Source organism: Bos javanicus, chromosome 5 (genome assembly GCF_032452875.1).
Source record: "Bos javanicus breed banteng chromosome 5, ARS-OSU_banteng_1.0, whole genome shotgun sequence".
NCBI lineage: Eukaryota > Metazoa > Chordata > Mammalia > Artiodactyla > Bovidae > Bos > Bos javanicus.
In genome coordinates, this window is record NC_083872.1 from 30,415,365 (window position 1) to 30,537,286 (window position 121,922).

The following is a 121,922-nucleotide window of genomic DNA, read 5'->3' on the forward strand; positions in this document are numbered from 1 at the left end:
ATCCTGGCTGCATGAAGTACAAGCTGGAATCAAGATTGCCAGGAGAAATATCAATAATCTCAGATATGCAGATGACACCACCCTTATGGCAGAAAGTGAAGAACTAAAGAGTCTCTTGATGAAAGTGAAAGAGGAGAGTGGCTTAAAACTCAGCATTCAGAAAACTAAGATCATGGCATCTAGTCCCATAACTTCATGGCAAATAGATGGGGAAGCAATGGAAACAGTGACAGACTTTATTTTGGGGGCTCCAAAATCACTGCAGATGGTGACTGCAGCCATGAAATTAAAAGACGCTTACTCCTTGGAAGAAAAGTTATGACCAATCTAGACAGCATATTAAAAAGCAGAGACATTATTTTGCCAACAAAGGTCCGCCTAGTCAAAGCTATGGTTTTTCCAGTAGTCATGTATGGATGTGAGAGTTGGACTATAAAGAAAGCTGAGCGCCGAAGAATTGATGGCCTGTCAATGGCACCCCACTCCAGTACTCTTGCCTGGAAAATCCCATGGACAGAGGAGCCTGGTACGCTGCAGTCCATGGGGTTGCGAAGAGTCGGATACGACTGAGCGACTTCACTTTCACTTTTTACCTTCATGCATTGGAGAAGGCAATGGCAACCCACTCCAGTGTTCTTGCCTGGAGAATCCCAGGGACGGCGGAGCCTGGTGGGCTGCTGTCTATGGGGTCGCACAGAGTTGGACACGACTGAAGCGACTTAGCAGCAGCAGCAGCTGGAGAAGACTCTTTGAGAGTCCCTTGGACTGCAAGGGGATCCAACCAATCCATTCTAAAGGAAATCAGTCCTGAATATTCATTGGAACGACTGATTCTGAAGCTGAAATTCCAATACTTTGGCCACCTGATGCAAACTGACTCATTTGAAAAGTCCCTGATGCTGGGAAAGATTGAAGGTGGGAGGAGAAGGGGACGACAGAGGATGAGATGGTTGGATGGCATCACCGACTCCACGGACATGAGTCTGAGTAAACTCCGGGAGTTGGTGATGGACAGGGAGGCCTGGCGAGCTGCAGTCCATGGGGTCGCAGAGTCGACTGAGGGACTGAACTGAACTGAACTGTCGGCTCAGTAAATCTTCCGAAATTCTTCCTATTGAATGGAGAGATGATCCACTTCTCAGTTAAGAATTTCCAAAAGTCCTATTTCCGGGTCTGGGGAAAACAGGCCCAGAAAAATTTGCCCTCAAAAAGTATCATTTGCCTTTAGTCAACATGGTATCTTGAATGCCTTCAAGAAAGTGTTCCGGAGGGAGTGGGGCGAAGGGAGAAAGAAAACCCCCAAAACTGTTGACCTTAGTCAAGATGGGTGCCTTTGGCCTCGCTCTATCAGAATGCGCATGCCCTCTCTTGTGTCCCCGCCCTTCTCCGTTGCCCTGGCGTGTGCGTCAGAGCGTGGGCGGGGGGAAACACCGCGGGAGGAATAAATTTCTCTGTGATTGGTTGGTGCAGGATTTCAAACCTGGCCTAGCGGCGCGGTGCTGTTCTGCCGTTGGGTGAGACGCGGAGGGAAGTAGAAGGCCGCCCGGGTGGGGCCAGGCGGACCCGAAAAGGTGGGTGTCGGGGGTTGCGAGGAGAGGTGTTTGTGGCGCTGGGTCTTTTGGGGGAGGGAGGCGTCCCCGGTGGTGAGCTGTGGCCCTCACGGGGTCGGGGTAGGGGGAGGCCGGCACCTACAGCTCCTCCTCCGCGGCCCTCCTCCGGCCGGGGGCGCGGGCGGCCTGAGCGGGCTTTACTTAGGGAGTGGGGGGTTCTTTAGTGGCGCCATGTTTTGTGGAAAGCCGAGGGCGTCTTTTTGAGATGGTGACTTCAACAGGGCAGAAGCTACCCCAAATAAATGGCTTTCACTTAAAGACAGAAAGTAGGTGGGGTAGCAAGACGTTTTCGACGGTTCTTTTCGGAGGAACAAAACTTTTTCAATGGGAAAAGCCCTGGTGTTCTAGAGGCCGAGGCGGCTTGGAGTGGAGCCCCACTTTCTAGTGGGCTGTGTGAGTCTCGGGAAATGATGACATTTGCCTTTCTCATTAAAATCTCAGCCTTAGAAACAGCAAGGCCTTACTTTATCCTTTCACATAGATCCCTGTTCATATCTAGATCCTATAGACTCATCTACAGAGGGAGTCTATAGGAGGGAGTGTATAGGATTGTGGGTTGGGTGGGAAGATAAGCTTTTTTTTTTAAAGAAACGTCATCGTACTCTTTAATGTGGTGGGTGAGCTTTCGAGTTATTGAAAATGTTTAGGGAAGACGCCTTTCCTATAGGTTAATCATTCAACAGGCATTCAGTGCAAAATTAAGTACAAGACAGTCTTACTTGGCTTTAAATGAGCTTGCAACTTATTTGTGCTAATAGAACTTAGAAAGATAACTGTGGTGAATATAGTAGGCCTTTACACTGTTGAGAATACGTTAGTTCGGCCCTTTTAGAAAATATTTTGCACCATTTATCAAGAGTCATAAGAGATTTTTTTTACCATCTAACTTGGTACTCCAAGCCTTGGAAGTGCATTTTTAAGGAACATGGCCACTTGAAGAAAAACACTGTCCGTAGTGATGTTCAGCTTATTCGTTCATTGAATATTTTATCATCATTTGCCAAATGTCAGTCATTGTTCTAGGCACCAGAAACTCATCAGTGAGCAAAAATCTCTGCCTTCTTGGACGTTAAACTAGTGGGGAGACAAACAATAAACCAAATAAGTCAGTTAATATGTAAATATGTTAGATGTAGATAAATTTTTTTGAGCAAAGTAAAGCAGGAGTTTGGGGGGAAAGATGCAATTTGAAAGGGTGGTTAACAATGGGACGATGTTTTTTTTAATTGAAGTGTAGTTGATTGACAGTGTTGTGTTAGTTTCTGGTTACAGCAAAGTGAATCATGTTCTTTTTCATATTTTTTTCCATTATGGATTTTCTCCATTATGGATAATTACAGGTCCTGCTATACAGTACTCTTGCCTGGAAAATCCCATGGACGGAGGGGCCTGGTGGGCTGCAGTCCATGGGGTCGCTAGGAGTGGGACACGACTGAGCGACTTCACTTTGACTTTTCACTTTCATGCATTGGAGAAGGAAATGGCAACCCACTCCAGTGTTCTTGCCTGGAGAATCCCAGGGACGGGGGAGCCTGGTGGGCTGCCGTCTGTGGGGTCGCACAGAGTCGGACACGACTGAAGCGACTTAGCAGCAGCAGCTATACAGTAGGACTTTGTATGTTTGTCTATTTTATGTATAGTTGTTTGTATCTGCTAATCCCAAACTCCTAATTTATCCCACCCTCTTAGTGCAGGAGACCCGGGTTCAGTCCCTGGGTCGGGAAGATCTCCTGGAGAAGGGAATGGCAACCCACTCCAGTATTCTTGCCTGGAAAATCCCATGGATGGAGGAACCTGGTAGGCTACAGTCTATGGGGTCGCAAAGAGTCGGACACGACTGACTGACTTCACTTTCCTTTCACTTTCTTTCGTTTTTGGTTGCCATAAGTTGGTTTTCCATTTCTGTTTCATAAATAAGTTCATTTGTGCTGTATTTTAGATTTTACATATAAGCAATGTCATATGGTATTTGTCTTTTTCTGATTTCCTTCACTTAGTATGATAATCTCTAGGTCCATCCATGTTGCTGCAGATGGCATTATTTCATTCAGGGCTGAGTAGTATTCTACTGTGTGTGTGTGTGTATATACATATGTGTGTGTGTATATACATATGTGTGTGTGTATATATTACGTGTAGTATATATATGTGTATATATATTATACACACACACACCCGTACATGCCCCTTCTTTATCCATGCATCTGTTGATGGGCATTTAGGTCGTGTCCATGTCATAGCTATTGTAAATAGTGCTGCTGTGAACATTGGGGTGCATATATTTTTCAAACCATAGTTTTTTTCTGGATATATGCCCAGGAGTGGGATTACCAAATCATATGGCAAGTCTGTTTTTAGTTTTTCAGGACCTTCCGTACTGTTTTCTCCGTAGTGGCTGCTCCAGTTTATAATCCTGCCAACAGCGCAGGAAGGTTCCCTTTTCTCCATACCCTCTCTAGCATTTGTTATTTGCAGACTTTTTAATGATGGCCATTCTGACTTGTGTGAGGTGGTACCTCATTGTGATTTTGATATGCATTTCTCTAATAATTAGTGATGTTGAACATCTTTTCATGTGCTTTTGGGCGGCCTGTATGAGTAAATGACATTTGAATAAATACCTGAAGAAAGTGAGGGAGTGACCATATGAAAAATTCTAAGTAGAGGTAAACAGAATTACCCAAATGTTCAAGGAAGAGAACAGTTAAATAAATGTTCATCAACTTCTTGCAACTTAATGGAAACATGGTAGAAAAAAGTAAGACAATATATAAATCTATAATTGCAGTTCTATGAAATATGAGTGCATAATGGGCAAAGATTACTTAGGGAGGTGCATTGAGTTCAGGGTGGTGAGGTTTTAGTTTCACCATTAAAAAATGTTACTTTTTTTCTGAACAGAGAAAATTAACAGTATGAGGCAGCGTTTTATATCTGCCAGATGAGTGTTTTAGATAATAAAGAGGTTGTTTTATACTAAAATGATTACGGAACGCTTTCCATAAGTTGATAATACTTACATTAGACCCTGAAGAATGGAACACTTTGGAATGGAAAGAATTCACAGAAGAAAAAGAATAAAAGGAGAACTTAGTATAATGAACTGGTAATGATTTTATGAAAAATAGTAATTTGTCTCGTTCTGCTTTTTTTTTTTTGTGGGGGGGGGGTGCGTACTGCACAGGCTTGTGGGATCCTAGTTCCCCCACCAGGATAGCTGGGCCCTCCGCAGTGAAAGTGCAGAGCCCTAACTGCTGGACTGCCAGGGAATTCCCTCTTATTCCGTATTTTAATCTTCATTCATGTTGGACTGAAGATGTTCTGTTTACTCTTTCTGCAGTTGACTTGCTCATGAGAACATTTGTTTTCAAGATATTCCTTCTGCCTGCCAGTTGAATAGAGGCTTTGATATGGTGAAGCAAAAGCTGGACATTTGGGAAAAAGAATTGTTCTGAAATAACTTTCATATGAAAGCATTTTGTAGTATTGAGACAGTCTTAGGGGATGTTTTTCCTTGGCAGCAGAGAACTGGTATTGTTAATTTCTTGGGACTCTTCAGATTTAGTAACGTTTGTGAGAATGTTTTTCATCAAAACTCTTTCCTGAAAAACTCATTGCTTTGTCTTACAATATTTAACACTCTTGATGCATCTAAAACCTGATGTATAGGTCTCTTAATAATGTTATTTGTAGGGGGAGGAAGAAGAGGATAGAGACTTTTCCCAGGATACCCTGCAGTAAGATCTGCAATAGTCTGTTATTCTGAAGGATGATGTCTGTTCTCTTGGCTGGGTGATTGAAATTAAATTGGGGACTCAAAGCAATCACATCAAGCTGAGACTCTTTCCTGGTGATGCCAAATTGCTCCCTTAAGGATACTCACAGATTGGGAATCTGTAACATAGTGACTTCTCCACCTCTGGGGCTTCTCATCAATAACAGCTGAGATTCTCTAGCACCTTTTTGTTTAAAGTGCTCCACAAACTGATTTCCTTGCTACACACAAGGATCATTTCAGCTTTCCCAGAAGACAGCCGCCTCTGTAGTGAAAAAGTGACAGCTGTTTTACAGCTGCGCAGCAATGTACTACAATATGACTTTGTTTGTGTTTCCGTTCACATTAGTGTATCTCCTAGCTATGAGCTAAATAATAAAGGGGGAGAAATAAACAAGTATTCATGAGGGTGAAGATGTGACCCAGCAGGAAAATTAACACGATTTTTAGTTGATACTGAATAGAATGAGTAAATTTTAACTTGTCAAGATATCAGGGTTAGTACTGATACAGAAAGATATTTTTGTCATCTATAAATAATTCCTTAGAGTCACTTCTATAGAACATAAATAAAAATACATAGTTCCCCAGCATACAAAGTGAAGAGGATTATATTTTCTGGTGCTGTTTGGATTGCCCAAAGTAATTCTGTCTTAGAGGAAAAACTAGCTCTTCTCAGATGCTATGAGGCTCATGTAGAAGAGCTTGTTTAAGAGCCTAGACCATGTCAAATTTTACTGTCTCCTCCGTTTTTGATTTGAAGTCCAGCTGTGGTTTGCTAATCACTATTCTAGGATGTAACTAACAACAATCACACAAAAACAAAACCAAAAAATTCATACCCACTCTAATACCCTATAGTCTTATTGTGAGGTTTGCTTTATACAGTATAAAACTTTTATCTCCATTAATTTGTAGAATTCTTTGAGGCAAATATGGCAAGTATTTTTGTTCCCATTTATAGATGTGTTTCAGAATTTTAAGTGACTTATCCACGGTTATACAACAGGTAAATAAAAGAACTAAAAGTTTATCCTAGGGCTTCTGTCACCTTTATTTAACTGTTTTCTTTGTTTCCATGTATATTAAACATGTTCAGGTAGAATGGAAATGCTTTTGACAATTAAATCATGTGGGGAATGTGTCTGTATTCATTCATGAGTTTGTTCTCTGGCTTCAATTTATCAAGTGTTTTTTTTTCTTTTTTTTTTTTTAAATACTGAGCCTTTGCAATTTAGTTCCAAATGTAAGGTTTCTCCTTTCAAATTTAGAGTCTAGCTGGGACATAGCTGGTGAAGTTAAAATAGAGTACAAGATGAATGTGCCACGTGAGCAAAGCAGTTGAGGAAAGATTGGGACCAGAGAGGTCAGTTGAAGTGAATGTTAATGACCTGCATGTGTTGAGGGGCTGGCTGTAACATGCATAAGAGAAGAATCCACAAAGTTCGGTGACTATATTTGTAAGAAAGGGAGTAACTTAAGGTGACTCTGAGGTTTGAAACTGAGTGACTGGGAGAATGATAAAAATAAGAAAATCAAAGTTTGATGTCAGGAGGAGGAGGACCAGGGTAGGTCAGTGGGTAGAGTAGTTGATAATATATGTGAGGGAAGGATGTTTTCAAAATCAAGCTCGGCATCCAAGTCATCCCGAATTGAGAGCTATAGGATTGAGTCGGCGGAGGGAGAGCTGAGGGCCAGAGAGAGAAATGGGGGGGCTGTCTGTAGCTATGCAATGACTCAAATGGGGTAGTTGGATACATTCAAACAGCTGTCTCCTAGGTACTAGGCATCCTGTTAGGAGAACAATGTAGATTGGGGTAGTTGTGTGAGATCACAGTTACTACGGTGAGATGTCCCCAAGTAGGTACTCTGTGTCTTTAGTCTTTTCAGGAATCAAGTTGTGTTTTCAAGAAAGTACCTCCACACAGTGCTCACTCTAGGGAGTGGTGTACACAAGAAAATAGTGAAACAAGAATAGAGGAACTTGAGAAAATAAAGAATTTCTCTTAAAGGGGACAGAGAATCAGATTGTTGTCATTTAAGTCGTAAAAGTCCTCTGATTTTTTTTTTAATAACCAGTTTTCGGTATTCTAGTTGCACTGTCGAATTTTCCTTTTCTGCTTGTGTGCTCAGTCGTGTCTGACTCTTTGCAACCCCATGGACTGTAGCCCGCCAGGCTCCTCTGTCCATGGGATTTCCCAGGCTAGAATACTGGTGGGGATTGCTATTTCCTCCTCCAGGGGAATCTTCCCAACCCAGGGATTGAATCTTTTCTGCATTCCTAGTGAAGTAGAAGTTTTTCTGTGTACTGAGCTCACTGTTGTACAATGTCAGATTATACAGATGAGGGAAGAGACGATAGACACGAATAATAACCCCATATTAAAACTGACCACCGACTTTGATTTTTATTGGGAGCCAAAGGAATTCATCATTTGAATAGGCTACTGAACGCCCTATCCCTGTTTTCTGTCCTGTAGCACAGAGATGTATTTGCCTTTTTTTGGTCATATTGTTAAAACCCATGGGCATCTCTGTGACTTCTGCATCTTTTCCTACCAGTTTTAATACTAGTCTTTTAGTTTTGTTTCTAGTTTAGAGAAAGAGCTTTGTAATAAATTTGTCGGTCTGGTTGCTTAGCAGCTTGCTGTGATTATTATGTAGCTTGGAACAGATACATTGCTGTTTGAAAATCTTGGTTTCCGGCCCTGATTCAGGTATATATTGCATCCAAGCTTGGAATTGAAAGCTTTTTTGCTATTAGAGCAATCATCATACAAGTACAAATGAGTAATTCTGTAGCATTTAATAGAAAATATCTTAATGTTTATATATTCCTTTTTCCTTTGGTTTTCCCTCCCCTTTCTTGCCCTGATAGCTTATAGTACAATGTTACAAACACTGTAAAGTCACTAATCCTTCATAAAAGAGTTCTTAAAATTTTATTTAGATGCATGAAAGAGGACCTGGACTAGAACATTCAAGGGATGATTAGGAGAACATAAGAAGAATCCTTTAATGGTGTTTCGGAGGACGTTCAGTTTTCAAATGAAATTTGATTTTTTAATTTCATTTCCTTGATAATTTTCATAACATTGCACTGATGTCTTTCTTTCTCAACTGTTAAGATCTTATTTCCTCAAAGTGTTCCCAGTTAAAGTCTATTTGGAACAGAACTGCCTGTAAGGACACCATTTTTAATGTAATATCAGCAAGTCTTTAGGGGGGAAATATGAAGCTTGAAATTCACTATTACAGAACACAGTAGCAAATGATTTTTCCTTTGCCCTTCTAGCTGTGAAGGTGGTGTATTGTCTCCTTGATGCCAGAATGTGGTACAACATAATCCTTTGCCTATACTTAGTACAAATTTATTAGACATAGTCCCTGCATGCAGTCCAGCAGAGAGCCCTGCATTACAGAAATAATTCTTGTGCTGCTGAGCTGGCGATTTCCCCACTTAATCGCTCGTGTGACGTCATCTGTGCCGTTGGTAGGAAATGTGCTGACCATGTCCTGCATTTTAAAAGGCAGTTGCCACATGGGTACTAGCTAAAAATGAAATTAAAAATAAACCTTTCAAGTTACATTGAAAGTCTTCAAAGTACAGCAGGATTAAAGTGGCAAAAATGTTATATTAATCATTAGGCTCGACTAAGTAGTTGATCACCTAGTAATAAACTAACACACTTGTCCCTAATTGCTTTCTTCTCAGCTCCAAAGTGATTGTAGAGTGGAGGAAAAGAAGTAGGCAGCAAGGGGTGTTACATTCAGGGGACTGAAATGCTTTTGTAATTTTCAAATGAGTCTTAAACATTCTAACTTTGTTTTTATAATAAGGATTACACAAAACATCAGTTGTTGACTTGAGATTCTCATAGTGGTAGCTTACACATGGATGAGTCCAGATGTTAGTCACTGATCACTGTGCTGGATTGCTACTGAATCTTTTGTCTGGGGGAGATGGCAGGACCCCTAATGTATATTTGATTTCTTGGCAGGAAGATGGATACTACGATGCTGAATATGCGGAATCTGTTTGAGCAGCTTGTACGCCGGGTGGAGATTCTCAGTGAAGGAAATGAACTCCGTAAGTCATTCTGAGATGGCCTGTGAGGAGAGAAAAAACAGATTTCAGATTTGGGCTTTCTACATAGCCTAAGTGTGTTCCAACCCTAAAATTGTTTTTCATTTTGAGTTACCTAAAAAAAAAACAATGGTCAGTTATTTGTGGTCAAAGCTTCATGGACACGGATTCTAAATGGTCCCTTTTTTTTTTCCTGTAGTTATTTTTAAATGGGTTTTACCCAGATTTTTTCATTATTAAGGTTCTCTTTTCACTAAATAGTTGGCATTAGTTGCCAATTTCATTTTTGTATAACAAACTGGGCAAAATCTATTGAATTTCTAAGGATGTTGCTTTTTTCATTAGAGGAATAGTCGTGTACATTTTTTATCTGGGGTTTTCCTTGTGTCCTATAAAACATTTTCAATTAGAAAGGAGAAAAATGACATAATTTCTTTTTGAAGGAAGGACAATCCATCTGCTTTCACCTACTTCATATATTTGATGCTTAGTAATAAAGGTTTGAGGTTGGGTGGAGAGCTAGGGAGGCAAAGGAGGTGGTGATGGAATCGTCTTCTGGGAAGTAGATTAGTGACAAAGAAAGGTGGAGCCGATAGCTCTGACTTACGTGGTCTAAGGGAATTATTCTTTACTGGCTTTTCTTTGTGTTACCATCCTCTCCTATTTCAGATTTTCATGAATATCTAATTCAGTGGGTGTTGCTGCTAAGTCAGTCTCATTGGTATAAAAGTAATGCAAGAACTAAGTCCTAAAAATCTTCATAGTACTTACTATAGTGTGTTGCTTGTGCCATTCAGTGCCTTCTTTAATTTGATTCATGCTTTTAATAGCTTTCATTTACTTACAGCCCTTTCAAAACAATATTCTCTTTTCTCTAATAACTGTTGCATGACCTTGTCATCTGGTACCAACTCAGTAACCATGATGGCATACTAATTAGGCTTTTCTTTGAGGTCACATCATCTCAGAAGACAGATTGTTTTGGAGTCCAGTGGGGAAGAGATCTTAAAATTCAGGTTCACTCAGCCCATATTCAGTGAGAACCTATCACAACTTCTAGCACATGTAGAGGGAAAGGGATGACTAAATGACTTCATGGAAAAAACTAGGGTTTGACTTGAGCCTTCAATTGGATATAGGGTAGGATCCCAACAGACAGAGGTAAAAGAGGTCATTGAGTGTTAAGGGAGACTTCTGAGTGGAGGCAAAAGGGTGTTGGATGTGAGGTAAATAAGGGTAAGTGGGGAATGACTTAATCAGAGCCGTGCTTTTGGAAAGTTACCCTGCCAGAGGTGGTGGCTGTATTAGAGGTGGAGGCTGAGAGGCTGATTAGGTGTTTGCCCTAGCTCAGGAAAGAGGCATTAGGGAGCCCTAACTGGAGTGATGATTGTGAGCATGGAAATGGGCAGAAGAGGCTGTGATACTAAGATCTCTAGGAGGAAGCAGCTGATGGCATGTGGGGGCAGAGGGAGGAATTTGAGGTTTGGAGTCTTAGTAACTAGTGCTGGCTTTTAACTGTTATTTCTGTCTGTGAGATAGGAATTTTGCCACAAGGATTTGGAGATAAATGAGATACTAGGTTGTGAAAATACCTATGGAAAAAATATGCCGTAAAAATACAAGATATTTATTCTTACAGGAACCTTTATTTTATAAGTAAATTTCTGTCTTTCCTTAATTTCTGTTACAAAGTAGAGGTACATTTTGTACCCGCTCTGAATCCCTAACTTGGTATGTTGCCCTTTGAGGAACTAAAATGACTTAATGTCTTCTGGACTCTAGAATCTCCTTTTCTGCAACCACTCTAGTCTGTTATCTTCTTAGAGCCTAGGAATTCTTCCCATGCCTAATTGTCCCCTGACTCCTTACTCTTGCTTTTCATTATATAACTTCATTCCTTTCTTTTTTTTTGTACAGTAATATCTTAGTCATGTATGCAAATGCTCTGGTTTTGGTCTAATATAAACAAGCATTTAATCATTTGTATTAAAATAGGAATGCCTTCCTTTAAATGAACTGATACTTTATTTGGTTTCAGTTCTGTTGTCCGATTCAGTTAGATCTGTAACATATGCCATTTAACAATGAATGGGAATTAAACCCCAAATAAGACTTTTCAAGGAGTATCCTAAAGAACAAGCTAACCAGCAAATTAGGTCAAGTGAAAATCTTTTCATTCTTAAATTGTTTTTCAATTCAGGAAATAGTTGAGTGTGTAGGCAACACTATATTTAGAAACATTGACCACAGTGTAGAACTAGAAAGCTTTTAGACTATGGAAAGTGTGTTTCCTGTTCTTTATTTTTGAAAAAGGGAAGTATTACATACATTGAAAAATATGCAAACAATAAGTTCTTTGCTTGGTGAATCGTGAGAGTAAAATGTGACTAAGAACCAGCTCTTGTTTTTAAACTTTCTCTTCGTGAATCTATAATTTTGAAATATTTAAAGTTGCAAAAGGATATATTGTTTTCTTTTTCAGTTAAGGAGAAAAAAGCCCCTTAGAAATGTGTTCTAAACTGTTAACTAAACCAGTATATCATTTACAACTATTTCAATTGTAATAATATATTTTACTTTTTGAGATCCTTGATATTTGTATTATCTAAGATAACTAGGTCATAATATCCTGCTTTGCTAGAATCTGTTGTTTACTAAAAACTTGTTTCCTTGTGTGTCAGAATCAGTTTCTCTAGATTGAATTGTTATCCTAATTTGTAAGTTTGAAATTTGGTCAAATAATTAAAATTGCTTTAAAAAAGCATTATATTATTTCTATGCTCTTACGTTAAATTCAAATAGGAAAGGCTCCCTTATTACCAGAGAATCTGCTAGCTTTGTGTGAATTTGGCCTAGTTTCCACTGTAAACTGGGTTAATTTGACCAGCAGCAGATGTACACCTTGGAAGGTTCCTCCATGATGCTGGTGGAATGATGGCTTAGAGATACATTGAGGTTAACTAGAACAGTAAGGCATTGTAGAATTGTCTTTGCAGTAGTCTTTGCAGGTGATAAGAATGGATGCCACCAGCGTTGTTATGCTTTGAGGTGCTGCCTTGGAAGCGATGCTTCCTTTGCAGACATTTGAAGAGAGTCCACATTCCTCTTATCAGTGAGTCATCCAAAGCTAGTATGATCTTCTCGTCCTGTGTCTTTCCAACTGGAATGTTTACATACCCTTCAGGGCTGTGTTAAACAGCAGAAGCAAATTGGCTCTTTACTTTCAAATCAATATTTGTATAATTATACAGCTGAATGCGATTGCAGGCCTAGACATCTGTAATATTAATCTACATCTACTGGAGCATATTACAGCAGTTACATTTGAATTTGCTGTTTAACGCCTCTTTGGTGCAGCAACATGTGACTCTAAAGGAGGGTGTTTTTGTTTTATGGCCTAACTGTCCTGGTGCATGACAGCTGCCCCAAAGGTATCCTCCTTTGATTGCCTTCTGTTCAGGAGCTTTCACTGTTAGTGTTACATCTGGAGCCAGGTGACTAATGAGTTACTTATTTCATAGCAGATGCCACTGGCTAAGCCAAAAGTAAGTGGCCTATTGGAATAGGAGTTGCTCCCCACAAAACTCTTGACCAGAGTGATGAACATATATCAAGGATCTGCTCCTGGTTATTTTCAGCTGGATTTGCTCATAATTCAGCTAGTCCCTTAATTATGCATTTGGAGTAAAACTAACTGGAGGACTCATTTATTACAGCATTTATACTCTGTTTGGTGCTTGAATTATTAAAGTTTCCCCCTTTTCTTAGAATTTATCCAGTTGGCAAAGGACTTTGAAGATTTTCGTAAAAAGTGGCAGAGAACAGACCACGAGTTGGGCAAATACAAGGATCTTTTGATGAAAGCAGAGACTGAGCGTAGTGCTCTGGATGTTAAACTGAAACATGCACGCAATCAGGTGGATGTAGAGATCAAACGGAGACAGCGAGCTGAGGCTGACTGTGAAAAGCTGGTGTGTATTGTTTTTCTGCTAGCACTGTGACAGTGGGGGTGCCCTGTTTCTTCTTCATTAAAGAATTAGAAGCAGTTTGTCCATGATTGGAGCTGAAATTGCAACCAGAAATACTATTTTTCATAGGTTGAAATTTAAATTTTTTAAATTTTTTCTCCTTTAGATCTTAAACATTTACTTAATATACAGATTTCAAATGAGAATTTAAAGAATTAGGGGGAAAGGCAGGGAGATCCTAGCATATTTGATCTATTTCTTATTGTTGATTATAAGTGCTACCTAGAACATCCTCATGTAAGATAGTAACAGCTAGTACTTTGTCATTGATATAAGCAGGACAATTCTTAAGTCTTTATTGCGGCTCTTAATTTAGGATAAAGGGCTCGCTATGTTCAACCAATATGAACACTGGGACGTAGGGCACTGTCATTTTGATGTACCAGAGTGGGTCATGGTACAAAGGAAGCCCTTTCTAGGAGGGACTAATCCATCTTGGTATACTGTTAGATGCCTCAGTAAGCTCAAATCGTCTGGTTCCAGTGCATCACAGCTTTGTATCCATTTTAATGCATTTTGCTCCACCATTTAGAAAGGTGGGTGGCTGCTTTGATCTGTAGAAGCCAATAATTGTCCTGATAAGATGACACTAAAGTGTTTTTGCTCTGTGAAATCTATTTTGGGACTCTGATTTTGCAGTCCTCTCTTTTCTTGAATTAGTGGTTTGATCCAAAAGTCTTGTAGCAGAAACCTCACTATTCTAGATAGAGTTCATTTTACCAGTCAGAAATCAGAGACGCAATCTGGGCTTGATGTGAATTAATATGCTATTGGTGTAGCAGCCTTCCTGAAGGCTCATTTGCATAATGCTGTATTTTAATGTCTTCTGGTTTGCCTGTCCCATAAATTTAAGGTGAAGCTTTCTCCCCTGGTTAGTTAGGATGTTTTACTCTGCTTTGGTCTGTAGGAAAGACAGATTCAGCTGATTCGAGAGATGCTCATGTGTGACACATCTGGCAGCATTCAACTAAGTGAAGAGCAAAAATCAGCTCTGGCTTTTCTCAACAGAGGCCAACCAGCCAGTGGCAATGCTGGGAACAAAAGGTGGGGGAACTGCATCTGTTATCTGATCACAAGGAACACAGCTCTAATAAGTTCTTATTATCTAAACTCTTAAATATACTGCTTTTGGAATGTGTGCTAAATAAAACAAAAAGACTTTGGAGGAAGGGTGGGTGGGAAATAAAGGTGCAGGGGCTTCCGGTTTTTTTTATCTTAGGTTTTTTCATTAAGGGTAAACTTTGACGTTGGTGCACAATTGCACCAACATCAATAATCCTGCACATTGCTAAGAAACCTAAAGGTGGAAGTGGCAGTTCAGCAATACTTCCAGTGTTTACTCTCTAGAGAGCTCTCGTAGTTCTGGTTTAGAAAGACCCTCTGAGAGCCAAGCCCAGACAATAATTTTGGTTCTACTGCATCACAATTTAGAATAGTCTCAACCAGGCTTTGAATTAACACCCCCAATACGATACGTAGGGAATGGTCAGCACTCTGAGCTATTTATTTTGTTGTCTGGTTGTTTTATGGGGAATCTTTATAACTAAGAAGATGTACAGGCTTAATTTCTTAAAAAGCTAATGCTGGGTAATTCTCTCTCTTGTAGAAAACAACCACAGTTGGGATCAAACTGAACTTCACTCTTCTGCCTGTGACTTTTTAGCAGCCTGTAGTATAGACTCAGCAGGAAATAGCACCTATACCCCTGACTAACTTTAAACTGCAGTTATGAGACCTTTGCTGAAATAGCAACTGCGCTGCATGTGTGCTCGTGTGTGCACACACACACAAACACACATACATACACAGTCTCCCTGGAAAACCATAAAAAGCAGCTCAACACAGCTAGGGTTTGAGCTTGTAGTTATCTCCACAGGGAAGATGCTGCTGTGAAATTGCTGATGTTACCTGACTAGTGTGACTTTTTCTGGTGTTGGTGGATTTTACTTTGCACAGTCTTGTTTCTAACTACTATTTCACTCATCTAGACTGTCAACCATTGATGAATCTGGTTCCATTTTATCCGATATCAGCTTTGACAAGACCGATGAATCCCTGGTAATGAACACTTGATTTCTGAGAATTATCTCTTTTTCTTAACCCTGCTCCATCAGGAATCTCTCTTCTGTCCTCTCTTCTGAAATTCCCTTATTACTATTTTATTAGTTGATATGTTATAGATACTGACTAGCTTTTAAAAATATAAATACACACAAGCTTGTAAGAGATTGGCATATATTTAGCCTTTGGAAGTGAGAATATAGAATTTAGGATTTGGCATGAGGTTAAATTTATTTAACGAATCTGTGAGCTGCCTGTACTAATTGATTATTACATCTTGACTTTTTAAAACCCCAGCTAGGGGGAAAAAAAAAATTATCAAGACTCTATCCAGCCAGGCTTTATTTGCTGCTCTTGGTGAGAGTAGATGTGTGCCTTATTTCTAAATTAAATTGGTTCTTGAGGAAAACTTAGTCATACTTCACAATTAGAAGGAAACCAATGCCTTGGAACTTTAGCCCAAAGGCTGATGAAAGTTTCCAGGCACTAGATAATACCTTGATGAGCAGTGGTTCACCTGTCTGAGCTCTTTGTTACCCTGCTGTTGTGGGGCAGCACCCTTCTTGTAATGTATGGTGATGTTTCTGCATAAAAGGTCATACCCTGATAGTCAGTCTTTGTTCCAGAGACTTGCAACTTATTGGTTTGTGTAGCTTTCCTATTTGACTGGTGGAAAGCTAGCAAACTAAACAATAAATCAGGAGGTTATTGGTAGTTGGTCATTTGATGATAGCAAAAGAAATGACAACTACTTGTTACTAGGCTGAGAGTTTTCTGTCCAAATTCAGAGTTTGACTAGGGCAGTAATTGCTCTTTTGTAGATATTAATATTAGGTATCACCTTTTGGGAATAAGGAATGACACAGTTTGGGATTTGTAATAAAACTAGAATATATTTCTAGCTGCTTTTAGAGCTAGACCTATGGTGTAATATCTCTTGTAACTGAGGCTGAATCAGACAACCAGTACCTAAATTACTTGACCATAAGTTGGAAAGGATAAATTTATTTAGCTAAGCTATAATATATACAACTGTTTAGGGGTTTTGTGTTTTCAGAGACTATCAGGGTCAGGAGGTCATAGGTAGCTACTAAAGATGAATGCAAAAATAGAGTGAGTGAGTGAAGTGAAACTAGACCACAGTGAAAGACAAATGAATACTTTTTTAGGGCCCAAGGAGGAGGGATGATTGAGAGATGTGAATCCTAAACTAGAACTTTTAAAGTGGCTACATTGTACAGAACATCAGATTAGATGGTAGCAGTCCCTAATGAGCAAGGATCACATCTGAACCATTAGTATAGTGCCCACCATTCTGTGAGTTCTAAAACTAATTACAAAAATAATCAGAAACGAAGGACCAGGTACTGAAGATAATCACGACAGAAGTTGATTCTTTAACCTTTTCTTGCCTCTGTGGTATTGATTCCTGATTCTATTATAATAGCTTCAATTTTGGAAAGAAGGCATGTTCACTTACCACAGCCCTATGGCTATAACATTTGAGAATTGTGAGTTAGATACTCAGACTCAGGAGGTTTTTAAAATTTTCTGTAAATGTATTTGCATAGGGTTTAGGGGAGGCCTAACCAAAGAAGGATATTAATACAGTACAATTGTCAACAGGATTGGGATTCTTCTTTGGTAAAGACTTTTAAACTGAAGAAGAGAGAAAAGAGGGTATGTATGGTTTTGTTTACTTTTGGGTTTGTGTGTCTGTTTTTACTTAGTAGCAATAAAAGAGTTTTCTCAGAAATGTTGCCGTTGTGCTACATTCCTGACATGTTGCTCTAGCTGATGTTAAACACATATTACAAGTGAATCCATGTTGGGGGCGGGGGCAGTATTGATCGTCCCTGAGGTAGTAAACTCAAGACAGAATCCTGTCCTGTCTGTTTCACTATTCTGAGCTGATTTAAGTTCATTCATGGAGAGGGAAAGGATCTATTTAAGTTTGTTTTGAGATGTCATATGAATTTTTATGCAGAACTTTTGTGCTCTAAGTTTCAGATGAAATATGTGTGTAATGGGATATACAGAGATCTATCTGTGCTTGTTTAGGGTCCTTAATATGTTTCTAGGACTTCATGTCCTTAGATAGGATTACACTCTACTTTTTCTGGTGCTGCCATCTAAATTTTTCCAAAGCTTGGTTGTTCTTCTAGGGCACTGAAGGCCTTTTTGTGGAAATAGGCTGTGAGAGAGTGCACATTGTTTGTTATTTCCTGCAGCGCTGGTACCTAGGACTTGCATCCAAGTTGTCTAATTGAATAATTTTATTTTTTGTGCTTCAGATCTCCTATCTGGCACTAAAGTTCTTGGGTTTTGCCCCATTTCTAGCGCTCAAATAGCCGACAGTTCGTGGATGGTCCCCCTGGACCTGTAAAGAAAACGCGTTCCATTGGCTCCACCGCAGACCAGGTAAGAATAACTAGGCTGAGAGAATTGTGGTCTTGAACATAGCGAAGTGTAGTGGCCCCAACCATAAAAATCCCAAGTCAACATTGCAGTGTTATTTTGAAAGAGATGTTTGGTGAAAGTTTTTCTCTGTACTAGGATTCTTGTTATCCACAAGAATAGAACAGTAAACAACGTCAGCTTCGTGTTTGTTCTCAGTTGCTTGCGTGTATACCTACCCCTGTGACCTGTATTTTATTTGAGAGTATTAGATTTCAACTTCAAGAGTATTTGGGGCTGGGGGCTTAAGTCCTTACTAAGACTCAGAAATTTTTTAACTCCACCAAACCACCCATAGTAGAAGGGAAATTAGATTTATCCTTCCCTCATTACTGCCTTTGTTTCAGGGAAATGAATCCATAGTTGCTAAAACTACAGTGACTGTCCCCAATGATGGCGGGCCCATCGAGGCTGTGTCCACTATTGAGACCGTGCCATATTGGACCCGGAGCCGAAGGAAAACAGGTCCGCTGGGTTTGTGGCTGAATTGCCTGTGTGAAAACAACTGGTAAAATCCAGGGAGAACTGGTTTCTTGGAACCCTCATGAGGCAGGGGCTGGATGTTTTAGGTTTACTTTACTGCTACTCACTGAGGGACAGAGCTCTGTTTTTGTCATGCCCTGCTTTGGCTTGCTAGCCTGACCTACACCACTGGTGTGTAACTTGTCTCTCTGGAGACAGTGTTTTGCATAGTTCACTTCTGGGTATTGTTATAGATTCCTGAGTGTCTAATAGTTATATTGTATATTTGGCTGTGTCGGATCTTTGTTGCGGCACTCAGGATCTTTGCTGTGGGGTGTAGGTTTATTTGGTTGTGGCTCACAGGCTATTGGAGAAGGCAATGGCACCCCACTCCAGTACTCTTGCCTGGAAAATCCCATGGGTGGAGGAGCCTGGTAGGCTGCAGTCCATGGGGTCGCTAAGAGTAGAAAACCACTGACTGATTTCACCTTCACTTTTCACTTTCATGCATTGGAGGAGGAAATGGCAACCCACTCCAGTGTTCTTGCCTGGAGAATCCCAGGGACGGGGGAGCCTGGTGGCTGCTGTCTATGGGGTCGCACAGAGTCGGACACGACTGAAGCGACTTAGCAGCAGCAGCAGCACAGGCTATTTAGTTCCCCTGCAGCTAACATGGAAGACATGTTTCCTTTCCATGTCCCCTGGCACTGGAAGGCAGATTCTTAATCTCTGGACCGCCAAGGAAGTCCCTACTAGTTATATTAGAATTGGGGTTAAAATTCAGAAGGGAGAATTACCTGGCGGTCCAGTGGTTAGGACTTCGCACTCTCACTGTCAAGGATCCTGGGATCCGTCCCTGGTTGAGGAACTAAGATCTCACAAGCCACAGGGTGCGGCAAAAAAAATTCAGAACGAAATATCTAAGACACAAAGCGTGGAGTTGTCTGTTTTCTAGGTACTTTACAGCCGTGGAACAGTGACTCCACATTGAGCAGCAGGCAGCCAGAGCCAAAAACCGAAACAGACGGCTCCAGCACTCCGCAAAGCAATGGGGGGATGCGCCTGCACGACTTCGTCTCTAAGACGGTAAAACTGGGGTTGCTGCTGCTTTGGGACACATCTAATTTTTTAATGGTGGGCATAATATTTGCTAATCACAAATTTACATATTTAGTATTGTAAAGTTAAATGTCAAATTTCCTTCCTCCTTCTCATCCCACTCTCCAGGGTTCTAGAGGGTGTGTATCTTTCCATTCTGTGAGTGATAGTAAAAGAAAGCAACTTTTCAGAAGCAGTTTTTGCTTTATTGTGATATGTATTTACAGTTCATGTTTGAATATGGCACGTGTCCCATTTGATTTCTGGTAAAAATCCAAGCAAACTGACAGGGGCACAGAGGCATTAACTGACTTGTTTGAGCCACAGGACAGTAAGTAGCGAAGTTTAACATAGAGGTTTTCTGACTCCTTGCCAACAAATTCTTTCCACTAGTGTATGGTGATCCCTTCCAACTCAGTGCACTTATGCAAATTACTTAGCCTCTTTTTGCTTGTTTCCTTATCTTAAAAAAACCTATAGGATTATTGTGAGAATACACAAGTAAAAACTAAGTGTAAAGGGATGAGAAAGCTGTTGGGCACATGCTGAGTGCTTAATAAATGTTGATTGATGGTAAATGTTCTAATTCATACCATTCCGTTTCATCCTCAGGTTATTAAACCCGAATCTTGTGTACCATGTGGAAAGCGAATAAAATTTGGCAAGCCGTCTCTGAAATGCCGAGACTGTCGTGTAGTCTCTCATCCAGAATGTCGGGACCGCTGTCCGCTTCCCTGTATTCCTACCCTGATAGGGACACCTGTCAAGATTGGAGAAGTATGTATGACCTGTGGGAGCCCTCCCTGTGTTATGACTTTGTTAGCTTTTAAAAACTTGTGTGTTCAGACGCTTCAGTCTGTCCAACCCCTTGTGACCCCATGGACCGTAGTCTGCCAGGCTCCTCTGTCCGTGGGGATTCTCCAGGAAAGAAGACTGGAGTGGGTTGCCAGGGGATCTTCCCAACCTAGTGATAGACCCTGCATGGTAGGTGGATTCTTTACCTCTGAGCCACCAGAGAAGCCCTTTAAAAGCTTATGGTCATTTTTTTCAAAAATTATTGATGCCATGTACATTTCCTCCCTCAAATAGTGAGTAGAAATTATAAAATATTAACTTGAAGAATCCTGTTTGGGTTTGTCTGTCTGATTAGTAGCCTTTCTAAACCAAATTCTTCTTCCTTTTCTTCCCCTCCCTTCCCCTTCCTCTTTCCCTCCCTTTCCTTTTTTTCTTCCTTTTTCCTTCTCCCTTCCCTCCTTTGGCTTCCTTTTCTTCTCTTCCTTCCCATCCCATCTACTTTTGTAAAATTTCAAACATATACAAAAGTAGAGAGATGAGTATAACTAACCCTGGTTCTTATCATTCAACTTTCATGATCCCTGACTTATGTCGAGTCTTGATTTGTTAATACCCCCATCTCCTCCTCCTGACCCTATTCAGTGAATTATTTTGAAGCAAATCCCAGCCATGATATAATTTCATCTTTGAATATTCTTTCTCTTATGTTAGAGATATTCCATACTAGGCTATTAAGATTAGATTCATTTCTAAAATTCAATTCATTAAGAAATTATTATTAGAAGCAACATTAGCAAGAATCAAAACAAAATGATTGAGCTGCTACTCAGCCTCCAGCAAATCAAATATTACTTTTCTTTAATCTTTTTTTTTTCTTTTAATGCATGATTCCCATTTAATCTTTATTTTTTTTTCTGGTTGTGCTGGGTTTTTGTTGCTACTCGAGGGCTTTCTCTAGTTGACAGTGAGTGGGCCTACTCTCTGTTGTGGTACACGGGCTTCTTTTGTTGTGGAGCACAGACTTCAGGCCCGTTAGTCTCAGTAGTTGTGGTACATGGGCCTAGTTGCTCTGTGGCATGTGGAATCTTCCCAGACCAGGGATCAAACCCATGTCCGCTGCATTGGAGGTGGATTCTTACCCACTGTACTACTAGGGAAGTCCTTTAATCTTAGAGTTTTTATCCATGCTTGTAATTTTTTTACAGATTTTCTGTAATATAGAGCCACGGAGTTCTCTCCTACAGATCAGTGTGTGTCATAGTCAACTGAGTTGTATTAAATAATTTTTCTTACTAAGAGTAATTACAGGATAGAACAGATTTTTTAGAATAATAAATTAGTTTATATTACACTCCATACCTGTAATCTCATTATTGCTTTCTTTCTGATGCCCTTGACTGTAAGAGGAGCAGGGGTGGAGTTGTAGCTAGTGATCTTATTACTTGTTCATGCGAGAGTGTGGTGTATGTGACCATAAATCAGTCCTGGTGTAGAGGTAGGAAAAATAATTGAGCGGCTCTAGTCTTATTTATGCTTTGGGAAGAAGAATTTTAAAGTAGGCATGATGTCCCAGCCTCTGTATTAGTCTGGGGATGGCTCTTCCCACTGGTCTTCATCTACTAGTCTAAGTGGTATAAATAATAACTCTAAACTCGCCTTTTTCAGGGAATGCTGGCAGATTATGTGTCCCAGACTTCTCCAATGATCCCGTCAATTGTTGTCCACTGTGTAAATGAGATTGAGCAAAGAGGGCTGACCGAGGTAAGAGTCCACCCTTGGAGAGGGTGAATTTGTTATTTGCATCAGTAATTAAGAGGTTTTTAACTGAAAGTGTCATCTTGATAACAGACAGGCCTGTATCGGATCTCAGGCTGTGACCGGACAGTGAAAGAACTAAAAGAGAAATTCCTCAGAGTGAAAACTGTACCTCTCCTCAGCAAAGTGGATGACATCCATGCTATCTGTAGCCTCCTGAAAGACTTCCTTCGAAACCTCAAAGAACCGCTTCTGACCTTTCGGCTAAACAAGACGTTTATGGATGCAGCAGGTGGGGCAGATTTTAATGCTTAAATATGAGTCCCGCGGGGGCAGGAGTTTTGACTCTTCTGTTTCCTGCTTTGTCCCTTGCCGGGTACAGTGCCTGAATACAGTGCTCAGATACTGTGATGGATGAATAACTCTTCCATGTTCCCTGTGCTCTTCCTGTCTGAAACGTATAGGGTCCTAACAGGGTTTTTTTTGTCGTACTTTCTGTTGCTTTTTTTGGTCAAGTTTTAGGTTGTCCTTTTGAACTTGGAGCAACCCTTGATTTTTTTACCTCACGCCTTATATTTAATCCATTGGCTCATCTTATCAGCAGAAGCCTTGTAAATATATCTTAAATTTAAAATGTGTCATTCCTATTGCTGTCTCTGGAGTGCTGTAAGACCCTACTGGTTTTCCTATTTCTACTCTTGCCCTCTACAGTATAACCTTCACATAGTAGCTAGAGTGGTCCTTTCAGAATTTAAATTGGACGATATCCCTTCTTTCCTCAGTATCTCCCAGAAGCCTCTCGTAAGTCTCAGAATAAAATCCACAGTCCTTAACAGGCCCCAAAGACCCACATGATTTTGCCCTGGTTATGTCTCCAATATCATTTCCATCAACATGCCTTCCTTCCTTCCTTCTTTTCCGGTTACACTGAAATTCTTGTAATTCCTAGACTATAACCGAGTTTATTCCCAACTCGATTAGAGGCCATCATACTTGTTGTCTCAACCTGGAGTGACATTTGCAGGATTTGCTCCTTTGTTTCTTTCAGGTTTCTTGTTGGATAGCTTGTCCACAGAAACACCTGACCAGCTGGTCAGAAAGAACAGCTCCCATTACTTTCTAGTTTTCTTGCCTGCCTTATTATTATATGTATCACTGCCTGATAGGTATTTGCTTTCTGATTGACTCCTCCAGTAGCATGGGGCAAGGGCTTTTGTTTAGTTCTGCTTGATGCTGCGCACTTAAAACAGTGCCTGGCACCTGGTAGGCTCTTAACATGTTTTGTGAACAAGTACCTTCTTTATAGTTGTAAACTGCAGTTATACGTCTGCCTTCCTGGAAACACGAGTTTCCAGCTGCTCTCCCGAACTGCAAGAGTTGTTTTTTTTTAAAGTTCTGATTTCTAATATTGAGCTGTTGGCCAGTAGCCTACTTGTTAATGAAACTAGAGACTGATGCAGTCATGAACCTAATCAGAAGTTTCAGAAGCTTACTGTATAGATGAGACTTTGTGGTCGATAGCTTGGAAACCTCTTGTCAAGGGAAAGAAGTCTAGGCCTCTTGGTGCTTTCTTTTCATTTACAGAAATCACAGATGATGACAACAGCATAGCGGCCACGTACCAGGCTGTGGGTGAGCTGCCCCAGGCCAACAGAGACACACTGGCTTTCCTCATGATTCACTTGCAGAGGTGAGTAGAGCGGAGATTTGTCTCTGTGAGTCTGGGAATTTGCCACATGGAAGAGGATGGGGGTTGGATGTTAGGGAAGAATGTGAAGGGTGAAGTATTTTCCTGTAGATCTTTTATTTTGGTCTACTTTTAAGCAGAAGGACAAGTCTTCTAATGTAATGCTCTTTTACATAGAGTGGCTCAGAGCCCAAACACTAAAATGGATGTTGCCAATCTGGCCAAAGTTTTTGGCCCTACAATAGTTGGCCATGCTGTATCCAATCCAGATCCAGTGACATTGTTACAGGATATCAAGCATCAGCCCAAGGTAAGCAGGCATGTTATGTTACATGAACTCATACAACAAAACAGGACAAATTGGTGAGAGGTAAGCCCTGAGCGTTGATAGTTCGCTAACATGTTGGGTGGCTTTTAGGTGGTAGAACGCCTGCTGTCACTACCCCTGGAATACTGGAGCCAGTTCATGATGGTAGAGCAAGAAAACATCGACCCCATGCATGTCATTGAAAACGCAAATGCCTTCTCGACACCACAGACCCCAGATGTCAAAGGTAAGGCCTAAGGCGTGCTTCTTAAAGGGCCTGACTCCCTCTCTGGTTTTTGGCTGGATGCCCTCTCCTTCCCTTTGCTAGAGCCATTTGAAATACATATTCTTTAGTAAAATTAAAAGATTTTTGAGAATTCTAACATTAAAGAAAAAGCTATACAGTTCTACCATCCTAACTTTTTTTTCACTTTTCCATGTTCTTCTTTCTTTATCCATATGGATATTTTTTATAAATATAGATATAATAATTTAGATATAATTGGTTATTTCATTTAGCATTTTGTGAGAACTTTCTCTGTTACTGTATGATCTTATCATTTTTATGGTTGTAAACTATAATTTACTTAAATATGCTATGTTTGGTACTGATTTTATTTTTCAGTTTTTCATAACTACATATACTGATGGCATTAACATATGTATATGCCTTTTTATTTTTCCTAATGGTAAATTCCTTGGAGTGGGAATTACTGAATTGAAATAAAGGTTTTAAACATTTCTGTTTCTTGGTATGCTTTACCAATTTGATTTCTTAAAGGCTTTTGCCAATTTGTATTGCCACCAAAAGTGTATGAGACTGGTTTCATTCCAACTTCATTGGCATCGGAGACCTGTTCTTTTATTATTGCAAGTTGCTTTTTAAGGAAGTATATTGTTTTTTCTAGTACAGGAAAAATCAAATAGATGCTAGATTTGTGAAGTTTGGAGTTTGAGAATGGCTTAAGTCAGAAAATGAATGTTAGCTACTCATTGAGCATTGCCTGCATAGTTCAAAAAATATACTTGTGTGTTATAAAATGATGACAAAACTGACCCCCGGGACTTTGCTAGGTCTCTAAACTTAGCTCTTAAGTGTCTCACAGGTTTTGTAGCTTAATAATAGTTGCCTTACGAGAATGCTTTCTTCCCCACCCCGCCTCCTTTAAAAATATGTCTTACCTTTGATTGAAGTGAGTTTACTGGGGCCTGTGACCACTCCTGAGCATCAGCTCCTCAAGACTCCTTCATCCAGTTCCCTGTCGCAGAGAGTCCGCTCCACCCTCACCAGGAACACTCCCAGGTATGTAGAATTGGTTGGCTCAGGAAATAGGAAATGGTCACTTCCTTGGACATCCTTCCCATCATGCTGAAGCTTATTGAAAGAAAAATTGAATTAGATCTTAGCTAGCAGCTCGATGTTAAAAGCTGTAAGGATACCCTTTTTGAAAGGGTCTAAAGGTCTTTAGCGGAGAAGGCAATGCAACCCACTCCAGTACTCTTGCCTGGAAAATCCCGTGGACGGAGGAGCCTGGTGGGCTGCAGTCCATGGGGTCTCGAAGAGTCGGAAATGACTGAGCAACTTCACTTTCACGCATTAGAGAAGGAAATGGCAACCCACTCCAGTGTTCTTCCCTGGAGCATCCCAGGGACAGGGGAGCCTGGTGGGCTGCCATCTATGGGGTTGCACAGATTTAGACACGACTGAAGCGATTTAGCAGCAGCAGCAGCAGCAGCAAAGGTCTTTAGTATTTACCCTCCCTCATCTCAGGTGATAAAGAGCGGCTTACAGAGTAGTTGCTGAGGGTTTCCTACTTTAGTTGATTGTCAAGTAATGTTATAGTTGTTTATTTATCATTTTTTATAGAGTACTTTTCCAGTTCATTTTCTTTTTCTTTAGATTTGGGAGCAAAAGCAAGTCTGCCACCAACCTAGGACGACAAGGCAACTTTTTTGCTTCTCCAATGCTCAAGTGAAGTCGTGTCTCCTGTTACTTGACAGCATTTACTGACTGTGGGGAAGAGTGCACCTGTACTCTCTACTCTGCAGCCTCATTACTACTTTTAGCATTCTCCAGGCTTTTAATCAAGTTTAATTGTGCATGGGGGTTTTATGAAAACTATATATATCTCTTTCTCCTTCTCCTCAAGTAATGTAATATCAACACCTTGTGCTGTCTTTGGGAGCTCTTAGATGGGAGATCTTTACAGGGGTATGAAATTCATTGTGATTCTTTTGCAGGCTAGGAGGGACATCCCTTTGGCTTAAAGCCAAATTCCCTCATGTAATGACATTTCTCTGATGTAATTTCCATGAGACTAGTGGTAGAAGCCCCTGCCTCTTTGGTAAGACTGACTTGTCTTGGGGTGGGAAATAGCGGGGGCAGGGTAAAGAAAGGTTTGGGCAGAGAATTTAGGATGGCTCCTTCGTGAGAACTTGGAAATTCCCCTTCCCCTGTTAGGAGCTGAGCTGTAACAGTGGAGCCTTCATAGAAGTGGGATATGGGGAGGACTAAACTAGTAATGGGAGTGTGCTTGGCTTTAATTTGGTTTGATTAGGTTTAATAGTGTTAAGTGGCACAACCTTGTAAAAGTTATACTACAATTTATATTTATTTCTAATGGGCTTCTGTTGGGACATTGGGTTTGGTTGGGGTCAGAGCCAGTTTATTCTTAAGTTGAATTCATTCTGATGCTTAACACCCCCCCGCCCCCTTGTCCATTGGAGCTCTACTTCTAAAGGTCAGTGTACCGTCTGTTTAACACCCAACTAACAAGAGTAGGCTGTAAGGGAAGATTGTCAATATTTTGAGTGGCAAGAAAAGCCACAGTCATTTTGTCTTTGCACTTTGGATGCTGAAATCTTCCTATGGAGCATAGCTGCATCTAGATAAATATGAGCTTTTCCTTCTATTAGAATTATTTACAAAGCCTATCAAAATGCTTCCTTCTATAGAATGTTTCTGACCCATAGTTTCAGAACATATAGAATGTTCTGACCCTGTAAAACATACATTTGGAAAAAAGTAAATAGTTTTTTCAAAATGAATGTGAGATTGATTTTCTTGTCTGGAAGATAACCTTCAATGCCTTTTTAAAGAAAATATATTTCCCCAAAAGCGTCCTGAGTCTTATCATTCATTTCTCTGCTCCCCCCTCACCACCTCCAGCTTCACCACCACCAGGAGTTGGTTTCTTTGTTTCAGTCTCTTTCATTGTCCAAAGTGAAGTCCTGGATTTGTCCTGACTCTTCACCCCTTATTTGAAGAAACTACTTTAAACAAAAACCAAACTTTCTAAACAAGTCTTTAAGGACGAGAATGGTGCAGGAAAAAGAAAGAAAGAAAAACACAAACGACTGTCTGGCTGACTGCCTGGAATACCCATCACTGCTGGAAGTGCCTCTGGAGTGAGCTGGGATGATTAACGGAGGGCACCTGCACTTGGAACTCTGAAGCTGGTGAACAGAATGTATCTGAGATTGAACGTAAACAGTTGCAGGCTTAATATGTAACCGTGGAGAGAGGAGGCAACCTACTGGCTTTTTTCCCAGGAGGTGGTAGCTCTTGCGGCAGGGCCCATCTGCCTCAGCAAATTGACAGAGGATGGGTCCCCTCTCCCCTTTCCCTCTTTACACACACACACACACACACACACACACACATGTGTGCCTTTAGGATTTTTTTTTTTTTTAAACTTTGTCCTGGATGCTGTCTTTCTTATTTCTCTGCAAGCTTAGTGTTGGCCTGTCTCCATATTTGCTGTTCTGTAGTATCTCCCCAAGGTACATTTTAAGTCACTAATGTGGAGGAAGCAAATGGATTGTATAATGTGAGTGAAGGCAAAAGAAGACCCTGTGCAGGAACTGATGGCCCATTAACGAAAAAGGAAATGGTCCTGTGTGTCAAATGTTGGCAGCCAGTTGCTTGGTTTCTAGGCTAGGCCAAGAGACCTTAGCCATGAAAATAATTCTGATATTAGCAGAGGGAAATATGCATCAACCTTCAACTTCTTTAACAGTACTTCATGTGGAACAGCTTGACTTTCGAGGGCTTTCTTAATTAAATTGTACTCCCTTGATGTGAGATCTGTGGCAGGGGCTTGGGAGTGGGTGTCACCCTACCTCCTGCTCCTAATCCTAACCCTTTCTGATGCTGCCTCTTACTCTGTCTTTAATGCAGAGCTTTATTATCCCACTTGCTAATAGCCAGAATATTTACATCTTTAAATCCATTCATCTCCATCCATCTGTGTAAGGCTCCTGAGTTTGATGTTGATTTAACTGGGCAAGCATTACATGGTTTGATTTAGGAGCAACAGTTGGTGTTTATTACTGGATATTTAATGGTTTTTTTTCTTCCTTGAGAAGGTGAGTTCTTTGCTTGCAGAAATAAGAGGGCAAGAAGGCATCTTGAGTTTCCATCAGAAGACTGTAGGGTTCTCAATTGAGTTAACTGTGGGGGAAAAAAGTCATTTTGGGCTATGAACTGACCCTGTGGCACTGAAAGGGATCTTGAGTTCCTAAATTCATGCTTCAGTTACCGAGCGGCACAAAGTGACAAGGAGCACTGTGCGAGTGCTGAGAGCAGAGATCCCAGGCTTGGTATTTTTGTTTGGTTATAGTAGGGCCTCTCTGCCCACCTCAGCCTTTGGACAGGGAGACAGACACACGTGCATGCACATCCAGTATGTGGTTTCCTATTGGAAAGTGTTTGGGCGACCCAAGGCTGTGCCTGGGATACTGAGCAGTCTGCTTAATCATGTGTCGCCTTTTCTTAGATTCTCAGCAGGAGCAGGGAAAGAGCTGCTGTGGCATCCAGACCTGAGAAGCAAGGGTGGCAGGTGCTGAGTTCAAGTTGGTGTAGCTCACACAGTAGGTTCTTGATCTGTGTGCTTTAACGATAATCTCGGTAGTGACTCAAGCTTGAGCCACTGGTGCGAAAAGCTTTTAAGCCTGCAGAGTCAGGGCATGTTAGTCATTGTGCTGTTAGTATAAACAGGGTTTGGAGAGTGGCCACTTCACCTAAGAATTTAGTAATTAAAATAAAATCTGCTTCCTGTAGCTGGTATATTTTGTAAATAAGTGAAAGGCCCCAGACCAAGAGGTCCTTAACTTGGGTGATTTGTGAGATTCTCATTTTCAGAGTCTATATTTGTTGATGGTTTCTATTCACGAAGTCAGGCTGAAGACAGCTTGACGTCACCAGGAATAACCTTGCAGTGTGTGGGAGCCTTGTCCTCTGCAGTCGTGTAGGATGGGAAAGGAGGCCACTTTTCAGGGACACAGAGTTGGAAGCAGGAATTTTCCCTTTTGTATACCTTCTCCCTCTGTAACTCTTGCCAGGCTTCATTTAGTCTCACTGTTTTTATACAGCATTACTCTTGCATCTCACACAGTTGGACACCATATGTGTGTTGGGCTTAGACACATGTAAATGGATATTTAGACTTCTAATAAAGCACTTGCCAGTTAATATCTTCTCTGGTCATCAATGAAGATAGAATTAAGAACTGATTCTCCACAAAGCCTCTAGGAAACGTAATGTGGTTACTTACAATATACAGGGTGCTTCCATTTAACATATTTGACCGCACCACACGGGTGGAATAGGTGATAGGATCCCAACTGATGACAAACTCAGTGAAGTAATTTGACTCAATTTCTCATAAATTGTAGTTTAGCTGGGATTAGAACCTGGAGATTACAGCTCCTGCTCTGGAGGTTAGCTGTGGTGTTTGCTACTTCAGACTTCCCCAGCATCATGGGGCCTATGATATTAAGTATGTAAATAATTCGACTCAGGGCTGGCTGTATGCAGACGTGCCTATGCACTCTCGACAGATGACCCAGAAAGAGCAGGAAGGCCCAGACCGCTGGGAAAAGCATTGGGACTGGAGATTATTCATTCCATAATGTTGGGTTGTTGGGTCGGTTGGAGGACCTGGGCTTGGTGGTCTGGTGCTGTCCTCTGTGTGGAAAGAAAGGATGGGCTGGTGGAGGATGAGCTTAAGTTTGTCCTCGTGGGAGTCTTCCTGGGCCACCCATGTGCATCTTCTGTGCTCCGAAGCCCAGAGCTAAGATCAGGCAAGACTGAGCCAAAGCCATCAGCCCGCTTCTAGAGACGTGTCAGCGGATTAGCTTATTGGCTTTCCCCTGAGTGGCATTAGCTCTCACCCCGTCTCATGTTCACCATCTGGCTTTGAGTAAGAAGTCTTCGAGTGATCTCTCTTCAGCAGCCAGCTCTGTGCCAGGGCTTTCTGAGGGCTGTTCAGCTTTCTCCCTCATCACCCTCAGAGCCCAGGGCTCTGAGGAGCCTCTTGGAAAAGAGGAAGCCCGTTTGTTGTGTTCACACAAATGTACACCTGGCATCCAAAGAATACTTGAGACCTCAGAGGAAAAAAATAAGGTCAAAGGAGAATGAGTGCCTGGTTAGTGGCCTAAAGTCTTGTCAAAACTAACAAGTGGAGTGACTTCCCTGGTGGTCCAGTGGTTAAGCCTTCATTCTCCCAATGGAGAGGGCGTGGGTTTGATTCCCAGTCGGAACTAAGAGCCCATAGGCTGCAGGGCCAACTAAGCCCACGAGTCACCATTAAGACCCAATGCAGCCAAATGTTAAAAACAAACAAAAAACCTAATAAGTGGCTCTGTCCTTAGGTGAGTTTTAAAAATGGAGTTGTTCTTGCTACCTGTGAGAAAAGCTCTTTCTGCCTGTGAGATGATACTGTTTGTCCAGATTTTAGTAGAGCGAGTCCTACAAAGGGGCTGGGATTTTTCTTCTTCATTGGAAAGCAAAACCTGGGGGTGGAGGTGCTTAACTGAACCACCTCCCCTCTTCCCAGGGAGCTGGCTGCTCTCCTCCTAGGTTAATATACATCGACTGGGGCTAAATGCTTGATGCTTCTGGACAGAGTCCAGCCCCTCAGCAGAGCAGCCACACTGTGGAGATACAGCTGCTAGCATTAAAGGGCTAAGCCCTTTCCAGCTGCTTTGCTTTAACGGGAACTGCCTGCAGTTGGCAGCTTATTGGCGCCGTCTTAGCCCGCTTCAGAGCAGATGACTAATCTCGGCATCTTCTCAGGGCCCTGGTCTGGAGGCTCGGGGGCAGGTAGCCCCGTAGGGTAGGAAGTGGTTGGATAATTGGTGTCGGAGTGCTAGGTGGTGATCTCAAAAATGGCAGTCCAGGCTTTGGCAGGGTTTGTGTTTTGCTTTGCCTCTGTGAAAAAAGTGGGGTTCTCTTCAGTGGGCTCTGGTGCTGAAGGAGAAGAGATGCTCACTGTGAGGGGCAGCCTGGGCATTTAAAAGCTGGAATAGCAACAGATGCACAGAGGAATTGAGTGCATACGAGGGCAATGAATGTTATCTAAGGAAGAAGACTTGAGCCCTGTGATGCGGTCCCACTTGGGCCTTCCATTCCCAAATCTGAGTCAAGGAGCCAAGACTTGAAGGAGAAATGATCATTTCCTTACTGTAAAATGCACTTAAAAATACAATTTAATGAGAATTAGATTCTCTTATAATCAGTGGTATGTAACAGTGCTTTTCTTCAGTGGCTGGTACAGTAGTGGTGCATCTTATCATCCAGATTGTTTGGCTTGGAAATATTAGCTGTTCATGAGAGGTAGGCTGTTGGCTAGCCCCAGTGTGGAGGCAAGGGAAACTTCTACTTAGCTGTGATCAGAGAGAGATTAAAACGGAGAGTTTCCCCAGGTCTGAGGGCAGTTGCAGTATAGGAAAAACAAGGCTTAGCCCCAGGACAACTGGTATGAAGAAGCAGACAAGCAATGTGTAGAAGAGAATCAAAATCTGCCCCAGTCATGACCCCCAGAACCCTTACATGTGACCCCTGAGTTGGAGAAGGGGGAAAAGAAGGGGTTGTGGATCAGTGAGGCTCTGGCCATGATATAACAACACATCCTGGTAGAGTTCTGAAATCACAGTACAGTATTGAAACATCCAAGGTTCTTTACATGGAGGTGTTAGATAATCTGTACAATCCTTCGTCCAGTTCGCTCACCAAATCTGGAATGCCAGAGGTCTTTCCTCCTTGGGGAAGTGGGGCTTCCCTGGTGGCTCAGATGGTGAAGAATCTGCCTGCAATGCAGGAGATTTGGGTTTGATCCCTGGGTTGGGAACATTCCCTGGAGAAGGGCATGGCAACCCATTCCAGTATTCTTGCCTAGAGAATCCCATGGACAGAGGAGCCTGGTTGTAGAGTTGGACGTGACTGAGCGACTAACACTTTCACTTTCCTCACTGGAAACTGGAAGGCCATGTTATGGGCACCGACAAAAAATGGGGACAGATGGTCAAGTTAAGGAACCTGTTGCCTGGAGATGAGACTAAAAATATAATTTTGCTTAAGAAAGTCTTCCTGCTTGGGTAGAGAGAGGTGTTCCCAAAACTATGAAGAGATGTGTTCAGTGCCAGGACGGAGGTGGGTGCAGAGTGCTGTGGAACTTTAGAGGAGGGAGGAACTGGAAGCTTCAGACAGAGAGCCTGGAGCTGATGACTTGAAAGCTGGGACTCAGGCTGAACCTGGCCGCTCGAAAGGCCTGGAAGCATCAACAGGGCTGGGGAGGGGCCTCTAGGTTGGTGCTCTGTAACTGGTTGCTGTCCTGGACTGCTGTCCTGTCCTCTCTTCTGACCGGGGCTGGGCCCTGGCCTGCCTGAGCCTTGTTCCATCTGTCCGCGGGGGTGCAGGGGAATTGCTGGTCTCTGTCTCTGGCGTCTTACACCCCCAGCTCAGGCAGAAACTGACTCTTTATCTGACTTAATCAGAGCTCTGAAAAATTTCCATTCCCTGCTTTTCTGCCCTTTAACTGCAGCCTATTAATTAGTGCCTTTGGGCTCCCCAGTCTCATAACCCCCCTTCCCTAACCATGCCTCCCCTCTGTAGCTTTTGCTAAATATGTGACTGCTCCTCAGTGTAGCTGCTCCCCCCTGAGAAGTGATTACAGAGCTTGGCTGTGCAGACCCCCTGCCCCAGCTGCCCGAGTGGTGACCTCTTGGCCGGAAGCTTCCTCTTGATTAGCCCTAACCTCTCCCCTCCCTCTGTCCCTCCCTGTCCTCCCCTTGACATTCCAGAGGCCTGGCATTGGCTATCTATCAGTTAACACCTCTTGCTAGGAGCTGTCTTCATGTTCCAGGTCATGGAGAACTGCATTGTGAGCTGTCTTCATGTTCCAGGTCATGGAGAACTGCATTGTGAGCAGTTCACAGAGAGGTGAGCTGATCACCTCTCCTGACCGAGCAAAGTCTCCCATCAAAACCCCAATTAGCTTGTTCCAGATCACTTGACCTCATTATAGATTAAAGATCACAGATTTTGATCTATGCTGCCTCTTAAAGCTTCAGCTCTTTTGGCTGCTCCCCTTTTGTTTACTTTCGTATGAGATTCCAGGTGCTCAAAGCCCTGCTCTTTTCACCGCTTTATATCCACCCAGCCTCCTTTGCTTCATTGAGTCTCCCCCAAACTGCAGTCCATCCAAATGCTTCACCACTGTGTTCTGAAGAGGGCCTTACTTCTCTCTTAGGTTTGATTTTTGACTCCTTTTTTCTGGGATCCTCCTCACTGCCTCCCCATTGTCCCACAGCACATACACACTCTTTCTCTCTCTCTCTCTCTCTCTCTCTCTGTCTCTCTCTCCACACACGTTCCTTCTCTGTCTCCACACACACACACACATTCCCTCTCTGTCTCCTTTATTCAAGCTCAGGCTTGTGTATGGGGAGAAAGTGATCCCTTCTTTAGTAATAGCCTGGCCATGTTAAAAACCGCAGGAGAAACAGCTGAACTTTTCGGCAGAGGGCATGGCAGTCTACCTCGATTACGCTGAAAACCACCACTGAATGAGATCTGTGTGTCAGGCCCCATTGGGTTCTTCCAGCCCCTTATGAACAGACCCTGTTTTCCAAATGAGGAAACTAAGGCTCAGGATCCTGAAGTAACTTGGCAGAGTCCATGCAGCGGAGCCCGTGTTTAAACTTTCAACTCCTATTCTATCTTTATATGGTCTTTACTATTTAAGAAACAAAAAAACCTTGACGCACAGAATCCTTTAGGCCCAAGTGATTTTCTTTTGGAAAGTGAACGTCTCTGGATAGTTGTCTTGTTCCTCTCCTCTCAGTCCCAGGAGCTCCCTCCGTGGAGCCCCCCTACTGTGCAGCGTGGTCCCAGATTAGACCTGTGTCCTCTTTACACCCGGAGGAGGCAGTGGGGGTGGGGAATGGAGAGGGGCTGTCTGCCAGCCAATGGGGATGCGACAGCCTAGGCTCTGCGCTCACATCATCTGCTCCTGCTAAGACAATCATCAACATAAAAGGCTAATTGTATTAATCACCAAGGCATCCGTCCCAGGCCCCCCTCCCTTTCAGGAGAATTATGAATTGCAATTGCAGATGGCTCCGCTGATTGAAGGCAGCACTCAGCAGGGAGAAGGGCCAGATCAGATTACACACCATTAATTAAAAACTTCCCCTGACAAAAGGGAGGAAGGGAGTGTACACCAAGGGTCTGCCTGGTTGGGTCTCTGTCCTCCCCAAGCTCCCCAGCCCCTCATCCAGGCTCCAGTTGTGCCTGTGAAGCGAAGACCCTGGCTGGAGCCACTGAAATTTGGCTCCCCAAAGGCCAGCCCTTCCCACATCCAAGCAGATGGCCGGCTGTCCTATTAAAGGGCTCCAGAGAAGGAGAAGCTAACCTTTGGTTACTCATTCCTGTGTCTAACTTTGGATGCTCTTCAGATTCTAACCTAATTCCTCACTTCTCACGAAGCTTGTCTCTTGCTCTAGTCTATTCTGACAGAGCAGAGCTTTAAAGAACTATTTGGGAAAATAGCCCCCTGCTTTCTCTTCAGGCAGTCACCCTCATGCTCTTGGCCAGCTGGGACAGAGGTTCCACGGTCTGCTCTAGGGCAGGCGCAGGAGCTCGAGTGGCTGTGCAGCCTCTCCCCAGCTCCCCCAGCCTTCCAGCCTAGGCTTCTCAGCTGCTGTCTTCTTGGCTTATTTGGAGCAGTGACTCCCGAGTTTTCTTGATCAATTACCACCTCCCCTCCCTCCCCAGCCGCCCAGCCTCAGTCATTCATTCATCAAACTTTTATTGAGCACCCACTGCGTGCTTGGTTCTCAGGGATGCGGAGATAATTTGTCTCGGAGCTTAAGAGCTTGCTGCAGGAGCTCCACCCCCCTGTCCTCTTCAACCTTCTAGTTCCTGCTTCCTTCTTTTCTCTGGCCGCTGCTTGTATAAGCCCCCCTGGAGCTCTATTTTGGAAAATTCTAAGCTGGGAGCTGGGGAGACCTTGGGGGGGGGGTCTGTGGTACTGAGCTGGGTGACCTTTAGCAAGTCAATTGCACGCACGCATGTGTGCGCGTGCACACACGTGCACGCCCAGCTGTCGCTGCTCATAAAAGGGCACAGGAGGCCCTGGGCTCTGAGAGATTGTGAAGATGAATGAGTGGGGCCCAGCTTGGAGAGATGTGAGTGGTTCTCTGCACTGACTGTATTACAGAACACGGCTGCTGTGGCCACGAGCTCTTAGGACTCAGCCACTGCACTGTCACAGAATGGGCCCTGTTGCCCTGTCCTTGGGAGACTGGCATGGAAAAGGACCTATGTTTTTCATGCTTTTGACTGCTGTAGTGCAGGGTACCATAGTGACGGGCACCATAGAGATGAGAAAAATTGACTTTTACTGGCTTGTCTCTTCATTCCAGGGTCCCTCCCCAACCTGACTCCTGTTCCCCCATCACCCCCCCACACAGACACTCACAAAGCTCACAAAGGTCAGTAGGTCCAGGAGAGAAGAAGGTAGGGCCCTGGGTAAGTAGAGCAGATGAAATGAGAAAAGCCTACTCACTTTTCCCTCCCTCTCAGTCATCTCCCTGTCCCTTTTTTCCTCCTTCCTCCCATTATCAACAGCAATTGTATTCAAACCCAATAATTACAGTAACAGCAACAATAATCATTTATTGGATTTGTTTTTCTATTCTATCATTTTAACTTCCAAACACATTTTCCAATCTCTTGTTTAACATCAATCTCGGGGGTAGATTTTACAGCCCTTACAGCTGAGGAAGCTGAGATCCAGACAGGATCCCAGGTCATAGGCAGAGTAGATTTATAGCAGCTTGTAAATATTAACAAACTAGGTGAGACTCCAGTAGTCTTTCAGAGGCACTGAACTGCAAATCTTGGTTTCCTGGGTTATTCCTGACTCCCCACCATCCTTGGGGCATATTCAACAGCTTATGGGGGATCCCGGCAGAGCTAAGAATGAGTCTGGAGATGGCTTCTTCAGGCCCAGGTCACGGACTGAGTGCTGCAACGGGACCTTTCCCCGTCAGGATTGTTTCTGTGGATGGGGTTGGAGTGGAAGGCAGAACACCTGGGGAGAAAGGCCCATCTGGGCTGAACCTCCCTTACCCGTATCCTGCCCCTCCACTAGCTGGAGAAAAGATTCCTCTCTGTGCCAGCTCTTCCCAAGGGAGGGGCTCTCTGCTGATTTCCTCATTTGGAGGTGTGAGGAATGAAGATATATTGGGAGGGGACAATCTGGCCTCAGGAAGCCCCCAGTCTGAGGGGGAGCCACATCCCCCATCCACATCCAAGGGCAGAGACATCCCTCCTTGGAGCTCAGAGGCTGGCCTAGGACTTGATTCTTCTGGGAAGTCTGGATCCTCCTTCCAACAGTGGGGTGAGAAGTTAGAGTTCCCGGAGGTCCCCACAGCCTCTGAGCAGAGAGCCTGTCTGGGCTCAGATTCCTTTTTCTCCAAGACATGGGGACCTGGAAGCCCAGGGTCCTGCCTGGGGTCCAGACAGGTGAGAGACAGGGAGAGTGGTGATGAATTCCCCTGCCTCCCTCTGCTCGGCCCCATTAAAAGCGATGGAAGAGGAGGAAATGGAGCAGATTTGCTTCCCAGGTTCCTTCTAGAAATGTAAGGCTGGGGATCCCCCGCCCACCCTGTTAGGTCAAGAGGCCAAGCCTTCCCACTCCACCTCGCAAGCCCCCCATGTCCCCAGGAAAACCTGAAATCTGGTTATATAAAGCCTGCTGTCCACTTTGAGGGCTCTTTTCAGAAGCTTGAGGGCGGAGGCCAAGCTCTATGCCACCTGACACACAGTCTCCATCTCAGTGTCCTCTGAGTTGGCCTGGGTTTCTTTTTTCTGGGGTTCCTCCCCTTCCATTTTCTCCATTTCTGCACTGCCCGTGAGGATGGCCAGTCGCTGGGCCAGGGTCTTGGTGTCAGGGAACAGGATGAAGTTGTAGATCAGTGAAGCCAGGACGGCTCCTGTCAAGGGTCCCACCCAGAAGATCTGAGGAGGCAGAAGCAGATGCCCTGCTCGTGAGCCAAGACCACAGGGCGGCTCTGGGACTCCACCTGCTTTCCAGTGTTGACTTGGTCTCCCGGGAGCCCTGGAGCTTTCTACAAGGTGGCAAATTCAAGAAGCACAAGTCTTGTCCACTGCCCACCCCCCACCCCCAGCAACCCCGACCCTGAGTCTCTGCAGGTGCAGGGACCTAGCCTCCCCGGGGCTGGGTCAGGCCCCCACCACCCCTGCCTCCCTCTCATCTCCCCCGTTTCAGCCCAGAACCCTGGTTAGTGCTCTTCCTGTCCCTGCTGGTGTGTTTGTGTGTCTATTTCTGTTTGTCTTTTTCTCTATCCAAGTTTGGAAACTGGTCCAGCTGGAGGAAGTGAATAAGGAAGCAGCCAGGACTTGAGGCCCAGGCCAATGGTGCAGCGCCGGCCCTGGCCCACTTCTCGCCAGTCTACTGGATGCCCCTGACTTTTTGAGGTGGGCAGGAAAGGATGCTGGCCCTGGTCTTCTGAGCTTAGGGAAACCTCCACTGGGAGTGAAGATGGTTCGTGGCAGGTGTCCCCCAGTGTCTGGGGCCCCCCTGCTGGTGAAAGTCCCTATGGGCACTGGGGCCTCTCCCCTCCCCTGGCTGCCGGCAGAAGGTCTCACCCAGTGGACTTCAAACTTCCCCACGATGACAGCGGAACCAAAGGAGCGGGCTGGGTTCATGGAGCAGCCGGTGAAATAGATCTGGGGAGCAAGTGAAGGGCAGGGTGTGAGCAGCCTGAAAGCAGGCCTGGGAGAGGACAGTCCTTTCCCCACCGCCCCGCGGGCTCAAGCCCCAGCCCCCAGACTGGGGCTCTGGGTCCCCCTGCCCTGGGCCTGAAATGGGGCATAGCCTTGGCTCCAAGGCATGAGAAGTTCGGGGAGGGACACTTCTGGCCCCCAGGGCCCCGCCGCCTCCCCAGGGAGGGGCCAGTGGGTACACAGGCGGGTGTCCCCTGTGCCCCTTACCCCGATGAGGTGGCCCACTGCCACCGAGGCTCCAATTGTGGCTGCAGGGGAGCCCGTGGTCTGACGGCTGTCAGTGGAGGCGAAAACGCAGAGCACGAGCTGGAGGGTCAAGATGAGTTCCACCGCCACCGCCTGGCCAGTCGAGGTACTGCTCCGGACCTGTGCGAGCAGGGGGTTATGCTGGAGGCAGCGGACTCTGCCTGGGGATGGTGATCCCTGGGCCCTCGTTCCTCAAGGTAAAGGTTGTGACACCTTGCCACCGCCAGCCCCCCAGGACTTAAGGAGCTCATGGGCTGGGGAGAGCGGTGCACTGGGGTTCAGGTGAACCCTGAAGTGAGCCCACACGGACACCTGCTCCCTGCGGGAGTGAGCAGCACCCCACCCACTCTATGGGGTGGTCGGGGCCACGGTCCAGGGGGAGGTGGGGGCTCAGGGCTTGTGGGGGAGGGAAGGCTGGAGAAGCTGTGTTGCACAATGCTCGCCTGTGGGCTGGCTGGGAGGGGCAGTGTGTAGGAGTGGAAGGTGAGGACTGGGGGACGTAGGTGGAACATGGGTAAGTAGAGAGATCTGGGGAGGTGAGACAGGCCGCAGAGTGCTGGGGACAGAGGAACAGGAGGAAACGGGTTGGGGACGGGGAGGTGAAGTAGGTGCAGGGTCCCCTGCTGCCCCAACAGCCCCAGCTCTCCCTGGCTGCTCCAACCCTGAAGTGCCTGGTCCTCCTCCCACTCCTGGTCCTCAGTGTGGCTTCTTCCTGTCCCCCCTCTCCCCACTGTTCCTCACACCACAGTCCCCTTCCTGCTCTGCCTGCACTAAGGCCATGGTCTTTCCCCAGGGCCCCACGTCCCCAGGGCAGGTGTGGAGCACGTGCTCTGCTGTATCCCCTCTGCCCCGGCCTGGCCCTCCCCACTTACCACCTGTATGGACCTGCCTCTCCCTCTCCCTGCACCTACCATATTGACCCCAAAGTTTTCTCGGATGTCCCCAGGCGTGACCCCGTAAAGCAGAGCAGCTCCCGCCGTGGCCCCTGCCAGCTGGGCAGCCACGTAGGCCACAGCCCGGGGCAAGGAGATGTGGGAGCCCACGAGGAAGGCCAGCGTCACGGCAGGGTTGACGTGGGCCCCGCTGGCCTTCCAGGTGATCTGCACGATCACGGCCGTGGCCAGGTTGAAGGTGATGGCGATCTGCAGCACAGAGGGAAGCACCAAGGGCCATCTCAAAGCCGAGCCCACGCCAAAGAACACGTACAGCCCCGTGGCCAGGAACTCGGCAAACAGAGCCCTGCTGATGGTCATCCAGAGCCGGCACACCAGCATCTTAGCCAAGCTGTGCCGGCCTGACTCCATCGCCCCCGGGTCTATGTTCCTCTTCTGATCTCTGCCTTTTCTGATCTCCTGTCTTCGGGCTGCTCCGGCCCCAGCCTGCAGCTCCTTATGGTGCTGCTGCTTCAAGGACCATGCTGGTCAGACTGGCAGGGGGCAGGTTGACAGGGTATTGTGTGTTCGGGGGTGGGGTGGGAGGTGTGGGGGTGGCCACACGCTCGCCCCACCCTAAACTCACATGACAGCCAAAGGAGGGGGGCTGTCCTTGGGCACTGAACTGGAACCTCCCAGGAGTTTTCCAAGCGGGGCAGGCCTAACTCTGCTGCTGGCCGACACCCAGTCTGGGGGCCCAGGTGACCCTAGGATGCTCCCATCCGCGACGTCAGCTTAGAGAGAATGAGATCACTCAGATCCCCAAGTCCAAGGCCTATGTCAGAGGGCCCTGTGCACCCCCTGCCCCAGGCTCCTAGTCTCCTGGCCCCCTTTGCCTGCAGACTTGGCCTCCAAATGGGTTCACACTATTCTGCACCCCATAAACCCAGATGTGAAGGAAGCTCTGTCCTCCACTTCCACCTAGAGTACCATTTTCTGAAAGCTGATGTGAACGGGGTCAACTTTACTGAGGACGTGGGCCTGCAGGGGTGCAGAGGAGCAGGTTGAGGGGCAGTTGCTCCACAGCTAACTGGTGACACCTGTGGCGGTGGGTACCTCTGCTGCCCACCGGTCTGGAGTTTCCATTGACTCTTCGCCCTCTTGTGCCTCTTCACAGGGCAGCTTACCATTCTTGTGACTATGCTGCCTTAGTTTACCCACACCCAGGCTCTGCCCTTTAACCCCCAGCAATATACCAAGGTATTTTCTCAAACAGAAGTGTTTTGTCCCTAAGAAGAACCTGCCGAGCTGCTAAAATAATGCACTTGTCACCTCTTACCCACAGCGGAGTGCCCAGGCTGTGCCCGGAGCCATGTGTCCCTGCCCAGCAGGTGTCCCCTGGTGTCCGCAGGTTCCCCAAATGTGACGTGTCTCACGATGAGATTCTCATTTCTCCCCGGGTCCCCTGAATGCATTCCTGCTGTTGTCCCCAGCTCAGTTGGTGGCACCTGCGAGGCATCTTTGACCTCGCCCTCCCGCCCCCGTCCAGCCAAGGCATCAAGTCCTACTGATGCTGAATCCCAAGTATTTCCTGACACTGCCCTCTTCTTGCCACCCCTGCTGCCCTGCAGCCTTCAACCATTCTCTCTGTCGTCTCCCTTGCTCCGCTCCAATCAATTATCCACACTGCAGCCTGAGTGATCTTTCTAAAATGCAAATCTGATCCTGCTGCTCCTTGCTAAAATCCCTTCAAAGCCTCTGGTCGCCTCTGTGAGCTCCGTGCCTGGCCCCCACGGTCCTCTGGGACCCTGCTTCTCCTGCCTCACCTCTCCCCACTTCCTGCCTTGTTCTTTACCCTCTGGCCTCACCAAATGGCCAGTGGTTCTAGAATACTTCATGCTGGTCTCCCCTGGGGGGATACTCTCTCTTCTCCCTGAAAAGCCCACCCCAAGTCCTTTGTTTGGGGGAGCCCTAATTGATTCCTGATGAAAACAGACAACTCAATGGAAAAGTCCCTGATGCTGGGAAAAATTGAGGGCAGAAGGAGAAGAGGGCGTCAGGGGATGAGATAGCTGGACGGCATCACCAAAGCAATGAACATGACATTGGGGAAACTCTGGGAGATGGTGAGGGACAGGGAGGCCTGGCATGCTGCAGTCCATGAGGTCACAGAGTCAGACCCGACTAGTAGGCGACTGAACAACAGCAATCTATTCCCAAGGCTCAGCATTGACATCACCTGGCCCTTTCCTGGGTGAGGCCTCCTCACCACACCTGGCCATTTACACTACAGTCACCATGGGTGTTGTCATGGTGTTAATGTATCGCCCCAGTGAGGCGGGGAGCCCCTTAGGGGGGCAGGAACAAGTTTTGTTCACCCTACATGTACCCTCTTGCGTAGGGATTGGCTCAGGTGCTCAATGAATATTTGCTGAATGAATGCATGAGTGAATAAGTTTCCTGACCTGGAGGCTTTCATGTCTGCTTCATTTCAGCCAGCTCGCCTTACAGCCTGTCCTTACCTGGGACAGGCCTTCTGAAATCTTCAAGTGAAATATCCCAACTCTGACCACAGGCTCTGTCCAACCACCCTCTCCCACTTCAATTCCAGCCACATCCCTCCCCCAATCCTCCCCTCCCCTCTTTCTGTTCATCCCACCCTCCTGATTTGACTCTACCTTGTCCAGCCAGATCCCCTGGCGTCTCACCTTGCAGTGTCCTCTGTCCCAGCTTCCCATTCTCTGCACCTTGCCCTCCCTGCCCCCCACCATTTTCCTCCATGCATGTTCTCCTCCACACCCTTCTGCTCCCATCTGTGCTGCTGAGCACTGCTGGAGAAACTTGCCCAGCCATGCACACTGATGCCTTGACAAGCCTATGGTCTCTGGCCTCAGTAGGGGTCTCAGTAATCCATACACCACACTGTCTCCAGGCAGCTCTCTCCCTATTCTAAGCCCTACTTCAAATCTTCCTACTCTCTTTGAGTACGCTACCTTGCTCTGGCTTTCTTCCAGCAGATCGATTTGCCTCTTGCTCTACCTAGAAAGTGAAACCAGCTGGCAAGACTTAGTATATTCTCCCCCGTCCCCTGTCCCTGCAGCCCCCTGTGCCCTTGCCAGCTTCCCTCTGATCCTGAAGAAGAGGCAGCCCTTCTCCTGGGTTCGAGTCGGGGCCCCTCCTTGGGTTCCTGGCTCCCTTCAAGTGACTGGGGACCTCTCTCGGCCATTCCCAGCCTCATCTGTGATTTTCACGTCTCCCTCTGCCTGGCTGGCTCTTTGAAACGTGCCTGGGTAGTCACCGAGTAGTGGAGACTCTGGGTTTGGAATGCTTTTCTTTTTTGGTTTTCTTTCAAGACTTTGCTCAAGTTCAATTCCTCTATGAAGCCTGCCCTAATTTTCCCCCTCCAGCAGAGTCAGGGCAAACTTCATAGAGAAGATGGGCTTGGGAATAACTAGTGGCTACTTCTGACTTTGACCTCCTTGGTGCTGCCACTGTTCCAGTGCAGACTCCCAGGCTTGCGTGGCATGAAGGACTCTTTCAAGAAATGCTCCAGGCTGAAGGAATGTGGCTGTGGGCACAGTGTGAGTGACATTACTCCCTGGCACGGAGGGGTGGGGGGAATTCCCTGCCTAGGGGCTGTCCCAGCGAATTTCAAGGGCATCTCCCTCCTTTGCTCCCCTCAGACAGGGTCATAGAGGGCCTGAGGACACGTCCCAGTCCCTGCATATTACCTGGCCTCAATTTCTGCACTTGTACACAGGCACCAAACAGCAGTCATGCCTGTCTGTTGAGAGCCTTTGATAAGAAAGAGAAAGCATTTGAATACTACAGTGTGTTCCGCATCCCTGACCGGTGTTAACTCCTGTCACCTCAGCTTCCCCACTTTTAAAGTGGAGATGATGGGAATTCCCTGGTGGTTCAGTGGTTAGCATTCTGAGTTTTCACTGCCGGGGGCCAAGTTTCAGTCCCTGGTTGGGGAACTAAGATCCTGCAAGCTGCACCTCCAAGGCCAAAAAAAAAGTGGAGACGTTAGTTCCCACCTCCCTAATATGTTGTTGGAGAAGGCAATGGCACCCCACTCCAGTACTCTCGCCTGGAAAATCCCATGGACGGAGGAGCCTGGTGGGCTGCAGTCCATGGGGTCGCTAAAAGTCGGGCATGACTGAGCGACTTCAATTTCACTTTTCACTTTCATGCATTGGAGAAGGCAATGGCAACCCACTCCAGTGTTCTTGCCTGGAGAATCCCAGGGATGGGGGAGCCTGGTGGGCTGCTGTCTATGGGGTCACACAGAGTCAGACACGAATGAAGCGACTGAGCAGTGGCAGCAGCAATATGTTGTTAGGAGTGAATGTGCTGATGATGCCTTGGAGAAAGTCAGATAATGGTGATTTTTAGGATTGTCACCTCCCTTCTCACTCCAGTGAGAGCTGTGAAGACTGTGCTGGGTTAGAAATGGTCCAGGACAAGCCGCACCTGAGGCCCCTGCTCCGGGCCCCGGGGTTGAGAGCCTTGAGTGGGTGGTGGCCCTGGTCTCCAGCTGACCTGGAGCAGAGTCTCCTGGGACCCTGCCTGGCCTGGAACTCGGTCCTTTACCTGTCCAGGACAGGTGGACATCGGCCAGAACTTGCTCTAGCCAGCGTGTCCCTGGACCTAGCCTTCCTGGGCCCTAGTGGCATGCTTTTGAGGTCACTCATGCTCCAAGAGTTTTTGTCAAGCCCCGTACTTGGCTGTCTGCAGCTGCCTGCCAGGAAGCTGTGTGCGCTCACTCAGAGGCCTGTCTCCTGGCACCCTAGACTACCAGGGTGGGCATCTCCATGTATGAGCAGGTGTGTGTGTAAGTCCACTTGGGGCAGTGTGAGTGCTAAGGTCCTATCTCAGGGCTGGGAAGGGATGGGGGAGCAAGAAGGAGAAGGAGGAGGAGAGATGATGGGGAGATGAGGAGGAGGAACAATAAGCATGACAGAAAGGGAAGGATTCAAGGTCATCTCCCTCGTATCCCCTCACCCACTGCACTAAAACCTGGAAAGAGGAAGCGGAGGCTTAGAGGCCGGCTGAGAGGGCCGACCCTCCCTGCAACCCCTCCTCTTGTCCAGCCATCTAGACAGTCAGCCCTCTGCCTATCCTCTGCTTTGACCCCTGGTTCTCCACCTCTCCATCATGTCACCATGTCCACCTGGGGAAACTGACCGTCCCTGGGCACAGGGGGAGGGGAAAGGGAGGAAGCAGCCTACGGAGAAGCAAGGCTTGTCTGGGTTTTGTCTTCAGGTGGAGCAGAGGGTCAGAGGGGGTGACTGAATATGTGTGTGCTTGGATATGACACATACTTGAACCCCTCAGAGAACACATGGAGCCAGGTACCAAGGTCTGATCCCCAGCGGTCCTGTGAAAAGGAATGGGGGACAGGCGATGTGGCTCCGCACACATGCGGAGCGAGAAGTCTATGCGAAGATGCAGCCCGCTGGGTACAGCCGGAGATCCGAGAAAAGCGGGGTTAGCGTGTGCTGGCTCATGTGTGCGCAGGTCTCTGCCAGCCTTGGACTCGAGCTCCTCGGAGAGGATCCGACAGGAGGGGGCGCAGCGCCCTCTGCTGGCCAAACAGCCGGGCGCGTGGCACCTAGTCCGCTTCAAGCCCTAGGCGAACCTCCCTCCGACGCGGTGCCCCGCCCATCCCTGAGGGTCTGTCCCTCATCGACCCGCCATTCACCGCGTCCTGCTTCCCTTGGGGTCCGTCCGAGAAAGGAACCAAGTTGCTGGGCTGGATGAAGAGGCCAGGCTCCCAGTCACGACTGCACCTCACCTGAGCCGTTTGGAAGGGCGAGTGAGGTCTGATATACTGATCTACAGATTGGGGTTGAAAGAGCCGACCCTCCCAGTCACCCCTCCTGTCCATTCATCTGGACGGCCAACACTCTGTCTATTCTCTGCCTTGACCCCCGATCCTCCTCCGTCTCTCCATCCATCACCGTGTCCACCTTCCTACCTGGTGAAACTGGCCGCCCCTGGGCAAAGAGGAGGGGGTGAGTGGGGAAGGAATCCCCTCTCTTCTGGACCACTCCCCGACAGTGGGGTGGGGTGCAGTGGGCTGGTCCAGAGGACCCAGACCTCAAAGACTCCAGGTGCCCTCTCGTCGGCGCTCCATCTGACTGGAGCCCAGACCCGGGACTTGGGGGAAGAGGAAGCTCAGCAGTGGTGGATCCGGTGGACGAGGTCCCCCCCTGCTGGTCAGAGCTGGTACTTGCGCCCGGCTCCTGGGTAGAGGCAGGGGTGGTGGCAGCTGTCGGGGGCGGGTGTGCGCCTTCACTGGGGCTTCACACACACTGCCATTTGATGTTAACTATAAAGCTGCCAGGCAGGCAGGACAGGGCAGGGCTGGCCGCAGCTCCCTTTTACAGATATTAGACCCAAGACTTCCCTGGTGGCTCAGACGGTAAAACCGTCTGCCTATAATGCGGGAAACCCAGGTTCGATCCCTGGGTTGGGAAGATCCCCTGGAGAAGGCAATGGCAACCCACTCCAGTACTCTTGCCTGGAAAATCCCATGGAGGGAGGAGTCTGGTAGGCTACAGTCCATGGGGTCTCAAAGAGTCAGACACGACTGAGCGACTTCATGTCACTTCACTTCTTCAGACCCAAGTTTGGGCTTCTCCAGTGGCTCAGCAGTAAAGAATCTGCCTGCAATGCAGGAGATGCAGGAGACGCGGGTTCAATCATCCCTGGGTGGGGAAGATCCCCTGGAGGAGGGCGTGGCAACCCATTCCAGTATTTTTGCCTGGAGAATCCCATGAACAGAGGAGTCTGTCGGGCTACAGTGCATGGGATTGCTAAGAGTCAGACACGACTGAAGCAACTGAGCACTCACACATCCACCACCCAAGTTTGGAGGAGGGCTGGAGCATCTGCTCCGCGCCCCCCCTACCCCCACCCCCCGGCGCCGACCCTTGTCAGCCACTGTCAATAGCTTCTCCCATCCCTTTTCAGTCCATCTCCTGGCCTTCCTGGCCCGTTCTCTTCTGGAGCAAAACTGAAAACCACAATGAGAGGTTCCCACACCAGAGAGAAGCAGGAGCTTGGGTTAAACACTCTCAGGAAAGCAGAGGCCCTCCAGAACTGGGGTGTGGCTGGGGGCCCAGCTGTGGACATGCTGATTTCTTTGCATACAAGCAAATCGAGCCCTTGATCTGAGATGTCTGCACAAGTGTTTCCTTTCTATCGATTGTCTCATTTTATCTTCACAACAATCCATGGGTACAAATATCCCCATTTTACAGACGAAGTAGTTAAAACTTGGACAGCTTGTGTCATCCAGAGTTGCACAACCAGACTTGAACTCAAAGCCGGACTCTAACTCTGATGCAGAGCTGTGTCCTGAGCTTTATCTGTCCCTCTCCCCACAGAGAGCAGCCCAGTCCCAGGAATCTCCCTCCCTCCCTTCATCTGACCCCACAACAACCCTGTGAGGGAAGCACTTTTTTATTCTCATTTCATAATTTAAGAGGCAGAGGCTTGGTGAGTTTAAGAAAGTGTCCTAAGGAGTGTCAATGGCAAGGGAACAAGAGCAGGAAGGGCAGAGCTAGAGGCCAAGGGGAAGATGGTGAAACCCTGGCTGGTGGAGGCAGACCCAGAAAAGAGGTGGGTTGGGTATGGCTTCCGATAGGGGTGGGGGCAGGGGGCTTCTCCCTCTGAACACAGGCTGTCAACGTGGCACCTTTCTGGAACCTCAAGGGGCCGAGAGGGGAGTCCGGGACTGTGTCTCCTGGCCCGATGACAGACCTGGCTGCTCACCCCCTTGGCATCTCAAGGGGCTGCCGGCCGGTTCACTTCTCCTCCACCCTGCTGAGCACACCCTGCCTCTGAGGCCCTCCTCAAGTGGCAAGGACTCGACATAGCTGAGGAGGGAGGGGTGAGCAGGCGGTCGCTTGGTGAGGGCGTTCTCTGTTCCCACTGCCCCCTCCTGACCTCCAGCTCTGTTCCTACATTTGGTCTCTCTGCCCTCTCAATCCCGCCTCTCTGACTTTCTAAGCCTCCCCTGGCCTCAGTTTCCCTGTCTTTCTGCGGAGGATTGCGGAGAATGTGGAGGGGGTTGTGGGATGATGCAGAGGAAAGGTGAGGAGCTACAGTATTTTGAGAGAGTATCTTCTGGAGCGAGACAGGCCAAACATGAATGTCAGTGGTTTATTGGGAAGCCCTCACCTTAAACACCAGCACCCTACCCCCTGGATCCTTGAGCAGAAATAAATAAGGTGGCATGTAATGAACCTAAGAAGCTCTGGGGTGGGTCAACCCCTGTCGTCCCAGGGGCTGGGGTCCTCCTGGCTCTGGAAGAGGGGCTGGGGAGGAGGAGGGGATGCAGACTGCCAAGCCACCCCTTCCTGCCTGGCCCCGGGGCAGCCTGCACTGAGCTCACCACCCCTGAGGTCTGACCTCCCTGTCTCTTCCCCATCAGCTCCCAGCCCCTGGCCCCCTACCCCAAGAGTCCCATCCTGTGTTCTTGCTTCCAACTCTTTACTGCACAGCCTGGGGAGCAGCACCTCTTTCCCAGCCCAGGGGACCCAGCTGCGGGGGGAGGAGGCCTTGCTGTCATATGCTTCTCTTCTTCTCCCCTGCAGTTCAGGGGCTGAGAGGCTGACCCCTGTCTGATGCTGGTCAGTGGGCAGTCAGCTCCATGGTCTTCTTCCGCTCCTCTTGGCTCTCCTCCCAGTCCTCGTCCGGCTCATACGTGCCCTTGAGGATGGCCGCACGATCACTCAGGCTCAGGGAGTGGGGGAAGAGCAGGTAGAAGTAGATGATGGCAGCCACGGCAGCCCCCACGATGGGCCCCACCCAGAACACCTGGCAGAGACAGGGCAGTGGCAGGGTTGAGCCCTCCCCCCAGAGGACAGACCCAGGGGCCTCTCAGAGGAGACAGATGCAGACACGCCCACACCTCCGGACAGAGAGAATTTGCCCTTTTTCAGGGACAGATCCACTGACATCCCACTCCCCAATGACAAAGGACACTGACACCCAGGTCCTGAAAGGAGATGGACATCCCCAGAGGGACAGGGCCCCCGCCAACCCCACTGTGCCACTGCTGCAAGTCGCATTTGACTCTTTGCGACCATATGGACTGTAGCCCGCAAGGCTTCTCTGTCCATGGGATTCTGCAGGCAAGAATACTGGAGTGGGTTGCCGTGTCCTCCTCCAGGGGATATTCCCAACCCAGGGATCAAATCTGCAGTCTCTTCTGTCTCCTGCATTGGCAGGCAGGTTCTTTACCACTGGCGTCACCTGGGAAGCCCACCAACCCCACCCTAAAGAGAGACAAATGAACCTTCAGAGGGAAGAGACATGGAGAACCTCAGAGAGATGAACACAACTCCTCTCCCTTCCACACAGGGAGAGAGACAGACTCTGGAGAGAGACCATGAGCTCTCAAAGGAGATGACAGACAGATTGTCCAGAGGGACAGACCCACAGGAAGGAAGACTCTCCCCAGTCCCCAAGAGGCACAGATAAATAATACATCAGAGAAGACAGACACTTGGACCGCCCTGCCCCCCGCCACCCCAAAAGATGGAAACCGAATCCTCAGAGACCAGCTCCGGAGCACAGGTGCTTTTCCCTTCCCTAGAGGGACAAACACGCATAGTCGCTGCCCCCCAAACAGGGTCCCCTGCCATCTACATCTACCCCTGCCCTTGTTCTGGCTGCATCCCCTTCTCTCTCCAGTCACCCCCAAGCTCTGGGCCCCCATCATCCAGAAAGTCCTGTTAACCGTCAGCTGCTGAGGCTGGGTTTCTAGGCACTCATTGCCAGGGAGACAGGGGAGGGTCCAGTCTTACCCAGTGTGCGGAGCTGAACCGATTCATGATCACTGAGGGACCGAAAGATCGGGCCGGGTTCATGGAGCAGCCCGTGAAGTAGATCTAGACAGAGAGAAGGAGGCCGTGAGGAGGGCAGCATGCCTGTCCACTCTCACAAGGCCTGGACCCGCGCTGGGGTCCCCTAGCAGTTCAGGAGCTCAGCCAGGCCTCCAACCATCCCCCGATTCCTAGCCTGGAGCCCTTCCCTTCACAGTTCCCTCTGGATCCCTCCTCTCCTCTCTGTCCTGAGCTTGGGCTTGGTTTGCTGTCCCCATCCCAACTCCCCCTCACTCCCGTATTTTCTCAGACTGGAGGGGATTGAGTCTGGGCCAGAGTATAGCAGCCTTTGCTCACCCCCACTAGGTGGCCCAGTGTGACGGACAGGCCAATGGACAGGGCTGGGGAGCCCACAGGGCTGGTGCGGCGGGAGTCAGTGGAAGAGAAGACGCAGAGTGCCAGCTGGAAGGTCAGAATCATTTCCGCCACCACAGCCTGGCCCGCAGTCGTGTTGTTGTTGAGCTGCAAGGGGATGGTGTGTTAGGAGCCCTGCCTTCTTCTGACTCTATGGCCAGGAACCTGCAGGGATGGGGGTCTTGGTCTCCAGGGACTCCTAGGGCCCAAGTGCCTGGAAGCCAAGCCCTGTCACTTCAGGGAGGTCATTCATTTGCCAAAGAGACTATATACTTGCCAGTGGTCAGAAAGCTTGGAATGCAAAGCTGTGGCCAAAGTGACAAAGCTGGGGGACCTCTTCCTGGACACTGGCCCGTCACCGGTCTGCCCAGGCCCCAACCCCCACAAGCTGGCATTTACCCTCCCTCCTGTGGGCAGCTGCCCAGTTTGCTTACTGCTCCCCCCAAGCCCGCCTCCCGCCCGTGCCTGACCCGCTGCCAGCTCCAAACCTCAAACCCGTCTCTCCGGTGGGGCTGACTCATGGTTTGACAATGGCCAGGAAAATCCTCCTCTGTGTTTGATTAATGAACCCAGTTTGCATGGGACAAGGGGGCTGAAACTGGGGTTGCAGGGATGGGGGGAAGGGGAGGGGGCCAGGAGCAGAAAGCAATATTCATCAGAGGCCATATGTACGGGCATCCCATTAGGGAGTCCACAAGCCTGGCTGCTAAACATACCCCCCTGAGTCCCACTCTATGGAAGTCATGGCCATTCCCATGTAATGAGAATGAGAAAAACAAAACCCAGAGAGGTTGGGGTCACCAAAGACAGGATCACAACCCATCTCTCACTGATGGTTCCATGAGACCACTCCACTGAGGGCCACACGGGAGTGATGAGGTGCCCAGGAGGACAGAAGAGCTCGGAGGTAAGACAGGAGAAGGGAGGTAAGAGAAGGCGGACAGTAGGCACCGGGAGAGACGCTGGGATGCAGCAGCAAGAGGTGGGTGGGCAGGCAGAGGAGGTGGGTACGAACCCAAGGAGTCGGCGGAGAGCACACACCACCATGGAGATTCATCTTCCTGGCCTTAGGATGCTATGACCTTCTTGGCAAAGGTGTCAGCTGGCTGGTCTACTCTGTGCCACCCATTCGGGAGATGGGACTTGGAGACCAGGTCCAGAGCCCACCCCAGGGTCCCTGCCCCACCGCCAGCCCCCTGGGCACTCACCGCATTGACAGCCAGATTGCCTCGGGCATTGTATGGTGCCAGCCCATAGAGGATTGCGGCCCCGGCAATGGCGCCCACCAGCTGGGCCACCACGTAGAAGACCGCCCGGAGCAGGGAGATCTGGTTCCCGACTAGGAGGGCCAGCGTGATGGCGGGGTTCATATGGCCACCGCTCACGGGCCCCAGGGCCTGGGCCATGGTACCTATGGCCAGGCCGAAGGCCAGCGAGATCTGCAGGACGCTGGGCAGCGCCGACGGCCACTTAAGGGCCGAGCCGAGGCCAAAGAAGACAAAGATGAGGGTGGCCAGGAACTCTGCGAACACTGCCTTGAGGAAGGCCACGGAGCACACCTCCTTCTTCATGGTCTTGCAGCAGTCCCCGCAGGGGTCACCCGTCCGGGAGGCGGTGGTGCAGGGGGTGGGGGGCTGGCTCGGGGGCGCCGCACAGTCCCGGGTGCCCGCACAGTCCCGGGTGCCCGCGGCGTGGCTAACGACGTGGCGCGGGGCCTGCGGGGGCGCGCTATATACCAGGCAGGCGGCCCGCGGCGGGGCGGGCCCGGGGGGGCAGTGGGCGGCTCCCGCACCCGGGGGCCAGCACTGCACGCAGGGAGGGAACTTCAGGGCCGCCGCGCCCCCGGCCCCGCGCGCCCCCCCGCCCGGGCAGCCGCACGCCCTCTGGGGCCACGTGACTAGGCCGGCGGTGTAGACCGGCCCGGCGGGCTGGGACCCGCGCATAGTGCGCTCCGGGCGGCTCCCGCGCTCCTACTCCACTCTGTCTGTCCCGGGCTCCCGGGGCGACTTTGCTGGCTCTGGGCTCTGCCGTTCTTCGGCTCTCCGGACGGGTGCCTCCGCTGAGCCTTGATCTCTGGCCGCGGTCTTCCCCTTTTCTTCTCTCCGGGCGCTGGGTCCAGCTCCTCCTTTTCCTCCTGCGACCTGGGCATCCTGACCCGGCCTCATGCCCAGCCGGGCTGGAATGATGCGCTTCTCCCTGAGGACAGCGCCGCCGCCACCCACCTCCCTGCGGGCCCGCGGTGGCGGTGGCGGGGGCGGCCGGCCGGGCAGGGCCTTGCGGGGCGGTCCGGCCATCGCGGGCCTCTCCCTGACTCGGGCGGGGCAGACCTCCTGGATTGGAGCCGGGGCGTTTGGGGATAATGAGCACCAGGCCAGCCTGCCCTGGACTTGGCCATCCTAGCGTCTACTCTCTATTTCACCTTTCGTCATCTCTTCTACTCTGTCTCTGTCAGTCGCTGCATCATTTTCCACGTCTGAATGTCTTACATGTGGTCTTTTTTAGTTCCCCCAAAGTCAGGTTCTCCCACCCGTGAACTGGGTAACACTTTCTTCCAGTCCTTCCCAGTCCCTCCTCTGCGCCGCCCCTTCTTCCCCCGACCCGCACCCCTCCCATCCTTCCCTCTTCCCTAATCCCTGGGTAGGTATGTGGGGAATGAGGCTGGAGGGCCCTTGAAAGCTTGGAAGAGTGGCAAGGAAGGACCCCCAAGATCCCAGGAGTGGAGCTGCACTGAAGACTCCTCCACCACTCCCGTGCCCCGTTTTTGGGAAGCACTCAGTCTAGTGCTTGGCACAGAGTAACACTCTGTAAAGTTTCCTCACATGTGACTGTAATTTTTAAAGCCTCCTGAGGGCTGTGTGTGGAGCGCAGCAGAGGGAGGGAACAGGTGCTCTTCCGTCAGGGGGCTGAGGGGCGGGCCGGAGGAAAGTCAAGGACCTGGAGGAGCGGGATCTGGGCTCCATGGCAGCTAAGAGGCCAAAGAAAACAAGGACTGAAGAAACCTTGCTATTGTTCCTGTTCTGCCCTGGTTTCCTGCTGGAGCTGCTCCTCCCCCAGGTCTCTCCTCCTAAGACAGGGGGCCCGTCGGTCCCTTCTGCCCTGGGTCCTGTGGCCCTGCCCCTGGCAGAGAGTGGCAGCTGTGTACAGGATCTTCATCTGGGCTTGAGGGCACAGGGCTCTGCGGGCCTGGTACAGACTGCTGCAGACTGGAACAATGACATTCGTGACCCCAGAGACCTTTGAGGACTAAGCTCTGTCACCTCTGTCTTGCCTCCGGTCTGCCCCCTTCCATCCTTTTTTTCACTCTCTCTCGTCAAGGCACTGCTCTCATAAATCCACAGATCTTTAACTCCACAGTCTTAAAGTGGGAAGGACTCAGTAGTGTCACCAGGGGAAGGAAGCTCCTACTTGAGGTTTTGAGACCAATCTTTTACAGCTAACCAAGGGCTCTGGCCTCCATTGTGTGATTAAATTCTGAGCTACCTGTGAGGGAAATCAGATTCAGAGGTTCTGCCTTGCCCAGGGTCACACAGTGAGCTAAGATGAGACCCACAGGCGCGTCAGGACTGACCTGGTGTAGCTGAAGAACAAGACCCTATCTATCCAGGTGGCTCAAATGAGGGCAGCTGGTTATGTTTCCTAGGCCTGGCTTGAGGCCTTTCTACCTCTCTCTGACCTTCAGGGTCTCTCTGTCCCCAAGCTGTCACAAGAGTGCCCATATGCTGGAATTATCTTTGCCCTGAGCACTTGGATCCTTCCCAGTCAGTCCCAGAGGAATGCTTCCTTGGGACCTCTCTGGGCTGGGAGATGCATCTCCCTGTGTGTGGCAGGGAAAGTTAGAATCTCTCAGGAGGAACCCCTTCTTTTACTCCTGATATTGGGCCCCCTTGGCGATCATATGGCATCAGGTAATAGGTGAACTGTGACCTTCTCTGGAATGAAGAGTGCTTCATCATGTCTTCCATTTGGTGGGGGTTTTAGTTTTGTTCAAGAGTTGAAAGATAACATTATGTATATTCCTTGAGGGGGAACCAGGACCCTGCCCCCAAGGCTGTACTACTGTTTCTTGATTGCTCCTCCTTTGTCTTTGCATCCCCTCCCTTCCCTGATCAACAACTATTTGAACCTGCCCTTTGGAACTCAGAGAAGGTGACGCAGAAAGGCTTTTGTGCCCAAGAGTTCCATAGGGTCCTGCTTGATCTCAATACCCCCTTTTCTTTGATACTTCTCAATCCCGAGGAGAACAGCTGTTGGACAAGAAGGGGAATAATCATTTTGGATAGAGATGTTAATCATAAGTGCTTCCCAGGTGGTGCTAGTGGTAAAGAGACTGTCAATGCAGGAGATGCAGATTCGATCTCTGGGTCAGAAAGATCTCCAGAAAGAGGGCATGGCAACCCACTCCAGTGTTCTTGCCTGGAGAATCCCATGGACAGACAGAGGAGTCTGGTGGGCTATGGTCCATAGGGTCACACAGAGTCGGACACAACTGAAGCAACTTAGCAGGCAAGCATGTTAATCATAAACTCAGCAGAGGAACTCAATCTTAGGGGGACTCGGTTTCAGTCCTCCCTTTCTTCTTTTTCTTTTTTGGCTACACCATGTGGCATGTGGGATCTTAGTTTTCCAACCAAGGATTGAACCCTGGCCCTCTGCATTGAAAGCACAAGTCCTCCTAGCCACTGGAGCACCAGGGAAGTCCCAACATTTTAAAAAATTAATCGATTGGCTGCATTGGGTCCTTGTTGCTGCACATGGGCTTTCTCTAGTTTTGGTGAGCAGGGGCTACTCTCCAGTTGCGGTGTGCGGGCTTCTCATTGGTGCTTCTCTTGTTGTGAAGCATAGGCTCCAGAGTGTATGGGCTTCAGTAGCTGTGGTGTGTGGGCCCTAGAGCATGGGCTCAGTAGTTGCAGTTCACAGGTTTAGTTGCCCCGTGGCATGGGGAATCTTCCTGGACCAGGGATGGAATCTGTGTCCCCTGCACTGGCAGGCAGATTCTTAACTAATGAACCACCAAGGCAATTCTCCTCTTCTCTTTTTAACCTTCCGGAAATCTTTTCAGGGAATTGGGCGGTGGCCACTCTGGCTACTTCCTTCTAAAATAGGGCATAGTCCTGCCTCAATGGGACACTGAATTGGAAATATTCATAAGTTTTAAATCCTGGATCAGAGTTTATTTCGATTAAAATCGCAAACCCCTGGTCCACCACTTGGTCCAACAGATCCAATTAGAAGTAGTTGAAATAGTGACAACTGGAATTCTAATAGACAAAATAGATCTCATTCCTTGGGGAATTCAGGAGACTAAACCTGAAATCCAGTCTGGAACTGGCCCTTTGAAGAGACTCATTGTAGCCAGTTATGTAATTTTACCTAAGGAGTTTTTTCACAGCATTAACATACACATAACAGGAGATACTGACCACTACACATATCGCCTTTTTTTTTTTTTTTTTGGCTAACATCTGACCTAAACCAATTTTATTGACTAAAAATTTAATCATTTTAAGTGGATACCTTGAAACCATCTGGTTGCAGCTACCAACTGCCAGCAGACATTGTTTTGAGAATGGCTGGTAGCATCCTAAGTGTGACGCAGCTCAGAAAATTCAAATTCTCAGCAATCCAGGAATGTGTCTGAAATCCACAATGGTCACTTAGCTTTACCTTGGATGTCTGAACCACAGACACTCCATTTTGATTTTCAAATGTTTTTCCCTCCTCATGGCCAAAACAGATGTCACTGTTAATGATTTCAGTGCTTTTCTTGATATGAGACGATGCAAGAATTTGGGCTCGTAAAATCTCCTGAGTATCCAACTATCTGAAGGCCTGTTCTTCCAGTTTTTTTTCCAGAGCACAGAGTACCTCATTCCCGATCTCCACCCTGAACTCCTTTCAGGGTGTGTTGAAGGTCTGTGGCTGCAGTGGCCTTGACCTAATCCTTGCAGAGGCAGATGGCAAGTGCCAATTTTCAGTTGGCAGAGCCCCTTCAGGGTCATGAATTTGACCATAGTTTGGTGGGAGTCATTTCATGGTCACTTCATCCCGCTGTGCTGAGAATACTTACTCCCAGGTCTGGCGAAGATTTCACTGATGGGCTGCCAACGTGCTATTACTGGACTAGACCTTATTAATAGTAGCCCCAAATCTCCAGACTCCCTGTCTTACTAGTCTCTTATGGTTCAGGAAAACATCCCCTCTTGTTGTTTCTTCCCATATCTAGAATTACATTATTACAATCATGAGTCTCATATGGAACTTATATCATCATCTTATCAGAGGCTCAGTCACACATTCAGTAATTTTAAAAAGCAGCTTTGTAAAACAGGTAACATAAAAAATAATATAGCTAGCAGTATTAGTAAGATCATAAGTAAGAATTTAAGTCAAGAAATTCCATTAGGCGCAGCCTAGTATGTCTCAGTTTGTCTGACTTAGTCTGTTCTATACCAGTTGTTATCTTTAAGGGAAATTATATTTTGGCATTGTCCATGAAGCACCCAGCCCAATTTCCTAGTGATGCTAGGCTGATTATCTCTAGTATGGTTTAATTGTCCCCAACACAAGGGAGCCTTTAAATATAAATGACCATAACCTGGTATTAATCTCTTGGTTGCAGATCATGTAGCATCTGATCTTCATCCAAAAATAGATTACTGAGTTAAGCCTCAGAAACAGTGTCCCCTTAATAATTTAATTAAACTTTGCAACAGTATAACATGATTGCAACAAAGATCCCATGTGCTGCAACTAAGATTTGATGCAGTCAAATAAATACATAAATATTTTTTTAAAGCCCTGATATTTGGGATGCTTGTCAAAAAGTTTCAAAACACTTGGGTGTATAAAATCATAAGTCACTGTGAGACAATAGTTATTCACTTAACCTTAGTGACAATAAAAGATTTCAAAGGCAAATCTAGAACAGATAACTTAAAAGGTAAAGAAACTTGAATCTGTTATCAGAGGCAGTTCAGTGTTTTAAGAAAAATTGTCTTCTTGACAGAGATAAAAATAAAATTCAAGTTTCAAACCAGCTTACTTTTGAAATTCATTTACTCAGTTAAATCCATTCCAAACTCAACCAGACTTGACCATGCACAAAACTCTTCTCAGGGTCCACTTCCTGCAAACCTTCTATCACTTTCTGCATCCATATTAGCCCATCCCTCATTTTTCCATCCAAAAGCAATGAGCTCTAAGATGGACTCACTTTGTTTTTCTTTAATAAAATGTAATTCCATTCTTTACTGAAAACACACGTCCCACTTTCCTACAGCATACTGAAATGTTTCCTTTATTATTTTTATTAGCTTTAACTACATGTTTAGAGTCCTCAACTTTTAAAAAACCTTGATTTCTAGTGAAAATTCAGAAGTAAGAAATTATAAATTTTTATATTAGCATTCTATTAATTGGTGAACATAAATACCAATGATAATTTCTAAAAACACTTGCTTTCTTATAGAGAACATCTCCGGGTGGCACCAAACATATTCCCTGATAGACCTAGATGTCTTTAATTTCTTTGTTTAGTAATTGATGTCCTGGTATCTTATTTTATTTGGGAATGACCCAGCTATTCAAGAAACTTCCATCATTTAACTAACATTTCATGTTACCAAATATCCAGAGAGATCTTCCTCAAGTGGACATTCCTAAACCATAATTATTCCCATACAGTTTACCTAAAAGCTCTTATCATTTACATTTACTTTACTTAAAGGACTTCCCTGATGGTTCAATGATTAAGACTCTGTGCTTCTAATACAAGGGTCCCGAATTCAATCCCTGGTTGGGGAACTAAGATCCCACATACTACAGATCATGGCTGATAAACAAACAAAACTTCTTCACATTATGTTACTTTCCTTGACAGATTTACAACAGATATAATCAGATTTGATTTGATTTCTATTAAACCTAAGTACAACAGAAGTATTATGTTTAATATTGATGACTCTAAAGACATGTCTATATTAATCAAACCAACAAGCTTAAGCCACCGTCAATAGCAGATATCAATTCAGTACTATTTCCCAGATCATATGGTCCTGAAGTTCATCTTGACCAATTTTTAAAATATTTAATTTATAAGCACTTATTTTTAAGACAATTAAATACAGCTCATTTACCAGTTATTTTTACATACAGACAGAACCAGAGATCTCACAGTTTTTCCATTTGAGGCCCCTCTTTCTTTTTTCTCTTTCTTCAATCTCAGAAAGTAAAGATAGTCTAGATAAATGTTCTTGAGAATCCTGGTAGAACATTTACATCTCTAGGCATAGGGGGAGAGAAATACCAATTTCTTTTTCTTTGAACAGAGAGAGGTTTATTTTAAGAAATTGGCTTTCACAGTTGACTTGAGGATCCTCAAACCTGATAGGATAGGTGGGTAGGCTGAAAACTCAGGGAAGACTTCTTGTTCAAAGATAGTCAGGTGGCAGAATTCCTTCTTGCTTAAGGGAAGTTAGTCTTGTTCTATTAAGGCCTTCAACTGATTGGTTGTGGCCTGCCCACATTACAGAGGACTTCAGTTCTATTAAAATTTCATTAATGTAAATGCTAATCTCACACAAAAAAATACCTTCACAGAAACATTCAGAATAATTCTTGACTAAATATCTAGGCACTGTGGCTCAGCCAAGTTGACACATAAAATTAACCGTTGCAGGAAGTAAAGTAGTGTGGCTTTTAAGCCAAATTACTAAATTTTTTGAATCCACCTCCTTTTTAAAAATTTTTATTTATTTTTAATTGAAAGAAAATTGCTTTACAATATTGTGTTGGTTTCTGCTGTACATCAACATGAATCAGCCATAGGTATACATATGTCCCCTCCCTCTTGACCCTCCCTTCTACCTCCTAAGCCATCCCACCCCTCTAGGTTGTCACAGAGCCCTGGTTTGAGTTCTCTGAGTCACACAGCACATTCCCAGTGGCTCTCTATTTTACATATGGTAGTGTATAGGTTTCCAGGCTACTCGCTTCATTCATCCCACCCTCTCCTCCCCCCGCCTCCCCGGGTCCATAAGTCTGTTGTCTGTGTCTGCACCTCCATTGCTGCCCTGCAAATAGGTTTATCAGAAATACCAATTCCTTTTCATGGGAGCATAGCTGAAAATTTCCCAGCTTTGGAAAGACACCCTAGGGGGACTACAAGATAGAAGATAGAGCTCTGGTCACCTATATCAAGGCTAGTCCAGAAGGGAAAATTCTAACCAACCCTCCACCACAGGCGAAGCCCAATACAATACAGAAGGATACCCTGATGTTGTCACAAGTGAGACCTGTTATTTACCAAAGACCTCTTCACCAGTCAGTGCAAGTACTGACACACGTACAGACAAACAACAACATGCTTCAACAGACAAAATGTTAGACGAGGTGTAGCCGAGGAGTCCATTTCCACTCCCAGATGGAGAACTCAAAGTGGCTTGCCATGAGCAGGTTGACTTTCCCCATCCTGCACAGGACAGAGTGGCTCACCCCAAAACAACACACACAAATACAAATGACAGATAAGCCGCGGCCACACAGACAGAACATCGGAGGAGACGTGATCTAAAACTTTCACTTCCACTCCCAGACTGAGGGTTCCAAAGAGATGGGCTCAGTTCTTGAAGGAGAACAAGCCCAGAACTGGCTCCCAAGGAACCCAAGAGTGGCTGGCCATGATGGAGGGGAGCAAATTCCCAGCCTTTCCATTCCCGTGACAAAGCAATTCTAGCTGAAGAATAGGGGATCATACAAAGACCACCTCTCCTCACTTTTAAGAATGCACGTTGGCCAAACAGAATTACAATAGGATCTCATTTCTTTTTGGTCATAGGTTCATAGCTATAGGTCGATCAGTCTGCCAGGATTTTCTCCAGAGGACCATCAGGTGGAATTGAAGCATTTCCCATGTTTGATCGATAGAACACTCAAGTGCAGACCAAGAACAAACCAAAATCCTCGCCAGCAACAGAAGCCTCAAACCAAAAACCAAACAGCACAAGGCTCAAATCAGCTTCCAAGTTCCGCTTAGCCTGTGACCTCTGCCCCAGTAGGTGCCTTTCAAATGGAATTTCCCAGAAGGAAAACTGATGCCAGAAGCTCAGCCTGTGTACACTGGTGCCGAATTAAATCTCAGAGACAGGGTTTGGGGTGAAGTAGAAGAGAATAGATTTATTGCTTTGCCAGTAAAGGAGACCACAGTGGACTAATGCCCTCAAAACTGTGTTTCCCACCTTTGGGTGGGGGGGTGGGGGCTGTGAAGAGTCTTTTAGTCAGGATCAGGGATCAGGGTGTGTGCAAGACCCACATTCTTTTAATCCAGAGGTCATCTGGCATCAGGTGATGGGTGAACTGTGACCTTCTCTGGAAAGAAGAGTGCTTCATCACGTCTTCTATTTGATATGAGTTTTAATTCTGCAGAGGAGCTCAAAGATAACATTATGTATATCCCTTGAGGGGGAACCAGGAGCCTGCTCCCAAGGCTGTACTACTGTTTCTTGACTGCTCTCCCTTGTCTCTATATTTCCTCCCTTGCCTGATCAGCAAATGTTTGAACCTGCCCTTTGGAACTCAGAGAAGGTGACGCAGAAAGGCTTTTGTGCCCAGGAGCCCCATAACGTCTTGCTTGGTTTCAAGAAGAGAGGGAAAGAACCATGCATGTATAGGGGAAGAACATTCTAGGCAAAGGGAGCAGCCTGAATTGCTGGAGCAGAGAAAGCAAGGGAGGGCAGAAAGCAGTGGAGGTGGGCAGACCTTGCGCATCACCAGAAGGGCCGCAGGCTTTACTCGAGAGACTGAGGGAGTCACTGACGGGACTGGTGTGGACTGAAAAAATTCTTTTTTGTGTTTCTTTTTGGCTGTGTCACGTGGCATGCATAACTTCCCTGACCAGGGATTGAACCCATGCTCCCTGTAGTGGAAGTGCAGAGTCTTGGCCACTGGACCACTAAGGAAGTCCCTGACAAAGGTTTTAAAAAAAATTAATTTTTTTATGGCTGTGCTGGATCTTCGTTGCTGTGCAGGCTTGTCTCTAGCTGCGGCGAGTGGGGGGCTGCTCTCCCGTTGCAGTGTGCGAGCTTCTGTTGTTGTGCAGCACAGGTCTAAGGCACTCGGGCTTCAGCAGTTGCTAAGAGTGGGCTAAGTGGTTGCAGCTCCCGGGCTCTAGAGCATAGGTCCAGTACTTGTGGCATATGGGCCTAGCTTCCCCGAGGCACTTGGGAATCTTCCCAGATCAGGGATCAAACCCCTGTCTCCTGCATTGGTAGGCAGATTCTTTACCACTGAGCCACCAGGGATGCCCCCTGACAAAGCTTTAAAAGACACCTCTGTTGTTGTGTTGAGAAGAGATGAGAAGGGCATGGAGGCAGGGACACGGTGGCCTGGTGGGAAATACTGAAGCTGAGAGATCTGGATCCCTTCGAAGGTAGAAGTAGCAGGATTCCCTGATGGAGTCAGGGCTGGGTGTGAGAATGGGGAGTCAACGATGGCTCAAGCCTTTTGGTCTCAAGCTGGAAAGATGGAGTTGCCATCAGTTGAGCTGGGAACGACCATGGCAGGAGCAGGTTTGGGGAGAAGAGCAGGAGGCTGATCTTGCACGTTCAGTGTTAGGTGTTATCCCGGGTCCCTGCCCTGTCTTCCCAACATGGTGCTATAGTTTGTACGAGGGGACCAAAGGGGGCTCTCCTTCACTCTCTCTGGTGGCCACACAGCCAGCCCATGTCCTGGTGGCCTCCCTGCAGTGCCACCTGGGTGACAGAGCCCAGCATACCCATTTGGGCCAGGCTGACAGCGGGACCTGGACACCACAGGCCTCCCAGCTGAACTCCTTCTGCACCACCCGTCGCGGCAGCTCTGGGTGCTTGTGACACGCCACAGACTCTAGTCTGTCTTCTGGCTCCTCAGACTGCACGGACCATTTGTAAATTGTGACAGAAACAGCATTTATTGACAAGTGAGCATTTATTGAGTGTTTACTATGTGCAGAGCACTGTGCTACCCAGGACAGATGAGGGAAGATAGAGAGGAGGGTGCCATCTGAGAACCAAAAGGAGCCCTGCCCCCACAGGGCTCATAGTCTAGCTGGGAGGCACTGCCCAGATACAGAATCGCAGCTTAAAGACCCAAAAGAGTATCGAAGCAACCCGCGAAGGGGCAAAGTCATCTGGCGCAAAGTAGGAGTGCGGAGGTGGAAGCAGCCGAGGCCCAGTGGCCAGCCCTTCCTCCCCTCGGCTCAGAATCTCCCCATTCTCCAGCTTGGGGACCTGAAGTTCTGTCCATCTGCCTCTATGCTGCCCTGCCTCTGTCTGGTTTGGCATGGGACCTCCACCCTCCTCCAGGCTGGCTGCTCTTTGAGGGCAGAAACCAGCCTGTGTTCTTTGTCATTGTCTGCCCACCTGGCCCCAGCCCTCCCCCCACCCAAGACTGGCAGGCCAGTTGCTCTGATTTCTGCCCAGGGCTCCCAGGAGGGCCCTAGGAGTGGCCCCAACACAGGCCTGATCTGTTCTGACATCTGAGTGGAAAGATCATGGCATTTTGCATAAGAAGGCTTGAATTCAAGTCTTAGCTCTACCATATACAGCTGTGTGACTTTAGTCCAGTTGTTCAGCCTCGGCCTGAAATGGGAAGGACAGTATTTGCTCAGCCTGTCTTGCAGGGTTGGGAAATAATTGCAGGAGGTGATAAGGAAATGCTTTGGAAAAAGTAAAACGCAACACGGCTATCGGGTGCCGGCCTTCCCTAACCTCCCTGAAGTTTTAGGAGGATTAGATGAGCTAATGCATGTAAAGCACCCAGCACAGAAAATGGGACACAAAAGTGCTTAACAGGTGTAGTTCCCCGCCATCCCATCACTTGAATCCTTCTGTGGATTCTGACCTCAGTGATCCCAATCTGGGCGATCGGGGCTGGAAGCAGTAGGGATCTCACATTAAGTTCAGGGGACAGTGTCATCTTGGAAGAGGAATAGCTGAGAGGAGAAATTTTTGGCAACTTCTAGAGGGATCTGTGGAGAAGGAAATGGCAACCCACTCCAGTATTCTTGCTTGAAAAATCTCATGGACAGAGGAGCCTGGTGGGTCAGAGTTCAGGAGTTGCAAAGAGTCAGAAACTATTGAGTGACTGAACATAGCACAGAAACATCTGTTGGGAAGAAGTGAGGAGGGGATGCAATACCTGAGACACGGCCAGGCTTGGCTTACAGCTCAGTACCTTGTTCCCTTTGAAATTCCAGTGCAAGGACACTCAGCTGCCAGAAGTACAGCCCTGGGGGTCACTTTGGACTCTGACTTGACCCCTTCTCCAGGAATGAGGCCAGGTGGCTGTCATCAGCTGTTGAGGATTGGGAGAATCATCTCCATAGCATCTATGACCGAGGGCAGGCTTTTGCTAACCCGAAGGAAGGTTTGGTCAAGGAAGACAGAAAAGAGCTTAGAGGAGGCAGTGGGCACAATTACAGATATGTGTTCCTTATCCAGTCTGTCTCTGAAGGGAGTGGAGGGCCCGAAGGGGCTGGAGGCTCTGGTGCACAGCGATGCTTGTGCAGTGTGGGACAGACACAGAGAAAAGCCTTGAAAGCATGACGGCATCAGAGCACAGAGAAGGGGGCTCTCAGTGTGGTCCTTAGGTCAGCGATGCAACAGGCTGGAGAGGGAGGGGAGAATGGCTGGCATGGGTGGTGGGAGGCGGGGAGAACAATGTGGAGGCTCAGGGTTGGGAGAGGTGAAGAGGCTGGATCAGGATGGGGCTAGCCCCACACCCATCTCCTGCTGGTACCTTGGGGCCCCGGGTCTGCCTTTGCTTTAACCACCAATTAAAGGATGTCCAGGAGGCCAAAGGTCATGCCCCTCTGGATTCTTCCCCCCACCCCACCCCACCCCACCCCCAGGAACAGAAATAGCGAAATGATCCCACTAATGCGTGATAATGGTATGAGGAATTATAGTTCACAGCATCTTTACATGCATGATCTCACTTAATCCTAGTTAATCTCGTTTGAGAAACATCGCACTGGCCTGTAAATTTAGAAGGCCCGGCTCTAGACATAGACCTGTCTCTGCCTGGACAAGTCATTTCCCCTTGTTTGGCCTACAGTGTGCTAGGCTGCTCTCTCCACAATAAGGTCCTTTGGGAGGAGCCAGAAGGAAGGGAGCAGTAGGGCTGGGGAGGTGGAAGGGAGAGAGGGGAAGAAGAGCTGCTTCCTGGGAAGGGACCGGAAGTGGGATAGGTGATGGGGGCATGTTGCCTGGAGCCTGTGGTTACCTGCCTGAGTGCCTTGCCCAGCCAGCCATAGGTGTGTGCTGGGTGAGAGGGCTCACTTGCGAAACTGAGTGTCTCCTTTCAAGAAGTGTCTAGTTGCAAATCTTCCCCCTCCCAAGACAAAGGCCAGGGGCCCCGCTAAGGCCTTTTGTTTTCTCTGCCACAGTGGGAGGCTAATCTCTCAGTCTGGAGCCCACCCGCCCCCACCCTCATTCCCCAACCCCCCCCCCCGCCGAGATGGGGTCTCAGGTACACCTGCTGGATATGCACATACACACATATGCATGCTTCTTCTTCCTGGGGCGAGGTCCTCTCTTACGGCAGGAGGGAGGTCCTTGGCCCTCAACTTCCCTCTCCCTGCTCCCATCCCAGGCCAATTCTGGGGGAGCTGTCTTCTGGTTGAAACCTCGCTACCTTTAGTAGCGGTTCCTGGCAAATCTTAGGACCCAGTGCTGCAGCTTGGGAAAACTTGCCTGAAGGGGCAGAGTCGGGAGTGGAAATCAGTGCCTCCCTCCAGCCCTCTCAGAGTGGCCTCCACACCTCCCTCTTCCCTTCTCCTGGGGAGCGCGCTTAGCGCTCCTGGGGACAGGACACCCCCACTGCAGAGGACTCGGATTTATTGCAGGTGGGGCGGGAGGGGTCAAGAAGGGAGTGAGAGGTGATCAGCCAGGGCACACTTGCGCCAGCGCAGGCACACCTGCTTACACTCAGGAATGAGCACGGCCCTGCACTTGGGGACAGAGAGGCATAGGGGGACGAACAAGCAAAAAATCATGGGGCACCTTTTCCAGCTCCCATCCCCCAGTGCACTTGAGCAGGCTCTCGGAGGAGGCTTCTAGCTCCGCCCTCCCACCCCAGCTGGGCGCCGTTGTCCCCAACTCCCTGCCAGGCGCCTCAGGGTCCCCTACTTGCTGCCCCACGCAGCCTCAGGCCAGGGGAATCTGCCAGGCTCACCGCGGTGCCCGGGGCCCTGGCCACTCGGCGCGTCTTGGAAGCAGCTACTGTGCCCTGGGGGCCGGCTTCGAGCCTGGGGAGAGGGGCTCCGGCGGGGTGGCGGGCGGGCGGGCGAGCTCCCCCAGCCCGTCCCGGCGCTCAGGCCTTGCTGCCGCGCGGGAGGCTCTGCGGGGAGTGCAGCTCCACCGACTGCCGCCGCCGCACTTCGCGCTCCTCCCAGTCGGTGTCGGGCTCCAGCCCCTTCAGCACCGCCAGGCGCTCCGACAGGCTCTTGGCGGGCGGGAACAGCACGTAGTTGTAGAGGAGCGAGGCCACGATGGCGCCCACCAAGGGTCCGATCCAGAAGACCTGGGGGGCGAGCGAGAGGGCGGCTCGAGAGATGCTCCTCTCCCCGTTGGCGTTGAAAGGGGGCCTCGCGTGGTGAAGGGTATCAAACGCTCTTCCGTGTGAATAGGGAGGAGAAGCGAGCAGCGGGAAGACTTGTTAGTTGTGGGGTAATGGGGCGAATTCAGTGCGGACTCCCTGGTCACCTTGGACAAGTTACTTGGCCTCTCTGTGCCTTTCCTCACTCTAATACCTAACGCCTAGGGTTGTTGTGAAAACTCTGAGTCAATATTTGCAAAGCACTTAGAATAAGTCCTGGCACATACTAAGGAAGTACTAGATAAGTGCTAAATGATAGAAATATGTAGCCTAGTATAAATAATTACCATTTATCAAATTCTAAGGCACTGCATCATCTCTTTTAAACCAGTAACCTCACTTAATCTTTCCCCAAAGCCAAAGGAACAAAGGATACATTCTTATCCTCATTTATAGATGTAGAAATGGAGTCTCTGGGGGGTCAGACCTGAAAGGTGGACCCAAGACTCCCCGTAGCCCCAGGAGGAGGATTGGGGGTGGGGTGAATTTGCTGATCCCACTGCTCTCCCTTCTAGTGGAGATGGGTTTCTGCGGGAGGAGAAGACAGGGAGGTCTCAGCCATTACCCAGTGGTCGTCAAACTTGCCGGTGACGATAGCTGGAGCCAGGGAGCGGGCGGGATTCATGGAGCAGCCAGTGTAGTGGATCTGCAATGGAGGCAGGAGGCAGGGAGGGGAGTGGGGTGAGGATGGGGCCAGAGTCTTCGTGCCCCTCTCCAGTGCTTGACCTCAACCTACAGGGCATTCATGGATGGATGATGAAGTTTGTGCTATATTTACAGGCCTTGCTATTCGTTTGAAGCTGGAGTGCTATCTGTCCCTTTGTGGTACCTGGGGGTCAAACCCTCTGGAGTATGTCCATGTGTCTGTCCCTCTTGGGAGGTCTGTGTATCTGTCTCTCTCGGGGTGTCTCTGTGGCTGTCACTTTCGAGGGTTCTGTGTATCTATCTCTAGAGCAGTCTGTGTATCTGTTTCTTTGGGGAAAGTCTGTGTGTCTGTCCCTCCAGGGAGGCTGGAATCAGTGGCCACGACCTACCCCAAGGAGGTGGCCCAGGGCCACAGAGAACCCGATGGAGAGGGCAGGGGTGCCCACGTTGTCTCCACGGCGCTCGTCAGTGGAGGCGAAGATACAGAGCACGAGCTGCAGTGTCAGGAAAAGCTCCACAGTAACGGCCTGGCCGGCTGTCGAGTTGTTGTTGAGCTGGGGACAGAGGAGGGGGACACACTGAGCCTGCTCCCCACACTGATGTCATCTTCCTGCCCACCTGCAGCCAGGGACCCAGATAGGCCTCTGGGCACAATCCACCAGGGCGCATGAGCCACCTTAGTCCACACTACTGGTGGGTTCTAACTGGGCCATGGCACACAGGCAGGGGGATGGACCCTATGACTGACTACTTGTGGTTCCCAGGCTAGAAGTAGGGAAACTAACTCCATAGCCCATTAGGTTTGGTAACTGGGATTGTGTGCCTGCAGTGTGAGAGGAAAAGGGTTCTGAGATGTGGAATTTCTGTTTCCTGAAGAACAAGGAGGGAAGAGGTTTTGATTGCAGCAGGAAGTTTTAGGCCTGGTTATAGGAAGACCTTCCTCGCTATTTAAGCCATAGGATACTGGTGTAATGAGAGGCCGGTGGTCTTTCCTCCTATGGTCAAAGGGCTCCCAGGAACAGGATCAAGGGACTGGCTCAGGGGCTGGCACTAGTGTGCTCCCTTCCCCCAGGAGTCCAGTGTACAATATGCTTGTTCCCCTTGACCTTGCCTATTCCTCCTGCATTTCAGGCGTCAGTTTTGCCCTGTGGATTTGCTCTCTGCACTTCCTGCGGAGGTTGAGGTGGGGGTCCCTGTACTGTGATGCCTCCACCCCCATGTGGGGTGCCCATGGTCCCAGCAGACCTTACCTTGTAACGAGAGAACCTGGGGCTGAGTGAAGAGGTGATTTCATAACTCAGCCACACCCAGTACTGGATTTCTCTCTGGGTTTTGTTATCTTGAACCCTACACCCTGCCCTCTGGGTCTGGGCACTGCGCTGGGTGAAGCTGGGATAGCCCTGAGCTCCCACACTCCTTCTCCAGGCTCTGAACCCCCACCTCAGGTCCTAACCATCAAGATGGCACCCTTAGGCCTCTATGGAGTCTAACCTCAACTCCCTCTCATTTTCCAATATCAGAGCCTATAGTGGGGCAGTGAAGAGCTTTGGAGACAGACACTGTGGAGCCTCTGACTTGCTGTGGGGCTCTATTTATTTCAGCTTCAGTTTGTCTTTCTGTAAAATGGGGATAGCAGAATGGATCCTGGAGGACTGTGAGTCTGGAAATGACAAAGGCAGAGCCCCAGCTCCATTCCCTGGTAAAGAGTGGTCTAAAGGAGAGAGTATGGATGTGGGTTCGGTGTCAGACAGCTCTGGGTCCATTTCCAGGTGCTGACACGGCTCTGTGATTTGAATAATTGAATGCTGAACCTCAATTTTACCACTCAGAGTGGAGGATCGCAGAATTCTCCTTACAGTGTTGTACCAAGAATGAGATGAAGTCTGGCCTGCCACAAAGCAGATGCACATCAGTGGTAAATTCTTGGTGGGCAGACTGGCTTTTCCAATGACTCCAGAGGACACCTGGGACAGCCATGGGGGTCATCTGGCTCTTCCTAGCCTCAGGACATGTCAGTCTCATTGCTGCCTCGTTCCAGCCAGGAAAGTTCTCCCCAGGTCATCAAGATGGTAAATGCTGAGCAGAAATTCGGAGGAGCCTCCCAGACCCTTCCCTCCCGAGGGCCCCAGTCAACTGTGAGATGATGGAAGAGCAGGAGGTTGTGTCCTCACGGCCCCTTAGCACTCACGTTGCCCTGCTATTAGAGGGGATTTCCTAGTCACACATTCTGAGGCTTTCTTGACCATGCTTTCAAGAAGTTCCTCTTTTAGTCTAACTAGACCTCATCTTGCTGCAAACTGAACTAATTTCATTCTCAATGGAAATGGTCAGACTTCTCAGTCTATCCATCACAGTGGTCACTCTTGCCTTCTCTCAAACTTGAGCCCCCAGACTCATCATATTTTCCATTTTGAAGAGAGAAGTTCCCTAGTGGGGACACCCTTGCTCCTTGCATGAGGAAGGCCACCTGTACGGGGGAGGGAATGGCCACAGAGACCACGCAGGGCTGTTCAGAGACATCAGAGCTTACATCCAGTGGCCTGGGGGTAGGGAAGGCCAAGAAATGCTGGAGATTGAGGCATGAAAGAAGCACTCGCCTTCCTGGCTTGGAAGAGGAGCAAGAGTTAGAGCTGTGTTGAGGGACACAGGCTGTCTCTTCCCACCCATGCTCTCAGATGCCCAGGCCTTGCCCAGACCCAGGAGAGGGAGAGGGCAGGGTTGTGGAGGGGGAGGGGCCACAGCGTCACCCTCAGCTCCCAAAGCCACTGGTCATGTCAATCACCTCATGGGCTCTGGGGACATTTTCCAAGGTCTGGAGAGACTTTGACCCTTCAGTTTTGCCCTGGGTTCGCTATTTTCCTTGATGTCAACAAACTCTTGAGCTTTTAGCCTGTCACTTCCCTTCTCTGAGCCTCTGTTTCCTCGTTTGCAAAACAAGGCTTAGATGGTGGCTCAAAGAGGGAATATTGGTAGGGTAGGGAGATCACAGGTTTGACAGTCAAGCCTGGGTTTAAAGACTAGCTTTGGTACTTCCTCCTTCTGAGTCTCGGCTTCCATGTCCTTAAGAAATGGATCTTCTCATCCCTCCGTTATAGGTTGTCGTAAGTTATCCACGTGTGGCTAGCATGGAGTCCCTGCTGTGAGCCCTGTACACAGTGGATGCTGAAGGAATGTTGGGTCCTTCTTCCCTCAGGAAGATGCTGGGGACTAGCTCTCTGAAGTTCCTTCTTCATAGTCTTCATAGCAGACTATGTCTGCTTGGGGACTCCGTCCTCCGTGAGTTCTAGCACAGCCCTCACTGCAACGCCAGCATCGGTCAACAGAGTCCTTGATGTGGCTCTCCCTCTAAGAGGCTCAGGGCAGAAGGTACCAGCAGACCCGTGGGAACCCAGCCGCTGTCTGACATTACTGCTCCTTCCACCCTGACTCTCCTGTGGCAACTATGTTCCTGGCTCCAGCATTTCTGCCCCTTCCCCATCCCACCTCTCTCTGTCTCCCCACCTAGACCCTCACCCAGATGTGGTCATTCCCATCTCATCCTTCACAAGGGACTCCCCAGGATCTTCCCTTCTGGAAAGGACACAGTTCCGGTTACTCACAGCATTGACAGCCAGGTCCCCTCGGATAGCTGGTGGTGTGATCTCATGGAGCAGGGCGGCCCCGGCCACAGCCCCCAGCAGCTGGGCGGCCACATAGAAGACAGCGCGGAGAAAGGAGACGTGGCAGCCCACCAGGCAGGCCACAGTCACAGCGGGGTTGATATGGGCCCCACTGATGTGGCCCAGAGCCTGCACCAGGGTGCCGATAGCCAGACCGAAGGCCATGGCGATCTGCAGCACAGAGGGCAAGGCCTGTGGCCAGTTGAGGGCTGAGCCGAGGCCAAAGAAGACAAAGAGGAGTGTGGCCAGGAACTCTGCGAGCACTGCCCTGGAGAAGGCTATGGACCGGAGTTCCCACATGCTGCGGAGCCTTCCGTGGGCTGGCCCAGGGGTCTCGGGGCGGGGAGCTTGCAGCTCTTGCTCTCCCTCTGTCTGTCTGTCTGTCTCTCAGGGTCTCCGGGGAGGCTGGTCCTGGGCATTTATAGGGCCCCTCCATCCTGAATTTGGACACGTGAGATGTAGGTGGAGTCTGGCCGATACCTTTTCTCCCCTATGGCCGCCTCCTGCCCCCACCCCATACCCCTGGGCGCAGCATGCCTATCACCCCATCTAGGACTTCACAGCTGAATGGAGTTCCCCATTAATGAGCTCCAGATAGGGATTGACGTCCCCTGGTTTTCCGTGTTTGTTCCCTAGGTTATCCTAGGGCAGCTGCCCCAGGGCCTCCCCTGTCCCCACCGGTCCTATGGGGATTCTGTACGGCTTATGCTGCCAAACCCCTCTCTCTGATTCAAACTGTTTGCCAAGCCAGGGGCAACACCTTACAGAACTGACCATGAAACAGGGTGTCAGTGCTACCCCTTCTGGAGATCGGGACATCCTTCCTGCTGACTGAGCTCCATCTCGCAGGGGATGGAAAACAACCGGTTGGTGTGACACGAACCTTCCAAGGCATAGAGGTTTCGTGTCTCTCCTGTGTTTGCTTTCTTGCACTCAGTCATCCATAAATCATTAAGCTTCACTTGCTCCCTGGAACCCCTGCCAAATAGCAGCTTTCATAGCCTGGAAGCAGGGTGCGATTTAAGAGGCGCTGGGATCCTGGCCTTGGGTGATGGAGTCAAGCTCAGGTCGACTGAGGAAGCCATGGTTTTCCATTCCATAGTGCATCTCTGTGATTTCAAAAGGGGATAATAAACCTATGTGGGCTTGGGGTTTAGATTAAATGAACTAATGTATGGAAAGTGCTCAGAGCTGCTCCTGGCCCACAGCAAGCTGTCAGTTGATATCATCTGTTATTAATAGCATTATTTGTACCATCAGGAGAGACCATGACTCCCCAAACTCACATGTTAGGGTCCCGGAAGCTGTGACAGGCTCTAGGCATCCCTAGAGCTCGGAGCCACCCAAGCCACAGGGGGAGGACGTTTCTGTGGGGCAGTGAGCTGTGCAGGCTCGGGGCGACTGCAGTAAGTGACTCCCTGGTCTGAGTGCCCACTCAGTCCAGCCTCTGGGCAGTGCCACCTCCTGCCATCAATGCTGCCCTGACCTGGGGTCCAGGAGACATTAGGTCCCATTACATCACATTTCTTTGATCTCTCCAGCCCTGCTCCCTGTCCTGGGGACCCAGAGGCAGGTCAGGGCCTACGTGAGACTAAGAGAATCAGCTTCTTGACTCTGCTCTACCTCCTGTCCCCAGGGCAAGTCACAGTCCCAGGAACAGAAATCTGAGAGTGACTGGAAACCGCAGAGTGGAGCCCCCCATGATGCCGCATGCCCTCGGATAGTCCACACACACTTTCTTGTCTCTCCTCTTTGATCAAAATGTTCATGACCTTGAGAGAGAGAAAAAGTGGCTGACCCATTATTCTGAGCAGGATCTCCCCTTACCTAGTCAAATGAAAAGTCTCTTACCTCCCAATAAACCCCCAAGAGGTGTCATGACTTCTCTCTGTAGCCCTTAATCCACATCCCAAACTGTGTATGTGTATGTTGGCCTTCAGTCACACGGCCATAAATTTAGAACCCAGTGGTAAGATACCACTCTAAGACAGAGGTCGTCTAGCCTATGAATCTATTTTACAGACTACAGCATGAAGTACAGAGAGACTGAGACTCACTCATGTTCTGGTCTGGACACAAGTCTGAAAGCAGGGGAGGATGCCAGCCATGACCGGGCCCCTGGTCGGGTTGTTCCTTCCTTTTGAGCCGGAGTGGAAGGTGTTCCTGAGAAGCTGGAGGGTTCCAGCCGTGGTCCCTGTTTGGTGAGAAGCCCCAACCCCGGGGAGGGTTGTATTTTGTTTACAGTGATCACAACACTGTGTAATTTTAAAAACATAATTTTGCTTAATTATGTTTAATGAACAGAGGAAACATTGTTTCAGCTGTGTATTTTTTGGTTAATATGCATGCTGTATGCTGTGTGTGTGTTCAGCTGTGTCCGATTCTTTGAGACCCCATTGATTGTAGCCCACCAGGCTCCTCCATCCATGGAATTTTCCAGCAAGAATACTGGAGCAGGCTGCTATTTCCTACTCCAGGGGATCTTCCCAACCTAGGGATTGAAGACACCATGTCTTATGAGGAACAAGGTACCATCAGTTGTGTGATGCACTGCTAACTAGAGTGTGACAAAAACGCTTGGAGACAGATGGTGAGATGGTCACACAACACTGTGAATTCACCTGATACCACTGAATCGTTCACATACAGACGGTTAGGGTGGTAGGTTTTATGTTATCTTAGAAATAATTTTTAAACATAAGTGAAGGAAAACAACCCCCAAAATGCTTTATTCCTAATTTTTGTTTTGTACTTATTGAAAAAAGTCTTTCAGATTTACGTAGATATCAGAAGAAAAACTATGACAATTCTAGACAGCATTTTAAAAAGCAGAGACATTACTTTGCTGACCACGGTCTGTCTAGTCAAAGTATGGTTTTTCCAGTAGTCATGTATGGATGTGAGAGCTGGACAATAAAAAATGCTGAGCACCATGAATTGTTGCCTTCAAACTGTGGTGCTGGAGAAGATTCTTGAGAGTCCCTTGGACAGCACAGAGCTCAAACTAGTCAATCCTAAAGGGTATCAACCCTGAATATTTATTGGAAAGTCTGATGCTAAAGCTGAAGCTCCTGTACTTTGGCCACCTGATGTGAAGAGCTGACTCACTGGAAAAGACTTGGATGCTGGGAAAGATTGAAGGCATGAGAAGAAGGGGATGACGGAGGATGAGATGGTTGGATGGCATCACCGACTCAATGGACATGAGTTTGAGCAAACTCCGGGAGATAATGAAAGACAGGGAAGCCTGGCGTGCTGCAGTCCATGGGGTTACAAAGAGTCAGATATGACAGACCAACTGAACACAATAGCATTTAGTCAAAAGTCACTCTTTTGAACACATGAAAAAAGGATATTATAAGCAAAACAAATGGCTAAAAGAGTTCTAAAATTTCTTCACATTCAGTTTGGCTTTCCTAAAATCCTTTTTCGATTCCAAGTTGAGTCCCGGATATTTCTTTGCACAGTTTCGCCCTCAGTGCCATCTGAAGTGTAGCGATCCATCATTTCTTACAAGATTGTTGGCCGTGTTTCTGTAAGTGTACCTCGGGTGTTTTCTTGCTTCATGTGTGACTGCCAATCATTTTGCCCTTTTCTCAGTAGTAAAACAACAATTTCATCTGCTTGTGGGACTCTTCCTTTCTTGGGTCCCATAAAACACTTGGCAGTTGTTTTACAAGAAAAATACAGCCTTGTGGTCATTCTTCAATAACAACTATTTGCTTCACTAATGTCATATTCTTGGCAGGCAGCTTTGTTTCTGTGTCCTTCTGTACACAAAATAACTTTGTTTAACTGCTAAACCATAGGGTAACTTTTTGAAGACATTTTCAATAGCAATTAAACTGAACAGATGTAGGAATGAGAAGGCGTGAAACTCAAAGGACCGAATTTAAATATGCACAGGTAATGACAACCATTCCCAGCTGTTGTAAGATACCACGATCATTAAGACATTAGAATGAGAGGAAAAAGGTACACCTTAGGACTGATGAAATACAGCAGTTATAAGACTAAACTTACATTAAGTGCTCACTGTTTCATGAACTCCTTTAGACATTCCTACATGCATTAACACTGTTAATCTTCACAGCAATCCTATGAGCTAAAATTATCATCTCATTTTTTATGAGATGAGGAAAATGAGAGAGGTTAAGTAACTTTTCTGAGATCACACAAGAAGTGGGGAGGCAGAATTAGAATCCCAGGTGTTTGATGTTTTGGTTTATTTTTTTGGCTGTGCCACGTGACTTGCAGGAATCTTAGTTCCCCAACCAGGGGTTGAACTGGGTCCCCTGCAGAAGCGTGGAGTCCTAACCACTGCACCACCAGGGAAGTCTCAGGAAGTCTGACTTAGAGAGGATATTTTTAATTGTGGAAGTGAATTCTGCCTCATACCCACCCTGTGAAATAATCAAGATAGGGAAGAAGTGAGAAAGAAAGTTAAAGGATGCTGAAGACTAAAGAAGCAGGGATTTATATGTGGTTTGCTGGAGGCTTGAAGGAGGTGGCTGAGAGTCTGGAAAAACAGAAGTAGGAGGAGGGTATCTGTGGGGAGCTGGGCCAGTAAGGGTGCCCCACGTAGGAGCACAGTGACAGAATTCAGAACTGCTGCTATCTGACAGATAACAGGTGTGTTTCCTGCTCTGAGTGGAGCTGCAAGTGCCCTCCATCCTCCCATCAAGGTCAGTAAAAGCAGGTCACATACCACAGCCTGCGTGGCTGGAACTCTGGGGAAGGAGAGACAAAGAACAGGGCAGATCCACAGTGGCTGAAGTGGGACAGAATAAAAAGAGAGCCTCAGCAGCAGCAGGTGGAAAGGGTGGGAGCCTGGGGCTCCGGTCCCCTCTGGAAGCCCCAGAAACCTTGCAGGGGATCGGGTCCATGGAGTTCTGGGATGGAATGTGAGCGTTTCTATGGAGGGTTGCCAGATAAAACACTGGATACCCAGGTACATGTGAATTTCAGAGAAATAACAAATTGTTTAGCATAAGTAGATTCAACGCAATATTTGGGACATACTTACATTGAAAATTTACTCATTATATGAAATTTAAATTGAACTGGGGTATCCTGTATTTTTCTTTGCTAAATCTGACAGCCCTACTCTATGCAGAAGTGAAGAGAGGACCTAGAGGACCGAAAGCCTGGAGGCATCTGGATTTCAAACTAAATTCTCACATGGACTTTTAGGACTGAGTCTTAATGGCCACATTTAATCCAGGAGGAAACTGAGGCACAGAGAGGTTTTTAAAGTTGCCTGTGGACTTCCCTGGTGGCCCAGTGGTTAAGAATCTGCCTGCCAATGCAAGGGACAAGGGTTCGATCCCTGATCCAGGAAGATCTCACATGCCTTGGAGCAACTAAGTCTGTGAGCCACAACTACCGAGCCTGAGCTCTAGAGCCTATGCTCTGCAGCAAGAGAAGCCACTGCAATAAGAGGCCCACTCACTGCAATGAAGAGTAGCCCCTGTTCTCAGCAAGGGTGAAAGCCCATACACTGTAACCAAGACCCAGAGCAGCCAAAAAAAGAGAAAGTTGCCTAGGATCAAAGGTAAGTAGCCGAGATAAATTATAACTACAGGTGTGTCTGATTTAGAAATTCAGACTTTTGCCCCCCGGGTTGGCTGACTTTGTTCCCAAAGGCCAGGCAGTCCTGAAAGCTGAGGCCCAGGTAGAGACAGGCTCACGCTCCTGGGGAGACAAAGATAGCTTCCGGCTATCTCCCTCCTGCCCATGCAGTAGAGCACAGGGATGAAGAAGACCTCACCTATAACCTCCTACAGCTCCCACCGCCCAGAGGACAGGGCCAGACCAACCCCTCCACTTTGGGGCCCTGATCCATGTTGTTCCCTCTGCCTGGACGTGTGTCCCCACCATTTTCTCACAGCTGACTTTTCCTCAACTCCAGACCAGTGACTTTCAAACCGTTTTAATTGAGACTTGCAGGAAGAAATGCATTTAATATCTTAACCCATTAACATTATCTCAATAAAAAGAGATATAACTATAACATTACACAAAGCAATATTTCCTAAATGTGATGTTTTAAATTCCTCTACTCTGTTTCACTCAAAAACTCATTAAGGTCACAGCTACTAAATAGACTTCATGACCCACCAACAGGTTGCCACTCAGTTTGAAAAACGCTGTTTTTGATTCTGGCTTAAAATCCCTTTCTCAGTGGGGAAGAGAGTGTTGGTGGGTTTAAGAGGGGGTGGGAACAAGCTTGTTATCTTTGAAGAGAATTAGGTGTGAGTAAGAGATTCCCTGGTGGCTCAGATGGTAAAGAATCTGCCTGTAGTGCAGGAGACCTGGCTTTGTTTCCTGGGTCAGGAAGATCTCCTGGAGAAGGGATGGCTACCCACTCCAGTACTCTTGCCTGGAGAATTCCATGGACAGAAAAGCCTGGTGGGCTACAGTTCACGGGGTCGCTAACAGTCGGACACAACTGAAGCAACTTAGCATGCAAGCATGTTAATCATAAACTCAGCACCTATCACTGGGCCTGGCACATTACAGGTGCTCAGTCAATGTTTGTCAAGTGGATAGTGAGCGAATCCACCAGTTCTTGTCCCGTCACCCTCACCTCAGCCCACTTACACCCTGCCCAGCACCCTCTGTGTTTCATCCACATGACCATCTTCAGAGACCCGATCAGAAGAGAAGCTGATTCTCAGAGCTTGGGCAGAGAGAGGGAGGCATGCATTTGTGCACTCGTGCGTGGAATAGGAGTTGGAAGCAAGCTTGTGCTCATTTGAAAAGGATCAGGCATGAGTAAGGAACTTGGGGCAGGGAGACCTTTCTAATAACAACTCTGCCTTGTGAAGTAGTGAGTTCCCGGACTCTTGGAGGAGCCAATGAAGGCTGAGCAAACACTGGGGAAGCTATGGGAAGAGTTTGTGCACCAGGATGAGGGCCAGACGAGTGGACAAATGGGGCCACTGCAGCTCTGCAGCGTGAAGAAGCCGGCATGCAGCTTAATAACGCTTCTGCACAGGTGGGCAATTGGGAACCGCTGGGTGCTAGCAGAAGGGGAGACTGGCCAGCAGGAGGACGTACTGCTCCCCTCGTGACTGAACTCCTTCCAGGCCCTGGCTTCCTGTCCCATCACATCTGGGGAAGGCTAGCCAGTGTGGAAGCCCCAAAGGGAGCCCCAAAGGTGCTGCCATGGCACCACCCTCCCTGGGGGAGGGGGAGTCCTCCCTGCAGGGCAGGAAGGCAGAGGGGTAAGTATGTGCCAGCTGACCTGGGAAAGCTGGTGTCTCTGCCCTACAGGGAGAGACAGGAGCTGTGAGTGCCAGGGTCAGACTATGCAGGGGTCATTACCAGATCAGGGAGTGGTAATGAGTTGAAAGGGCTATGGGCAGTGCCCCATGACCTTGCTTGCAAAGGTCACCCAAACCTGTTTGACTCCCCACTCAGAACAGCCGCAGCTGAGCCAGCCTGGCTGCACAGTGCCTGCCTCCAGGATCTATGGCTCCAGCAATTGGTTGACCAGTAGGACCCTGATCAGGCTCTGGGCAGGGCCCCTCTCCACTCCCCCCCAACATACCATCATGCCCGGCTTCCTCCTACCCTGGAGCTACACCCCCTCATGCCCCTCCCAAGCCTCTGTCAGCCTCATGCTGATGTGTGAGGCACCAAGCTAGGCTCACATGGCTTCTCCCGACCAGTCATCTTGGCCATGTGGGCAAGTGGGCACCAACCCCATGTATGGAGGAGGCTAAGGGAAGCTCAAGGACCTTAAACTGACGCCACTTCCACTGCCCCCCTCCCCAGAGTACTGCCTCACCTTGGTGACATCACGGATCATGCCATCCTGGCTAAAACTCTGAGGACAGGAACTGTATCCAATTTATCCTTGTAGTCCTAATGCTTAATACGTGACTGGCATGGTGTAGACACTCTTAAAAATGTTTGGTGAATGAATTGTTTGCTCAAGGTCAAACAGCTAGGAAGTAGCTAAGCGATAATTCAAACTCAAATCTTCCTCCATCCCAACCCAGTCTCCCACACCCTTCATCCTCCTCCAGGAAGCCATCCCAGACTTACTCAGTCATGGCAGCTTTCCACTCCACTCCCCAGAATCTTGGGTGTTTGCCTCATCTTCTTTCTCCCTGTTCTCCCTGAAGGCAGGGTCCTGGGATAGCTTCTCAGCCTGGTTCTGATCCCCTAGCTATGCCCCCAGAACTCAAGAAGAGCTCTGTGAATACAGGATGTCCAGCCTGAGGATAGGGAGGGCTCAGGAGAGGAAGACATCTTCAAGCCTATGGGCCCAGCCACCTGCCTCATGACCCCTGCTCATCCAGCCACAATTCCTCCTGGTACTGGGCCTGCCGACTCCTCGTGAGAGTTGACCCGGGCCTTGGTATTCGCCCAGGGTGGGTCCAGGTGGGGCAGGTAATCCTCTGCTCATTTTGCTGCAATTCAATATCAGCCTCCAATTTGCACGCTCTGCTGCCGTCCTTCCCTCCTCCCTCTGGCCTCAGCTGGGGGAAGGGAGAACTCAGGGCTCTCTAGGGTGCTTCTGAGGGACCCTTGGGAGTCCTTCCAGCTGACCACAGCCCCGAGCTTACTCTGGTCTGAGCGTCAGTCTTGGGATGGAGGGACCACAGTCCCCACCAAGGGAGACACCTGATGTCCAGCAGCCCAGAGTAGATTCCGGGTCTACCTCGTAGGAATCCAAAGCCACTCAGGCTCTCCAAGCTTCCGGGTGAACAGTTGTATAAAAGTCCCTGCACATAGTGAGTGTTCAAAAATACTAGCCAAGGTCTCCCTAGGGGCTGAGGGTTGGTGGCTTTGGAGAGTCCTGTTCTCATCCAACCACCCATCTTGGGCGGCAACATGGGCCTGTCCTCCCTGGTTCTAGCTGACGAATATCTGTTTTCTTGGGATTTTAGAGCCCTTGAAGGAGTTCATTGTATTTATTTATTCATGCAACAAATAGTTATTGAGCACCAGTCATGTGCCAAGCACTGTTTTAGGCTTTGAGGTACGTCAGGGAAAAAAACAGATGGAGATCCTTGACCTGGCAGGACTGCCCAGGTAGGCAGTTAGTGAGACAGTGCCTCTCTGCCTATTCACCTCCACTTCAAACAACCTGAAAAGAGATGAAAAGAAGTTGTCAGAATTGGAAAATAACAGTGCTTACTCTCCCATATCACTACCACCCCTGTCTTACCACCATGGCTTGAATTTAAGTCATGTCAGATGAATGTAATAAAAAGTGTGTGTTGTTCCTTAAAAAGTTAAACACAGATTTACCGTATGAACCAAAATTCCACTCTCGGTTATGGACCCAAAGGAGCTGAAGTCAGATGTTCAAACACAAACTTGTACACACATGTTCATAGCAGTATGATCCACAATAGCCAAAAGGTGGGACCAACCCAAATGGTCATCAAGAAATGAATGGATAGACAAAATGCAGTATATCCATACAATAGAATATGATTCAGCCATAGCAAGGAGTGAAGTGCTCACACATGCTGCAACATGGATGAACCCCGTACATTGTACACTGAATGAAGGAAGACAGGCCCCAAAGGCCACAGATTACATCAGTCCATCTGTAAGAAATGTTGAGAGTAGGCAAATCCAGAGAGACAGAAAGTAGATGAGTGGTCCCAGGTTGTAGGGCTGGGGGAAAGAAGAATGGGGAGTGGCTGCTTAATGGGTGCAGGGTTTCCTTTTGGGGTCATGAAATGTTCTGGAACAAGAGTGGTGGTGGTTACACAACATCGTGAATTTACTAAACGCTGTTCAGTTGTACATTTGAGACAGTTGAATGGTGCATTTTGTGTTACGTTGTTTTGTGATTAAACAAACCGAAATGTATTCTGTGCAGGGCTTCCTATCCCATGCATTGCCTCTGCATTCCCCCAGGGCCTTTGCACATGCTGGTCCTTCTACCTGGGCTGCTCCCTTTCCTCTTCTTCTAGTTAACACAGCTGTATCCTTCAGATCTCAGCTTCACCATCACCTCCTTAGAGAGGACCAAACCCTGCTATTACATACTTGAGAGCTGTGTGCCACCCTGATGAAGCACTTGTCTTGGTCATAATCGTGCCATTTATCTGATGAATGTCTCCCTCACTAAACTGCTAGCTCCTGGAGAGAGGGGAGAACCTGTGTGTTTTGGGGCCTGGCTGTATCCCTAGGGCCTAGTTCAGTGCCTGGTACACTGTAGATGCTCAATAAATATTGACTGAGTGCACAAATGAATAAATATCCCTAAGTGAATTCTAGTAGAGTCACTATCCCCACCAACCCCATCTCAGATGGTTTCCCCAACACTGCCGCTGCCGAGCCTTCATAGCCACCATGACACCTCATCCTAATTGCCACTTGACAGGGTGGCAGGATGAGAAGGAGGAGTCGAACTCCCAGGCAGCCCAGGAGCTGAGACAGAGTCGGTCGACAAGGGTGAAGTTCAGATCAATTACCAGCATTGGGATGAGAGAGGTCGGGCGCCAAGTGGGACAAATGCCTGAGTTGGAAGCGTAAATGTGAGTCAAGTCAACACTGCACAGGATGGGCTTTCCAAAAAATGCATATTGAACAAATTCCTGAATGAATAATGTGCCAAACCCTTGCAAGGTAGGAGCCTGGCACATCATCACAGAATGATGAATTCTGGAGTATTAAAAAGAAGCCCCAAGGGGACTTGGTGGGTGCTGGAATGATGGCGTGAGGGAGGGAGGTATGCAGAGTGACTTGGGGTGTGTACTTGCGCCCTGCTGCCCTTTCCCAAGATGGGGAGAACCAATGAGAAGCAGGTGGGGAGAAATGAGATGGGATGTGATGTTTTGATGTTGAGGTGCTTCTGGGATGGTTAAGGGAAGGTTCTGGAAGAAGGACAGAGGCAGAGGCAGTAGGAGGACTGAAGGGGAGGTGAGGCAGGAGGGGAGGACAAAGGGGGTCTCCATGATTATGGGAAAAGTTGGGGGAAGATGCACAACTGGAGAGGGGGGACAAGGAAGGGGATGACAGGGACCTCCATGCCCAAAGAGGAGGGAAGAGCTGGGCCCGGAACCCCAGGCTGGTCCGAGTCAGTAGAGGGGAGTAAGGGGCAGTCTGTGTGATGTTGCTGCGTGAAGCTGGGATGGCAAGAAATCAAGGGGACTCCCATCTTGGGGCCTTTGCTTTCTTTGTGAAAGAGGGGGAAGGTCTGAATCAGGAGCCTGGGGGAGGTGGAGCAGGTTTGAAAGAGCTGCAGTGGAAAGAAGACAGAGGGCTGCTGGGGGCAGTGGACAGGGCCTCTCTGAGGCAAGAGGCCCTGGTCTCCATGGCGGCCCACTGTTTCCAGTAGGTGTGGCAGCCCAGGGCGGCAGCCAGCTCCACCAGCCCAGTGGGTGCCCAGTGGGTGCAACGGGCAGCTAGGGTAAGGCAGTCAAGAAGGAGCCATCAGAAGCACAGAGGGCCATAGGCAGCGAGTGGTCCATTCACTTCAAGCTTTGAGAAGTGCGAGTGTTTTAGGAAAGACAGGCTCCAGGGTGTGGCTGTGGTAGGGACTAATGGAAATGGGGAAGGCCTTTGGAACTGAACAGCTTCACGACCAGAACAGATATGGATGTCCTCACAGGAGAGAGAAGCTGGGCTTCCAGAGGTGGAAGGGTTAATGACAACGCTGAGAAAATAAGAAGGCTTGTCAGAGGATTCTGGGAAGGCTGGAGACCACATGGACCCATAGCTTGAATGGCAAGGCTGGACACAAGGTTTCCAGAACAATGCCCTCTAAGACCCGTGCTGCACAGAGGGCAGGGGCGGGGCAACACATGCCTCTCAGTAGGGGTCAGCTGCTTGGGGTGGGGGGGCAGCATTTCTGTGGACTCTAGCCCCTCATCTCTGGCCCCATAGACACTCTTCACTCAGGCCTTCAGCGTCTCTTGCGGAAATGCCCAGAGCAGATAAGAGATCTCCCCTCTGCCCCAGGGTGCTCTCTCTCTCCAGACCCATCAATTCCCCAGGAGAACTGCAGGATCAACCCCAAGCCCCTGGTGGCTCTGGCCTGCTCTCTCACGCCACAGCCACACTTGGGAGCACTTGCACTTCCTTGAACACCTCTTGCCTCTAGGCTGTGCGCAGGTGGCTTCTTCCTCCTGGGAGACCTTCTCCACCCTCCTGGCTGGCTTCTGGCCCCGGCCTACTCTTCCTCCAAGATGCCTTTCCCGATGACCCAAGACTGCCCCTCCTGGGCGTTCCTAGAGTACTCCAGACTTTGCTTATCACAGAGCTGTCACAACATGGTGTTGTCTCTGCTCTGGCCTGCCTTGCTTACCGTGGATGGTACAAGAGCTGGGTCTTGGGTCCCCAACACCTGGCCCAGCGCCTGGCCCAGTATGGAAGCTCACTAAACACATGTGGAATGAATAGGCTAGTTGGTTCCTTTCTTTTTTCTTTTATATTGGGGTATAGTTGATTCACAATGTCATCTTAGTTTCAGGTCTACAGCAAAATGGTTCAGTTATACATTTACTTGTATATATCCTTTTTCAGATTCTTTTCCCATTTAAATTGTATCATAATATTGGGTAGAGTTCCTTGTGCTATACAGTAGGTCCTTTTTGGTTATCCATTTTAAATATAGTAACATGTACATAGTATAAGTCACTCAGTCATGTCCAACTCTGCGATCCCATGGATTGTGTCTGGTCATAGCAAACACTGTCTTCCAGAAACACAAGAGAAGACCCTATACATGGAAAATCACTAGATAGTCAGTACCGAAATCAAATTGATTACATTCTTTGCAGCCAAAGATGAAGAAGCTCTATACAGTCAGCAAAAACAAGACCAGGAGCTGACTGTGGCTCAGATCATGAACTCCTTATTGCCAAATTCAGACTTAAATTGAAGGAAGTGGGGAAAACCACTAGACCATTCAGATATGACCTAAATCAAATCCCTTACAATTATACAGTGGAAGTGACAAATAGATTCAAAGGATTAGATCTGAGTGCCTAAAGAACTATGGACGGAGGTTCGTGACATTGTACAGGAGGCAGTGATCCAGACCATCCCCAAGAAAAAGAAATGCAAAAAGGCAAAATGGTTGTCTGAGGAGGCCATGCAAATATCTGAGAAAAGAAGAGAAGCGAAAGGCAAAGGAGAAAAGGAAAGATATACCCATCTAAATGCAGAGTTCCAAAGAATAGCAAGAAGAGATAAGAAAGCCTTCCTCAGTGATCACTGCAAAGAAATAGAGGAAAACAATAGAATGGGAAAGACTAGAGACCTCTTCAAGAAAATTAGAGATACCAAGGGAACATGTCATCCAAAGATGGGCTCAATAAAGGACAGATATGGTATGGACCTAACAGAAGCAAAAGATATTAAGAAGAGGTGGTAAGAATACACAGAAGAACTGTACAAAAAAGATCTTCATGACCCAGATAATCATGATGGTGTGATCACTGACCTAGAGCCAGACATCCTGGAATGTGAAGTCAAATGGGCCTTAGAAAGCATCACCACGAACAAAGCCAGTAGAGGTGATGGAATTCCAGTTGAGCTATTTCAAATCCTGAAAGATGATGCTGTGAAAGTGCTGCACTCAATATGCCAGCAAATTTGGAAAACTCAGCAGTGGCCACAGGACTGGAAAAGGTCAGTTTTCATTCCAATCCCAAAGAAAGGCAATGCCAAAAAATGCTCAAACTACAGCACAATTGCACTCATCTCACAGGCTAGCAAAGTAATGCTCAAAATTCTCGAGGCCAGGCTTCAACAGTATGTGAACCATGAACTTCCAGATGTTCAAGCTGGATTTAGAAAAGGCAGAGGAACCAGTGATCAAATTGCCAACATTCGCTGGATCATCGAAAAAGCAAGAGAGTTGCAGAAAAACATCTATTTCTGCTTTATTGAATATGCCAAAGCCTTTGACTGTGTGGATCACAACAAACTATGGAAAATTCTGAAAGAGATGGGAATACCAGACCACCTGATCTGCCTTCTGAGAAATCTGTATGCAGGTCAAGAAGCAACAGTTAGAACTGGACATGGAACAACAGACTGGTTCCAAATCGGGAAAGGAGTGCATCAAGGCTGTATATTGTCACCCTGGTTATTTAACTTATATGCAGAGTACATCATGAGAAATGCTGGACTGGATGAAGCACAAGCTGGAATCAAGATTGCCAGGAGAAATATCAATAACCTCGGATATACAAATGACACCACCCTTATGGCAGAAAGTGAAGAAGAACTAAAGAGTCTCTTGATGAAAGTGAAAGAGGAGAGTGAAAAAGTTGGCTTATCATGGCATCTGGTCCCATCCCTTCATGGCAAATAGATGGGGAAACAGTGGAAACAGTGTCAGACTTTATTTTTGGGAGTTCCAAAATCACTGCAGATGGTGACTGCAGCCATGAAATTAAAAGATACTTGCTCCTTGGAAGAAAAGCTATGACCAACCTAGAGAATATATTAAAAAGCAGAGATATCTCTTTATCAACAAAGGTCCATCTAGTCAAGGCTATGGTTTTTCCAGTGGTCATGTATGGATGTGAGAGTTGGACTATAAAGAAAGCTGAGCGCCAAAGAATTGATGCTTTTGAATTGTGGTGTTGGAGAAGACTCTTGAGAGTCCCTTGGACTGCAAGGAGATCCAACCAATCCATCCTAAAGGAAAGCAGTCCTGAATATACATTGGAAGGACTGATGCTGAAGCTGAAACTCCAATACTTTGGCCACCTGATGCAAAGAACTGATCATTGGAAAAGACCCTGATGCTGGGAAAGATTGAAGGCAGGAGGAGAAAGGGACAACAGAGGATGAGATGGTTGGATGGCATCACCAACTCAATGGACATGAGTTTGAGTAAACTCCGGGAGTTGATTATGGGCAGAGAGGCCTGGCGTGCTGCAGTCCCTGGGGTCGCAAAGAGTCAGACACGACTGAGCAACTGAAGTGAACTGAACTGACTGGACTGTGTGTGCCAGGCTCCTCTGTCCATGGGGTTCTCTAGGCAAGAACACTGGAGTGGGTAGCCATTCTCTTCTCCAGGGGAGCTTCCCGACCCAGGGATCAAACCAGGGTCTCTTGTGTTGCAGGCAGATTCTTTACCATCTGAGCCACCAAGTGAGCCCAGCATGTATATGTCAATCCCCAAATCCTTCCTACCTCTTCCCACCTCTGGTATTCGTAAGTTTGTTTTCTGTGAGTCAGTTTCTGTTTTATAAATAGGTTCATTTGCATCTTTTTTTTTTTTAATTCCAAGTAAGCGATATTGGGCTTCCCAGGTGGCACTAGTGATAAAGAATCTGCCTGCCAATGCAGGAGATAAAAGAGTCATGTGTTAGCCAGGACATGGAAGCAACCTAGATGTCCATCAGCAGATGAGATAAGAAAGTTGTGGTACATATACACAATGGAGTATTACTCAGCCATTAAAAAGAATACATTTGAATCAGTTCTAATGAGGTGGATGAAACTGGAGCCTATTATACAGAGTGAAGTAAGCCAGAAAGAAAAACACCAATACAGTATACTAACGCATATATATGGAATTTAGAAAGATGGTAACAATAACCCTGTATACGAGACAGCAAAAGAGACACTGATGTATAGAACATTTTGGACTCTGTGGGAGAGGGAGAGGGTGGGATGATTTGGGAGAATGGCACTGAAACATGTATAATATCATATATGAAATGAGTCGCCAGTCCAGGTTTGATGCACGATACTGGATGCTTGGGGCTGGTGCACTGGGACGACCCAGAGGAATGGTACAGGGAGGGAGGAGGGAGGAGGGTTCAGGATGGGGAAGACGTGTATACCTGTGGCGGATTCATGTTGATATATAGCAAAACCAATACAAAATTGTAAAGTTTAAAAAAAAAGTCCTAATTCTTAGAATACTTGTACGGTTTAAAAGACAATAAATAACTAATAAGAAAATTAAAAAAAAAAAAAAAGAGTCATGTGTTCGATCCATGTGTTGGGAATATCCCCTGGAGGAGGGCATGGAAATACACTCTAGTACTCTTGCCTGGAGAATCCCCATGGACAGACGAGCCTGGTGGGCTACAGTCCATGGGGTCGCACAGAGTCAGACATGACTGAAGCGACTTAGCACACATGCATGCATAAACTTTACCACATATTTGTCTTTGACTTACTTCACTCAGTATGACAATCTCTAGGTCCATCCATGTTGCTGCAAATGGCATTATTTCATTCTTTTCAACGGCTGAGTAATATTCCATTGTGCGTATGCACCACACCTTCTTTATCTGTTTGTCTGTTGATGGACATTTAGATTGTTTCCTTGTTTTGCCTATTGTAAATAGTGCTGCTATGAACACAGGAGTGTATGTATCTTTTTGAATTAGGTTTTCCTCCAGGTAAATTCCCAGGAGTGGAATTTCTGGATCGTTTGGTAGTACTCCAAAAAAACTTTTTAAAAAATGAGGGAAAAAAAAGTGTGGAAGCTCAATAAACTCGTGTTGAATGAATGGGCTATCGGTTGGATTGAGCTGGGCTAGAATGCTGCTAGTCTTATCATTCCAGAGGAACAGTGTGTCATGTTATTTTTTCAGTGACCTTTCTAGGTAGTTTTTCTGGAGGAGAAGGACAAATTCAGGAATGGATCAGAATGATCTGAAAACCTTTTCACAATACCATTGCCAACCTTCCTGGAAGTCATATTGTCCGGATTATGTAGGGGTGAGAATAGGGAGAGGGCAGCACATTCACTCTGAGAAAGCTCCCGGGTGCTGTTGACCTGCCACATCTCCCAGCCCCGCAGAGACCACTGTTGAAGGCTGAGTTCCAGGCCATATTTTGGGTGGTAACCATCCATGGGATTCAAACCAAGGTGCACTAGACTCTAAAACCACTGCCCTTGATCTCCACACCATGCTGTGCTAACCATGACCCCACCTTCACGATCTGAGACACCACCAACCACCCTCTCAGGCGTTCAGCGCCATCACCCTCCCCCACAGTCCCTCACCCCACAGCCATACCTCGGCCAGACCCTCCGCACGGCTTGTTCCCAAGGAACCAACTCCTGCTAAAGCCCAGCCCCCTCTCTCAGCAGCCGTCTGGCTGTGCTACCAGGACCATACCTTTTCATCCGCTACCCTAGGGCAGGCTGTGCCTGGGGTGCATCTTCTTGGGATTCATCTTTGCCCTAGAGATTAGTGTCCTTGATCATTTTGATCATAGCCACACTCTGGCTGGCCTCAGGGCCTTTTCTGGGGATTCCCAACTCCAAGATCCATGGAGCATGTATGTAAGTTTCTGACAGAAGGTCCATTACTTTCATCAGATTCTCATGGGATGTTTCCAGTTTTTGAGTATGTGCCTGCTCACCCCTTGGGGAACTGTTCGTCTGTCAAAATGCAATTCAGACATAACTGACTCTGGATACTCTCCCACTCCCATCAGAGCATTTCCCAAGCTCCGTATCTTTCCTGGGCTGAGTTTTCCATCGTCTGCCTTCTCCACAACAGTGTCAGCTCCCTGATGGCCAGGGTCACAATTGTTCACCCTTATTTCCCAGAGCTGCACCAGTCCAAAGCACATGCTCAAATGGTTTCCTGTAATCAGACGATCTATCAGGCTGTATCAGAAATTACTCCTCTTTCAAGAAGCCTACCCAGATGGACTGGCAGATGAGCACTTCTTTATCCCAGGGTGACATCTTAGGCCTTACTACTCAATTCCCTCTATACTTCAAGGTACAAAGGCTTAGCACCTTGTCTTAAAGACAGTAAAATGGGACATATGATGAATTAAAGGATTGTTCTACATAGGCCATCTAGTTATCTGCCCCAGGCATGTCCAAATATCCAACCAAGGCTTCTGAATGTCTTCATACCAGGTTCCAAGCTCTCAGCACATCACCTCCACCCCCTACCTAGTTGCCTTCCTCTCCTTTCCCCAACTCATCACTCTGGAGAATTTCTAGTTCCTTCATCCCTCTAGAGGTGACCCCTTGGGGACTCCGCACACTCTCATATTACCCAGAATACAAGATGGTGTGGAGACCATCTGTGCATGGAGACTGTCCAATCTGCCATGCAACGCCCCTCCCCAGCATACCTCATTCCATGTTACTCTGCCCTTTCCTCCATCACATCCGTGCATGAGTCCCCTTCGCCAAGGATCTCTCTGACCAAATTCTTTCCTCGCCCCTCTGCTCACAGCTGTAGATTGATTCTTATTTGTTCCAGGTGTGGTTCTGCCCCCCAACCACAAGCACAATTCCTTTCCTCCAGTGGACTTCATCCCATCCTTGGTCATGGACAGAAATGGGGAGAGAGCTGGAAAATAGAGAGCTCTTGGGGATGCATTGAGGGTAGGGAAGCCCCAGAGCCTGAGCTCTGAGTGGCCAGGTCTGGAGGAGGTGGCTGACACTGAAGGAGGCCACAATTCATGTTCCTAAGACAACACTGGGGTTCTCTCCCCCCGGGTCAGGGGCTGCCAGGAGTTGCAGAGGGCAGTTTTAGTTTTCACAGTACTCCAGGAATACAAGTTCCATCAACAGTTTCCAAATAGATGCCCTCTCCCAGAGCAACATGAGATAGCCGTGGGCCTGGGAGGACTTGTCCAGCACAGGGCTGGGCAGGGGTCTGCTGGAGTAAAGGGCACAGGGGTGGGGGGCACAGTCAAGGTTGGGGGCTGAGGGCAGGCTGAGAAGGAGGCCTCCTCAGGGGACTGGTCCACCCTCCACAGCTCTGCAGTCATTCCAGGGGGAAGCTGGCCTATGCCCAGACCCTGGGCTTATCAGAGCTAGAAGGGAAGTTAGGGACCGCCTATCTTGTCAGTGGTTCCTGGACCCAGGGTCACATGAAGGCTGGGATGTGGGTTTCTCAAGTAATTTGCTCTAATTCAATGGGTGCGTCAGGTTCTGAATATTTCCCTGACCTGAGACTGCGATCAAGTAACTCAGCCATAAAGAGCTTCTGCTTATTTCTGGAATTCTACCAAGCCTGGTTGGCACACTTGCTATCGGCGGTAGATCTGAGTCTGCTCCATAGATCTTCTGTTAACAAGAAATGGGGAAACAAATTAATCATTACTTACATGTGGTCTACTCGGTCAGCCACATTTGCCAAAGCATGTTCTGCATGGCAGTGGTGGGTGTGGGGATAGATAACAGAAGGTGAGGTTGGTGGGTAAAGGCGGGGAACTGCCTTTCAACCCTGCAGAGGATCCAACTGAGGTTCAGAAAGGAAAAGGCTTTGCAAGGTTGCACAGCAAGCTGTGAATGGATATCAAATCTGAACACATGTCCGCAACTCCTTGACCAGGCCACCTACCCTTCTCACCTTTGGATGGACTGCAGAGACCCCCGCACATGAGATTTACTCTCTCTTCCTCAGGAGGACCAGTCTTTCAAACAAACTTCTTGCTTTCTCTTTTCAGATCTTTTTTTTTCCCCTCAAAATTTTATTCTTTTGTAATATCTTTAATACCTTTTTAGAATATCTTTAATATTTTCATTCATTTATTTGTTTTTTCGGTTGTGCTGGGTCTTCGCTGCTGCGTGGGCTACTCTTTGTTGTGGGGTACCGGCTTCTCATGTTGTGAGCACAGGCTCTAGGCATGCAGGCTCAGTATTTACTGTCACATGGGCTTAGTTGCCCCTCGACATGTGGATCTTCCTGGACCAGAGGTTGAACCCATATCCCCTGCACTGACAGGCAGACTCTTATCCACTGCACCACCAAGGAAGCCCCATCTCTTCAGATCTTTGACCAATCTGTTTGTTCAAGTGGAAGTGCCAAGAGAGTCCACACTTGATGATTCCTTCTATACAAAGTACGAAATCAGACAAAACTGATCTCTGCTGTCACCAGCCAGGACCTTAGTTATCCTTGAGGGAGGTGGTGACTGGGAGGAGAACAGGAGTTCTGGGGTGCTGGTCACATTCTGTCTTTTGATCTAGATTCTGGTTACATGGGTGCATTCAGTCAGTGAAAATGCATCAGGCTGTACACTTATGCCTTGCATCTTAATACATGCTGGTAATATATCAATTATGAAATTTAAAAGGTATGAGATCAGAAGTATTTGTCATTGACTGATGAAAGAAAGCACACTGGGGCTGTTTCTAAGCACTTTTAAATATTGTGCTTAGAAACAAAGCTACACGCCCTCAGCAGTCAACAGCACTGGGGAGACTCTCCCTGCTCCCACGGCTCAACCAGGTGGCTCAAGGCCCCAGCAGGGGCAGGTGGAAAAGTTTCTGCACCTTGTGACAATCAAGCTTCATCAGGACCAAGAACCTCTAGCCCAGTTCCTGCTGGGGCTTCAGGGATTAGTGCGCGAGTCCTCAGTAAGGACACAGAGGAGAACATCTAGCTTGGTGACACAGAGGGAGAAGGAAGGGAAGGAAGGCCAGGGATGGCAGACGTTCAATGCCCTCTGGAGGAAAGGCCAACTGGAACCCAGAGCTTGGTGGGACTCTGGGCTGTGGGTTGACTCAGGTGGACACACTGACATCTTTCAGACAGTCTCTGATGGGCCCAGTTCTTGGGAGAAGGATGCATCTGAGCGTATGTGTGTGTGTTGGTGCAACGTGTGCCTGTGAACACACCTTTGCTACAGCTGTTCCATCTGCCTGGAACACCTTTCCCACCCTTCCTGAAATCCTTTAGTCCATGTCTCTACCTGACAGAATCCTAGGCAGTATTCCAGGCTCAGTTCAAAGGTCTAAGGTGGCTTGATGCCTCCCAGGCAGAATGACTCCTGCCCGGCTGTTCCGGGCCTACTCTGTGACCCAGCACTGGCCCCCTGACTCAGAGGAGTCACATGTGTGCCGTCTTCACGCCTTGACTGAGGGCAGGGGCTCAACCCCAGATCTCCGCTGGACTGTCTAAGGTTCAAATGAGCGTTTGTAGCTGTGGGAACATATATTAGAATTGATTAGGGCTAATCCCTCTAAACAAAGAAAATCATTAACAGATTAATTAAGAGAGCTGTTTGGAGTGCTAATTCAAAGGCTAATGATCTTTTAGTTTAAGCAAGGCCTGATGCTTTGATAAGGCCTGTCATTGTACTACAGTATTGATTGAGATTGGGCCTGGCTGTGAAATGCCTAAGTGTGCAATTCACACATAATTCCTCCACTAATTCAGGCACATTTTTCTCCTGTTGATAAGCCTTATAATGACTATAATGAATTAAGGAAACCTCAAGTGAAACAACACATGACTATACTTGTCAATAGAGGTGTAACTATGAATTTAATGAATGCATTTCCTAAGCCATTCTTTGGTAAGGATGTTTGCCCAGGTTCTGATCACAATATGAACTATATGAGTGACTCAATAGCATTCATTCATTTATGTGCTTATTCATTCGTTCATTTGGCATGTACTCAGCCCTGCCACAGTCGTAAGCTCCATGCTGGGGGCTGTGAGGAATACTTTCAGACACAAGCCCTGCCTTTGATGAGCTCTTCTTCCAGTGAGTTAGTGAGATTAGAGAGATCTCATGAGGTCCCAGAAACCTCATGAGAGAACAAGGTGCTGTAAGACAAGCACTGAGGAACTGTTCAGAGGTAGGCAGGTCTTGGATGGAGAGTCTGGGAAAAGCTCCCTGAATGAAGTGGCTTTGGGGTTGGAATGAATTGAATATGTAAGATTTTGCTACGTGCTGGGCACTGTCACTCAGTCGTGTCCGACTCTTTGCGAACCTGTGGACTGTAGCCCACCAGGTTCCTCTATCCATGGAATTTCCAGGCAAGAATACTGAAGTGGATTGCTATGCCCTCTTCCAGGGGATCTTCCCAACCCAAGGATCGAACTTGTGTCCCCTGCGACTCCTGCATTGCAGGCAGATTCTTTATCACTGAGCCACAGGGAAAGGCCCAAGACGACTGAATATCTACATGCAAAAGAATGAATTTGGAACCCTATACTAAGATTAAGTAAACATGATCGAAGACCTAAAAGTAAGAGGTAAACTATAAAGCCATCAGAGTAAAACATAGAGATAAGCCTCTTTGACCTTGGATTAGATGATGGTTTCTTAGATGTGACATATAAAGCACAAGCAACCAAAAAATAATAATAAATTAGATGTCATCAAAATTAAAAACTTTTATGCTTCGGAAGACATTATCAAGAAACCAAAAAAAACAATTGATATGATGGGAGACAATATTTGCAAATCATGTATCTGATAAACATCTAGTATCCAGCGTATATAAAGAGTACTTGGAACTCAACAATAAAAAGACAATCCAATTTAAAAATGGGAAAAGGATTTGAATAGATGTTTTCCTAAAAATATGGAGAAAGAGAGAGAGAGAAGAGGTACTTCTCTATAAACATACAGAGAATTGGCAAAAGCATTTGAAAAGGTGCTCAACATTAGGAAAATGCCAATTAAACAACAATAGGATGCTACTTCACACCCACTGGGATGACTATAATGAAAAACACAGACAACAACAAGTGTTGAGGGTGATGTGAAGAAACTGAAATCCTCATATGTAGCCAGTGGGAAGGTAAATTGTTGCAGTTGCTGTAGAAAGCAGTGTGGTGGTTCTCAAAAAAATTAAATATGGAATTACCATATGATCCAACAATCTCACTCTATATCCAAAAGAATTTAAAACAATGACTCAAACAGGAATCATGCACCAGCATTCATAGCAGCCTTATTCACAATAGCCAATAGCTGGAAACAATCAGAGTGTCCATCGACAGAGAGTTGATAAACACAGTGTGGTCTATCCATACAGTGAAATATTATTCAGACTTAAAAAGAGAGGAAATCCGGACACATGCTACAACACGGATGAAACTCGAAGTCAGGATACTAAGTGAAATAAGGCAATTGCAAAAGGACACCCGTTGTATGATTCTATATGTGGAATCAGTATATGAAATATCCTTGTATATATTTCAGTGTATGAAATATCCTGACTAGGCAAATCCACAGAGATAGTAAGTAGATTATGGTTACCAGGGGCTAGGGAGCAGGAGAATGAGGAGTGACTGCTAATGGGTATGTAATTTCTTTTGGGGCTGATGAAATTGTTCAGGAATTAGATGGTGATGATGGTGGCAGGGCTTTCCTAGTGGCTTAGATGGTAAAGAATCTGCTTGCACTGTAGGAGACCTGAGTTTGATCCCTGGGTTGGGAAGATCCCCTGGAGGAGGGCATGGCAATCCACTCCAGTATTCTTGCCTGGAGAATTCAATAGACAGAGGAGCCTGGCAGGCTACAATCCATAGCGTCGCTCAGAGTCAGGCACGACTGAGGTGACTTAACACGCAGCTCGATGGTGGTACAGCCTTGTAAATATACTAAAACCCACTGGATTGTACACTTTTTTGAAGGATGAATTTTGTGTTATATGAATTGCATGTCGATTTAAAAAGTAGTTTATGCTTATCATAGTAAGTGTAGAAACAAGTATTTTTAAAAAAGAAGAAAAAGCATTCCCCAGACTCTTTTATCTGGAGGCTGTCTCATAGGCTGGGGGACCCATCAGCAAAAAAGATGGGAAAGGGTAGGGTGAGTGTAGCCAGTGTCCAGGGTGACTGGCACAGACCTGCAAAGTGCGTGAATGCCAGGTTCGACCAGATGTAGGACAAGGAGGAGCCATGAAGAGTTCTGGGGAGACCAGACTGGCAATTAGGAGACTGGGTACGAAGCTGCTGCTGCTGCTGCTGCTAAGTCACTTCAGTAGTGTCTGACTCTGTGTGACCCCATAGACGGCAGCCCACCAGGCTCCCCCTTCCCTGGGATTCTCCAGGCAAGAACACTGGAGTGGGTTGCCATTTCCTTCTCCAGCAGTCTCCATTAATGGTCACCTACCAAATACTGAAGATGCATTCATTTCATTTACAGTAAACTTGCACGTGTCCACAAGGCGTCTGCACAGTAAGTAGCGAATGAGGATCGCAGTATTACTGACAACGGAAAGGAAATGGAAGCCACACACATGTCCAGCAGTAGTGTCTGTGCATTTGTGGGAGAGAATGTTACGTGGAAGATGTTCAAGATACTTTAAGTGAAAGAAAAAAAAGCTTTCATGATAAGAACTTGATTGTGTTTTTAAAAAAGTTATTCATAACCCTCCTCTTTACATATGAGTGGAGATAAGCTAAAATGTTAATGGTAGTTATCTGCTTGGTGGCTTTCTTAGTCTTGTGTTTTCTGTTTAAAACATATTTTTCTATGATAAACATGTATTACTTATTTAAAAGAATAAGAATAAACATTAATTGTCATTAAATGGTAGAGAGAAAAATTCTATTTTGCCAATTTTCTGATTATTCATGGGAGAATTCAGGGAATGCAGGGGCAGCAGAAGGTAACATCAATGGGTTAACTAATGATTCGAAAGCGATTTACCTTTTACTTTCAACAAGAGGGCAGAGTGAGGGGCAGGGGTGGGAGACAAAGGCATCGAATGTGATTCTCAGTGTTCACCAGTTGAAGGAGCTAGGCGGTTCCACATTGCCAGTGGACAGAAGGTCTAACCCTTCAGCCATTAGAAAGAACAACAGTTCATGTTTTCATTCCTTCATTCATTCATTCACTTTTTGGGTGAGCACCTGCGGTCCAGAGGGCAGTTCTAGAATTCACCTGAGACACAATCCTTGGCCTCTCAAAGCTAGGAGCTGATTTATTCAATATAATAAGTCTATCTGCTCATATTGAAATTGCCTGCCTGGTAGAGTTAAACATTTATTTACATATTTATTTTGGCTGCACTGGGTCTTGATTGTGCCCTGTGGGCTTTCTCCAGTTGAGGTGCACAGGCTTAGTTGCCCCAAGACATGTGTGATATTAGTTCTCTGACCAAAGATCAAACTCACGTTCCCTGCATTGGAAGGCAGATTCTCAACCGCTGGACCACCAGGGAAGTCCCCAGAGTGAATAAACATGTATAGAAAGCTTTCTACGTGTCAGGTGCTAAGTGCTCCACGTAGATAATCCCACTGACACCTCTCCCCCACAAGATATTTACTAGCGTTGTTACTCCCTTTTATAGATCATGAAAGTGAGCCCTCAGCAGTTAACAAGCTGCCCGTTGGAAGTGGTGGACCTTCTACTTCAGGAGAAAAGTCACCCCAGCTCACAGAGTTAACCTGCCTTACTCGAAAGCACACATAACAGCAGTGCTGGTCAGCACAGCCGTGAGGCGAATGGTCACCTTGAGGGTGCTGAGTGAGCGTCTGCTCTGGGCCAGACACTGCGCTGGGGATGCCACGGGGACTCAGGCAGGACTTGCCTTCAAAGAATGTCCAGAACTGAAGCAGAAGCACGGACAAATCTGGTCCCTACGCTACAGAAGAGGAAACTAAACCTCTGAGACGGTGAGAGGCATTTCTGAGTTTCGCACACAACAAGGCATGCATTGATAGAAGCAGGTCCACTCTCTCGCTTCTCTTCACATTCCAGTCTGTGACTCTGCATAGATTCGTGAATTAGTGCAGTATTCATACAAGTTGAACAAAGCGGTGGAGGAATCTTTTTTAAGACTAATTCTTAAAACTCTTATTTGTATGTTCATAGGTCAGGCATACTGTGGAGGGAGCATGATACCATCTCTTTACATTGTTCTACCCTGAAGCAATTCTAAAAATGTGGCCCAAAGACAAGAATTCTCTGGTGGGCTGGTGGTTAGACTCCGAGCTTTCACTGCCGAGGGTCTGGGTTCAATGCCTGCTCAGGGAATTAAGATCCCACAAAACTTAGACGTCGTTTGCCCCTCTCATGTTAATTCTCTTGTGAGTGTACAGTGTTTCTCAGAGGCTGCTTGGTGTGGATGTCATCACCGTTCTGACAGCTAAGAGAACATGTGCTAGTGTGTGGTGTTTTAAAAGTTATCAGTTTAATTTCCAACATGACAACCGTCAATAGCTTCCCTTTACGTACACAAGAGCTCTTGGAACCCTCAATAACTTTTAAGAGTGTAAAGGAGTTCTGACATAAAAATGCTTAAGAACTGGTATTTTACAGATTGAGATAGTGCTTTAAGAAGTTTTCAAGATATAAGGGATAGCAGTTTATATCATGAAATGAAAACATTTGTTATTTTTTTTGTGACAGTGGTAATGTATCATATGCCATCCCATTATTTTGCTTGCACATGATACATAAAATTTGTGCTTTCATTCTGAATCCAAGTAATGCTTTGAGAATAATTTCCAGCCTTATGACGTTTCTCCAGATTGAAGTTAATAAAAAGCTAACAACCACAGCGACTCAAGGAATACTGTCTAATTTGGCGTGACTGTCAAATTGATAGTATTCTATGTTTCAGATGTACAAGACAATGAAACACAATTTTTAAAGTTTATACTACGTTTATAGTTATGAAAGTCTCTATTATAACCATGTAATTGGTGATTTTCCTGTGACAAATGCAAGATAAGCAAATTTTACTGAATGAACGTGTACTCATTTATGAATAATGTATAATTAGGTATACATTTATTACTCAACCAAGCATTGCCAGCCCGTCACTAGTACACTCAGACAAGCACAATAAAAAATTTAGCCTTTTGATATTTTGTCAAGTTTTAGCCAAGTAATAACCATAGCTTTACACATTTACAAACTATAGCAACTATGGAAGTATATTCTCAAGGTAGGTAAACAATGTATTTTATTTGCGGCTTATGAGTGCATGCTCAGTCATGTCCAACTCTTTATGACCCCAAGAACTGCAGCCCCCCAAGCTCCTCTGTCCATGGAAATTTCCAGGCAAGAATACTGGAGTGGGGTGCATTTCCTTCTCCAGGGAATCTTCTCAAGCCAAGGACTGAACCCACATCTCCCGTGTGTCCTGCATTGGCAGGCGGACTCTTTACCACTGAGCCAGATTTGGCAATTAGCTTAACCCATAACTTTTCAATATTTAGACAAGTGGTATGAGAACCTTGCCCGGGTCCTGTACAAGTTAAGGACGGGCCTGGTGTTGTGAACTGCGTCATCATTTCTCACAGAAGAGGGCGAGAATTTCTAGAATGTTCAGATCCCATGTCAGCCACTTTCCACTCAACCTGGCAGTTTAGTTACCAGAGAAATGTGGAAGATGTGGAATCCACACCTTAGCTTGAATCATGGTGCTCGCTGCCTTTTCCATGGCCCTGAATTGCCTGAGTCTTGTGAAAAGTCACCATCCTTCACAGGGAGTGTCTTGGAGCTTGCAGTGCAAACAGACATTTTACATACACAGAGACCAGGACAGGGAGACCCCAGGGAGACCTCCTCCTGTCCCCTAGCACCCTCACGTGGGCTGCAAGGATGAGCCTGAAGTCCTGGATGACAGTGAAGGGCAGAGCATCTCCTTGGGCAAGATGGTCCTCACGGGAGACTGGGTCTCAAAGCTCCAGGCCTGAGGTTCCCTGTGGCTCGGCAAGTGTGGCTACCCCAGCTCAGCTCACCTGGACACAGTTTCTCAACACGGCTTGTCCATCAGTCCAGGAAATCTGGGTCAGAAGGCCTTGCCCAGACCTCAGTTCTTTTTCTACGCATCTCCACAGAGGTTGCTCAGGAAAAGAGCCGGGTGGGGAGCTGGGGGTGAGGCGGGGGTGGCAGCCAATGGGAAGCCAGCTCAGTGTCTGCAGCTTGGCCAAGGAAGCCCCATCCGCTTCACCTCACCTGTGTGCTCCAGCTTGACCTCTCTGTCTGTTTCATTCTTTTGCCTCCCAGTATGGAAGGAAGGGTCTTCCCAGGTGGCGCTAGTGGTAAAGAACACACCTGCTAATGCAGGAGGCATAGCAGACACATATTTGATCCCTGGGTCGGGAAGATTCCCTGGAGGAGGGCATGGCAACCCACTTCGGTATTCTTGCCTGGACAATCCCGTGGACAGAGGAGCCTGGTGGGCTACAGTCCGTGGGGATCACAAAGAATCGGACATGACTGAAGCGACTTAGCATGTGTGGAAGGAAGGATGGGAAAGAGGAGAAAGAGTGACCTTGTCAATCTCTGATGTCCCCTCTGTCCACCCAGGGGTATGAGGACACAGTCAGTTGAGGGTTACCAGGGCAGGGAGCGCCATGACCTTGGGTCTTCTTCTTCCTTCTCCTCCTCATCACTGATTACCACTGATGAGCAGCCACATTAGCTGCTGCCCTGGGTTCAAAAGGTGATGCCATTTCCCTACCCTCCAGGCATCTCCGGGCCAGGAGACTGGAAGGACAGATGTGTCAGTCTCTACCCAGGGCAAAAATAAAAAAGATCTGGGAGCTAATTGGACCAGATAGAAGGGCTGGGCTGGGAGGGTGACGATAAAGGCAGAGTGGAGGTGGTGAGGCAGACTGCTTGCCCTGCACACCAGCCCTTAAAGAGTCCTGAGTGATAGAGCCCCAAGGACGTGGCAGGGCGAGGCTGGAGGCTGAGGCCATGCCCTGTTGCTAATTCAGCTCTCATGAACACTTGCTACCTGGCAGACCTCATTCCATGCGAAAGTGGTTCTTTTCCTCACAACACCTACTATGTTTTCAACCAAAGTGCATTTATTGAGTACCTACTGTATACCTGATTCAGAGCTGGCCACTAGGGTCTAAAAGATAAATGCAGTTCTAAGGAGCTTACAATAGAGCATCACAGTCACAGCACAGAGATAAATGTTAATGAACATAGTGATTGAGGACTCAAGTTTTCTTATTTATAAAATGAGGGGGCTTGACTGTCTATTTATTACTTGCATTCTACCTGCTTCCATAAGATTTTGAGATAGCTTCCAATTAAACACACTTTATAGTAATTTTGTTAAACCAGAATTAGAAAATTAAAAAGCAAGTGGAAGGAGAGAAACCAGTTGAAGGGGAGAGGGGAAAAAGAGAGCTAAGATGAAGTCAAACTGAGTTAAGAAGTCAGACGTCAATTATCCTAGTTATGTTGTTGCTGTAACTATGGCTCTGAGCTTCCCGGTAGCCAGGCAAAAAGAGAAAGAGAAATGGTCATGTACGTACCATTGTCTGGTAAAATAAAACATAAAAGGTCTTTAAGCAATATAATTTTTTTTCCTGGTAGTAAATACTAAAGATAAGTTACTATGTGGGTCCTTCCTTCTGGTAACATAGATTAGGAGAGTAGACAGTGCCTTTAATGGTAGCTTTTCCCGGACACAAATAATGCTGTTATTTTTCATGTGGTCATTTCTTTGCCAAGCATTAACAGATGCCAAAAGTGTAACACTTAAATGGAACTGGGCTGAAGGCATTTCTGCATGGGCAGCTAAGCTAATGCGGTTCAGATGTATAGTTTTCTGGTGACATGAACTGATAGTACGATAGAATATGTAGAGGAACAGTTATAGAGTAGTTTGTATCCCTTCTTGATCACAGCTTGAATATTGACCAGTTTTCATTTTTGTTGTGCCGAGGAGTGAAAAAGTGATGTCTAAATTCTAGTTTTATTTTGTATTTCTTCAATTATGAGTGATATCAAGCATGCTTCCACATGTTTACTGGCTTCATTTATATTAAGTAAATATAGCCATATGTTTCTTGATATTTCCTTTTCTGTAAACTCCCTGTCTATAGTCTTTGACTATTCTAAAAATTTATTTATTTTGGCTGTGCTATGTCTTCCTTGCTGCTTGGGCTCGTCTCTAGCTGTGGTGAGCAGGGCCTGCTCTCTGGTTGCGTGCGCCTGCTTCTTATCAAGGTGGCTTTTCTTGTGGAGCACAGGCTCTAGGGCATGCGGGCTTCAGCAGTTGCTGCATGTGGGCTCAGTAGTTGTGGCCCCTGGGCTCTAGAGCACAGGCTCAATAGCTGTGGTGCACGGGCTAAGCTGCTCTGTGGTATGTGGGATCGGTCTTCCCCAATCCGGGATCAAACCCGTATCTCCTGCATTGGCAGGCAGATTCTTCACCACTAAGCCACTAGGGAAACCCTCTTTGACTATTTTAAAAAACTGTTTCCATGTCCTCATCTATAAATCAGATAATTATAGTACTTATCTGATAGGGCTACCTACTGTGAGATTTAAATAAAATAATCTATGTGCTTAAAATAATGTCTAGTACATAGTAAATAATCATTAAATATGAGTTTTTATGATGATTAGACTTTATGTGAGTTTCCTTGTAAATTAAGGAATAATCCCTTTATCGTATGCTTTTTCACAATATTGTGAAATGTTTTTATGGTAGTCTTCCATTTAGGAAGTTTTAAAAAATTGTTATGTAGTCAAACGTATCAACCTTTTCCTTTATGACTCTTGGGTTTTCCATCCTGATTAGAAAAGCCTTCCAGCTCCAAAATTATAAATCAGTTCACCTGTACTTTCTTATAGAACTTCTACAGTTTTATCACACTTAAATATGCTTTGTTGTTGTTCAGCTTCTAGATAGAGTCCAACTCTTTGCAACCTCATGGACTGCAGCATGTCAGGCTTCCCTGTTCTTCACTATCTCCTGGAGTTTGCTCAAATCCATGTCCACTGAGTCCGTGATGCTATCTAACAATCTCATCCTCGGCCATCCCGTTCTCCTTTTGCCTTCAATCTTTCCTATCATCAGAGTCTTTTACAACGAGTCAGCTCTTCAAATTAGAGGGTCAATATATTGGCGCTTCAGTTTCAGCATCAGTCCTCCCAGTGAATACACTTATCATGATTGAAATAGAATTTGCTTTGGCCCCATCTTTATTATCCCCCCCAAACAACAGTTTTGGTATCTCAACACCATTTATTGAATTTTCTTATTTCCCTGTCTATTTGAGCAAGAATTCTAGAAATTTTCACTAAAGTCCCAACCCTTTCCCTAATCTAAGACTCCTTTGGTCTTAACATGTTGGGATGGATGCCAATCTGCTGGAGGAGATAAGGCGTGAATGTAGAGGAGGGCACTGGACCAGGAGGTAGTCAGCCTGGGTTCTGAACTCTGGACCCTTAGCCTTGTGACTGATCTCTTGTTTTCTCAATTAAAAATCTTTTTATTGAAGTATTACCATATGATCCAACAGTCCCATTCCTGGGCATATATTGGAGAAAACCGTAATTAGAAAAGATACATAGACTCCAATGTTCATTGCAACTCTATTTACAATAGCCGAGATATGGAAGCAACCTAAATGTCCACTGATGGAGGAATGGATAACGATGGATAAAGAAGATGTGGTGTGTATATATATATATATACATATATATTACTCAGCCATTAAAAAAGAACAAAATAATGCCATTTGCAGCAACATGGGTGGACCTGCAGATCGTCATACTGAGTGAAATAAGTCAGATAGAGGAAGACAAATACCATGTGATATTGCTTTGAAGAGTGATCTTAACAAGTCATTCCTGCTTTCCGGGCCCCCATTTTTTCTCTCTGTAAGATGAAGAGACAAGATCTGATGATTTCTAAAATCCCATCCGGTTTTAATACTGTTCAAGTCTGGAGATTACAGAGTCTGCACAGGAGCAAGTGAGCCAAAACAGGAGATGGAGGCATCATGCTGTTTGTCAGTCTCAAACCAGCCCTGTCCCCTCACTGTCCACACTCCCCTCTCCTCTGCCCAAGGCCTGAGGGCGTGGGAACCAACTGCCTGCCACCCTGAGAGACACTGGCTCTGGTACAGAAAGGCAAGACCTCAGAGAAGCTGCTGACTGAGGGTTGGTGGACAGATGGCACAGGTCCCTGAGAAAGCCACCCTGGGTGAGCACCACTGGGGTGCCCACTCCAAGGTCCTAGACTTTCCCAAGAGAGGAAAGCCAGGAAAGGACTGGAAAACCCTACTCTGAAGGGTGGAAGTGACTATGTGTGTCCACAATGTGCACACGCATGCAAGCACGCACACACAAACACACACACACACATGCCTGCACACATGTCAACAATGTATACGCACAAAGGAGGGCAAAAGTTCACCTTGAGATGAGACAGATGTGGGTTCGAATCCCTGCTCCACTGCTTCATCTGTGTGACCTCAGATGCTTACTACTTCTAGAATCTCCTAGAGAATCAACTTTATTAGACTTTTGTGACAGCTCAGTGAGTTCTAACACAGCACCTGGGACGTGGTGGAAGACCAGGATATGCCATGTCAACTCCTGTTCCTTCCCTCACCTTCCTGGATGCTGGAGTCTTTGAACAGGCCACAGCACAGCACAACAGAAGGAGATCTGGGCTTTGGAGTCAGGCCAGCACCCAGCTTCGTGAGCTTACATCTCATGGCTCTGGACCCCCGGGGGCACACAGTAAGTGGTACTAATATTATCACTCAGTACTGCTCTGAGCTTACTGAGGGCAGCATCCAGGCATATCCTGAGAGGACAAGGTGCCCAGATTGGAGGAAAGAGAGATTGACTGGGAGCCCCAAGAAGGCTGAGCCTGGGGGTGCATATGTGAGTGCTAAATTGCTTCAGTTGTGTCCGACTCTGTGCGACCCTACAGACTTTAGCCCGCCAGGCTCATCTGTACATTAGATTCTCTAGACACGAATACTGGAGTGGGTTGCTGTGCCCTCTTCCAGGGGATCTTCCCAGCCTGGGGATCAGACCCACGTCTCTTATGTCTCCTGCCTTGGCAGGCTGGTTCTTTACCACTAGCACCACCTGGAAAGCCCCTGATTCCAGGGTCTATTTGCAGGATTTACTAGCAAATACAGCCTAAGACGTGACACAACAACAACCCTATGGCCCCGGTGGGCGTCTTAACCCTTATCCTCAAGTTCAGTTCAACCACTGCAGAGCCATTTTCTGGCCCCACATCCCTGTCATTCCAGCCAGCCCATAAACTGTCATCAGTAGGTTTTCCAGATAAAATTTAGGATGCACAGTGAATTTGAATTTCAGGTACACAATGAGTAATATTTTTGTATTATAAATATGTCATCCCCAAATAGACCCCTTTGACATAAATAAAAGTTTACTTTGAGCTAAAGGCACTTGAAAGACAGCAGATTTAAGAAGGGCATCCTAATCTCCTCTTTTCTTCCTGAAAACAGGAGATAACAGCTTCCATGTGTAAGATGCCTTCCCTGTACCAGGAAAAAAAGGAAACTCTTATCTTCCTTTAGCCTCATACTTCTCCACAATTGTTGGTCTTTGTTCAATCCAATATAAAGACATGTCGTTTTCACCATTTCTTTGGGTCTTTTAGCAATAAAATGTAAAGAAATGTGTATGCTTTTCTCCCGTTAATCTGTCTTACGGCAGTTTAATTCTCAGGTCCAGCCAAAATCCCTAAGAGGATAGGGGTAAATTTTTTCCTCCTTTACAGTCCCAAATATTGTGTGGGACATACTTATAACAATAACAAATCTTTCGTTGTTTATCTGAAATTCAAATGTAACTGGGTTTCCTGGATTTTTATTTACTAAAGTAGGCAGCCAGTAGAACACATTGATGACTATTACATCAGTTGTGTGCTGGCTTCTGCAGTCAAGTTCACATCCATGAACTGGTATGACCTTCCTTTCAACAGATACGGCCTGGTGGCACACTTGACACTTCAGTGGGGAGACAGGAAGGGGACTGGGGGTGGGGGTCACAAGCAGGACCAGAGAGTGAGCTGGCTCTGGGGAGCCATCAATCAGTAGTATTATTATTACTCCCATTTAACATGCGAAGAAGGCAATCCACTCCAGCATTCTTGCCTGGAGAATCCTATGGACAGAGTCTGGCGGGCCACAATCCACAGGGCAGCAAAGAGTCGAACACACTGAAGTGACTTAGTATGCATGCACATACAACATGCAAAGAAACAGAAACACATTTATTTAAATATATGTATTGAGCCTGATACTTTCAAGGCCCAAGAGGAAAGGTTAGCTGATTCACACAAGGTCCCCCAGTGGGTAGATAATGATCAGTTGAACACTGTGTCCCTGGGGGTCACTTACCTCTCCTCTGAGAACCTGAAACAACACACTGTATATACATTTGAATTTTCAGTGTCTGTGTTTGTCTCCTTTCCTACCCAGTTCCACTCCTTCCAGCCCACTGCCTTAGACTGGAATCTCCAGGAAGGCTTGGTCTTACTTACCTTGGGATTCCAGGCCAGAAACTCAGAGTGATTAATTTCAGGGACAGTTATTTATGGGGGTTCTCTCTTTCCGGGATGCTGTACCTTAAGCTGCTGCCTCGATGGGACAATAAGAATGACACTGGCCACATGCTCGCCACCTGCCTTGTTCCCCTTCCTCCAGGCTGTGCATACCTGGGGCCCCAGGAAGGAGTTAGGAAGGGAAGGACAGAAGATTTGGATGGGACAGACGACTAGGTGAGGCTGAAGACACTTAGGTTTAAGGAGGAAAAATGGAAAATGCTCACCCATACAAGTAACTGGGCATTAGCAGTACTGGCATTTACTATGATGCGTGTGTGCCTGCTAAGTCGCTTCGGTTGTGTCCAACTCTAGTGACCCTACAGACTGTAGCCTACCTGGCTCCTCTGTCTACGGGATTCTCCAGGCATGAATGCTGGAGTGGGTTGCCATGCCTGCTCCAGGGGATCTTCCTGACCCAGGGATTGAACCCGAAGCTCTTGGGTCTCCTGAATTGGCAGGCAGGTTCTTTACCACTAGCACCACCTGGAAAGCACTTTACTATGATGGGTGGTCCCTAAAATGAAAGTTTGGTAGGGGAGAGGTCATGGCAGGGACAGACTCAGGGTCAAGATCAGAGTCAAGATATTCAGGGCAGTGCTGAAGATGTCTTAGCATGCTCAGCAGCATTCCATGGCCATCCCTGTCCCCTTACTCCGCCTCTCACTCTCACCCACTGGACCTGACAAGTACACTGCTGTTCCAGGCCCCTTGTTCTAGCTGCTGACTGCTCCGAACATCCTTCCCCAGATATACACTCAGCTACTCCCTCGTCTCCTTCAAGTCACCTTGCTCGTACTACCGAACCCTGCGACTTCTCCCTGAACCAGCTCTCCTCATCACACTTGGCCAGCGCTGCTGTAACTACTAGAAACTTTTACTCATTTATCTTGTATTGTGCTCACTGGTTTATCTCAAACCTGCAGGGCAGTGCCTGGCATAGGGGATCCTCAATAAACAAGTGTCGTATTGAATTTATTGAACTGGATTTGGAAGGGACCGTGATAATCTAGTTGTTTCTAATCAGATGTACTTTCAGAGTTTCCCGTGGGGCTTGTTGAAATACCCTAACCAGGGAAGTCCCTGGTGGTCCAGTGGTTAAGATTGTGCTTCCAATGCAGAGAGTACAGGTTCAGTTCCTGGTTAGGGAACTAAGAACCCACAAGCTGTGTGGCACAGCAAAAAAAAAAAAAAAAAAAAGGCCAAACAAACAAAAAAACACAAAACAAACAAACATAAAATAAGTAAATAAAATACTCCAACTAGTGTCCTTTCCCTGGACCTCTTGGGTCAGCTTGAGATGTTTCTTGAGGCTTCTGACATGAAAAACCCCTTGTCTAGTGCAGTCCACTTACTTAGCAACAGGTTTACTGAGGGCCTGCCTTGTTCAAGGTCACAGAGAAATCAGGGTCTAAGCCGGCATCCCCAAACTCTCCCCCACTGGGGCCCTTACTAGCTCTTGAGGCAGACCTGGGGCACCTCCTAGTCCAGCACGGGTAACCCTTAGTTCAGAGTGTTAGTTATCAGAAAGAACATCTGCTTCTTTTGTTCCACCTGGTTTTCTCCAGAGCACCTCTAACTACTAGACATTTTACTGATTTATCTTGTATTTTGTTCTCTGATGTATCCCATACCGAGTGCATGCTTGGAGCTCAATGAATGTTTGCTCCTGATTTGCTGTGCTGTGCTAAGTTGCTTCAGTCATGTCCGACTCTTTGAGACCTTATGGAGGTTGCAGACTCCTCTGTGAGGCCTGTGACACAGGGATTCTCCAGACAAGAATACTGGATCGGGTTGCCATGTCCTCCTCCAGGGGGTCTTCCTGACCCAGGGATTGAACCTGCATCTCTTACATATCCTGCATTGGCAGGTGGGTTCTTTACCTCTAGCACCACCTGGGAATCTCTTGTTCCTATTACTTGCTGTCATATTCTTAGTAAAGCATGTCTCAGAACTCTTCTGAGTCTGTTTTCTAAACTGCAAAATGTGCAGTTCTTAGGATTTTTTTTTATTTTTATTTTTTAAAAATTAATTAATTGATTTATTTTACTCTACAATATTGTATTGGTTATTTCCACCTGATAACGTACCTTGAGAAGCTCCTCGTAAACCCAGATCACCCTGCAAACCCAGCTATCACTGTCGTCAGTCCTCTTGCTTAATGCCTCCCATGGCCCTACGTCTCCGCCTCCCAAGAACAAACTGCAGCTCCCTGACCTAGAACCTGAGGTTTCTACCTTGGCCCTAGCAGCCCCTCTCACTCCATTTGCTGCCGCTCCTCCTCACACACCCTTCAGTCTGGCCACAGAGGTAATCGCCGCCCTGAACAGGTCATACCCTTTCACGCCTCCACACCTTTGTACAAACTGTTCCTCCTGCCGGGAATGCTCTCCTCCCTTCACTACCCAGAGAGCTCCAGCATCGCCTGCCTCCACAGCACCCTGCCTCCTGGTTCCTCTGTACCTGATGTGGAGTTGGGTATGAGGTGAGATGAGATGGATGAGATCCCTGGATCTGCCACCTGTCTTGGGTAAAGTTGCTTAACCTCTCTTAGCTCTTAGCAAAACGGAGATGATAAGAACACCCACCTTCTCTGGGCACTGTGAGGGTCTGACCCTCACCCGGCGCCCAGGAAAAGCTGCTCTTGTGTTCTTATTGATACCTCCCCACTCCCAGCTGCACCCAGGCTCTCTGTTCTCCCAGGGCCACCCTGGCCTCCCTGGGGAAGCAGAGGGAACTTTCCTGTCCTAACTGATTAATGAAGCAAGTAGGATGAGAACCATAATGGCAGTGGATGTAGAACCCGCCAAGAACAGCTGCATTCTTAGTCAAGAGGCCTGCGTCTCAGCAGGTGAGGGGGATCCTGGGGAGGGAGAGAGCCCAGCTGCAGCAGGAGTCTTGCCCCCTCCACCAGGTGCCAGACCTGACCCTGGTCCATTTCGGAGGCGAAGTGCCAGGGCCAACAATAGCCCTGTTGCAGTGATTTTCTTGTCTGCCAGGGCCTGCCATTTTCCTGGTTAGTTCCTCGTCCCATCCTTCATTCCTGCGGCCTTTACTTCTACAAACACCAATAGTGAAAGTGAAGTCACTCAGTCATGTCTGACTCTTTGCGACCCCATGGACTGTAGCCTACCAGGCTCCTCCCTCCATGGGATTTTCCAGGCAAGAGTACGGGAGTGGGTTGCCATTGCCTTCTCCAGGGGATCTTTCCAACCCAGGGATCAAACCCTGGTCTCCTGCATTCCAGGCAGACGCTTTAACCTCTGAGCCACCAGGGAAGCCCAACCACCAATAATTCTCACTAATTACGCACCTACCACAAGCCAATACCATGAAAATAGGGTACCTATTTGCTAAACGTGTGGGCTTTGGAGTCAGGCCAAGTGCTTGGCATACAGTAGGCATCCCATGAATGATTATTGCCATCTCAAATCTTCACAATAACCATTAGAGTATGGTGTGCTTTGAAGCCAGACTGTTCCGGGTTCAAGTTCACCTCTTTCAAGTCAAGTTCCACCTCTTTCTGGGTATGCAACCTTGACAAATTGCTCAACCAGCTTATGTTTTAGTCTCCTCCTTATCCCTAAAATAAGGATGATAATAGCTCCTACCTCATGGAGCTGATAGGAGGATTATCAGGCTTCCCCAACTGCTCAGCAGTAAAGAATCTGCCTGCAGTGCAGGAGACACAGGAGACATGAGTTCGATTCCTGGGTAGGGAAGATCCCCTGGAGGTGAAATGGAAACAACACAACATTATTCTTTTTTTTTGTTTTGTTTTCGTGTCATTTTATTTTTACACTCTCTGAATGATTCAAATGTGCTGCCAACATTACAAACTATTGATTTAAGAGGAGAAAAATTGGGGGAATTTCAAATTTATCAGCTTTTTTCCTTTAGGATTAGTGATTTCTGTAACTCAAAATATCTGCCTGCATCAAAGTTGTAAAGATTTTCTCTTTTTATCACAACAGTATTCTTGACTGAAAAATCTCAGGGACAGGGGAGCCTGGTGGGCTATAGTCCAATGGGTCACAAAGAGTCAGACATGATGATGTCTTTACAGCACTTAGCACGATGCTTCAAAGATGGTAAACACTCAATAAATGTTAGTTATTGTTAACCATTTTCCTCTGTGGGGCATGAGGAGATAGAAAAAAAAAAAGAGAAATTAAGTAACTCGACCAAGGTCACCAAGTTCATAAGTGGTACAGCCAGGATTCCACCCCTGGGTTATTTGATTCCAGAGTCAGAGTTCTCTAGGTTTTCCAATGGTTATCTTTATTTTTTATTACCTTCATTCAATAAATTTAAGCCAGAAAAAAAGTTTTTAAATATATCCTAACTATAGTGGCAATAATTTAAAACACTTCGAATACATTTGAATTCACAAGTTCATGATTTAAAAAAACTGATCACTTTTGGGGATGCTAAGAAGCAACCTTTTGATGAGGGTGAAAGAGGAGAGTAAAAAAACTGGCTTGAAACTCAATATTCAAAAAACTTAAGATCAGAGCAAATAGAATGGGAAAAAGTGGAAGCAGTGACAGATTTTATTTTCTTGTATTCCAAAATCACTGTGGATGGTGACTGCAGCCATGAAATTAAAAGATGTTTGTTCCTTGGGAGGAAAGCTATGACCAACCTAAACAGCATATTAAAAAGCAGAGACATTACTTTGCTGACAAAGTTCCATCTAGTCAAAGCTATAGTTTTTTCAGTAGTCATGTATGATGTGACAGTTGGACCCTAAAGAAGGCTGAGCACTGAAGAATTGATGCTTTTGAACTGTGGTGCTGGAGAAGACTCCTGAAAGTCCTTTGGACAGCAAGGAGATCAAACCAGTCAATCCTAAAGGAAATCAGTCCTGAATATTCATTGGAAGAACTGATGCTGAAGCTGAAGCTTCAATACTTTGGCCTCTTGATGTGGAGTGGACTTATTTGGACTCCAATTTAAACAAACTGTTTTAGAAACGAGAGAGAATTTGGACAATGAATGAATATTTGATGATATTAACACATTATCGTGAATATTTTAGTAATAATAGAAATGCGGCTATTTTTAGGGGCTTCCCAGTTGGTGAGAGTGGTAAATAACCCGCCTGTCAATGCAAGAGACATGAGACACGGGTTTGCTCCCTGGGTCAGGAAAGTACCCTGGAGGAGGTACTGGCAACCCATGCCAGTATTCTTGCCTGGAGAATCCCCACGGACAGAGGAGCCTGGAGGGCTACAGTCCGTGGGGTCACAAGAGTTGGACACAACTGAAGCAACTTGGCACGCATGCACGGCTATTTTTAGAGATACATACTGGAATATTTACAAATGAGCTGATGTAACAGCTGAGATTTGCTTCAGAAGAATTCAAGGCTGAACTTCCTTGGTGGTTCAGTGGTTAAGATTCCACACTTCCTGTATAGGAGGCGCAGGTTCGATCCCTGATTGGAGAATGAAGATTCCACATGCCATGTGGAGCATGGCCAAGAAACCACCAGAGGTGTGGCAGAAGTGTAGATGGGCCTGACAATCATTAAAACAGGGTAATGCAAAAAAGCAAAATGGCTGTCTGGGGAGGCCTTACAAATAGCTGTGAAAAGAGGAGAAGTGAAAAGCAAAGGAGAAAAGGAAAGATATACCCATCTGAATGCAGAGTTCCAAAGAATAGCAAGAAGAGATAAGAAAGCCTTCTTCAGCGATCAATGCAAAGAAATAGAGGAAAACAACAGAATGGGAAAGACTAGAGATCTCTTCAAGAAAATCAGAGATACCAAAGGAACATTTCATGCAAAGATGGGCTCGATAAAGGACAGAAATGGTATGGACCTAACAGAGGCAGAAGATATTAAGAAGAGATGGCAAGAATACACAGAAGAACTGTACAAAAAAGATCTTCACAACCCAGATAATCATGATGGTGTAATCACTGACCTAGAGCCAGACATCCTGGAATGTGAAGTCAAGTGGGCCTTAGAAAGCATCACTACGAACAAAGCTAGTGGAGGTGATGGAATTCCAGTTGAGCTATTTCAAATCCTGAAAGATGATGCTGTGAAAGTGCTGCACTCAATATGCCAGCACATTTGGAAAACTCAGCAGTGGCCACAGGACTGGAAAAGGTCAGTTTTCATTCCAATCCCAAAGAAAGGCAATGCCAAAGAATGCTCAAATTACCACACAACTGCACTCATCTCACATGCTAGTAAAGTAATGTTCAAAATTCTCCAAGCCAGGCTTCAGCAATATGTGAACCGTGAACTTCCTGATGTTCAAGCTGGTTTTAGAAAAGGCAGAGGAACCAGAGATCAAATTGCTAACATCCGCTGGATCATGGAAAAAGCAACAGAGTTCCAGAGAAACATCTATTTCTGCCTTATTGACTATGCTAAAGCCTTTGACTGTGTGGATCACAATAAACTGTGGAAAATTCTGAAAGAGATGGGAATACCAGACCACCTGATCTGCCTCTTGAGAAATTTGTATACGCAGGTCAGGAAGCAACAGTTAGAACTGGACACGGAACAACAGACTGGTTCCAAATAGGAAAAGGAGTTTGTCAAGGCTGTATATTGTCACCCTGTTTATTTAACTTATATGCATAGTACATCATGAGAAACGCTGGACTGGAAGAAACACAAGCTGGAATCAAGATTGCCGGGAGAAATATCAATAACCTCAGATATGCAGATGACACCACCCTTATGGCAGAAAGTGAAGAGGAACTCAAAAGCCTCTTCATGAAGGTGAAAGTGGAGAATGAAAAAGTTGGCTTAAAGCTCAACATTCAGAAAACGAAGATCATGGCATCTGGTCCCATCACCTCATGGGAAATAGATGGGGAAAGAGTGGAAACAGTGTCAGACTTTATTTTTGGGGGCTCCAAAATCACTGCAGATGGTGACTGCAGCCATGAAATTAAAAGACGCTTACTCCTTGGAAGGAAAGTTATGACCAACCTAGACAGCATATTGAAAAGCAGAGACATTACTTTGCCAACAAAGGTTCGTCTAGTCAAGGCTATGGTTTTTCCTGTGGTCATGTATGGATGTGAGAGTTGGACTGTGAAGAAGGCTGAGCGCCGAAGAATTGATGCTTTTGAACTGTGGTGTTGGAGAAGACTCTTGAGAGTCCCTTGGACTGCAAGGAGATCCAACCAGTCCATTCTGAAGGAGATCAGCCCTGGGATTTCTTTGGAAGGAATGATGCTAAAGCTGAAACTCCAGTACTTTGGCCACCTCATGTGAAGAGTTGACTCATTGGAAAAGACTCTGATGCTGGGAGGGATTGGGGGCAAGAGGAGAAGGGGATGACGGAGGATGGGATGGCTGGATGGCATCACTGACTCGATGGACGTGAGTCTGAGTGAACTCCGGGAGTTGGTGATGGACAGGGAGGCCTGGCGTGCTGTGATTCATGGGGTCGCAAAGAGTCGGACACGACTGAGCGACTGATCTGATCTGATCTGAATGAGTACCCTTCTTCATAATGAGTTCATCACATTATTCCTTTTTAAGTTAAAAATTTCCATAATAAAAACTAAAAGAAAAAACTGAATGATATAAAAGCATTTTGTCTGGATAACTATGCCCTAGTTATTACTCCTCTTTGAGCCTTGCTTCCCCACGTGTGACGTGAGGGAGCTAGACTACCTCTAACACTGAGTGTTTGCCATGTGCCAGGCACAGTTTTAAGTGCTTGATTTATTTTCAGTCATGGAATCTCTGAACCACCCTCTGAGCTGGGGACCTGTATTGTGCTCATTTCTGAGGTGAGGAACCTAAGGTCTGAAGAGGTTGCCCAAGGTCACATACAGCAAGTGGAGAAGCTGAGATTCAAACCCAGGCATTCCAGCTCCAGAATCCTGGTGCCTATGTTCCACAGTAGGCTGCTCAACATGCAGTTCTACCATCTGTCCCTCTGAGCTCCTCTGGGGTCCTTCCTGCATGCTCAATCCCTCCCCGATCCTGCTGCCTCTTTACCTTGCCTCTGGCAGGGCAAAGAGGCTTGTCAAGGGTGGGAACTGTGGGAACCTGCCAACTGGACCCCACCTCGAGACTTAAGGTGTGTGAGAAGTGTGCTCCTGAGAATCGCTGATCCATGAATTGGGCAAGGGTGGGGCCTGAACCTGAAACAGAGGCAGAGCTGTGCCAGGCAGAAGTAGCTGAATGCTTCCGCCTTCCGTGGGCTGCACTAGCAGCCTTTCCCACCCTGGCCCAAGTGTGGAGAGACCCCGTGATCTCTCTCCCAGATGTGTGTGCACACCTGGGGAAGCACACCTGGGGAAGCACTGTGCCAGAGCTGACCGCAGGAGGAACAGGAATCTGATCCTTTGAAGGGAGCAAAGAGGCAGGAGGCTGGATGCAATGACCTCAGAGTCACTGCCTGTTCTCAGCTGTCTTCAGCTCCTAGGGAGTGTAGATGAGATTTCAAAGATTTAAAGATTAAAATCTCCAAGTGCTATGGTCACCCAGGTGGGCCTGGCACCATCTCGGCACCATCCTCTGCTATCTGGATTCTCTCCCCATCCTGTCCCTTGCGTCACTCCTTGCAGTAGTACAGCTCTTCTTTTTTTCTTTCTCTTTTTCTGGCTGTGCTGGGTCTTCCTTGTGGCATGCAGGCATCTCTAGTGTAGCTCGTGGGTTTTGTGGCCCTCCAGGCATGTGTGATCTTAGTTTCCCAACCAGGGATACAACCCACATCTCCCGCATTGGAAGGTGGATTCTTAACCACTGGCCCACCAGAGAAGGCCCAGCAGGCATGTTTTCAATAACTCATTCTATGGCAGGCACTGTGCTTGGCACTGAGGATATGAAGATGAATAAAACAAGATCTTATTTATCCTGGAGCTCATAGTCTCCTAGGCAGGCAGACGTATGAGCAGAGAAATACAGAGTGTGAAAGAGAAAAGTACCTGTTCCAATCCCCACTTCCGGGATAGCACAGCTGTCCCCTCGCCCATCTTTCTGCATTTCCAGTCTAGTCTGGATAGATCTTATATCAACATGGTACAAGCCCTCTCCATCTGAGTTTCCCCCATGACATCTTCCCATGGGGCTGCCCTCAGAAGAGTGGGCAGTGGGGAAGGGATCAGTCTAGATCAGCAAGGTTCAATAGAAAGAAATATGTGAGACAAAAATGCAAGCACATTTGTAATTTAAACTGTTTCATACTCTTATGAAAAAAGCAAAAAGAACAAGTAGAATTAGCTTTAATATTTTATTTAACCCAATATACCCCAAATATTATCACTTCAATATGTAGTCAACATAAAAGCTTATGAATAAGACATTTTACATTCACTTTTCATCCTGTCTCAACAGCAAAAAAAAGCCCCAGATAATATTGATTTAAAAAATTGGCAAAGGTGTGGGGGGAGGAGGGATAAATTGGGAGATTGAGATTGACATATACACATGACTATATATAAAACAGATTAACTAGTAAGAGCTTACTGTGTAGCACAGGGAACTCGACTCAATACTCTGTAATGACCTATATAGAAAAAGATCTGAAAAAGAGTGGATATAGATGTATACGTGGGGCTTCCCAGGTGTCATTAGTGGTAAAGAACCTGTCTACCAATGTAGGAGGCTTAAGAGACCCTGGTTAGATCCCTGATTCAGGAAGATCCCCTGGAGGAGGGTATGGCAATCTACTCCAGTATTCTTGCCTGGAAAATCCCATGAACAGAGGAGCCTGGTGGGCTACAGCCCATAGGGTTGTAAAGAGTCAGATACGATCAAGGTAACCTCACATGCAGGTGTATATGTGTATGTATAACATTCACTTTGCTATACAGCAGAAAATAACACAACACTGTAAGTCAACTATACTTCTATCATTATTTTTAATAGGCAAAGGACTTGAATAGACTTTTCTCCAAAAAAGACAAACGGCCAACAAGTATATGAAAATATAAAGTCACTAATCATCAGGGAAAAGTAAACCAAAAACACAATGAGATACCTCACACCTGTTAGGAGGGCTGTTAGCAAAGAAAAAAACAATAACAAACATTGGGGAGGATGTTGAGACTCTGGAACCCTTTTACACAGTTGAGAGGAGTGTAAAATGGTGCAGCCTCTATGGAAAGCAGTATAGCAGTGTCTCAAAAAATTAAAACTAGAACTACCATATGGTCCAGCAATCCCACTTTTGAGTGTTTATCCAAAAGAATTGAAACTAGGATCTCAAAGAGCTATTTAGACTCCCACATTCATTACAGCATTATTCACAATAGCCAAGATGTGGAAATAATCTAAATATCCAGTGATGCTTGAATGCATGAATGAATAGAAGGTGGTATATATCACCTTTCCTCTATCTCTGTCTATATATAGTACCTTTCCTCCATATTTCTAAATATATATATTATACATATATAGTAAAGTGCTAGTCAACCTTAAAAAGGGGGGAAATTCTTCTATATATGACAACATGGATGAAGCTTGAGGACATTATGTTAAATGATAAGCCAGTTGCAGAAGGAGAGATGCCACGTGATCACCTTTGTGAGGTATCTAAGTCAAACTCACAGAAGCAGAGAGTCCAATGGTGGCTGCCAGGAGCTGGCGGAAGGTGGAAGTGGAGAGTTTCTATTTAATGAGTGTCAAGTTTCAGTTATGCAAGATGAATAAGTTCTACACATCTGCTATATAATATCATGCCTATAGTGAACAATACTGGATTGTGCCCTTAAAAACTTGTTAAGAAGGTAGATCACATATTAAATATTCTTACTGCAACCAAGCATTTTAAAAAAAGTGCTCAAGAAGCATCAACGCAGGTCACCTTGCTCTCAATTCTATGCCCCTGCCTTCGGGGCATGGCTTGTGTTCCTTGTTTCCTTTTCTGGGCTCCATGCAACCCTTTCAGGACCCCAAGCGTGACGGAGCCCTTGGCACGGCATCCGGGTTGGAAGGAGGAGCCCATCGATAGCTGTTGGGCTTGGCTGTGTCCTTGCTTGGGAAATGGGACCCTGGGTCAGCTCATGCTCTGACCTCTCTCCAGAAAAGCCTGCAGATCTGTCTTATGCCAGTGACGACTGTCAACTGTTCAAGCAAAAGGTCTTTTTTTCTTTTTGAATGAGACTGACTGAACACTTTCAACAGGCCCAGGACATCACCCAGTCTGATCACAAGTGCTGCAGAGAACCGGCTGCATAGCCTCAACCACACAGATACCACTGAAATATTTATCAGGCTCATGAAATAGAGCTTTCCACTCTGGAGAAAGAGAAGGGACATGGCCCATGTGAAGACTTACAGCATGTCACACCATTCAGGGAGTTTTATGTCCATCACCAAAACCTTGCACCTCAGTAGAGGAGCTGCCATTAACTCCATCTAACTGGTTAGAAAACAGTAACTGAGGTGGGACCATGTGGTTAAGAGCTGGGCTCTGGCTGATGACTACCAGGTGTGGGAGACTTTGGGCAAGTCACTTCACCTCTCAAACTCTCAGTTTCTTTATCTGTAAAATGGAGATAAGAGGACTTACCTCTGCTGTCAAGGGCTAAATGAAACAATCCATGCAGCACACTTACCTCAGTGCCCAACACTCAAGTGCTCGATAAATTTTAGCTATTATTATTACTCCCCCAGTCATATTACCCTGCTCGCCACTGTTTCTAGGTCTCTTTTCCCCACCATTCTTCTCATGGCTCAGATGCATCCTTCCATGTTATTCCTGCGGGAATGATTTGCCCCCATCAGCAACCTCCTGGAGGCTCATCCAAAGAAATGAATTTCTAATGGTGGAATCTTGAGCCTGGTGTCATCTTGGCCAAGGATAGAGGGCTGGGAAAGGCGACGGAGGTCTCTTCCTCTTTCTGTCACTATTGTTTGTGTTAAATTTCACTCTTCCAGATGCAGTTCAAAAGTCACCTCCTCCAGTCCCTTCTAATCTCCCAACCAAATATAACCACACCTTTTTCTGAACCTCCCCAAACCATAGTGTTGATAACCATCAATCATATATGGCTTTATCTGAGGGATACTGAGGGACAAACAGCTGTCCCTGCTCTACCTAACATTCTAGAAACTTATGGTTCTTTGTAGGATGCAATACAAGCTGACGCTGGTTACAAGCTTCTGAACAATGACTCAGACAGATGAGCCCATTGTTACATAGTTGGTATGTTTGACTGCGAGTTCCTTGCGGGCACGGATGGGCGTTCTGCATCTCTGTCTCCCTGACACCCAGCAGGGAGCTGACGCATAGTAAGTTCTCAGCAAATGGTCCTGGATGGATGTGCATGGCAACAGCTCCAGTGTGTCAAGCCTCCCATGTCAGGCGCTGTTTCAGCTTTTCCCATGTGATGGTTCATCAAGTCTTCACAATCGCCCCATGAGACAAATGTTAATATTCCCCACTAAAAAGTAAATCCCCAAAGGCAGAGAATTGCATCTTTTGTGTTGGCTGTTGTATATACATCAGTGCCTGAGATGTAGTAAGACCTCAGTAAATATTGGTTGAATGAATGAATGAATCAATGGATATCCATTACTAAGCTCAGAGAAGTTTAGTGACTTGCCTAAAGTCACTCATATAATAAGTAGCAAGGTCAGAATTCGCACCCAAACGCACCTAGATCCAAAACCCCGTATACTTCACTACTGAACTCTAGCAGGTGGAAGAGACTGGGGTGGGGTGGGGGGACTGCTATAAGGATCAAGGGACACAGTCTACCTTTAAGGAGCCTCTGGTGGAGAAGCAGAAATGCACACGCAATGGCATCCCACTCCAGTACTCTTGCCTGGAAAATCCCTTGGACGGAGAAGCCTGGTGGGCTGCAGTCCATGGGGTCGTAGAGTCTGAGCGACTTCACTTTCACTTTTCTGCATTGGAGAAGGAAATGGCAACCCACTCCAGTGTTCTTGCCTGGAGAATCCCAGGGACGGGGGAGCCTGGTGGGCTGCCGTCTATGGGGTCGCAGAGAGTTGGACACGACTGAAGCGACTCAGCAGCAGCAGCAGCAGCAGCACACAGAACATAACAAGTGACCGTAACAACCTGTGGCCATCCCAGGAATCAGGGAGGGTGGGTGCCCACACCAAGACCCAGGGCGAAGGAAATGACTTCTCAGGGGCCCCCAGTACTGCCGAGAGCAGCAGGAATGCAATTTCACACTGTTAGCAATTCCTACAGCTGGAAGGTGATTCAGGGTGTTGGTGTCTACCAGAGACAATGTGTTCCCGTGCTTCGCAGACCATGTCTGAGGAGGCGGTGTGTCCTGGGGTGAAGGAGGGGGAGGCAGGAATGGACACCCCAGCATAGAGGAGTTGTACAACCAGGCTATGACTGGCCTGGACAGGATGTTGGTTTCTTTGCTGTAGGGCTGTTGGGGGCAGAGGGGGGAGAAGGGGAGGAATTTGAAAGGGCCTATAAGGATAGCAGTGAGAGGGGTGGGGGGCCAGGGACATGCAGGGCAACGGCAGGCTTCAGTATCTGTGGGAGGCTGCCACACCTGGGGTCCTCGAATACACAGGGAGGTGCGCTGGTACCCAGAGCAGGCCTGGGCCACTGCCTCTTGCAGCCCAGCCTGAGATCTGCCTGCTCTGAGCCACCCAAGCTCCAGCCCCTGCCTCTGCAGTTCTCTCTTCACCCTCAGGGGCAGGTGCTGCCACTGGCTGGGTGTACTGGGGGTATGGGTGTGGATCTGGGGAGAGGACACTGAATGGCTCTGATTGTGCCTACCTAGGAAGCCTGGGACCCCTCCAACTCGTCCTCCACACCCATTCTAAGTGTTGTCATTTTGAATCACTCCTGGGCTGATGGTCCCCGAGCCGGGGTCACATTCACGCTTCTTACCTTGGCACAGCCCCCAACCTGTCATGTAACATTGGGTTAGTCACTAGCCCTCTTTGGCCTTTTGCTTCTATGGCTGTAAAATGAGAAGCGGTGCCTCTGTCCACACCTTCAGCCCCCTCCCCTAGCAGCTGCCCCAAAACAGAACTGACTGGGAACCACAGCAGAACAAGAATCCGGAGGGGCTGCCCTGGTGTGAACTTGACAGGGAGGGGGCCTGAAACAGAAACAATGGGGGCGCGTGAGCTCCCTTGCCCAAGGAGTAGCCCCGAAGACACTGACGTGTGGCCTTCGAATCTCTCTATTTCCGCCTCAGCCTGGAGGTTGAAGATGGTGAGGGGGATTCTGGAGGGAGGAAAATAATTTCCTTCCATCGCCTGCATACCTCAGGTGATGCTCCAGGTCTGCTTGCCTTCCTCTTCCTTCCTTGGCCTCGCTCTCCTCATGTCCCCGGTGATCCAGCCACTGTCCACATGCTAATGACCAGTGGCCACCCAGTCCCTGGCGACCCCACTGCTAGACTCCATGAGGCCCCAGGGCTGTGCTCCAGGGCAGGCAGGGCAGAGGTGTTCCCCTAGAATCCGGTGCCTAGTGTCCCCTGAACCATGTAAGTCCTGCCCAAGACCTCCAGCTGACCGCCCATGGGACATCGCCACCTGGGTGTCCCACGGGCACTGCAAACTCAACCCGACCCCACCTGAGCACATCAACATCTCCTCCCTTCTCATAATAGCACCATTCACCCAGGGACTTGGCCTCCAAGCCCCCATCTCTTCTGATGCCCCTTCACCCCTTATCTATATCCAGCCTCTACCCAAGTGTGGTCAATTCTGCCCCAAGCCATCTGCCTCTCTCCATCTTTGACCCTGGACAAATGGAGACATCTTTGTCTCCATCTTTGCCTCTCTCCATCATTTGTCTCACTTTAAAGTCACCAGACACATATGGAGCACTTGCTATATGGCCGGCCCTGTTCTGAGCGCTTTACCAATGCTAACTCTCAAGTTTCATTTCATAGAAGAGCAACCTGAGGCATGGAGAAGTGAAGCATCTCATGTAGGGCCCACACTTGAGCAGCCCGGCTCAGTCAGCCTGGGCTCTGAGTGCCCATCATCAGAACTCTCCTGAAGTCTCCATGCTATCTCTGCACCTCCAGCCTCTCCCTCATTCAGTCCTTCCCACGTGTTGCTCACAGACATACCCTTCTGCCCTTCTTTTAAAAAAAGTATTTATTTTTGGCTGCTCTGGGTCTTCACTGCTTTACGGGCTATCTCTCGTTGCAGCGAGTGGGGGTCCCTCTTTTGTTGCAGAGCACGGGTCCTAGGGCGCGTGGGCTTCAGTAGTGGTGGTGCACTGGCTTAGTTGCCCCGCGGCAAGTGGCATCTTCCCAGACCAGGGATCAAACTGGCGTCCCCTATACGGTAAGGCGGATTCTTAACCACTAGACCACTGCCTCCATCCTGCCCTTCTTGTTTAAGAAAATGCTTTAATGAAAGAAATGACTCCAGCAGTGTGGTCTTTCTGGAGCACGTGCTGTGCTGCGCTAAGTCGCTTCAGTCATGTCTAACTCTTTGCAACCTTATAGACTGTAGCCTACCAGGCTCCTCTGTCCATGGGATTCTCCAGGCAAGAATACTGGAGTTTGTTGCCAATGCCTTCCTCCTGGGGATCTTCCTGACCCAGAGACTGAACCCACATCTCTTACATCTCCTGCATTGGCAGACAGGGGAAGCCCTGGAGCATGCCCTGCTCAAAAAAACCTTGAAACCTGCCCCTTCTCCCCTGGCCCCAATTTCCCTACTGCATGAGCATGGAGTAAAGCTCATTCCCTGGGCTGGGGATTCAAGGATGTTACCCCAACAAGCTCCCAACTCCCCTGGGGAGCTCCGCACCCTCTGGATCCTTCAGGCGCCTCACCCTCTAAGCTCCCTGACCGCACTTTCTCCGGCCCTCATGCTGCACAGGGGTGAGCTCTGAACGTGCTCGGGATGGATCACTCCTCCTTGAGGAAAGACTGCAGGTCTGATTCCTCTTTGAATCACTGTCCCCAACAGGGTGTCACACAGAGGTAAGCATTACACACATGAAGAATGAATAACAGTGGAACCGAGTGCTTTATGAGGGTGGGAGTTAATTATTTCATTCAACAACATTTGTGTAGCTCTTAAGGTTGATAGCTTACTTGCAGCTGCTGTTTAGTGGCTAAGTCATGTCCAACTCTTTGAGATCCCACAGAGCCTTTGCGACTGCCAGGCTCCTCTGTCCATGAAATTTCCTGGGCAAGAATACTGGAGTGGGTTGCCATTTCCTTCTCCAGAGGATCTTCTTGGACTAGCGATTGAACCAGTGTCTCCTCCTTGGCAGGTGGATTCTTTATCACTGAGCCACCTGGGAAGCCCAAAAGGTTACTTACAGAGAACTTGTTATGTGCTGAGCACTATGGGAAGCCCCTTACAGATATTATCATTTCAGCCTCTCTACAGTCTTGTGAAGTCAGTACTATCACTGTCCCCCATTGTACAAATGAGGAAACTGAAGCTCTGAGAGGGGAAGTAATTGTCTGGAGTCAGACAGCCTTCAAGTAGAGAAGCTGGGATCTGAACCAAGGCCGCCTGACTCTCAAGCCTGTGAACTTGATCACTGGACTTCACTGCCTCCAGAGGCCAATGGAGTACTAGACAAGCTAGTACATCATTCACCTTCTGAATGATGAATGAAGACTACATAATGAGATATATATAAGCAAGGTCAAGAGTCAACAAGTCCAACCCTACGTCAAGGTCACAGAGTCCAACATCTGAGAAACATCATAGCACTGACGATGTCAAAATGTCTGAAGAGCATAAGGATTGTATATAATGTTGCGCTTTCCTTAGCCAAATGTTTATCAAGCACCTCTTACATCTATGCCAGGCACTATTTTAACCCAGGGATGTAGGGCGAAATGCCTCCTCTCATATGGTTGAGAGGGAGGAGATGGGAGGAGAAAGAGTGATAAAAGAAACTAAACAAAAATAAATATCAGAGGTGACAGCTGAGTCAGGAAAGAGGGACTGCCCAGTGAACTGAGTGGAGGCACACTGGTGGCGTTGCTACTTGTATAACATCAGGAAGATCCTGCCCCCCAATAAGATGATGTCTGAGCAGGGCAGTGAAGAAAGTGGGGGTGTGTAGAGGTCCCAGGCAGAGGACAGAGTAAGTGCAAAGGCCCTGAGCTATGCTTGACCCAGTCTAGAACAGCCAAGAAGCATGTGTAGCTACAGCAGAGGAATGGGGGTACAAGGAGTAGGCAAGAGTCACAAACACAGGAGGATACCAAGGCCTAAGTAAATTATGGCTCTGCATAACATTGTACGTCTGGATAACAGTAACAAGATTCATTCATTCCACATGCCTGGCACAGTCTTCGGCCCTGCTAACACAAAAACTGCTACAGACAGGATCTCTTAGAATCTAATGGGGAAATTGACAAACTCCAAGCACCACATGACAGGTGCTATGTCAGGGCACTCTGAAAGTACAGAAGAGTACATCCAACCCAGACTAGGGACCACGGGGGCTTCCTGGAGGAGATGGCACTTGAACTGCCAAACAGGAGAAGGAAAATACGCCGGAACAAACACAGGATCAGAGAGGGAGGGAGGGGAAGGCCAGAACCTGGAATGCTGGCCAGAGCTTCCGCAGTGCCAGGGCCGGGGGCAGCTTGTGGGAAGAAGGGGTCAGGGAGAAGGGCTGGGGAGGAGATGACAGGACAGGGAGGGGCATGGGGAGGAGACTCCGTGTGTCGGTGGTGGGCGTGGGGGCTGCTGACAAAGCCTCTGGACAGGGAGGCCTAGGTTTAAGCAAGTGTGTGGGAAGTTGGTAGTTATGGAGTGGGAGATAGCAGATGAGTGGAGGTGGCAAAAAAACATCAACAATTTACCTGCCAACCCAGGGCCCTGCTTTCTCTCTGGTCACTAGGTGGGTCAAGCTCCAAGATGACAAGGAAGCAGGAGGCAGGGGGCCACCCCCACCTGCACCAAATCTTGGTTTCTCCTCCCATCCTTCAAGGTTCATATCCTTCTGTAGGCGGATCTCTGAGCCCTCACCCTGGGGCAGTTCAAGACACTCTCAAAGGAGATTCTTCAAATAATAATGACTCAAAAATTCACAGCCCTTTGTGGTCTTCAGTCTGCTTCTACCACCATGACCCCTGTGTCTCACAGTACATCCAGGATGGACAGAGCTCCACTGTTAGCCTCCTTCCCACAGGAGATGCTGCAACTCAGAAAGGTTAAAGCTTTGTCAAAGTCACACGGCCAGTGGGTGACTGCACTGGGACTCGAGCCCAGCTCTTGAGGTTGCAAATCCCACACCAACACTGCAGCAACCGCAGAAAACAGGGCCCAGTGATGGCTGAGTCCCAAGGACAAGACTGGGGAATGGGGTGGGACCAGCTCTGGAAGGGGGAGGAGATGGATAACAGGGGCGGTGGAGGCTGAGATTGAAGGTAAAAAGGGAGCAATGTAGTGGGGTGGAAAGGTTTTGAGACAGAACTAGAGGCCTCTCCAGAAAGATCTGGTAAAATGTCCCAGCAGGGTTGAGAAAAATAGAAG

At 47.4% G+C, this 121,922-nt stretch overlaps 4 protein-coding genes and 1 long non-coding RNA gene across 10 annotated transcripts; 2 read left to right on the forward strand and 3 right to left on the reverse strand.

Moving 5' to 3' along the window:
- The first annotated feature begins 1,440 nt into the window (after positions 1 to 1,440).
- RACGAP1 (Rac GTPase activating protein 1) lies at positions 1,441 to 29,595 on the forward strand. 5 transcript variants are annotated; one of them, XM_061416169.1, is made up of 17 exons: positions 1,441 to 1,571; positions 9,391 to 9,475; positions 13,241 to 13,443; positions 14,408 to 14,544; positions 15,489 to 15,558; positions 17,188 to 17,241; positions 17,902 to 17,982; positions 18,366 to 18,483; positions 19,436 to 19,566; positions 20,191 to 20,355; positions 22,039 to 22,134; positions 22,222 to 22,420; positions 23,713 to 23,818; positions 23,993 to 24,125; positions 24,234 to 24,369; positions 25,317 to 25,425; positions 26,023 to 29,595. In XM_061416169.1, exons 2-17 carry the CDS (start codon positions 9,391 to 9,393, stop codon positions 26,096 to 26,098), a joined length of 1,899 nt encoding a protein of 632 aa, XP_061272153.1. In that variant the 5' UTR covers positions 1,441 to 1,571; the 3' UTR covers positions 26,099 to 29,595. The 5 variants fall into 5 exon arrangements, with proteins under 5 accessions (XP_061272153.1, XP_061272152.1, XP_061272154.1 ...); XM_061416168.1 differs by having other exon boundaries at positions 1,442 to 1,571; positions 9,387 to 9,475; XM_061416170.1 differs by lacking the exon at positions 1,441 to 1,571 and adding an exon at positions 1,748 to 2,003 and having other exon boundaries at positions 9,387 to 9,475.
- A 6,463-nt stretch (positions 29,596 to 36,058) lies between these two features.
- AQP6 (aquaporin 6) lies at positions 36,059 to 41,944 on the reverse strand. Its single transcript, XM_061416175.1, has 4 exons — positions 39,378 to 41,944; positions 38,428 to 38,586; positions 38,083 to 38,163; positions 36,059 to 37,431 (listed from the first exon to the last, which is right to left on the reverse strand). Exons 1-4 carry the CDS (start codon positions 39,768 to 39,770, stop codon positions 37,219 to 37,221), a joined length of 846 nt encoding a protein of 281 aa, XP_061272159.1. The 5' UTR covers positions 39,771 to 41,944; the 3' UTR covers positions 36,059 to 37,218.
- A 4,851-nt stretch (positions 41,945 to 46,795) lies between these two features.
- Positions 46,796 to 51,312, reverse strand: AQP5 (aquaporin 5). Its single transcript, XM_061416173.1, has 4 exons — positions 50,803 to 51,312; positions 49,538 to 49,702; positions 49,163 to 49,246; positions 46,796 to 48,170 (listed from the first exon to the last, which is right to left on the reverse strand). The coding sequence occupies exons 1-4, from the start codon at positions 51,163 to 51,165 to the stop codon at positions 47,985 to 47,987; spliced, it is 798 nt and encodes a 265-aa protein (XP_061272157.1). The 5' UTR covers positions 51,166 to 51,312; the 3' UTR covers positions 46,796 to 47,984.
- Positions 51,313 to 61,536: 10,224 nt separating this feature from the next.
- Positions 61,537 to 69,933, reverse strand: AQP2 (aquaporin 2). 2 transcript variants are annotated; one of them, XM_061416176.1, is made up of 4 exons: positions 69,472 to 69,933; positions 66,262 to 66,426; positions 65,813 to 65,873; positions 61,537 to 65,152 (listed from the first exon to the last, which is right to left on the reverse strand). In XM_061416176.1, the coding sequence occupies exons 1-4, from the start codon at positions 69,829 to 69,831 to the stop codon at positions 64,755 to 64,757; spliced, it is 984 nt and encodes a 327-aa protein (XP_061272160.1). In that variant the 5' UTR covers positions 69,832 to 69,933; the 3' UTR covers positions 61,537 to 64,754. The 2 variants fall into 2 exon arrangements, with proteins under 2 accessions (XP_061272160.1, XP_061272161.1); XM_061416177.1 differs by having other exon boundaries at positions 64,852 to 65,152; positions 65,793 to 65,873.
- Positions 69,934 to 76,215: 6,282 nt separating this feature from the next.
- Positions 76,216 to 98,480, forward strand: LOC133247417 (uncharacterized). The gene is made up of 2 exons (XR_009736379.1): positions 76,216 to 76,531; positions 94,508 to 98,480. It is a non-coding gene; the product is annotated as an uncharacterized LOC133247417 (long non-coding RNA).
- The last annotated feature ends 23,442 nt before the right edge of the window (positions 98,481 to 121,922 follow it).

Excerpts from the sequence above, each read along its gene's own strand:
- AQP2 (XM_061416176.1), bottom strand. The coding sequence starts at position 69,831 with ATGTGGGAACTCCGGTCCATAGCCTTCTCCAGGGCAGTGCTCGCAGAG. Across the intron at positions 66,427-69,471 it reads GGGACCTGGCTGTCAATGCT|CTCAACAACAACTCGACAGC; the intron begins GTGAGTAACCGG and ends CTCTGTCCCCAG. Across the intron at positions 65,874-66,261 it reads CCCTGGGCCACCTCCTTGGG|ATCCACTACACTGGCTGCTC; the intron begins GTAGGTCGTGGC and ends CCTCCATTGCAG.
- AQP6 (XM_061416175.1), bottom strand. The coding sequence starts at position 39,770 with ATGGAGTCAGGCCGGCACAGCTTGGCTAAGATGCTGGTGTGCCGGCTC. Across the intron at positions 38,587-39,377 it reads AAAACTTTGGGGTCAATATG|GTCCGGAGCAGTACCTCGAC; the intron begins GTAGGTGCAGGG and ends CTGCTCGCACAG. Across the intron at positions 38,164-38,427 it reads CAGTGGGCCACCTCATCGGG|ATCTATTTCACCGGCTGCTC; the intron begins GTAAGGGGCACA and ends CTTGCTCCCCAG.
- AQP5 (XM_061416173.1), bottom strand. The coding sequence starts at position 51,165 with ATGAAGAAGGAGGTGTGCTCCGTGGCCTTCCTCAAGGCAGTGTTCGCA. Across the intron at positions 49,247-49,537 it reads CACTGGGCCACCTAGTGGGG|ATCTACTTCACGGGCTGCTC; the intron begins GTGAGCAAAGGC and ends CTCTCTGTCTAG. Across the intron at positions 48,171-49,162 it reads GGTTCAGCTCCGCACACTGG|GTGTTCTGGGTGGGGCCCAT; the intron begins GTAAGACTGGAC and ends TGTCTCTGCCAG.
- RACGAP1 (XM_061416169.1), top strand. The coding sequence starts at position 9,391 with ATGGATACTACGATGCTGAATATGCGGAATCTGTTTGAGCAGCTTGTA. Across the intron at positions 15,559-17,187 it reads ACAAGACCGATGAATCCCTG|GATTGGGATTCTTCTTTGGT; the intron begins GTAATGAACACT and ends AATTGTCAACAG. Across the intron at positions 23,819-23,992 it reads CTCATGATTCACTTGCAGAG|AGTGGCTCAGAGCCCAAACA; the intron begins GTGAGTAGAGCG and ends TCTTTTACATAG.